The sequence below is a fragment of the Halichoerus grypus genome, chromosome 10 (assembly GCF_964656455.1).
Source record: "Halichoerus grypus chromosome 10, mHalGry1.hap1.1, whole genome shotgun sequence".
NCBI lineage: Eukaryota > Metazoa > Chordata > Mammalia > Carnivora > Phocidae > Halichoerus > Halichoerus grypus.
The window spans coordinates 133,704,238-133,842,460 of NC_135721.1; the positions used below are offsets into that span (position 1 = coordinate 133,704,238).

At 55.1% G+C, this 138,223-nt stretch overlaps 2 protein-coding genes across 8 annotated transcripts; both read right to left on the bottom strand.

Annotated features, from left to right (window-relative positions):
* Positions 1 to 17,216: 17,216 nt before the first annotated feature.
* ZBP1 (Z-DNA binding protein 1) lies at positions 17,217 to 29,399 on the bottom strand. 4 transcript variants are annotated; one of them, XM_036094404.2, is made up of 8 exons: positions 29,207 to 29,399; positions 26,368 to 26,586; positions 25,745 to 25,807; positions 25,190 to 25,363; positions 23,744 to 23,908; positions 22,352 to 22,570; positions 21,153 to 21,379; positions 17,217 to 18,244 (listed from the first exon to the last, which is right to left on the bottom strand). In XM_036094404.2, exons 1-8 carry the CDS (start codon positions 29,238 to 29,240, stop codon positions 18,029 to 18,031), a joined length of 1,317 nt encoding a protein of 438 aa, XP_035950297.1. In that variant the 5' UTR covers positions 29,241 to 29,399; the 3' UTR covers positions 17,217 to 18,028. The 4 variants fall into 4 exon arrangements, with proteins under 4 accessions (XP_035950297.1, XP_035950300.1, XP_035950296.1 ...); XM_036094407.2 differs by having other exon boundaries at positions 22,352 to 22,540; positions 25,745 to 25,810; XM_036094403.2 differs by having other exon boundaries at positions 25,745 to 25,810.
* Positions 29,400 to 39,506: 10,107 nt separating this feature from the next.
* Positions 39,507 to 95,068, bottom strand: PMEPA1 (prostate transmembrane protein, androgen induced 1). Of its 4 annotated transcripts, XM_036094454.2 has the most exons (5): positions 64,429 to 64,903; positions 63,542 to 63,645; positions 49,294 to 49,448; positions 44,156 to 44,209; positions 39,507 to 43,683 (listed from the first exon to the last, which is right to left on the bottom strand). In XM_036094454.2, exons 3-5 carry the CDS (start codon positions 49,402 to 49,404, stop codon positions 43,135 to 43,137), a joined length of 714 nt encoding a protein of 237 aa, XP_035950347.1. In that variant the 5' UTR covers positions 49,405 to 49,448; positions 63,542 to 63,645; positions 64,429 to 64,903; the 3' UTR covers positions 39,507 to 43,134. The 4 variants fall into 4 exon arrangements, with proteins under 4 accessions (XP_035950347.1, XP_035950345.1, XP_035950344.1 ...); XM_036094452.2 differs by lacking the exons at positions 63,542 to 63,645; positions 64,429 to 64,903 and adding an exon at positions 94,508 to 95,068 and having other exon boundaries at positions 49,294 to 49,445; XM_036094451.2 differs by lacking the exons at positions 63,542 to 63,645; positions 64,429 to 64,903 and adding an exon at positions 94,508 to 95,067.
* Positions 95,069 to 138,223: the final 43,155 nt, after the last annotated feature.

The following is a 138,223-nucleotide window of genomic DNA, read 5'->3' on the forward strand; positions in this document are numbered from 1 at the left end:
AGGCTTTGCCGATGGGCACCTCCTGGTCTCGGCTGGGAGGTGCGTCCCTCGGGGCTTTCTCCCTCCTGGTCCCTGCTGTTTCATCTGCACCTGGCACAGAGTAGAAGAATCAGAATGATAGAATGGCTCCCCTCAGAGGTTGCCAAGGCAGAGCTGCTGCTGACTGCCCCACATCATCTGCTCTCCCTGTCTTCTCCAGGAACGAGGACCCTAATTTTTAGTGTCTGGGCACATGGATGTGTGACTGAGCGCTGGCCAATGAGATGTAAGTGTAAGTCCTGTGTGTGGCCTTCCAGGAAGTACCCTTACAGAAAGTGAACAAGCTCTTCCTCACTCCTTTCCCCTTCTTGATGGCTGGAATGGGGACGTGATGGCTAGAGCACAGGCAACCACCTTGGTCTCTGAAGTAGAAGCTCTGTGTTGAGGATGGAGGGACAACAAGGTAGAAGGGACCTGGGCTTTGGTGACTTCTGGTTTGATTCTCTGTTCCATGTACCACACTGAATCCTAACCAAGGCTCTAGGCTTTTGGGAGGGCCCGGGATGGACGAAGGAGCAAATGCTGTTCATTCTGTTCAGGCTGCTCCCAGATCAATGGGTTGCATGGGGCCTTGCAGTTAGAGTTCCCAGCTCCACCGTCAGATTGGTTCCCCCAGCTGCCAAGGTCAGAAGGGTCTCTGTGGTCTCAGGAGTGAGGCAAAGCACTGGGGAGCAGAGGGAGGACACAGGAGTGAGAAATGGTCTGGGCTTCCAGCCTTACTTCCACTCAAGTACTTCATTCATTCATTCATTCATTCATTCGGTGAATGCCACACTACATCTGCTAGAGGCTGGAGCTTGGATGATCACCACTACAGCTTCTGGAATCCTGGAGCGAAGCCAGCTAGTTGGGGGAGACAGACCACAACCCAGCGAACAGGGAAGCGACCGTGCGGATGAGGGTGGCCTGCTTGGCTGGGGGTGAAGAGAGGTGCAGTTGAGAGCCGCTGAGCAGGGCAGCTTCCGGGGGAGGGACAGGAAAGCGCTCTCCGAGGGCTGACAAGTGGGGAATGAGGCCTGCAGAGAGGTGCTGCCGCATTGGCCGAGGGGCCAGGCTCTGCTGCGTGCTGCAGGGACAGGAACCCAGGTGGCCGGGAGGCTGGAGTGGGAGGGCCAGCCTGGGAGGCGATTCCGTTGGGGGCTCAGGTGAAGGGGGCCCCTGTCGCGGAATTAGGCAGGGGGCTGGAGAGGCAGGTGCTCTTACCCGGGGCTCAGCACGCTGCGGCAGATTTTCTCTGCGCCCTGGGCACTTGCCCGTGACTCCAGGGGCCGGGGGGCTTTTTCAGACCCCTTGAGTGGCCCTTCCTGCAGGTGCGGCAGGCTGTCTCACCCCCACCGGGCGCAGTCCCCAACCCACCACTGCCGAGGCTGGCGGGTGAATACCTCTCGTCCCTGGCCTCCCAGCTGGAGTAAACTCAATGTCAAGGTGATTGGTGGTATGTCCTGCACTGGATCCCAGGGCTCCCGCGGCTGCCCGAGGGGCGATCATGCCCCGTTCAGGCCCCTCCCACAGGGCTCCCTGGGATCACTCTCATCCCTGACTCCCTGTCTGCCTCGGGGAGACCCCAAACTCAGGCACAGCACCATTAGCGTGTTTCACCCTCACAACAGCAACCCCGGAAAGGAGATACTATCATTGCCCCCATTTTACCGCGAGGAAAATCGACCTGAAGCACAGAGAGGCTAAGTCATCTGATCAAGGAAAGCACAGGATGTGGCAGAGGCAGGACTCACATACAGACAGTCTGTGTGTTAACACCCTGCCCACAGCATGGTTTATAGTTGATTCTGATTTTGACTTGAAGGCAGCCCAAAGCTCAGTGTAGACCCGCATCCTTCAGCCGCGGCCCCGGGCCAGCAGCAGCCCTTGGGAACTTGTCACAAAGGCTGAGTTTGGGCCCTACTCCAGACTGGCTGAATCAGAGACTCTAGGGCTGTCCGTCCGGAGATTCTGGTGCACACTCAAATTTGAGAACCGCTGGTGTAGACCAGTGGTGTAGACATGACCCGATCTATAGTTTTAAAAGGCTCTCTCTGGCTGCCATGCAGGGAATGGATGGGAGACAGCAGAAGGGGTCTCCATCTCAGGGAAAAGGGGCTTCAGGGGGAAAGATGTGTGCCATGGGGGTAGAAAGAAAGTGTCAGATTCGGGCCACACTTGGGGGGTGGAGCCGACAGACCTAGAGATGGATGGGATGTTGGTGAGGCAGAGAAGCAAAGAACCCCTAGGTTTTTGGCTTCGAGCAGTCGTGGGGACAGGTATCAGCGTGGGGAGCTCTGCCGGGAAGCGAGTGGGCGGGGCGGGAGTGGGGTCCATGTCATGATGGGGGGCTGGGACGCACCTGAGGGGACTTCCACCTTGCAGCTGTGCCCCCCTCCCGACCTTGCATCTTCCAGAAGCCAGGCTCTCTCTGGGGATCTGGCTACCTGGGAGGACAGAGCTAGACAGGGCAGCCTTCGGGAGGGTGACAGGGAGTGACTGGGAGCCAAAGGCCATGCTGCAGGGGAGTCTGTGGCCTGTGACAGGCAGAGATTAGGGTGCCGACAGCTCTGCCCAGAGAGTCTCGGTTCCCAGCACATCAGGTTGAGATCCAGCAGGAAGGGCCAGGTGGGGCTGGACAACCCCCCCACACACACATCCCCTCACCATGGAAGCGTCTTGGTTCTGATATCCTAACTGCAAAACACGCTGTGTTCACAATTGCCTTCAAAGCTTTAAAACAATGGTTGCCCCCCTAAATGTGGACCTCTCCAAGGATGACACATCCTAGCCTCACCACGGGGCCTGGCTGTGACGCCAGTGGGCTCACTGTGTGTCCACATCAGGGAACAGAGCTATCCTAACCCCAGACACTGGCTTTTAAATGAATGTCCATTTTTAAAAAGCATTTTAAAATCATTCCATTGTGTGCATGCAGTATTTGGATGCTCAGGAAAGCAGCGTTCAACACGGCCCAGGGATGCTCATGTAGGATGGAGGGTGGAGAGAAAGGAGGATATTCAGGACTTTTGGAAATTGGGAACGAAGTGGGAGCTGTGAGAAGGGAAAGGGTTTGGAGAGACAGCACACCAGGCGGGACCGACGTAGACAAAGGAGTAGAGGTGGGAACGATCATGTTTGGTTACCGGCCGGTGAGGCAGCTCTCTGAGCTCCCCCAGAAGATGCCCGGAGGTGGGCCGGGGTAGAAGCTGATCAGGCTGGGAGAGGAAATATGGGTTCACTGAATGCAAGAGCGTGACTCCTCAGGAATGACAGGTAGGGAATGAAAACCCATGCTTATCTCTCAAAAGGGCTTTGGTTTTATTTAATCTGCTCCAACATACAGTAATCGAGGATCCACCATGTACAGGAACTTTGCACACATGAAGGTACAGGACGGGGAGCCAGACGCCCCACGGGGCCCGCGCTCTGGTGGGACGCCCAAGATCCATCACGCGAGCTCATCCTTGTGCAGACATTTCCAGGGAGCAGGCTGAGGGTACTCCAGGCGGCTCCAGGAGTCCAGGGCACCTGGGGTATATCTCAAACAAAGGAGAGTGAAGCTCCCCTCCAACCCTCGCCCCCATGGATTCTTCTGGAAGGAAGACAGACGCATTCTTGCTGCCATAAAGAACCTGCTTGTCTCCCATCTTTCTCCATCCAGAAAGGGGTTCCTCAGTTTGGGACTGACTCTCAGACAAAGGACAGAGGGGCCCCAGGCAGCTTCCCCCTTGGGTGTCCCTCTGCGTGTGTCCTGTGTGCAGAAGGCAGCCGCCAGGACTTAACCTCCTTCTTCATCCTGAAAAATTCTACTCCAACCCAACTTGCTCAGCTGAACCAGAGTCCTTTGGAGCAAGGCTGCCCCTCCTCAGGAGGCACATAGGCGCGCCTTCTATCGTACAAGCACATCTTTAGGGAAGAGGTCTCATCCCCAGAGCAGGTGGTTTGTCCTGAGATTTCTTGCAATTACAGACACACTCTCCCCGAGAGGAGTTCTAATAAATATGAATTTCTCCAATTTGTCACATTTCCATGGATATTCTGGCACTTGAGCAGCTGGGGCTCAGGGATGCATCTAGACTCACTCCTTAATTGGTCTCTAACTTAATTCTTAACCCTTCAGCAATTTCTTGCCTGGTGTTCTTCCTTCATGCTGTGCAAGTGGGCATATAGACAAAGCCGTAGACTCCTCCAGCTTAGGACCGGAAGGGACCTTTAAACAGTAACCAGCACGTGTTGGGTTCTGTGAGCCGAACACAGTTCTAAATGTTTGACCTGGACTCGTTTACTCCCCATCGTCTTGTCAAACTGTCCACCCTTCTGCCCCAGGCAAGCCTCCCCAGGGCCACAGATTAGGGGACACCCATGCCTGCTTGATTTCTTCAGGGGATGGGGAACTCACTTCCCATTTCTCATGCAGCCACAGAATACCTCTACCCAACGGTGCCAACAGCAATGAGCCTCTCTCTGCGTCCTCAAGGGCTTCGGGTGTCTCAGAAAACACTCGAAGGCACCCTCCCTGTGATCAAAACAGCCCTTTGTGAGCCCCAACATTCCTCCTTGGATCCTGCTGTCCTGGTATGGGTGGTTCCATGCTTGCTTACCTAATCAGGTGCCTGAAACAGACCTGGTCTCCCAAGGATGGTTCTGGGGTTTAACCCAGAATGATGTCAGCCAGAATTCCTGATGTCACTTAATATTAAGCAGGGAGAGAGAAGAAGCGGAAGGGGAGAAGATTGCTGACTCCAGTGGGCTTGGAACATTGGGCTGGCTCTGTGGACGCCAGTATGTCCTGGGGAGGCTGAGGGGGGTCTCCTCCAAGCATAGTGGCCCCACTTGGGAGTGGTCACAAAGCTGCTCGTGCTTGGAAGTCCCCGTGGGCCAAATGCATCTGGAGCCTCTTAGAAAGGGTGACACTGTGTTCTTCCCAGCAGCCTCCACCCCTGTCCCTGACTCGTGGGGTTTTGGTGAGGAATGAATGAGCTAACACACACTAAGAGGTTACTCAGAACAGCGCCTGGCACCTTGTAAACACCTGAGACAGGGAGCCTGTTATCAGTCCCATTTAACACGGGGAAATCAAGGCTGGGGAGGATAAGTGATTAATCTGGGATTTGTGATGGGCCTTCCTGAGCCCTGGTCCAAACCCTAGATATTAACCCTGGACACTCACACAGACCCTTTGGGGAATCAGGTGAATGACACGGATGATAAAAACGAGATGCTTCTGGAGGCTGGTTCCATAGAGGCGCTCTCTGAGCGGCCTCCGTTAATGACTGGCTCTCACTGTTCTCATTATGCACTGTTCTCATTATGCACCAGAGAGACTAGACCTGGCCTGAGGCCACACGGGGAATCAGGATTTGAACTCAGGTTAAACAGTAGCATATGAGTGTTAACAACCACACAGTACCATCCTTCCTGCTTCTTCCTCATGGGCTGAAAAGGCAGGCTCCACCCTAAGGCAGCACCTTTGCCCTGACACCGTGTGACATGCCCAGAGGTGGCTGTAGCTCAGGCAGCATCACCAGACAGGACAGGGCCACCGCTGGTGGCCAGAGGGAGTCGCAGGGAAGACCAGGGACTCAAATCCTGCAGAACAACTCTCCAGCAGAGTGACCTGTGGCCAGATGCCTGCCTGCTCTGAGCTCTGCTCCCTGAATTGGATTATTGTGCCTATGTTGCAGAGACCACCATGGCACAGGGAGGCTCCCCGTCTGTCCTCCCCACCGCCCCGCCCTACCCTTCCCTGCGGCTGCTGGGAAGATGGGTGGGGGCAAATCGTGCCCAGCTCCTCGCCCAGCTAGGTATCCAGTAGGCGGTGCTCCTTTCCTGACCCTGCATGGCCCGCACTCGCAGATCGGCAGGGATCTGACCGGGGCCTGGACCCAGGGTGAGAGCTTCAGCTCAGAAGAGGTCTGTCCGGGGCAGAGGTCCAAGCTGGGGCAGCTGGCCTCAGTGAGTTTCTGGCCCACTAGGCTCCCAGCCTTCGAACTAGCGGCTCCTTCCCCAGGAAATGCCTCCAGGCTCAAAACTAGCCAAGAAGCAAAGCCAGGACAGAGATAAATCGAATGCCTGAGAAGAGCACCGCCCCGCACTTGGCCTTGGGGAGCTTTGGGGAGTTTTGCTGTCCTGGCAAGTAGGGAGGAGGTCCACCCAGTTTCCCCTTTGCTGCCCTCCTCCCTGCTTGGACAGGGCTTTGCAAGGCCTTGCTTTTCTTTACCAAAGTCCTGAGTGGTGGGGGCAGAGCTGGACAGGGTGGGGCTGCCCCCCTAACCCACAGCCAGTGTCTCTGGCAGCTTGGAAGTTTCTCGCAAGAGATCCAGCCTGAGCTGGCCCCGTTAATCATTCCCTGTGGATTTGACGCTCTGCCTGGGTGAATTTTCCAGGCCCCAGGAGAACCCAGGCCCTAGCCGTGAATGTTACAATGGGGGCGTTTCGGTGACCTGCGCAAGGGAGGAGGAGGTTCAAGGTCAGTGGGGAAGGAGTGACTTCTCTTGCTCATAAAACAGGCCGGGGTCTCCTCGGAGCCCTGGGTGCCACTGTTTATCAACCAAACATTGACTGAGTGCCTGGCGGTATGGGATGGCCCGGCTGCCGACATGATAAAAAATAAATAAATGAAACCATGGTACAGGATGGTAAGATAAAGAGGTACTTGTGTTCCCTGAGCACTCACCATACCTCAAGCACTGTCCTGAGTGCTCAGCATCTGCCGATGCAGGGCTGGGCCCCTCTGAGAGCTAAACACGGTCACCACCTCCACTTCGGGCCAGGGGGGCCTTGAGGCTCAGCAAGGTGGGTTCCTTGCCCAGGGGCCCACGCTGACAATGGCAGAGCAGGTTGGAACCAGGGCCTGAACTCTGAGCCCCCAGTCACCTCTGAGCCAGGTGTGGGACAGGCCTGGGATGGACATGGGGAAGGACACATGCCCCTAAGCAACCCCAGTCCGATGACTAGTCCTCCCATGACGTGGTACACAGGATGGTTGGGGGCTCGTGGGGATGCGCGGATCCTGGAGGCCACCCGGGCGCCAGGACCCAGCTGGAGTGGAGGGGCGGGGGCTTCCCTGGGAGGGGCCGGGGCAGCAGGTGGGGTATGCTTCTGTGAGAGCCGGGTGGGGACCTGGACCGTCACCCCAGGCCCACGCCCGCCCGACACGGCTGTCTCTGAAGGGGACTAACCAGCAGGTGGGTGCCAATTCCAAAGCCACACGCAACACCAAGGTGGTGTCTCTGTGGGGGTCGGGCCACTGTCAGAGGGGCGAGGGGCATGAGCCTCCTGTCTGGAAGAGGGACACCTGAGCTGCAGCCTGGAGCCCCCTGTAAAAGCAGGAAGGGCACCCTGTGAGAGGAAACGTGTAGAAGCCAAGGGGTGAGTGCAAGGCCGAAGCATACCCAGCCTCGGAGTCTGGTGTGCAGAGCTGGGGCAGGGAGCAGGGAGACGATGGGAAAGGTTGGAGGGCCGGGTTTGGCTGGTCCTGGGGGCAATGGTGAGCCACGGAGGGTTGCAGCCGGGGGGTGCCAGGAGCTGCATGTTCCCCAGTCCCCCGGATGCTGGGTGGAGAATGGATGGGGGGGTCAGTGGGGAGGCTGCTTCTGTGTCCAGGGAAAGATGGTCATGGCCAGACCGGGGGTGGCTTTGGAAATGGGGGAAGAGGCAGGTGTGAAGTCTAACAAGTGAACACGGTCAGGATCCTTCCCGGGAGACTTCTCTAGGGAGATCTGCTAAGTCCTGGGGAGGACTGGGATGAGCAGGGGTTGGGGACACCCAGAGCCACCTGGCTGTGCCCTCCCCTGCTGCTGGGCTAAGACCCAGACCTGGTTCTTGCTTCTGAGGACTCTCCCCTCTCCCCCAGGAGGCGTGGGACCACCTCGGGGCAGCCGGGAGGGCCAGCTGGAGGGGGGCTGGGCGAGCAAAGAGTAGGGGGCATGCTTGGCATGTGCAGGTGGCGAGGCTGGGATTGGGGTGTGGGGGCCTAGGGCAGACAGGACGTTTGGTCTGGGCCTCAAGTGTCAGCAAGGAAGAGGGCAGGGCAGGGGCAGGAGGGCAGCCCCCAGCTCAGGCACAAAAAAATCTCTGGACCTGGCAGTTCCCTTAGATGTTCCCTGCCCGGAAGCCAGAATGGGCCGGAAAAATCAATGCTTAACCTGGTGATGCCTACAGGGACATTGGCCCCCACGTCAGCATGTGGACTGAGACCCAGGTCTTTGTAAATACCCCAGGCAGGAGTGAGGTCCCCGCCAAAGCTGCCTGCCCGTCCGCATGCAAGTCCATGTGCCGACCCCACGCAGGGGCACTTGGCAGTGGGTCCAAGGGAAGTAGGTGAGGACAGTGAGGGGTTCACCATACACCCCATCTTTTGGGGGCCCAACCGTGGCCCTGGGGGAGTCCGAGAAGCAGCCCTGCTGTGATGGCCACAGCAGGGGGACCACAATCCGCTCTCACACGAGGAAGGGGACAGGACCATGGGACCGGGCACAGGGACCGGGGGACGAGAGGGCAGGGACCACGTCCTGGAGCCCCAGAATGAGGGCACGGCCACTACCTTTAGGAGTTCACCGTTGAGTGGCAGGAACGAGCCGTGAGCTGAGTCCCTCCCTTCTGCCCAGGTGTGGGGTCAGATGGACAAGGATCCCCCGTTACAGACCAGGAGCCCGAGGCTCGGAGGGTCACCTGCACGCCCACCGGCTCTTCGGGTGCCCGATACAGGCCGAGGGGAAACGGCGCCCCACTCCGTGCTCGCTCTCTGCTCCCAGGCTGACTGCCTCTCCAACAAACAATTCTCACTCCCCATCAGGCCTGTCCCAGAGCGTCAGGGGTCGGGCTCCCCGAACCCCCCGCGGCCTGCGAGGTCGGCACAACCAGGCACAGAGAGGTGCCTCCTTGCCCACGGCTGCACAGGGGGAGGGTCTGAACCACCGAGGCGGCTCTGGGGCAAAGCCTCTGCCCTCAGGACAAGGTGGCCCGGGAGGACTCGATTTCCCCCGCAGGACTGGGTGCGGAGCTGCTCCTTCTCGGTTCTGGGCCCTGGCCTGCACTGGCCCTGGGCTCAGTGCGGTGGGAGTCACAGGGTCCAGCCCACTACAACCTGCATCAGCTCTGGGGGAAGGGGCTGGAGAATGCTGATTCCCGGGCCACGCCCATCCTATAGGCGCAGCACCTCTGGGCCGGGGGGGCCGGCCAGCACCTCTAGGCGTCCACTGTGGCATCTGAGGGTGGTCAGTACAGCCTGGGTCCCCGCATGGCACTGGCCCTTGAGGGGACAGCAACAGCCTTGGGCGGAACCCTGAGGGACCCATAAAGTGTAGGGTGGAATTTATAGGACAGAGGTAAATGTTGATTCAGGGAAGGGACCAGGAAGGCTTCATGGTGGAGATGGAGGTTGGGTGAGGCCTTAACAGGGAGAGTTATGGGCAGAGTTGAGCGGGGAGGGCAGCCAGCTGCCCAAGCTAAGGCCCAGGGGCTGGAGAGGGGTCTTCCTGGGCTGGGGTGATCAGGTCTGGGGAGCAACCAGGGGGGCAAGGTGTAAGGGAATGAAGACCCATGGTGGGGCCCGACCTTGAAAGGGTTTGAATGATAGACTACTTGTCTGGGTCTCCAGCCCCCACAGGACATCCGTCACCTGTGGGAGCTCATTCATTCATTCATTTATTCATGAAACACATATTGTATCTCTATTTGCTGGCCAGACATTGTTCTAGTCACTGAGGAAACAGCAGAGAGACTGACAGAGGACACATACCTCTGGAGCTGAGGGTCATCCAGGGAGAGAGACTAATTAAAGGAAGAAGGAAACAAAATGATGGCAGATTGCTCTGGGTGCCCAGGACATAGCTCAGGAGCTGTGACAGAGAGTGCCTGGATGACAGGGAAGATTTCTCTGATGAGGAAACATTTGAAATGAGACCCTGAAAATGAGCCAGCCCAAAAAGACAGAGAAAGGAAGCCGGAGGGAGTACATGTGCAAAGGTCCTGGGGCAGGAGAACTTAAGTCAATTCAAGACTGGTGAGGCTGGAGCTAGGGAGGGTGGCAGAAAGGTCAGGAGATGAAGAGGGTCAGTAAGGTTAAGCCAGTCCTCCATAGCAGCTTAGGATCGTTTTTGAGCTGTGAGCTAACCACAGAGGGCTTTCAGCAGGGGAGAGTCTGGTGAGATTTATGTGAAATGCAGATTCCTGGGCCCTACACAGCCCCAGTGGATTGAATTCTGCAGGGGTGGGGTCCAGGAATCTGCCTACACAGATACGTGGGTATTTGGGACTTTGCTGGAATGAAGATGTCATCTTGTAGGAGGGCATGGTGAGAGGGAGACAGAGACAGAGACACAGAGACAGAGAGAAAATCAGAGAGCTATAAAGAGGCAAGAGACAAGAGCTGCCAGGGCTCCAGGCACTGACCTGGGGTGAGGGGCTGGTATGAAGAGGCAGGATCCCCACAGGAACAAGGGTCTCCCCAGGACAGATAGACCCCCGTGACCCCTGCAGGGACTGGACAAAAAGGCACCCAAAGGTCACTTCGAGGACATGCACCTCTGGGCCTGGGGTAACAGAGGTGCAGAGTGGTCAGCCCTGCAGGGATAGGACGGGGACAGGGGTCTGCAAATGCAAAGTTCCAGCCCTGGAAAGGACCTCAAGAACTAGCCCCTACCCCAGGGGTCCTGGGCTGAGTTGAGGCAGAGAAGTGGATCCTGGGACCCTCTGTCCCACCGCCCAGTTAGAGCCAAGCTTGGGCTCCGTTTGCCAAAAAAAGATCGGGAGCGCCCCCTGGTGGCCAGAGCCACAGCCACGGCCCAGGCCCCGGCCAGGCCCGCGGTGTCCAGGGCACAGGGTGGCCGGTCGGCACCGGCGTCTCCATTCCTGCAGATGTTTGCAGTCACCCAGTTAGTGCAAGTGCCCTGCAGACAAAGCCGAGATCCAGATAAAGCCGAAAGGAACTGACCACCTGGAATTTCACACCCAGAGCGAGCCGAGCCTCGCGTGTGCACTACGTCCTTCAGGGTGCCCTCCAGGCGTCCAGCTAGTCTCTCATCCCAAAAGTGAGTCGTGCCCCGCAGAGAGCTCTGTGGCCCACTGGGCCTGCTCCCCACGCGCCGCTGGGTGGTGGGCCTCCTTCTGTGTCAGTGAATGTTCTTGGACCACATAATCCAAGCCGCAGTGCCCACCCTTGGGGAGTGGCCCGGGGCTGACTCAGGGCTGCTGAGCCACGGCATTTTTAAGAGCAAAGTGAGTTTTCCAGAATTTTTTGGTTTTGTTTTCGCTGCCCTCAAGGAAGGTTGAAACCTCCAAGCCTTGGTGCTGTGATGCAAAGGAGGTCTTGATAAACCCACATTTGGAGGTAAGCATCATGGTGCCCACGCCAGGCCTCCCAATGTCCGCTCGAAGCGGCTTACTCCCCTGAGCTTCAGTCTCCTCATCTGTGAAATGGGCAAAATCCTGGTGTGTCCATTTCATAGGGCCATTGTGTGGTTCGACAGGTGAGCTCTGCAAAGCAGTGCCCGCAGGCCCAGAGGGGGAGGTTGCTGCCCGCCAGGCCTGGACGGGCATCACTAGGCGCGAGTGGCTCCAATTCGTCCGATCCCGGCCGATTGTCAGGTAAAATTCACGGAGGAGGGGGAGGGAGCTCCAAGGTGTGGGCAGCTCAGAACGTGGTGCGGCGAACCACCCCTACGGGGTCTCCTCTGAGCCAGATGCTGATTTCATCCCAAGGTCATGTGGCTGAAGGGGGGGGTAGGTGGGGGCGCTGAACTTTGACCCCAGAGTGGCCCTGAGCTTGTTCACTTCAGCCCCACCCTGTGCATAGACCCGTGGGTGTCCACCTGCATGGTGGGTCAGCGTGAGGACGTGCAGGCTCTGTGCTCAGAGGGATTGTCACCCCCAACCCCAGCTCCCCACCCCTCAGATGGGAGGCGTCTGCTAAGCGTGGTGGGGCCTTCCGTGTCTGGAGGATTCCCTCCAACCCCATCAGGGCTGTCTTCACCTGCTCTGTCCCCTAGGTATAATCCCAGCAGGCTCTTCCCTGGCTGTGCGACCTTGGGTGAGTAGCTTCACCTCTTCTGGGCCTCAGTATTTCGACTGTGTGAAAGGGGTGGGAATCCCGCTCTTTGGGGACTGCACGGAAGGATTAAGTGAGTTTGTACCAGCAGGAGTCTGAAGAAAGGCAGCTATGGTAGGGGTTGCAAGGAAGAGCCCTGGGGCTCCTGCAGGGGCTGGGGGCTCCTAGGGGTCCCGGCTTACAAGGATGTTCCCCCTGAAAGAGATCAGCCCTTGCAGGGCACTAGGGTTTTGCCTTTGGGGCGCTGGCATCAGTGGGAAGGGAGACCCAGATGAGAATTTAACCTGGGATCTGTGCATGGGCTTAGGGCACTGTGCACCACCCAAAACCACAGGCAAAACACTGTGTGTGTGGCCACTTTTGGGGGAGGGTATGGGGGTGGCATCCCCACCCTGCCCTGGTCTCGGGCGGGGACCCTGCAGGTGCACAAGCTCAGTGCGCGCTGCCGCCAGTCCGCCAGCAGAGGGCGCTCGGCCCAAGGCTGTGAAAAGCGGAGCTCCGGCTTGGCTGGTGGCCGCCGCTGGGGGAGCTGAGGCCCTCCTGCCACCGAGGCCCTCCTGCCACCGAGGCCCTCCTGCCATTGAGGCCGGCCAGAGCGTGGCGCTGGGTGAGGGCGCTGCTGGGCTCACAGCCACGGCTGAGGTGCACTGGTGCCCGGGGTGCCCGGCTGGGGGCAGCCCTGGACATCGCAGTGAGGAGGGGGGCTCCTCGGCACACAGGAGGGGCTTTTAAAAATCCACCTGCCCGGGCCCCACCCCTAGAAGGTGTCCTCCATGGGTCTGGGGTGCGCCCGGACATCAGCATTTCTTAGATGCTCCGTGGACTGAGAGTCACAGTGTAAGACGTGGTGAGCTCTGCGCACGAGGGGCTGTCCTTTTTACAGAGGAGGAAACTGAGGCTCAGAGTTGCTGGGGCTCACCTGAGGTTACACTCAGGTTACACCTGGGGCTGCGACATCACAGCCCGCCTGCTCTTTTATCTCCGTGATGCTGATAATGAAAACAGCGTCACCTGTGGTGGGTTTCTCCACCTGGCTCTGCGGACATTTTGGGCTTCATGACTCTTTGTTGTGGGGGGCTGTCCCGCTTCAGTGTGGTGGCTGCATGATGCCCCCCAGTGATGTCCATGCCCTGATCCCCAGAGGCTGTGACTCTGTCACCTTACTCGGCGACGCGGACTTCGCAGACATGCCTAAGATCTTGAGGTGGGGGGTGGTCCGGGTGGTCAGGTGGACCCCATAGCGTCACAGAGGTCCTTAGAAGAGGAAGGAGGGCGAGGAAGAGACGGAGATCGGAAGATGTGGTGATGCTCGATTCGAGGGTGAAGGACGGGCCGTGAGCGGGGAACGCAAGTGGCCTCCAGAAGCTGGAAAGGCCGGGAGGATTCTCCTCTGGAGCCTCCAGAAGGAGCCTGCCCTGCCGAAACCTGGGCTTCAGTCAGCGAGGCCCATGGGGGACTTCTGACTTCCGGTGCTGTAAGATATGTTTGTTTGTTTTAAACCACTTGATGGCAATTTGTTACAACCGTGACGGGAAACCACTTCCTCCCTCTGCCCCTGTGACAACCAGAAACGTGTCTGGACTTGCCACACGGCGCCGGCAGCAGGGGGAGGTGGGTAACATGGGCCCTGGTGCTGGAGCCCGGGGCCAGACCCTGCAGCGAGGGTTCTGCCAGCCGCAGCCCCCCACCTTCTCCTCTGACCCTCCAGCAAACCTGACTTGATTGCCTCCCGGGCCCATTCTGCAGATGAGAAGGCTGAGGCTCAGAGCTGTGACCTGGGCACCCGGGGGTGAGGTCACAAAGATAGGGAGGGCCTCTGCGTCCATGCACTCCCACGTCTCCCACCGGGAGGCAGAGCTGGCTGTGCCACCCCAAGGTGACCTTTTGGGGTTTTGAAGCCCAAGTGAGGGGCAGCCGGGCCTCCATCCCCTATCCTACATCCCTACCCTCTGGGCTTTGTGGCCTTTTCAAGGCCGGGTTGCTTCTCCAGCCGCTGGTGGAGACCCTGCTGATGGCAGCAAAAGACATAGGGTCCCAGGTGGGGGTGGGGAAGGGAATGAGCGGATGTGTCACAAAAAGTGAAGCCAGGCAGTGAGAGCCAGGCCGGGGTTTGAGCCCCAAACTGCTTCTCCAGCATCAGGTGTCAGAGCTCAGGAGCCCGGTGGCCTCGGTTCCAATCCTGTCTCTACCCCTTGGGCAGTCGTCTAACCTTCCTGAGCCTGTTTACCTCTCTGGGCAATGGGCTCCTGAGGATCACCCAGGGCTGGCTACCCTTTTTTCTCCAGTTTATTTGCCCAGGGAACTCTTAATTCACAGAACCTCTTGCAGGAGGAGCTTTTCACAGGATACAAAATGCTGGTTCTGTCCCCTCTTTTCATCTGCTGTGGCATGGCTGCCCATGGGTCGGGTGGCATTCTGGCCTCATTTATCAGAGCCAAGAGGCTGGTGGATGTGAGGGTGCCTCTGGACCATGGGTGTATCATTAGGGCTGGAGAAACGTGACTCAGAATCTGGAAGGCTCGGCCCCGGTCATGGGCTCCACTTACAAGTTTGGGCAAGCATGTGACCCATGCTCAACCAATCAGAACCCTCCCCGGGACATTCTACCAGCAGCATTTGGCTTGAAGAATTCTCTTTCAGCTGGGGTTGCTAAACTGGCAAGCCCTAAGCCTTGAGCAAGAGAAGAGAGTTTCTCAGAGAGATGGAGAGAAAGAAGCCTGAAAAATAATGCTTGAGCCCCTGGAGCCAGCCATTCCTGAAGCTAAGTATCTCTTGATTTCCCAGTTGCACGAGCAAACAGATTCTTTTTTTAAGCCTAGGTGAGCTAAGTTTCTGTCACTTGCAGCCAAAATGCTCCTGAATTACTCCCTAGACCCTTTCTTGCTCAAAGCCTCTAATCTTGGCTGCCTGCTAAAGCCCCACAGGTGAGGAGTCCCACCTGGGCTCATCCTGAGACTAGCAGAGAGACTGGGATGAGAAAATAGAATTGCATTTGTGAGCAGGTCATGGTGATTTGGGAAAATCACCTCTAATTCTCATGGAGCAAACTGCCCCCATTCAACTCTGGGGACCGCAAACTCTGTTTGCACATATCATGGCAGAAGGGAGGGTGGGTGGCTGGGGACCTAGTGAGAACAAAGGGCTGGAGGATGGACGGACTTAATCATTCCCTGCTAGCTAATGGAAGCTAGTTAATTTCCTTCCTGAAGAGACCAGCGGTGACCTTCACCTCCAGCCCCCATTAACAGCTGGCAATGCTTTGTCAGCGTGTTTATGACAAATTAATTTATACAGAGAGAGGAAATCTCGCGGAAAGAGGAGTATTCCGGCTGGGGCTGGAGATGAGGGCTGAGGCTGAGTTCGGAGCTGATTTGGATCCTCCACTGACATGGCCTGGTTAACCACAGACCTTGGGCAAACTTCAAGGCGAGCAGTTTCCAGCTCACCGCAGAGGAAAGACAATGCCAGGAGGAGTGAGCCAAACCCAATTTCGAGTCCCTTTTACCTGCTGGTGTGTTGCAAACCGGCTATCCCCTGAGGGAATGATCTGGGGGCCCTGGGTCAACATAGTGGCAGAGATAACTTTGCCCCCAGTGGGCAGGCAATTCCAGCCCACAGAACAAGACGCCCCCTCCTAATGAGTCCAACTTCCTTGTCGTGTGCACCTGCCCAGTCCTTCCTGGAAGACGTGTGCAGGTGGGGCTCATACAGAGCGCAGGGTCAAGTCCAAACTCCCAGGGTCACGTGGTCCGGCACCTGCTTCTCTCCAGCCAACCTCCCACTGGTTTTCTTTGCAGTGCGCTTTCCACCGACACCCGAACATTTGGCTGTCGTGCTCTGAATAAGTCGTCTTGCTCTGATCATTACGCGTTTGCCTGGGCTGTGCCCTGCCTAGGACATCATCCCCATCCCACCCTACCTCCCTCTGCCAGATGTGGGAGAGTGAGCTCTCGGGTTTTCTCCTCCCCATGGAACCTCCTGGAGCCTCCAGGCAGCGTGTGGGCCCCTGTTCCGTCCTCCCTAATTCCCTGTGACTAGTCCTGTTCGGGACCCCTGTTGATGTCCACCTCTCCCGCCGACTGTGAACTGCGCACCACGGGGCAGGGCTTTGTCTTCCTCCGTCGGGAGCCCCCGGGCGTGGTCAGTGAAGGAAAAAACAAGGCTCCTGTGCGTAGTGACTTCACTGGCTGGTGCTGGGGGAAATGCAGTGGACTTCTGAGCTTCTCGCCCGTCCGGCAGCATCCCCTTTCTGTAACTTTAGAGAACTGCCCATCCCTTGCCCTTAAGCGAGGTGACTGAGTGTGGCTGACCCCCATCCTGGTGCCAGGGATAGATCGTGTGATGCCAGCCGGCCAATCATAGCATTCCGTTGCTCTGGCCAGTCACCAGCTGAGAGGTGGTCACGTGACCAAAGCCATCCAACTTGGCTTTTGCCACTGGGAAGAAGTGTTCTCCTACCACTGAGCAATGAAGTCGGTGGCATGGAGGCCTGGAGGCTCCAGGGGCCATGTTTGCCAAGAGAGGTGAGCAGAGCAGAGAGATGCAAAGAGGGAGGCTGAATCCTAAGACATTGTCTGACTTCCTCAATGGAGATGTTCCTGAAGCAAGTTTATACTTGGACTTGTCTCTGTTAGAAGAGCCAATACATCCCCTTTTGTGTGAAGTGGGTCCAGCTTTCTGCCATCTACAACAAAATGAGTCCTGGTGAATAGGGAGAGATGGGCGAGTAATGTGGCAATGGCAGGGCAGTGAGACACGGGATTGACGGGGACACAGGAGCCTCAGGGGCGGAGACACAGGCTGGGCGAGAGCCTGCGAAGTTTTCCTGGATGAGGCCACGTCTCAGCTGAGACCTGCTGGCTGAGTAGCACCGAGCTAAGGAAAGGGGGTGGCAGAGGTGAGAGGGACATGCCACACTGGGAAAGTAAAATCAGCTGGAGCTGACTTCCACACTAAGGGGACAGATACATCAGCTCATCTAACGGACAAGTGCAAAGAAGCAGGAATGACCGGACCCAGGGGCTCAAACAATGCCTTAGGGCTCCCCTTGAAGGGATATACCGTAAGTGCTGTGTATTTGTCCAGGCACTGATCATGTGTCGAGGATCTCAAGATCCTCCCAGTCGCATTGAAAAGAGACAAAAGGTTGTTCAATGACATTCTTTACTGAGGCTCCGTGATGAGCCAGCCTTTCCTCCACGAAGGCAGACGCTAGCTGCAGGAAACATGGCTCCTGGGCATTGGACATCCATGGTCCAGAGGAGGAAACACAAAAGAGAGTGAGGTACGGGTGTGGCATTGGGAGGGGTAGTGGGCACGGAGCTGTGTGTGTGTTACGGACATAACAAGTGGACGATGTGAGTCCTCTTCCGCAATGGTCCTGCCTGGCTGACCACTCTATCCTTCTCTATCTTCCTCCCTTCGTCCCTTCCCAAGTGTCCCCCAGACCCCACCCCACTCCTTTGTTCTGGAAATGCCACCGTGCCCACAACCCTTCCGAGGGAACTGAGTCCACCCATAAGCACCATGTTGGTGTATGACAAGCATCCCCTGAAGGTTGGCTAGCAGAGGTCACCTGACCTGCGGGCTGGCCTGTGACTTCCGCTGGGGCCTCGAGGAGAGGGATTTGTTCTCCGGAAGTTCAGCTAAGAAATCCTGAGAGATCAAAGTGGAGGTAGGAAGGCTCTAGAAAGGTCAGGTGGGAAAGAGGTCAGGCAGCCACAATGGGCCTTGAGGAAGTCAGGTCTTGAGTGAGAGAAGAATGGGCAGCCATGATGGAAGGCGGGCCAAGGAGGCAGTTGGGACGGACATGCCTTCGCCAAGCCCCAGGCCAGGCCCGGCCCGAACGCTGACTCTCACCGGCCATGTGTCAGGAGGCAACAAGGTGGAAAACAACATTTATGAAACACAGAAGGCGCAATACCAAGGGCTCACTGGTGTTGCTCTTCCTGAGAGAGCCTAGCTGTTTGTTCTGGACTCCACCTGCCACTGGGAGTCCACGTCTGGGCTTCTGTCCACCCGGCCACTGTCTTCCGCAGCTCGGGGATCCCTGCTTTCAAGAGTCAGAGCTTCTAGGTGGGAGATGAAGGTCAAGATGCCGTCATTGCTGGGGGAGGCCTGGCCACGGTCGTGAGGGGACTGACTTCCGGGCACTGCACCTTCAGAGGGAGGATCCTGGGAAGAGAAGATGTTGCCACAGGGACGCGTGGGCCCCTTGCCTCAAATAAGCAAAGCGATCTGACTCTCCGGGGCCCCATCTTCTCTTACCTGGACTGACTATGAACGGGGCCCTTGCGCTCGCTGTTCGCAGCGCCTTCCCCCGGTCTTCGCTTAGCTGGCTGCCTCCCCTCAGACTTCAGCTCGATGCTACCTCCTCCCGGAGCCTCCTCTGCCCTGCCGAGGCAGCTGCTCGCCCATCATGGGCTGCCCACCCCTCCCCGGGTTTTATTGTTTGTTTGTTTGTTTGTTTGTTTACTGTGCTGGGGTTTCTCCGAAAGGCTTTATTGCCTTGTGAGCTGCCTCTCTTCCTTACTGGACTATTTCTCTGACTTGCTCATGGCTGTGCGTCCAGCTGAGGGAGCGTTTCAGGGCAAGCGCGGGGCCAGAACTGGGGAATGAATGAATGAGCTGCTTCTTCCCGATACTGGAAAGACAGAAGAAGCTCTAAGGTGGCTACAGCATTATTTCTGGGAAGACTCAGGGGTCTGAGTGATTGCGGGCGGGGTACGGACTAGAGGAGGGGTCCTGCTCCATAAGGATCCAAGGAGGGCCAGCTTCATGGGCATGTGGTCTGGGCCCATGTTCAGAGGGACCCTGGACTCATGTCAAAGCTCTGCTCTGTCTTGAAATGCTGATGAAGCTGAATCAGGAGCCCCACTTTTCCATGTTGCACTGGGCCCCCAAAGTCATGTCCACGGTCCCATCAGGATGTCACAGCAGCAAACCGGGCAGGCGGGCAGCTGAGAGCCCCCCACGCCCCTGCTGACGGCCCGTCCAGGCGCCTCAGCTCACAGAGACCCCAAAGAGGGGGCCGCACTCCACAGCACTGACAGACCCTGATTAGTCATTTCCCCCGAAAGGAAAGCCTGCCAGGCCTTACATGTCTCAGGATGGGATCCTGCCCATCACCTGAGTAAGAAGTTAGATGTTCCTCAGGCCAGGGAGGGGGTGGGTAGGGGTGCAGAGTGAAAAAGGCCTTATCAGCGCCAGTGCTGAGCCCCTGGGGAGGGACAGAGGAGGGGGCATTAGCTATTTTTCAAACGCAGAGGGCTGTGCTTCTTTCCCCCAAAGAGGAGTCTTGGCTGCTCCCGCCTAAGATCAGGTGGCGGGGGGCGCCCACGACTCCCGAGGTCCCTGTGTGCCTCCTTGGAGGTTTCTGGGACGTGGGGAAGAGGGTGCCCTCTCTCTACTGACTCCTGTCGCTGTTGGAAGTTCAAGGACATGGTCGTCAGGGTGGGAAGACATTCTCGGCGTCCAACATAAATGCCCACAGGCCTGTGGGTGCCGGCGGGTGGATGCTGCCGAGGTCTAGTCTAGGTTTTCTAACCATGGGGGAAGGCATGACTCCTTCATCCAAATCCCAGAGTCGGGAGCTGCAATCCTCCTCCTGATCCTTCTTTCACGCTGAAGGCAGAAGTCCCATCATACTGTCTCCTGCTCAAAGCCCCTCTGTGGCTCCCGACAGCCTTGGGACAGACGCCAAAGTCCTCACCATGGCGTGGAGCTGTGCTCTGGCCTCTGCCATCCTCGAAGCGTGCACGGGTCACACTCACACTTCTGTTCACCCACCATCCTGTTCTCCCCTGTTGCCCACAGTTGTCCACCTACTGGATGGACCCTCCCCCAGCCACCGCCACCTTGCTCCTGCCTGTGTCACCTGCCAGGAATCACCTGGCTCCACATCCAGGGGCAGGAGCAGTGGCTGAGTGACTAACTGCACCTGTGACATCCTGTTGGCCATCCCCTGAGTCTTAGCCGGGCTCAAGTGACATTTCCCAGCCCCCCTTGAGGCCAAGTGCAGGCCCTTGAGCTGAAGCCAGGAGCGTGGGTGTGCTTGGTCAGAGGGGGATGGTTGGCGCTCTGTAGCCCTCTGCCCGCAGACGAGTACAGAGCCCCCGGGAGGGCCCAGCACCTCGGTGGAAGGAACCAGGGTCTGTGCCTCCCACCAGCCTGGAGGGCCCCCCTTGCACGTGTGCTAAACCTCCGGCAGGTTGGAGCCATTCTGGTTAGAGGGTCTCTTTGCTGCAACAAGTTAGCCTCTCTCTGAGACAGACCCTCACTCACTGTGGGGGCACCCCAGCGCCTGCCACAAGGCCTAAAATAACACCAATGGTAATGATATCTCACGGTGCCTGGAGGCACATGTGGGGCCAGGCACAGTGCCCAGGCTTTGCCTGCCAAGCTCCCCCAGTCCCCGCCACAACCAGGAGCCACAGGCAATTACCATCGTCCTGTCACAGATGGGGAAACAGGCTCAGAGCTAAATGCTGGGCTGGGTCACTTGGCTAAAAAGATTTGACACCACACATTAACTCCAGGGCTGCTCTCTGCTATGACCCTCTACTGCCTTCCAGACTCAGGGAAATGGGAGATTCGAGAACAACTGTTGATGGGTGGATGGATGGATGGATGGATGGATAGATGGGTGGATAGGTGGGTGGATGGGTGGGTGGATGGGTGGAGGGGTGAGTAGATGGGTGGATGGATGGATAGATAAACGGATGGATGGATGGATGGATAGGTGGGTGGACAGATGGATGGATGGATGCATGGATGCATGGACAGGTGGATGGGTAGGTGGATGGGTGGATGGATGGATAGATAAATGGATAGATGGATGGATGGATAGATGGATGGATGGATGGATAGATGGATAGATGGATGGATGGATGGATGGATGGATGGATGGATGGATGGATAGATGGATGGATGGATGTGTGGGTGGATGGATGGATGGATGGATGGATGGATGGATGGATGGTGGATGGGTGGATGGGTGGATGGGTAGATGGATGGGTTGGTGGATGGGTGGATGGATGAGAGAGAAATGGAGAACACAGGGCCCACCTTGCCCCAGCCTCACCTCCATCCTTGCTTGGCTCCCCAGGGTCCCTCCTGCCTCCTTTGCAACTCCTCCTGGACCAGCTGTCTCCGAGCTGATAGTCATTCCGTTGCTGTTGCCGATGGCAACGTCCTCAAGGAAGCATGAACTGATATGGACTCTCTGGGCCATCTCCTCCTTGGAGGAAGATCCTGGTTGGGGCATTCGAATTTCGAACGAAGCTCCTGGGCCTTCAGTGGTGGCAGAGACTGTGGGTCAGCCAATGACAGAGAGTCAGGAGGGCTGCAAGAGCAGCTGGAGGGTGGCCCCGAGCCCTGACACCCAACCTGGCTTTCAAGTTCTCCTTGGCCCACTCTCCTCCCGGAAGCCAGGCCAGGCTTGGGCCACAGCTGAGGCCCTGCCTCCCTGAGCACTTCTGCACACAGCCTGGGCTGCCGGCTCTCTCTGCCACCCAGGTCTGCTGGCATGGGCGTGACCTCCTCCCGTGCCCTTCCCCTGGGGTTCGACCACCTCCCCTCCACCTCCCCGCCACCGCCTGCTCCCATCTCTGCTGCTGGCTTCCCCGCAGCTCTGGAACACCATCCCCACCTGTGGTTAAAACCTGCACGTGGCCGTAGCCGTCCCCAGCCCCTGACACCTGGCTCCTTTCCCATCCAAACTTTGGACAAGAGTTGCACACAGTACCCCCTCCTCCTACTCCTGGAGCTCCTCTGTCCCCTCAGGTCACCACAGACCCCTGTGGCTGGACCCCATGGAACTCCCCAAACTCATTGGCTTCTCCTTCCTGGAAACTCTCCTCTGGGCGTCCCCGGCCTCCCTGCTGTTTTTTGCCCCCCAGCCTGTCTCTGGGTTATCAGTGCTGGGGAGGACTTAGCCTGGGCTCTCTGGTCACTGTGGACAGCACTTAATAGGGCCCCAAGTACGTAGAAGGCTCCGGTCCCCCCTCCTTAGATGCCATTCTAGGCTGGCCATCTCCTCTGACCTGCTTCAGCTGGCCCACGCTTGCTGCACAGACGAGGAAACCGGTCTCCCGAGGAGGGTGGGTGGTAGGGAGTGGGGGCCCGAGTGCTAACTCTAAAGCCCCACCTGCTCTATTCTGTGAGACAGCCTCCAGGCAGAAGGAAAGGAATTTCCCATCGTGCCTCTCTCCCTGCAAAAAATGGCTCAAGTTCTATCCAGCGAGGAGATGGATGGGGTGGGGTGGGGGCAGGATGGGTTACCTGGGGGGCTGCCCGGGGGGCTGCCCAAGGGGCTGCAGGCTGCAGGGCCTTTGGCCTGGGCACCGTTGAGGTTCATCTTGTTGCCATGTCCTATCTGTACCCGTCTGAGCACAGACTTCTCCAAGTGGATGTCCTGGGGTCCCCAGGCTGCAGCCGGGGAACTCTGAGTTGAGGGATCAGCTGGCGCCACTGGGGGGAGGTGGAGGGGAGCCATGGAGCCTAGCAGGGGACACAGCAACATGACCTCAGGCCCCCACCCTCTGACGCCCCCTCCCCCCTACACACACAAAGTCCTGGCTGGACAGAGGAGACAGGCCTCTGAATTCTTTGTGAGCTCTCGCAGACTGGGAATGAGTGTTTCAGGCCATTGATGGAGAGCAGGTGGGCCCAGTAACACAGGTAGCGTGGGGCTCCCCAGGGGTTTATGACTGGCGCCTGGGGTGTCCCTGGGGCACTCGAAAACCCAGTCAGTGAGCACAGCTTCTGCTCCCTGGTGCTCTCAATCCTTTGAACCCACGAGGGCAAGTCTCCTTGGGTGTTGGCGTATCTTTAAGACCCCTCAACCGGGAGCATTCACAGCCTTGACATTGTTTTTTCTTCTCAGTATTCATCTTTATAGTAAACTTTCTGGTTTTAAACTTAAGGCCATGCTATAAAAGTTAACTTTAAAATAAATTTGAGTAGAATAAAAAGGCAAGCCATTTACCGACATTAAGTATATAATCAGACATGGGCGTGGCCAAAATCGGGGAGGGCAGAGCCCAGAGGACTAAGGTCGGGGAGACATTGATCTAGAAAAGCAAAGTTCCTCATTTCACTGCCAGGGAAACAAAATCCCAGAGTTGGGGGTGGGGTGGGGAAGGTCTCTCTGGAGGTCACAAGGAGGAGTCCGACTTTTGGGCTGATGCTGTCACTTGTGTTCCATGGCTGGTCTGATGGGGGCCGTGTGCCCTCTCACCCCAGTGCCTGGCCGGGAGTAGGCACTCCTTTGCGGGACTGCATTTTAACAAAAGTAGGATGCCGCTGGTAAGATGCAACCCAGTTTCTAAGATGTTAAAATGTGGGGGGAAAAGTGTATCTCAGAACAAACGAAATACTACAAAGACCCTTGTGACGTTCTACTGAGGGAGAGTGAACACTGAGTTGTTTCTCATGGCAAAGTATCAGGTCCCATTGAAACCAAGGCAAAAGGTATCAGAATGAAGGGAAATCAGGAGAGGTTTGATCCAGGCACCAGGGGAGACTTCCTCATTCTCAGGAAGGCCCCAAAGGATGACCTTGGAGATCTGAGAGCTGCCCCTTCTCAGAGCTTGAAACTCGCCCTTTCTGCTCCCACCCGGATGGAGCAGGTACCCCTACCTACAGGGAGTGGGTGTCTCTCCGAGGACTCACTATTCTCTCCAGAGGCCGCCTGTCTCATGATGACATTCCCATGTCCAATCTGGATGGCTTCAGAGTTGTCAATGGAAATGTGGTTATTTGGTCCATTCTGACAGATTATGTTGAATGAATTTTTCTGGTAAATAATCTCAGTGGCCGGATTTCTTCCTCCGGAATCTGCAAAATCATATTCCACTCCAGCCCTCTGCACCTCTCTGGGGGTCAGGGGTTCCCAATACCTGAGAGCAGCAACAAAATCTCTGGTGGAGCTTGTTAAAACACAGATGCCCTGGTGTCCACCCTGAGGGTGCTGAGTCAGGATGTCCAAGGAGGGACCCAGGAGCTGGCGTGTTTAACAAGCCCCCCCCACCCCCGGGTATCAGAGATGAGCCTTGCTTAGATGTCCCCGGGGCGGTCACCCTACCTATGCGTCCTCTGCCACCCCCAGGAGGGTCCTGGGAGCCTCACTGCCCACCTCATCCTCTGTCCCTGTCGCTGTGAGGCATCCCCTGACCACTGAGCTCCAGGACCTCTCTCCCCTTAGTGAAGGCGGCAGGGGGCCGTCCATGGGCTATTTCTGGCCACTGGATAAGCTTTGTTTGGCTCACATGGCATTTTTAAGAATTGGGATTTTTTCACCAGTGTTTAAAACCTGGCGGCTGTCATGTTATCACGCCTGCAATGCAGGGACACCCCCCCTCCCTTGGGCGCCGTGAGCCTGTGCATCATCCCGCAGGCCACGTGAGCACCTGCCTGGGGCTCTGCTGGCTCCACAAACAGGGCCACGTCCCACCTTTGTGGGCCCTCAGCTCTTGTGCCTTGGTGGGTACCTTCCTCCATAAAAAATATCCAAAATTACCACTTATGACAGCGGTGGGATAAAGGCAAATGTGATCCAGGCTGGAGTCATGATTAACTCTTCATTACTATTACAATCCGCATCTTTTCTTCTGATTTTAAGAGAAATTAGAACATTGTCGAGGACCCCTAGTGCTAGGTAGGGCGCATGCCTGCTGCACCTGAGGGAGAAGTCCCCCGGGCCCCCACCCTGTGGGTGTCTGAGCCCAGGCTTCTCTTCCAGCAGCTTCAAAACTCCAAGTTGGGCAAAGTGCTGACAGAAAACTGTTAGCAAACTCAGGCTGAGCCCCGCATCCCAGGGCTGCTATAGTTAGGAGTGGGTCACCTCCCCTCCTGGCCCCTTGCCTTCTGCAACTACAGCCTCAGGCCACTCCTCCGGGAGGCCCTCCTCGGTTACTCCCACCAGCACCAGCACCAACTCCACCCTCCTGGTACCCCCTTCTGGTGACCCAAGAACAAGACCACTGCAAGCTTCTGTGAGGGTCTGACAAGGAAGCTGGAGCTGGCAAAGTGCTGGGCAGGGCGCCCACAAGCATTGGATGTTAAGGTTTCTCTTCTAGCCCCGCCCCATCCAGGTGTGGGCCGCAGGTAAGGACCTACCTGGTTGATAAATTGCCCATGTACTTGACTTCTCATCCAAGTCCAGAAGATGCTTCCTCCTCATAGCGTACAAGTCTGGGTTGACTTCTTTTGCTGTCTTCCTTCCCAGCTTCTGGGAGATGGTCAGGGCCTTACAGGGCCCATGGGCTTCCAGAATCCTGTAGATGTCTTCCTCTGGGAAGCAGGGCAGTGGGTGGTAAAGGAGGAGCCCGGAGTGTGAGTCTCCTCCACTGCTTGCTAGCTGTGTAAACTTGGGCCGACCAGACCCTCTGTGCTCAGTTTCCCCATCTGAAACGTGTGGTACGTAAGAACAGCGCGGCACAGAGACCGCTCTAGGACGCGGGGTGGACATACACTGCTCCGAACGGTGCCGGGCAAATGGCAGGGGCCCATGGCAGGTGCCACCGCGGATCAGAGAGATTTCTCAGCCATTTAGCTTCTTCCACTGTGCAGGCTGAGTCCTGCCTCCGGACACTCTGTGGGAACCTCTTGGTGGGCGGGGCAAGAGTCACATCTCAAGTGGCCAAGGAGAGTTTGGGAAAGTGGGATGCTTACGCTGTTGAGTGAGCCAAGAGCCAGCTTCCCGTGGAACTGTAACTGCGCCTTGCTGGGGCCTCTCTGCTGGAGGAAGAAAGAGGGGCTGGGGGCATGAGGGGTGGCAGAGGAGATGGGGACACTTTGCCACTGGACAAAGGCGGGCCGCTCCACAGTGGCCCCGGTGCGCGGGCGATCTGGACTCAGAGTCTAGAGTTAAACCAACCTGCCTTCAAACCTGCCCTGTCGCTCTCCATACCCCCGGCTTCACTGCTAACTCACGCCTCTGGGCAAAGAGGAAGAGTACCATCCACTTACGCCCGGGCTGTGGGAGCGCCCGACAAATGCCAACTCTGGGACCCAGGGTAAGCCAAATCTGTTCTACTCTTATCACTACCGCGGCAGTTGTCAACAGTGTTACTGCTGATGCTTTGCTGAGCGCCTGCCACGTGCGGGCGTGAGGCTGGGCCCTCTGCGTCTCACCCTCTCGCAACCCTGGGCAGCAGATCTACAAGGCACGGCCAGGGGATGCCACGCACCCGTGAGAGGCGGAGCTTGTATTCGAACCCAGGCCCAGGCCCCGCTTGTCCACTGCCAGGACTGCTCGTGCTGGCCCCCCCGCCCCCCTACCCGGGGCAGGTTACCCTGGCTGGGCTGGGCCAGCTCTGCGGGCTCCACTTCAGTCCTGCCCTTGCCCAGGCCCCACATCGCCTGGCCTTCCAGGAAGACTTTGGACTCTTCCTTCATCCGGTAGAGGACTTGGTTGAGTTTCTTCTTGGGCACTTGGCATTCCTTTGCCAACTGGAAAGACTTCATGGGGGAGCCAGCATCCCTCAGCACCTGCAGGATCCTCTGCTCAAGGTCTGGGAGAAGGAGAGAGGGGCAGAGAGGGGACTGAATCTCCCCCGGATGGAGCCTGGGCTGGAAGCTCGGGGGCAGGGGAGGTGCCTCCAGGGCAGATGGAGGGGCAGGGACCTGAGCAGACGTTCACTAACAGCACCACTGTTCAGGGAGGGACACGTGCGCTGGTCAGAAAGGACCGTGGCCGGACAGCCTGGTGACCAGAGGAGGTGCCCCAGCTTCCTGAGCGTCCTCTGCCTGGTGTGAGTGCTTGAGGGCGGGGTGGGGGGGACACTCAGCCCTCAGACATCCTCAGAGCAGAGGGGAGGGGAGGGGAGCAGGGTGGGGTAGAGTGAGGGCAGGAGGGCAGGAACTGGGAGGAGACAAAGTGCCTGCTGGGAGGCCTGCTGTCCCCGCCTCCCTACGGCACCTGCCCCTCCTCGTGGGCTCACCATCCACATCAGTGGTGCGTCTATTCTTCCAAGCCAGAAAGCTAAAGACACTCAGAAACGGATCTTTCTCCCTGGTGCCCAGTTACAGAGAGTCCTGGAAACCTTGTTCCTGGCTCTCTCTCGAACCTCTTCTTCTCCCCTCTGTGCCTCTGCCTTCCTATTCTTCATCGTCATCTCCTGGACGACAGCAGCTCCGCCGACCGCAGTCGGGATCCCTCCAGCCCACCCTCCTCTCGGCAGCCAGAGCTTCCCTCCAAGTGCCAGCCGGCCGTGCTCCTTCCAGCCCGCTCAGCCCTGGGCCTTTGCACACACTGCTCCCTCTGTCAGGAACGCTCTCCCCCCCTCCACCCGCCCAACATCTACTCAACCTCCAGGTCTCACTCAAACACCATCTCTTTTGGGGAGCCATCCTAGGTGCCCCGAGTGATTGGGGTGCTGTGTGTGTGGGTGGGGGGTCCCTGGCAGAATGTCTCCAAGGACCCCCTTGCTGTGATTGCCGGGTCCACTGCAGTATCTTCGGTGTCTAGCACAGTGCTGGGAGCACAGCAGGTGCTCGGGAAACAGCATTTGAATGAACGAGTGTCTGAGTGGGTCTGCCCAGCACAAGGACAGGTGTCTGCCCAGATGACGCAGGGCAGGGTATGGGCAGCTCCTCCTGGGTCTCTATTTCCCCACCTGAGGTTAATGACCCAGAGGCTGGAGAAGGAGCTCTCTGAATGGCCCCTGTTCCTCTCAGACGGGCTCCCACAAACCCAAGCCTGTGGCTCTTTGGGGAGCCGAGAACAGAGTGCACACAATGCCTGGGGAGCTGGAAGGAGCCCCATGGGCGGCAGCCCAGCCTCTTGCCAGGAAATCTCTGCCCCCAAGAACCCCGCGGGAAACGCAAGGCAGGGTCCTTCTGGGGAAGACCTGGGGCCCCTTGGCAGGGCAGCAGCCAGATCCTTTGCCTTCTGGGTTTTTCCCTAGTGGGGGGAAGGGGTAATCCATTGGCTGACTCTACAGCTGGGCTCTGAGGCTCGCTCTGGGATCAGGACACATTCATCCGTGCTGGGTGCAGGTGAAGTGCATTTAGAATGCCTGGGGGCATCCACCCCTTCACTCACCAATGTCTACCTCTGGCGGCCGGGGATCCCCATCCAATCAACAGCAAGCCTGGCTTTGCCTTGTCTTGAAAAGAGTTTTGATTTTTGAAAAGCCTGCCCCTGGGTGAGCCTCTTCCCCTCCCTCCTCCTCCACCCCCCTAACCTCAAAGGAGTTGAGGGGGGTCATGGGGTCGGATATCAGAGTGAGGGCCGAGCCCATAGAGCTGGCTGGCCTCCTGCACTGAGTCTTCAGGCTGGTGTGTCCGTAAATGGAAGGTTGTAAAATGGATGAGGTGTAAGCGACAGGTTGGAAAGGAACAACCAGGAGGGAGAAGTTAAATTCAGCCACTGAGTGACAAGTACCTGCATGTCCCCCTTGTGGAAGCACCATAAAAACCGGGGAACCAGCCCGGGACCCTGGGCGCACACTGCTGGCCCTCCTCCCCAGTCCCCCACTCGTCCTCTTTTCTGTTCTCTGACAGCTGGTTTCCGTGGTTTGAGCCCCCTCTCTGCCATCCGTGTGATCTCTCTGTGCCTCACTTTTTCCACCTGTGAACTGGGGATGAGAGCAGCTACCTCGAAGATTGTAGTGAGGAGTAAATCAGCGAATGATAACAGAATTAAAAAAAACAAAAAACAAAACCACCCTCAGCCCACCGCCCACAGCCCACAAGCTCTCTAGAATACATGGCTCGCTTTTCTTGGGTTTTCTTCCAGGAGTGAAGTGTTATCTGCAGTACTAGGAGACACAGGCATGCATGTCCACCTCTTCTCAAAGCAACCTCTGTTGTTTCTTAAAATGAGTGTGAGGACAGGTGTTCAGACCCCAGTGTCAGCCATGCGGCCCGGGGTCCCCCTTGCGGGGCCTCAGTGACCTCGTCTATAAAATGGAAACAGCTCTGTGCTTGCCCCCGAGGGCTCCTGAAAGGCGTGCAGAGGGTGCTGCAAGGTGCCCAGGGCAAACCCTGGGGTCCCCTCGACTCCCGCGGCCACAGGGCTTTGGGGTACTGTCGGCTATCATTGCTGTCATCTAGCCAAGGAAAGGAGCTGGAAAGAAAGGTGCAAATCCCACTGGGAGCACCTACTATTGCTTGGAAGGAAGAGAGTACCTCTTTCATCAGGGTCCCCGGGGGCCTGGGCCATCCTGGCTGCAGCGGCTGGGAGCCTGGAGGCGTCTGCACCGCGGCTTGGAACGGACAGCCTGGGTGGAGGCAGGGTGTTCTTGTGCAGCCGGACTGGGTGCTCCCGCAGCTGCGAAGGGTGGGTGTTTGCTGTTCACACTCCAGAAACAAGCCTAGTCAGCCTGACCTGACCAGCATTCTGGGGAAAAAGAAAACGAAACTCCTGCATGTGTCCTCAGAAAAAAAAAATTGAAAGCAGAAATGATGAGTGAGGGCCTCTGACTACATGTTGGTAGAAGGAAGCTGAGCTTGGCAAGACCAGAGCGTTCTCTGGAACCACGGGGCTTCCCTGACTTTCTGGGCGCTTGCCACTGCCCACCCTGATCCCCACACAGAGTCTGAGGCCCCCCGGGGGTGGGGGGGTGGGGCACTGCAACTGTTTGTGCGTGTCAAATTCACAGCTTTTTTTAGGGAGCACCCGCTATGTGCTTTCCAATCTTATGTGCCCCTCTGACTCCCCTTCAGGGTAGGGGCTAGTACTGATGTCTTTTCTCAGAGAGGAAACTGAGGCTTAAGGCCATTGGGTCACTTGTCCAAGGCTGGGTTTTAACTCAGCCCACAATTTATTGGCTGTGTGACTTTGGGCAAGTTCTTAAACATATTTGTGCCTCAGTTTCCTCATCTGTAAAATGGGGCTAATAAAAGTAGCTACATCAGGAGGTCCTGGAGAGGACTAAAGGGGGTAATCCAGTTGAACAGTCTGACCAGACCCCTCCAGTGCCATCTCCAGCCAGGAGCACAGCGGGGCACCCACATACCTGGAAAAGGGATCTATCACTTACATCTAGTTTCAAGGGGCTCCTGACCCCCAAGTAGGTCAGAGCCACTGTTCTTTACCAGGTAATAGAAGGGGAAACCGGGGTCTATAGTGGTGAAGGGCTTCGGGCCAGGCAGCCAGGAGGGTCATGAACTCAGCCCTGGAAGTCCCTGGGCTCAGGGTCCCAGCCACAGAGGCCTGGGGAGGGTCTCGACCTCGGAGGACTTTGCCCCAGCACTTCTGCAAAGGGAGGGGCTCGCACGTCTGGGGCAGTGTTTGCAGAGCAAACGGGGCAGTCCTGACGCCCAGTCCGCACCCAGGCCACTTACAGCCCAGCCCCTGGGGGCGGGGCGCGCGTCCCAGGTGAGGTCACGCGCATCCGCTCCCCATTGCCACATAGGACAGCTCAGTAGCAACCGGAAACCGAAATGGTGTTTGTTTCTGTTTTATATAAAACCGAGAAAATGTGTTTCTCCCTATGAATTGTCAATATCAATTTGAAGTGTAACGGGGGCTGTTGAGGGACATTGTGGAGGCGCACTCAGGGAGGGGGCTCCGGCTGAGCCCCCAGTGGGAGGCGGGGGGGGGGAGGGGGCGCGGCGTGCCGGGACTGGCCACCAGGTGGCGCTCGCTCATCAACCTGGACCCCAGGCCGCTGGCTGTCTCTCTGATGTGGAGGGACTTCCCACCCATCACCACCCCCCAGGGAAACCCCTGAATCCATCTGGCCCCACTCCGGGCTTCTCGCCATCCTCCCTGGCCTCTCTTACTCAGGTTCTTTGACTCCTTCCCTGCATGCTGCCCACCTCTTCATGTGGAGGCCTGAGGCCCTGGCTTTGACCCAGGTGTTTGGTAGGCTTACAGGTCAGGCTGAGACTCGGGCTTAATCCTGAGGGTCCGATTCACTTCTGTAAGGACCACTTGTGCCTCCGTGGTGGAGGCTGGCACCCTTATGGCCTGTGTCTGTCTGGACAGTTTGGGATGGCTCCTTTCTGCCCCTTCACGCCCCTGTCCCGCCATGTCCCCATCCCCACCTCCCCGACCCCATCCTGAAGCCATGTGGGGCTTGCACACTGGCTTTCGAGCCTGCAGCAGGAACCACTATGTTGGGAAGACCAAGCCCCCCTGGGACATGCCACCTGGACAGGGATTCTTTTTATTTTTATTTTTATTTTTTTTAATTTATTTGAGAGAGAGAGAATGAGAGAGAGAGAGCATGAGGGGGGGAGGGTCAGAGGGAGAAGCAGACTCCTCGCTGAGCAAGGAGCCCGATGCGGGACTCGATCCTGGGACTCCAGGATCATGACCTGAGCCGAAGGCAGTCGCTTAACCAACTGAGCCACGGGGCAGTCCTGACGCCCAGTCCGCACCCAGGCCACTTACAGCCCAGCCCCTGGGGGCGGGGCGCGCGTCCCAGGTGAGGGATTCTGCCTTGTGTTCTCCTCCAGGGCAGGCCCCAGCTGCAGTCCTGCCCCACCCTCACTGTGTGTCACCACCTCCCTGAGCCTTGGTTTCTTTAATTATAAAACAGAGATAATAAATAAGAAAAAGCATACCTTAATCGGTGCTCACAAACGTGGCAAAACTTGGAAAATGTGATAAAATGCATCTGTACAAAATAACTTTAGGCACTAGAGACAAACAAACAAAACCCCCAAAGCATTCCATAGCATTCTGTCCCATGTCTGGAATTTATGGAAGCCACGCACCTGCTATGAGTGACTTGCCACACTGAGTGGGATTCTCACTTTTTTTAAAATTAATTAATTTATTTATTTATTAGAGAGCGAGCGAGAGAGAAACAGCATGAGAGGGGAGAGGGTCAGAGGGAGAAGCAGGCTCCCGGCTGGACTCCGGGATCATGACCTGAGCCAAAGGCAGTTGCTTAACCAACTGAGCCACCCAGGCGCCCCAGGATTCTCACTTTTAAAGATTTGGATTATCTTGTATTTTATTTCTCAATTTAAGAGATTATGAAGGTAATTTTGATATAGGGATTATCTTTGACCCAAATATCAATGGCTTAAACAATGCAGATGCTTCTTTATTTCTCCCATAACAGTGTGGTAGGCAGTCCAGATTTGCTGTGGCACACCATGGTGTTGAGAACCTGGACCCTTCTATCCTGTTGCTCGGTCATTTGTGGCCTCCATTCCCAGGTTGGCCTTATGTTCTAGAATGGCTGCACAAGCTCCAGCCATCACATCTGCCTTCCTTCCCTCAGGAAGGAGGAAAGAGAAGGGCAGGTATCTCCCCTTTAAGAACACTTGTAAGTTGCACACACACTTTACTGACATCCCAGTAGTACCATGGCCCAGCAAGGAAGCTGGGGAAAGATGGTACTTATTCTGGGCCATAATGTGCTGAGCTAAAATTGGGGGTTTTGTTACTTCGAAATAGGAGACAATAGATATTGGAGGATACCAAGCTGTCCCTGCCATTTCGAGACTCTGTTGTTCTCCCAAGGAAGGAGCATGGATACTTCCTCTGTGCCTGTGGGTATGTCTACTCACGGGAACCGAGGTACTGAGCAGATTCGAGGCTGAGTGCAAAGGCAATTCTCAGAGCCTCCTTTCCAGTGTGGAAGGCTCCCTACTCTGCCAAGAAAGGGCCTCAAAGGCCACAGGAGTTCCAAGATGGGGCCACCGCCTGCCCGAGCCCAAATCTTTTTTTGCCTTGGAAAGCACATTCGTTTTTTATGGTTTGTATTTTTCTGGAAACTATTAGAACTCTCCACCCAAACCAGATGATAATTACATGTTACTGATCTCCAGTCTTTACATCTCTCTCCCTCTCTTTTAAAGAAGAGATATTTTTACTGCACATTGTGTTGGCAAAACCCAGTCTCTGTTCTACCAGGCAGCCTGGATGTTATTTTCACATTTTCTCTGTGAATTCCCCTCAGGGAAGGGAGTGGCAAGGTCTGAAGGCACCAAATGTGGGTAATAATGTGTCTTCGGTCAAGGGCAAAGATCAGAGAATCAGAGGTGGCCAGAGGAGACAGGGATTGCATGCGGTCTCGAGAGCTATCAACAGAGGGCGAGGAACAAAGATCAGGGAAAGCTGCTTTGTCAAAGGCAGCAGGACCTCGGTTGCAGCCCTCCATAGGGACCTGCCTTGGCTCTGTTAGCTGCCCTTCAAGGTAGAGCTCAGTGGGCTTCCGTTGGTCATCTGTGTCCACCGCAGTTGGACGGACCTGGGGCTCTGGTCTAGCACCCCCACCTTTTAGCAACAGGCCTAGGCGCGAGTCACTAGTCTTTCTGAGCCTCAGTTTCTCCCTTTGGAAAAGGAGATAAAAGCACCACCTACTTCTGGGGTGATTGCCGAAGTTAAATGAGATCATGCACCTAATTCCTACCAGAGCACCGAGCATGTAGTATGTGCTTAATAAACAGGAGCTAGTCCTATCTTTACTTCATGATCCCCAGCTGTCCTGCTCTGACATGAAAAAGCAGTCCCATTTCATCTGGTCTTTCACCAAATAATGTTTTGTGCTTTCTTTATCCCAGTCCCCGAGGTGGAGCCTGTGGTGGGGGTGGAGGAAGGCCTCTCCTCACCGGTTCCTGGATCCGCTTCTCACTCCAGCTGTAGAAGAGGCCACACGGCCCAATTCAGGGATTGAGGGGGCGCTCAGGCTGAGTCCAGGGTGGACCAGCACTCCCCGCTGTGCTGGCCAGTCGAGTGAGCCAGGGGGATGGGCAGGGGCTGGGCAGGGGCTGGGGCATCAATGGCCTTGGTGGAAACTTGAAATTTTCACTGGGAGCAGAAGAAGGGCCACTGGAAGATTTTCATCCAAGCCAACTTGGGTAAAAGCAGCCTTTTAAGGTCAGCAAAAGGTGGGCGGGGGGGGGGGGGGCAGCACCAGGCTGTTTCTTGTCCTCCCCCCACACCAACACTCTGTAGAAAGCCCTTCCCCACATCCCAACAGATGGATTGAAATGAATTCTCATCTAAGTTTTAGTTTTTGATCAAAAGACATTTTGATGATGTTACTACCAAAATTATTTGCCTACAAGAAATTCATTCATTACAACTGGCCATAAGCTCTTCACTGAGCAATCAGTATTCTTGGGGATTCTGGCAAAACGAGAAGAGCTCACCTGTAAATTCGTTTCAAATATAATGAAGTGTAACGAAATGTTTATGATGACTAGATGGGACAATTCATGAACATGACATAATGTTAGGTTTCCTAGACATTTCATTAAACATTTGTTGATCCTGATTTTGTAACGTTTAGCCCCCTACCCCCTGTTTTGGAGCTCAAACATTTTCAAAGGCTCTTGAAGCATCCGTAGGTCTGAGGTGCTAAGATTTCTATGCCCAGAAGGTATGATGGGGAGATGCAGAGACACACATGCTAAGGGCCAGGATTCCTGCTCTTCTGGGGGCTGTGGCCCTGCTGAGTTATGGGAGGGGTGTTGCCAAGTGTGGGATAGGGGATGGATTGAGAGTAGAACAGTTTCATGTGTCAATTGGCAACTTCTTTTCCTTTTAAATGGATATCCTGCTCTAAAATTTGACCCAATGATGTTTCTTAAAAGACTGGGGAACTGCGTAGCAACCACTGAAGACCCTTGAACAAGCTGGCTTTGAATGGCGCAGGCGCACTTATACGCGGATTTTTTTGTTTTTTTTTATAAATGCGGTATGAGACTGTAGATGTATTTTCTCTTCCTTATGATTTTCTTAACATTTTCTTTTCTCTGGCTTACTTTATTGTAAGAATACAGCATATAATACACAGAACACGCAGAACAGGTGTTAACCAACTGTTTATGCTATCAGTAAGGCTTCTGGTCACGAGTTATGTTTTTAGGGAGTCAAAGCTACACATGGATTTTCGACTTCACAGCATGTTCGTTGCCCCAATCCCTGTGTTGTTCAAGGTCCAACTGTATTTAGTTAGAGCTTACTATGGACCCTGTATTCATTATTTCACTGGCTCTTAGCAACCTGTAAGGTTGGTAAGTAATATTAAATCTGCAGTTTGCAGACAAGAAAACTGAGGCGCAGAGAGATGGCTGCGTAAACTGGTCAAGATCACGGAGCTAGCTAGCGGAAGAGGTGGGGCTCAAGCCCAGACTGTCGGGCTGTGGTGTCCAAGCTCTTGGCAACTATGGCCCTCGCTGTGAACAGATGTGTGCATGGGGAAGGAGCAGTCCTTTCTCTGCTAAACACCTCTATGCCACCGAGCATGCTAATCCCACCGTGGGGCTCCACCTCCTAAGACCGCCGTGTTGGATAGGGTTTCAGGGTATGGATTTAGGGGGGCACAAACATTCAGTCCATACCAGGGCCCCTATGGGCAGAGTGCTGTGCTGAGTACTCAGAGGCCCAGAAACCTGACTGGTTGGAAGAAAGTCCAACACTTAAGATTTTTTTTCTCATTAAAAATTTTTATACTGATTCTATGTTGAGATGATCCTTTGGATATATTGGGTTTAAAAAAAAAGACAACTGAACAGGTGCATGCAGCCCTGAACACACACGCATGTGTGCACACATGTCCTTACATACACGTGCACACACACAAACACACAAACACACAAACACACACAAACAAACACACACGAGCCCATCTGTGCCTTCTGCTCAGTGAGCCCTTTTTCTCCGAGGTGCTCTGATCCTCTCACTTTGCTGACCACCACTTTACAGTTTGTGGTCTGAGGCTGGGTGCCCCATAAAGCGGAGATCGGAGTGCAAGCACTTACTCATTTGGAAGGTGATACCAGGAAACGCTGGGAGAGCAGTGGGGAGGTGGGCCAGGAAAGGATGGAACCTCGTCAGGGGTGTGCCATCAAGCAAGTGACCTCACAGGCTAGTGCTTAGTGCCTCAAGATCGCTGGAAACGCTGGGAGTATGCGGAGAATCATCTCAGCGCCCCCCACCCCGCCCGAGGGAAAAGGAGCCGGGGTATTTATCCCCCTACTCCCATCAGCCAGGCTGGCTGCTCCCAATGTCATCAATTCCCCAGCGCTTGTGGTCTGCTGCGTCATGGGCAGAGAAGCTTTCAGAAGCCAGAGAAAGCCTCAGGCTGTGGGATGCAAGTGCTTTTAGCTAGAAGTTGAGCCCACGTGGACAGACATGAAAAGGGCCAAGGGGAGGTGGGTGAGGCCTGAAAGTCATTTGCTACATCTCTCTGCACATGTTACTCCTCTTGGGAACCGAGGCCCTGGGCTGGTGAATTGGCTGGAAAGGTGACTGGGGAGGATTTGAATCCAGATCAAATGACCACAGTGCCCGGACCCCATGCTTTGCCTCTTCCCCTGCATCTGCCCATGTCTGTAAAGAGCAGGCAGGAGTCTAACTATGAATTTTAAAAATTCATTTTAAAACTTGTTCACTCAATTAAGTTGGATGCTTTTAAAGACAAATTTAATTATTTTGAGTTCAATAAAAGCCTTTTAATAAGATGAACATCATGATTTCAGGCCTCCACTTTCAGGCTTATCAGTCATGGCGAGGTGGGGACACAAAGGGAGGGAGGGAAGAGGGGGGAGGACACGGAGGGAGGGGCGGTGCGAGCTGGCGCACACACACACACACACGCACCCGGGTGGGTATTTATTTTAAAAATGTATTCGCACATTTAAATCCATCATTTGTTCCAAATTATTTGTGAAGCTTATAATGTTTTGTTTTATTTTTAGAAGCAGTTCTTTCCCTTCGGTACAACTGTACAAAGTGTTAAAGAAAACGCGACGCCGTCTTGGCACCCGCTGGCTGTGTGTTCTGTCTCCCCTGTTGGCGCTAGTCTTCCTCGCTGCGAACGTTCCGTCTATGCCTGCGGCTGAGACAGGAAGCCAGACACACATGCTGAAGTAATTTCAACAAATATCAACTCAAAACCAACTTGAAGTAGTCACAAATGGCAGGGCTGCCTTCCCAGCCCGGTGCAAAAGGAGACTGCACGGTCTGCACGCCGCGGAAGCCTGGCTGGGCTCCCTAAGAGCCTCCTTCTTCCAGTATCCACGCACTAACTGGTCCAGCGTAATGGCAGCTGCTGTTCTGAGCTGCCTGGCCCCTAACCCCCTTCTTCTGGTAAGTCCCCCTAATTTTCCTTTAGAGGATCGCCGCTCTCCCTTCTCAGCGCAGGTGGACCGCAGGGAGCTGGCCCCACCTCCAGGTCCAGGGCGGGGCATGGGACTGAAACCTGGCCAATCAGAGCACGCTTTCCCTGCGACTACAGGGATTGGCTCAGAGATGGGCACATGATCCAGGCCAGGCCAATGGAATTCAATTCTGGGACTTTTGCGGGAAGGATAGGAAACTAATTTCTTCCCTCTTGATTCAGGGCAGTCAGGAAATGAAGCTGGAGAGAAAGTGGGCGCCAGGAGAGGAAAATCTGTTTGAAAGGGAAATTAGTAAGCGGAAGAGCAGTTTGATGGTGGAGACAGACATCCTGCTAATGTCACAGTGTGCACATCTGGACCTGGCGGCATATAATCTAGCCCTGCTCTACCTGTTGCTTTGCACTTACAAGAGTCAACAATTCCCTCTTCTGCTAACGCCAGCCTGGGTTGGGTTTGGCTCACTTACTAGAGAAAGAACTAACTGACTCCAGATCATGGCTCTGTGGGGCTGTTTAGGGGCGCTGCTGAGTCTCCTCCTGGCCTCTGCTCATGCAGGCACCTGGTTCACTCTCTCCCTTCCTTTTCTCCCTAACATCTCCGGACTTGAAATCCAGCCTCCCCTCATCGTAACAGCACAGTCTCCTGCCCTTGTGGTATTGTATTGTGGTGCCAGTCTACGAGACTGCCTTGAAAACCAGAAGGTGGGTTCCTTGAGGTCAGAGGCTGCCCCAAGCAGCGCCCAGCGTGATGCTGTGCTTAAAAAAAAAAAAAAATCAGATGAATGAGATGAGACCTCCCCAAACACACTGCCAACTTCAATCAAGAATTTGACATGGTGCTTGGCACCTAGTAGGTGCTCAACAAATATTAGACATTCTGATTCTGCCTTCATTCTGGACTGATTCAGTTATATCTGCATTGAGCTAAAGTCAAAGGTGTGGGGAGGGTCTCCTTTCCAATTAGAACCCAAGATGTCCTTCATGACTACCTCACAGGCCCTGCCATCAACCTTTTCTACAGATGAGGTGACTGAGGGCCAGCAAGGAGAGTGACCACTAATGAGAGGCACTCGGGCTCTGGAGCCAGGCTGGGGAACAGCACCGTGGTGTCCCGCTGCCAGTACCGAAGAGTAATGAGCTCTTTTGGTTTCTCTTCAATTTTCTTTTCTTTCCTTTCTTTTTCCTTTATTTCCTTTTTTCTTCCTACCTTCCTTTCTTTCTTTTCTTTCTTTCTTTCTTTCTTTCTTTCTTTCTTTCTTTCTTTCTTTCTTTCTTTCTTCCTTCCTTCCTTCCTTCCTTCCTCCCTCCCTCCCTCCCTCCCCCCCCTCCCTCCCTCCCTCCCCCCCTCCCTCCCTCCCTCCCTCCCTCCCTTCTTTCTTTCTTTCTTTCTTTCTTTCTTTCTTTCTTAGGTTTTCCGCCACCAGAAAGAGGGAACAAGTAAGACAGATGTGTGCCTCAAGTTCTGCCCTGATTGCAGGACTCTGTACTCCAGAAGCTTACAGAACCGTGGGGATGAGGACAAACAATGGTCATCCCTGGGGAATCAACTGTTTGGGCTGATTTTTTAAAAACCTTGACCAGATGTCAAAGATGGTTCTAATTAGAGAAATAAATGCGAGTTTCTGTTGTGGGCACTGCGAGTAGCCCACTCAGATCCCCTGGGATCCCTTTTAGGCTCCTGTCCCCCCTTCCCCGGCTTCCATGGGCGTTGCTAATGGCCAGTACCCGGGAGCATCTTCTGAGGACCACCCTGGGGCTTGTGAAACTCCCCAATGCTGCACTTTGACACACGATAAGCCAGGAGCATCTGAGAGTCTACTTCTCACCCAGAAGCACCTTACACCCCAGAGCTCCCCACAGGTCCCTTTGGGATCTTTGGGAGCAGGCTGAGGCGGGGACTTTGCCTAAAATCATCCCTACCTTGCTTCGTTTTTCCTCCTTTGTCCTCTTCCCAATTCCCGTAACCGTCTCCTCTGGGAGCACACCCTTGATGCATCCCCTCATACAAATTCATGCCTCAGTGTTTACTTCTGGAAAAGACCCACCTTAGGCAATTTCTTTCTTGCAGACTTTATCAGAGCTTTTGGCATGTTACAGAGAATAATTTTTTCAAGAGGGAGGAAAAATAGGTAATGTCCTGCAAGATCTTTTAACCCCAATTAATAAAAGGGGTGGGTTGATTTTAACCACTTTTATTAGAACCACCTGCCTGAGCTAGTGTTTCACTGGGCTCCCCGGATGCGGCCTGAACTAGAACAGAGGTCTAAGGAATTGCTCAGGCCCTTCGGCAGCTCATCAGGCTCTCTTCCACCCCGCTAAATGGGCCCTGGGACTGTTGCTGAGAGCGGTGGGGGACAGGGTGAAGTCAGTGTGGCCAAAGAAGTAAAAAAGCCTCATTCCAAAGAATTGTAAAATTTATTGTATAAGTATTGCAGCTTTTCAGAACGTCATCATTGCCACTAATGATTATTGATACACAACAAGCGATTTCATCAGGCCTGTGGATTGGCATCCAAATACAGAGTCTTACGCGCAGCCACGTGGGCGCAGCACCCAGCGTGCCACGGAGAATTTACGTGAGTTTAACTTGAACAGAACTTGGGAGACAGGGCTGCAAAGGAGAGCGGTTCCAACGCCAAGAACGCAACGTAAAAGCATGCCATCAGCACACCGCCATGGACTCAGGCAGGCAAACGAGAACGTGTGTCCTTCTGGGCTCTATAGTACAGCAAGATTTGAAGCGCAGTTTCCAGAAAAAAACAAACACAAAACAAAACAAAACAAAACAAAACACTTATTTTTCCTTATCACTGGGATGTTTTATGGATCTGGAAGCTTTGTGTGCATTTAGAAAGCAATTTCTGAAACATACAATTCACAGAGACAAGGACAGGGAACGGACTCGGTTCTTGCCCTGCCCTGGTGTTCGTTAGACGCTGGGGGTGGGAGTGGGGGTAGTTTTAGCTCTTTGCAAAGAACACTGGGCTTCCGGGGGGTGGGGTGGGGGGGACAGGGATGGCTCTCAGGGCTCCTTGCTAAGTCGGTCTGCGGAGACCTGGCCTTTGTGGGGGAGGAACCGTGATTGACAAGCAGGGAAACGATAAGGAGTAGAGGAAGCCCAACCTGGTCCCCCTCCAACCAGCCACTGCCTAGGACCCCAAACTTTTTACTGGCAAAAGGAGGTCTCCTCAGTGGTGCTCAAAGCCTTCTCAAAGATAATGGCATGACAGCCAACATCTAGAGGAATGAGTGCACCAGCTCTGGGGTCCAGCAGAGAAACCGAGAGCTTAGCTCCAACAGTCGTTTCCAGAAACACACCCCACCGGTTTTCTCGGGGTGCGCCCCGACTTTGACTAGCTGCTCTGCCATGAACCTCTGCAACTGGCATCTGCGGGGCATGAAGCCCAGGGGCTCTGCAGCATCGAGCCCCGGACTGCATTCCTGGGGTGCAATCGGAGGGGCGTGCTCTGCCCTCAAGCCAGCTGAGGTCAGGAACCCACTCCCCTGCCTCCTTCCAAACACCGCAAATGCCCACCGCACCACCAAGCAACAGGAGTCAAACAGTTTGGCTCAAGAGGACCTCGGGAATGCTGCCCACACAACCGAGGGCCACTTCTAGGCTCACAACTCCCATGGCAGTCAAACACAGTATTGGACAAGAGGGTGGAGGGGCAGGAAGGGGGTCGCCCGACGGAGCCAGGCACACCCACGGTGGAGGGCGGGCGGGGCGGGACACGAGAGGGCGACGGGGATGTTTGAGAAGCAGCAGCAACCCTTTGTTGACCTCGAGTGGGAAGGCCAATCCCCGGGTGATCGTGTCACTGCCCGGGGATGCCCCCAACTGGTGACAAGAGAGCCCTGCTTCCTCAGTAAGGCACTAGGGAGACTCTTCACAGAAAGGAAAGATACAGTTTTTTAAAAATTTTATCTATAAATGTGTCCCTGTACCTTTTAGGACAAATTATACCGATTTCTCTGCACGACTTCTGAAAAGAATCTTCTTTGAGAAGCCAAGTTTAGGCTGAAGACCCCCACGGAGAGGCAGGTTTTATTGTCAACGTGTAAGAACTTTCTGACAGGCTGGTCAGCAGACGCTCAGACTCCATGTTTATCTGTTGGTCACCATGTTTCTGAAAATGTATATATAAATAGAGTTCAAAGGGTCAGAACTTTAAAAACCGTTCTCAGGTTTTTGTTTAAGTCATAAAAAAGTTGCTTAAAAACAAGTTATTGCCCTTACGCCTCCTCTGATGTTAGTCCGCTAGTTAGCAGTCTGCCAAAATGAAAAGAGCTCCGTGCAGAGGGGGTTGGGGGGGGGTTGCTCTTCCATTTGGGGGGGGTCACCCCATGGAATGTGAACATGTCCTCGGTGGGAGGAAGGGCCTGCAGCTCCAGCCACTGTCCCTGGTAGATCCCAAGGGAACCCCACTCCACTGTCCACCCTCACCTGCACGCCGTCACCAAGGGGTCCCGCCACACCGCACTCTACTCAGTAAAATCCTGGTAAACGAGCTGCGTATCTGCTAAAAAGGCTATGAAAACACAGATAAATAAACACATCTAACATGATTGTTTCCACGGGGAGAGGGGATGAAAATGCAGGAGAGCAGAAGGTAAAGAATTCTGCCTTGAAAACAGAAAGCACAGCTTTGACTGTTTCTCTTGTGTTAACCCTTTTGCATGTCCCAGGAGAAATCTAGGCATGTCGCTTTGTCATCTCTGCTGTTCTGTTTGTTGGCCTGTTGGGTGAGAATTGCTACGTAAAGAGAAAAGACAGGGATGAGGTCAAATTCTTAATACTTAGGGCCTTTCTGATCTGCCGGCGGATTCCACCGACCTCAGCTGATAAATCCTGGAGCGGCCGGATCGCCCCGAAGCACTCCGCACAAAACAGCCACCCAAGCCCCTCTGGGGGACGGGCGGGCGGGCGTCCGCTGGCAACATGCGCAGGGAGCGGCTGTCAGCTGGAGACGGGCACCTTAGCCCCTTCCCGGGGTGGGGTGGGGGTGGGGCTTCATGCTTAAAAAAACAGGAGGAAAAACTAAGATTCTTCACTAAGTTTATTTTCATCTCCGGAAAGGCAAAGCCACCACCTGAAACTTGGTGCCTAGAGTAACTTCCTTATTTCATTTGCCATCCGAAGGCTGTTCTGGCTCGGGGTGGGGGGTGGGCGGGACGACACGTGGGACACGTGTCTCCTTCGGTGGGGAATGTATAACGAGGTAATAACCTATCGCTAGCCAGAAGCTTCCACTTCGCAGGAAAACGGCCCCCTCCGGAAGCCTCTCCAAAATCCGTGTAAGAGCCCGCCCTCTGCCTGACGTCGACTGTGAAATTTCGACATTTCTCCCTTAAAAATCTCGACAGACATGATAGAAGTTTCCATCAAACAAGCACTGACATATTTATATTAAAAAATAGTGCAAAAGCTCAACATTTATATAAATAACTCTAAACCCCTGCTTTGTACTTTTTTTTTCTTTACAAGGTAATACACGCCTTCTGAGTTGGCACTCAAAAATTGCCATTTTTTTCTCTTCTAGTTCAGAAAACAACTTTTTAATAGGCCTCTTCTAATACAAAAATACTCCTGCCCTCACAATACAGTTTCTCTTATTTTATATATATTTATATATATAATATTGCAGATCTTTAAACAAAGGTTTTGTGCAAATATGTCTTTAAAGTTAAGTGAAATCATCATAAACAAACAAAAGAAAAGAAGCATTCACGCACGCAGCTCAACTAGAAACAGAAAAGACTAGGGTAGATTTTGTGGGGTTTTTTTTTTTTTCTCTTTTGCCTTCAAGACACAGCTCAACAAAGAAACGTGGTTTTTTGCAAGCTTTCTTAGCTTGTGCATTCAGACCAGACAGAACATGTAAATATTTATACACAGAGAGAGGGGGAGGGGATGGTGACGCGCCGAACGTTGTGGGTGCCGCCCAGTCCTCCTCTGTCTTCTCGTTCAAGAAGTGCGGAGTGTTTCGCCTTTTACCTCCTGCTGCCCCGGCCCCGGCATTCCTAGAGAGGGTGCCCTTTCTGTTTATCCTTCTCTTTGCTCCAGGCAGCTGTGCTCTCCAGGGGGGCGATGTGTGCGTGGTGGAGTCGGGTCCCCTCCAGCAAGGAGGGCGGCCCGCTGCTCTGCTGGTGCTGGAAGGAGGGGGACCCAGGGTAGTGCCCGATGACCTCGCTGTAGGTGGGGGGCGGCCCCTCCATGCGCCCGCCGCCCCCGTAGCACGTGGCGCTGATGCCCGAGTGACTGCTGGGGGGGCAGGGGCCGCCCACCATGGCGCTGTCCATCAGGTCGCTGTCGAAGATGGTTCTGTTCGGGGGCGCGCGCACGGACTCGCGGTTCAGCTCCAGCTGCTGCTCGGGGTCCCGCAGCTGGAGGGTGCAGGGGCCCTGGTAGGGCGGGGGCTCCTCCCCGTCCGACAGCGAGATGGTGGGCGGCAGGTCGATCTCGTGCTGCAGGTACGGGTACGTGGGCTGGAAGCGATGGAAGCGGTCCCGCTGGGTGAAGGGGGGCACGGCCAGACGGTCGGTGGGCCTCGGAGGGGCATAGACCTGCGGCTGGAAGGGGCAGAGCAGAGTGAGGGCCCCCCCCCAGAAGCGGGACCCGAGGTCGGGGGGAGGGGGGTGTCCAGCCGCCGGGGGACGCTCTGCTCTCTGGGGAAGGGAGGGCGCCCAGCAGCGGGCCCCACTGAGCCCGGAGTCCCGCCGCGGCCCGACGCTGGGGAGCCCTGGCTAGGGACATCACCACGGAGCTGAAATAGGGGCAACTTCGCTTCTCTCACGTTGCAGACACTGTGGGCCACTCACTGGGGGCAGGGAGCGCTGGTATCGGCCGGGTGGGGATGATCCCAGCAGCCAAGGGCAATTCTTCAGCGAAGGGCACGGGTGTGAGCCTAGCAGCCACACTCTTGCAGCCAGGGGAGGCGCCTCTGGCTTGGAAAGGGGACCCGCTGGGCAGATGGCCTCAGGCGTCCACTACAGCAGCACGGGGGCAGGCAGGGAGGGGACCGGAGGCAGAGCGGGGTCTCACCTCTGGAATGCTGCTGCCTGACACCGTGCTCTCCGAGGGCCAGAGGCATCCTTCCTGTGTGGGGACGAGGGGCAGGGTCAGCGGGAGGAACAGACCCGGGAGCGCAAAGGGTCAACTGGCTTTGACCCTGAGGTCTTGTATTTGGAATCAGATCTGGCAACCATCCACTCCTCTCCAGCCCCACCCTGCTACCCTGGCCTGGGCCCGGCCATTTCTCAGACAGGACCACAACGGCCTTATCACTGATCTCTCGGTTCTCCGTGCTGTGCCCTGAAAATTCATCCCCCACACTCACACTTTCCAAAGCAGACATCTGATTTGTGGGACCCTCCAGCAGCTTCTCCTGCATCTTAGCATGGATCAAATTATCTCGTGAAATGGCTGATGAGGAAGCCTGGCGTGATCTAGCCCTCCTGGCCTTGACCTGGCCCACTTGCTTGCAGTGTGACCTTGGCAAGGTACTTAACTTCGCGAGGCAGAATATGCCTGGAGTGCACGTGGCCCTCTGTGACTATATCCAAGTGCTGGGGGCCACGCGGACCGCTCTCTCGTGCAAAGTGCTATGCACGCACCTGAGGGCCTTTGCCCCGGCCGCCCGGCTGCACGGCCAGGTCCGCAGACTTCCTCTGACGCCACCATCTAAAGGGCCCTCCCCCGGTAACAATCCTGTCGTGGGCTACTTTCCTTCTCAGCAGCGCTCTTATCTGTAATCAGCTTGTCTCTGTATTTATTTACCTCTTTACAGTCTGTCTCAACCTGTGTATCAGGAGCCCAGTTCATAGGTAAAGAAATACTGGACAAAGCTGGTTAATAAGCAGAGTGCCCCCAAATAATGACTCCGTCAGTCAACAAAGGTGCATGAGCCACGACTGCTGTGTCAGGCCTGTCGCTGTCGCCTCATGAAGCTTACACCCTCTGCTGAGATGCCAGGCAGGGCCTGCGGCTCCCTGCACGGGTGGCCGGGACGCATGGGCTCGGAGTGGGGGACAACTGGGCCGACACACCACGTGCGATCTCAGGCCTTGGGGAGAGACCCAAGGGTCAGGGAAGTGGGACCCCACACCAGGATCAGTTTGTCTGAGAGGGAAGCCCAGACAATGTGGGTTATGTGGTGACAGATCGCCCCGGGCCTGGGGGGAGGGATGTCTTCTTTAAATTTTACAGCTTTCCATGGATGTAACTGAGATATAATAAACTGGACATATTCAAAGTACGCAATTTGGTTAAGTTTTGGCGTGTGTCTACACCAGACACCCATCGCTACAATCAAAATAACATCTCTATCACTCCAAAAGTTTCCCTGGGGGCACGTTTTCTTGCGAGTTCACAAGTAAGACATTCTCACCTACTGTCTGGGGCCAGAAGGTGAATGGGGGTGGGGGTGGGGGGGCACGTGTTGCCCAGAGAACTGCAGTTACCTACATGGCCACTAGGGGGCTCCGTGGGTCTCAAAACTGTCCCACCAGGAAAGCACGCACTTACCCCACACAGACTCACTGCAGTCTCTAGTATGTTCCAGGTGTTAGGATGCAGAAAGCAGGCATACAACCTTACTGCTCATGTGGTCATCAAAAGCCGTTTCATTACTGGTATTAGTAATGTATCAATCGCTGCCTCGGTGCCAGACTAAGCACTCTTTAAAGCACGATCTCATTTCTCCCAAGAAACCTACAAGGCAGGCCGAGGTCGGTTAGCTGAGAGCTGAGTGCGCCCAGCTGGTAAGACACAGTGCTGGGATTCAAACCCTCACCTGCCTGCCTCCAGACCTACTTGGGCTCAGGCTGGCCCTGGCAGGCTCTGTAGCCCCCGGTCGGGCCACTGGCACAGTCCATGTGTGGGCCAGGAAGCAGATGGGGACATCCACCTGCTCCTCACTAGGGTCAGGAGCCCTGGGGTGGGATGCACGCAGCCAAGGCCAGCTTGGATGAAGTGTGACCCAGATAAACTCCTGCCTAAAACCTTCCTACGAGTCCCTCTGTCCCAGGCTCCGCACGATGTGGCCAACAACCTCTTCCCAACACTGCCCCCACTCCCAGCCCTAACAGATGTGTTATCTACCTGGCACCACCCAGGAAGCTTTAGGAAACACCAATCAATGCCCCAGGAGCCCCACCATAGGGCACCCAAAACTACCCACCAGCCTCGTCATCTGACTACCTCCAACTTGTGTACCTGGAAGTACTTCCTCCTCCAGGGAGCCCTCCAGGAATCACCCACCGCCACCCTGCCTCCCAGGCTCCCATAGCATCTCAGCGCCTGTATGGGCCTGGCCTGTACCCGATTTAGAAGCCTTGTGCCCACAGAAGCCATGTGGGAAGCGGGAGACTCATGCCAGGGCTGATTTGGGGACAAAGAGAACAAAGGGTTGCCCCATCCAAGGCTCTGGCTGAGCCTCCAGTCCGAATCTATCCCTGCCCCACGCTGAGCAGGCCTCACACACAAACCGTCTTCCAAGAGACCTATGGGTGAAGTGGTCATCGCTGTTCAAGGTGCATAAACTTTTGGGGAAAAATTAAAGCTGCTAAGGCGAGGAATTCAGAGCAGGGAATGTTTGAAAGCAAAGCTCAGGGACGCAGGAACAGCTCAGAAATGAGCAGGAGGCTTCCTGGGTGGGGCGTGGTGGCACCTGTGCCCGCGCCTACCTGTGCCCAGGTGGAACAGTCCCTGCCATACAGGTAACACTCCCCTCCCCTGCCAGCCCCAGGACAAGCCCCTTTGGACCCAGCTTCTGTGCCACTGTGGTGGCTAGGTCACCCCTGCGGTTACCATTATGCAACACAGCGTGGCTTCCCTGGGAACAGCGTGGGGCGGGGGGTGACATTCTAGGGCCAGTGGCGTTCCTGCACTTGAGCCTCATTCTCTGACAGATGAGCAAATGGGGTCACCCTGAAAAGGAACCGGAGCAGGACAGTCATGCGAGGGGCAGGCCCAGCCCCAGGCTGACCGTGGCCAGGTCTGGGTCTCCGTGGGAGGTCACGGGGTCCTGAGACGCCTCCGACGCACCCTGTCTGGCGGGGGGTCCCCAAGGGAGCTGCCACACTTACTTCAGGCCTAACGAGGCTCTGTGTTTACCCAGCCGGGCATCCCCAGGGGCCCCTGCAGGTGGCTGGGTAGATGCGGGTGGGGACTTTCCGTCGGCTTCAGGTGTCCAGGAACCAGGGCCGGAATCAGACCCCCCGTCTGGGCACCAAGTCCCAGCTGCTGCCCACAGAGCTGTCTCCCCAGCCCCGCCGGCAGCCAGGATCCCTCACGCTGGAACTTAGGCCATCTCCCCAGCCCTCTGGGCCAGCATCATCCTGCCCGTGACCACACACAGGGGGAGGCCGCAGAAAGGCTACCGCCACCCGTCTGACGGACTGAGGCTCAGAGGGGCCAGGCGGCCCCCCCCCGGGTGTGGGCCGCCCCTTGCCGCAGCACCGGAAGCAGCGCGGACGGGCCTGGGCTCTGCAAAGGGCCCCTACAAGCTGCCAGGCTTGGGGCAAACGCGCCCACCTGTCTGGGCAACAGTCTCTCCCCCCTGGGGTGGGGTTTCCGGGCTGCTGTGAGCCAGGTGGCCCCGGGGCGAGGGAACAGCAGACGGCGCGGGCACGTGGGTGACAGCCACCGCAAACACACACACGTGAGCCCTGGCCTCGGGAGCGGCAGACGCCTTCAGGGCGGCGGCGCCGAGTGCCCTCCGGACCCACGCTGAGCCCCAGGCTCGGGGCACACCGTGTTCCTGTCGGGGGGACCAAGCGGAAGCTCCCGGCCCTGACACGCTGCTGACCAATGCACTGCGGCCACAGCCTGATGCCAGTGCAGACGCCCTGGCTCCGCCCCCGACTCAGGGCCCCGCCGCCCAGCGCGGGCATCCCCCAGACCCGGGAGGCCACGCCCGGTGCCGCCTCCCTGCTCCGTCGCTGCCCTCACAGGCTCCGAGATGGGCTCGGGCCCACGGCCCTAGGGCCGCCCACGTGCCACCTTCTCCCTGCAAATCCCAGCCTGCCCTTCCGACCCACTGCCACCAGCTCGTTAAATCACACATCGCCCACGTGGGGGCAGGAACCCCTTGGGCACGAACTCTGCACCCGCGTCGGGTCCACCTGCTGAAGAGTGGGGGGGCGGGGCACAGTGCAGCCCCGACGGCGCAGGAAGTGAGGGACCCTGGCGCTCAGAGCTGCAAAAAGCCAAGTTCCCACCCTGCCGGGCCCCTATTTTATGGAGTCTGGAGGGGATAATTCTGGTTTTCCAGAATGCCCAATGAAGCGCACAATTTTAGTAACATGTCAAAATGCAGTGTTATGTTAGCAGCTAGGACCCCTTTCCAGCGCAGCGTTTGTCCTCACCTGCCTGGACCCATCCATCATCACTTCCTCCTCCAGAGTTCGGCCTAAGAGGCTCATTCTGACCGTCCTGGCCAAACACGGCACCCTGGCATCCTCGGGGACAGTCGCTTTGGTTTCCTTCAGAGCCCTCGAGATCATCTGATTTAGGTGCTCCTGTCTGTCTGGATCTGGCCCCCAAGCAGCAACCACATGGGGCTTGCTCACGGCCATTCCTCCCAGTGTCTGGGAGGGTTCTAGGCCCTCGGCTCTCTAAGTGTCTGTCCAGTGAATGCATGCATGGACGCGTGGGTGCTGGATGGAGGGATGGATGGGTGACTGAGTGAAGGGAAGTGCTTGCACGTGGCCCGCAGTGCCCGGCCGCTGACTTCGTGCTAAGCGCATCCTCCGGGGAGCGGCATGACCATTAGCCCCTCTCACAATGAATGGCAAATGAAACCCCATTTCACGGATCGGGGACTGGTCCGAGGGCACGTGGCCAGGCCCAGCGGAGCTGAGAAGGGCCTTTTCAGGGTGACCTCTTGTGTCCAAGACACCAAGAGTTCCCCCCCCCCCCCAGACGCCTGCAGGCTGTGGAAGAGAGGCAAGGGCCAGGGCTGCAGGGCTGTGGGCTGAGGTCTCATCACGCCTTGGCCTGTGCCTCCAACGCCCTCGTCCATCGGCTGCCCAGCAGCCTCCCCTGTGGCCGCGACTGCCTCCTTCCTGTTCCGGTGCGCACCCGACCCGGGACACCAGGGCGCTTCCCTAAGGGGCATCCCGCTGACACTGGGAGCTCAGGGTGCGGCCGGGAGCGGGGGCGGGGGGCAGGGCACTTACCGAAGAGAGGGCATCTTCTCTCCTCCTGCCCTGGCTGTGCCGGCCGATGAAGGAGCGCGCCGACAGCTTGTAGTGACTCAGGAGGCACGTGATCACCACCACCATGACCATCACCACCACCACGATGATGGCGATCTCAACGAACTCCAGCTCTGCTGCAAGACCAGGGGACACGTGAGCCTCGGGGGGCCGACGCGGCCTTCAGAGCGTTCGCTCACCCCCCACGCACACCCAGCACGCGCACACACACCCCAGCACGCACACCCAGCACACACACACACCCCAACACGCACACCCAGCACGCACACACACTCCCCAGCACGCGCACCCAGCACGCACACACACTCCCCAGCATTCACACCCAGCACGCACACACACCCCAACACGCACACCCAGCACGCACACACACTCCCCAGCACGTACACCCAGCACGCACACACACTCCCCAGCATTCACACCCAGCACGCACACACACCCCAACACGCACACCCAGCACGCACACACACTCCCCAGCACGTACACCCAGCACGCACACACACTCCCCAGCACGCGCACCCAGCACGCACACACACTCCCCAGCATTCACACCCAGCACGCACACACACCCCAACACGCACACCCAGCACGTGCACACACACCCCAGCACGCACACCCAGCACGCACACACACTCCCCAGCACGCGCACCCAGCACGCACACACACTCCCCAGCATTCACACCCAGCACGCACACACACTCCCCAGCACGCGCACCCAGCACGCACACCCACACCCCAGCACGTACACCCAGCACACACACACACCCCAACACGCACACCCAGCACGCACACACACTCCCCAGCACGCGCACCCACACCCCAGCACGTACACCCAGCACGCGCACCCACACCCCAGCACGCACACCCAGCATGCACACACACACCCCAGCACGCACACACACTCCCCAGCACGCACACCCAGCACGCGCACGTACACCCCAGCATGTACACCCAGCACGCGCACCCACACCCCAGCACGCACACCCAGCACGCGCACACACACCCCAACACGCGCACCCAGCACGCACACCCACACCCCAGCACGCGCACCCACACCCCAGCACGCACACCCCGCACGCACACCCAGCACGCACACACACTCCCCAGCACGCACACCCAGCACGCGCACCCACACCCCAGCACGCACACCCCACATGCACACACACCCCAACAGGCACACACACCCAACACACGCACACACACCCCAGCACGCGCGCACACACCCAACACGCGCACACACCCCAGCACGCACACCCCGCACGCACACCCAGCACGTGCACACACCCCAACACGCATACACACCCCAGCACACACACCCAACACGCACACACACCCCAGCACGCACACCCAACACGCACACACACCCCAGCACGCACACCCAACACACGCACACACCCCAGCACGCACACCCAACACGCACACACACCCCAGCATGCACACCCAGCATGCACACACACACCAGCACGCACACCCAGCATGCGCGCACACACTCCCCAGCACACACACCCCAACAGGCACACCCAACACGCGCGCACACACCCCAGCACGCACACACACCCCAGCACGCACACCCAACACACGCACACACACCCCAGCACACACACCCAACACGCACACACACCCCAGCACGCACACCCAACACACACACACACCCCAGCACGCACACCCAACACGCACACACACCCCAGCACGCACACCCAACACACGCACACACCCCAGCACGCACACCCAACACGCACACACACCCCAGCATGCACACCCAGCATGCACACACACACCAGCACGCACACCCAGCATGCGCGCACACACTCCCCAGCACACACACCCCAACAGGCACACCCAACACGCGCACACACACCCCAGCACGCACACACACCCCAGCACGCACACACACCCCAGCACGCACACCCAACACGCACACACACCCCAGCACGCACACCCAACACACGCACACACCCCAGCACGCACACCCAACACGCACACACACCCCAGCATGCACACCCAGCATGCACACACACACCAGCACGCACACCCAGCATGCGCGCACACACTCCCCAGCACACACACCCCAACAGGCACACCCAACACGCGCACACACACCCCAGCACGCACACACCCCAGCACGCACACCCAACACACGCACACACACCCCAGCACGCACACCCAACACGCACACACACCCCAGCACGCACACCCAACACACACACACACCCCAACACACATACCCCCAACACTCGCACACACACACACCCCAACACAGACGCACACCTTCCCCAAAACACAGATAACCCACAAACATACACAGCGCACATACCCACAGGCACACACATTTATCACAAACACACCCCACCCCCGACAGGACAGGACTGGGTGCAGATCCCCCCACCCAGCTCTCGGGAGAGGAGCCTCAGTAAAACCACATCCCCGGTGCCTGCAGATGCCGCCATACGCCTTTCTTTTTTCTTTTTCTTTTTTTTGGTGGTGTTTTGTTTTTCCCCTCGAAGGCGGAAAAGCCCTCAAGTGCTGGAAAAGGAAGGAGGTTATTTTGATCCTGCCAGAGCCGGGGCGGTTTCTGCTGACTCGTGCGGGTCTGTGTCGAGGCGGCTGGGCAGCTGGCCGCGGCCGGTGCCAGCCAAGCCCCCAGCAACGGGCGGGATGCCAGCGCCGGGTCCTGCCGGGGACCTGGGTGGTGACACGGCAGCCAGCCGCGCCAGGGCCGAGCCCCGCCAGCCTCCTCCAGCCCACGGCTGCCCACCGGGGGCCCAACACCCTGACGCCCGTCGCTAACAAGCAATTAGCCGAGGGCTCCCCAGGGCATAGGTTCAAGCTCAGGGCCACTGACTCAGCTCTTCCTCCTCCAAGACAAACTGCAGCTGGGGGGCGGGGGGGCGGGTGGCAGGGGGGAAAGTGGAAAGCAACTTTGCGGCTGTGTCAAGGGCTCTGGCCGCTCACGCTGGGTCCACCCAAACTGCAACCCTGCGAGGGCCAGCCCCTCCTGCCTCAGTTTCCCTGCGGCTTCCGGCAGGAAAAGCAATGCGTCCTAGGTGGGAACGTTACTGTTCGCAAAACAGTGGAAGCTTCTCCACACAGAACCCCCCACCCCCAGCTTCCTCTCCAAAGCCCTGGCCACCCCCTGCCTCCCACGCAGGCTCCCCAGGGCACCACCTTCTCATGCCACGTTCTGTGTTTGCCCAACTGCACCGATGTTTACCTATTACACCTCTAGTACCTATTGCTGTTATTAAGTCGGGTGAGTCTGCCCACCAGGGGCCATGTGGCAATTTCTGGGCACACTGGCGGCTGTCACAACTGGGGGGCACTCCAGGCATCTGGTGGGTGGGGGCCTCCTACGGTGCACGGGATGCCCCACGGCGAAGAATGGCGGGTCAACGGCGCCAGGGTTGAGAATCCCTGTCCAGGCCAGAGTGTACATTCGGGACACTTTTATCATCCTATCTCACGGGCGAGGAGAGCAAGGTCCAGAGGTCAAGTGACAGACTCTCAGCCCAAGGGCCTTACGCTGCTGGCTCCTCCCACCCAGCCATCTGCTGGACGGCCTCCTGTGCACCCAGGAACTCAACCTGGAGCCTGGGCCTTGGCTCTGGTTCCCAGGTGGGACCGCATCCCATCTTGCCCTGGAGAGCCCAGGAAGGAGGGCGAACTGGCCAGGGACTTCGGGGAGACTGATCCTGAGTGCTGAGAAGGCTGGGGCCCTGCCCAGCAGCAGGTCAGGCAAGCCTGGATGGAACCACTGGAGGGACACCGTCACTTTCCTGCCAGGAGGGCGGGCAGCAGGGCCTTGGACCCAGGAACTGTGGCCACACCTCCTGCCTCCCCAGACAGGCTGGTCCAGGGCCTCAGCAGCCTGGTCTGATTCCCTAGGGCAGGGCCCTGTCTGTTAGGGCCCAGGATAAAGCTGCCCATTCAGGGGACACACAGGCTTGCTTTGTGTAACCCCCACGCCCTCCCTCCTCAGAGGGGCCGACGCCCCGTGCACTCTTCACCCCAACGGGGACCACGGTGCTGGGTTCCCTCCTGCCCCCTCCCCCTGCTGTCTCCAGGGGCCCTGCCCACACCGGCCTGGAGGAAGGGAGGTGTGCGGCTGGCTTGCCTTTGTCCTCGTCCCGGGCCCTGGCCCTCCTCCTGGTGTTTTCCGGGACCCAGAAGGGAGCAGCGAGACAGCAGCTGAGGCAGCCGGGCGGCAGGGGGGCAGCGGGTGAGGCCCTGGCAGGCCAGCGGGGGTGGACAAGCCCTCCACAGCTCTCCTGGCCCCACCAGGCTGGGCCCAAAGGGCAGGAGAACACATTTCTGGGAGAGAATCGCCCCCAGAAATGAACATAGCGCTGCTAGAAACACAAATGTGCCCATCCAGGGCCCAGGCCACAACCCCAGGAAATCCACATGGCTGAGGGGAGGAAAAACTCTCAGGAAAAGAGAAGCCATGACTGATTTCTGGGCTACATTCTGGAAGCCAAAGGCCTGGGTCTAGGCCCAGAAGAGGAGGGGGACGCCAAGGGTCCCTAAACTCTGCTACAGCTCCATCAGGGGACCCCGCCAGGTGTGAGCCTGGACCTCACCTCCCAGTCCATCCCAGCTTCCCCATGTAAAAGGAGGCTCCGGGCACCAGGTGCCTGTGTGTGGACAATGTGCTTGGCATTCAGGGAGCACTCCCTCTGTGACCATGATTAATGGGGGACTCCCATCACCCCAGGACAGCAAAGCAAAGGAAGCCCAGACCCATAAGCCGACAAAGAGAGGGCTAAGCAGGGCCGCGCTGGATCTTCCAGGCCGGGCCCAGGCCCAATGGCACAGGTGGGTGGGGGCGCTGAGGGGTCCAGAAGAGGCCCCCAGCCAGCAGCTGGTTCACACCAACCCATAAGGCAGGGCACACCTCTGGGCTGGGTGTGTTGGCCTTGGCCGTGGGGTGAGGGGGTCTGGTCCTGCCGACAGCACCTCCATGCACTTTCATTCTGGGGGCTCCTTCCAGGAGATACCGCCTTTGGGGGACAGAACCCACTCTCCAGGAAACGTGCCAGGAAAGCACCTGCTGGAGAGGTGGCAAACTGCTGGTCACATGTGCATGCGTTCCTCCCCATACCCCCCACCCCCCAGGCACAGAGCTTCGGGCAGGCAGCTGCCTTCTTTCTACAGCCTGGTGCTGTCCGCTTGGCCCCGCTGGGCGGCTTGCACTCCTGCACCCCCGGACTCCTCTCTCCCGTGCCCAGGCAGGCTTCGTGAACCAAGCGTGAGCTCCCTCTCCCTAGACAGGCACTACTCCTTGAAACCCCAGCCACCGAACAGGCCGGCGGCAGAGGCAGGCCAGCCCCGTGTGGTCACACCTCCCGGATCTCTCCAGAACCCAGAAACCATCCGTGAAGCTCCCTGGCCTTTGGCTGGCAACACGTTCAAGAGTTTTAAAAGAGTTTAAAAGCCCTGGGCAGGCCAAAGCCTGCAGGGCGGGTGGTTTGGGGATTTCCAGCCACGAGAGGAGCCCGAGTGACTCAGCTGCTAGGGGCAGACAGGGGGCCACACTGATGCCGCCTGGCTCCTTCCGTTTGGCAGACCTCCCCTCCACCTGCACGTAGGCCCGGGGCGGGTCCTACCACTGCCCGCCCCCATCCCTGGCTTTCACCACATGAGTCACAGCCAAAGCCAGCCAGCTCACAGACACAGGGAGACGGAGCAAGGGGGGGTGGGCGGGCTGGTCAACGGCCTGGAGCTGGTACTATGATCCCAACGGTGACAACAGCCACGCAGAGCCCGCCTCCCCCACGTCTATGGGGTGGCAGCCACCACCACTGCCACTTTGCAGATGAGCATACCGAGGTGCAGGGCGGAGGCACGCCGGGCCGCGCACCTGCAAAGAGCCGAGCTAGGTCTTCAAGCCCGAGCCCCCCTGAGGGTCTTGTTCTACTACGTTCTTGAAGCTCTCCCAAAGCGTCCCTTAGTTTCCCCTCCGCACATCCCGAGCACCTACGAGGATGGCCAGTCCGCCTCCCCGCATCTGCTCCGAGCTGGGTGACCCCGGGCACACAGACCACCGAGAGCCCCAGTTAGGACCTGGCGTCGGGGTGATGAAATAAACGTAAGAGCTCAGACAGGGCAGGACACAGAGGGCCCCACTGTTGACACCCCTCCATCAGGTCGACGCCCCAGAAACGCTGAGAGTTTTGCCGGGCCAACTGCCCGGCCGGTGCACCCGCCTGGTCTATGCCCCAGGGCCGGGGGTTTGGAGCAAGGTCAGTCCAATATGGTCCCCCCGGGCGACAGCCAGACGTGAGGCCACGAGGGACTCGGAGCACCTGTCCTGCTCCCGCTCCAAGGGCCTGGCCGCAACAGGAGCCCTTGGGAAAGAAACACATTTCTCTCATCTGGTTCCGGGCGGCAGGCCTGCTGGCCGTGAGGAGGGCGGGGGAGCTCTGCCATTTCTCTTCCTAATTTCCCCCTTGGGGTGGGGGAAAGATGCGGCGGGCTCTCGGGGGTGGCCAAGCCTGTCTTCCACATGCAAAGTAAGGTCACTCTAATTTAATTTAGCGTCTTCTTTCCTGGTGAATAATTTCAAATTAACAGGCTCGTCTGCCTCCTCGGAGTGGCCTGACCCTCCCTTTTGTCTTCTCCTCCAGGGACAGACACAGTCACTTTGAGATGTTTGCAGCCCATCTCGGGTCCTTTCCCAGGCCGCCTGACGCCGGAGAGAGGCAGCGTGCGCCCAGCACCCCCTAGAATGCCAGGCACGGCCCATGTGCTCTTGGGCATCGCCTTGGTGAATCCTCATGGTCCTTCTGTGAAGCACATACTAACATGCCCACAGCCCACACCGGCTCTACGGATGAGGAGGAGGAGGAGGAGGAGGAGGCTGGCCAGAGGCCACGCACCCCACAAGCCCAGGACCACGCTCCCAGCCCGTGCCTTCAGGGCCAGGTTCAGCCAGCTGCCCCGCACCCCACCGCCCAAGCAGCACGGTTCCAGCTCAGCAACGGCCCGGGTTCCAGCAAAGGGCTCGTGTGGAACGGATCTGCTCGCCAGGCGGGGTCAGGACCCCCTGGAGCATCCCCCGCCATGCTGTCCACGCGGCTAATAGTTGTGGCTGGTGGTACCCAACACCCCCCCCAAAGTGGAGGAAAATCACAGGATGGCCCCGAAGGTCACACCAGGCCCTCGGGGGAGCTCTGGGCACCTCTCATGGCGCTGCGTAGAGATCTAACAGCTCCCCTCTCTGCTGCCGCTACCTGAGCGCCAAGCACCGGCCAGGCCAGGACTTTCTCAGTTTCCCCGACAGCCCCCCGGGGGTGCAGCATCGGGCCCGACACAGGCGAGCAGCCGAGTCGGAGAGCAGTCCCCAATCCAGGCCTAGCCCGATTCTCCTCCTCCCTGTGGTGGAGCCCCGGCCACTGGGGAAGCCAGGGCGCTCTCTCAAAATACAGTCTTTAAATTAAAATTCAATTAAACTTAAATAAAATTGTGGCTTAAGAAGGAAGTCAATTATATTAAAAAACAGCTATCAACTCTCAACCAGATTGGCGATACGGCAAGAGTATCCAGAGTTATTTTTGTGATGCGGGGATAGTATGGCATTAAATATGACCTGGCAGATTTCAATGTGATATGAAATCCGTGGTTTCCACCGGTGACCACGTGGCAGGTGCTGCTGAGGCCTCTGTGGTTTGGAGCCCGTGCTCCTGATCCGGTTGGTTAAGGTAAAGATGCAATTCTTTTGCATCCAAGTTTATGGCCCCCTGTTCTTGGTGACAGAGCCTTGACCGGGACAAAACTCAGGAGCCTAGACTCAAACCCCGGTTCGGCCACTCCCCAGCTGTAAACGGGGAGTGGGCCAGTGCAGAACTGGGCGAATACGTGCTATTCACTCTACGCGGGTGTATGTATAGACACGGCGCTAGGTGAGCACAACACGCCTCCCTTCCACAGGTACTATTAAGCGAGTGTGACTGTCACGAAGTTTTCGGTTAATCATCGGAGTAGCAGTTGGGTGCCGGAGCTCATTTCTCTTTCCTCAGCTGGAGAGCTGGGCCAGAGTCCACCTGGCTCCTGCCAGCCCACAGGAGGTTTCCAGACCAGACGACCCCCCGCCCCCCCGCCCCCCTTGTGTCTGCTCCCAGCGGAGGGGCAGCCAGTTTGCTTCCCGGTTAACAAGCAGCCAGTGCAGGCGGCCCTGTCTGGCCTCCCGGCCGCACACCAAGGAATTAGGGATTGGCACTGTCTGAAATTTATGAAAATCTAATCTTGTTAGACCTGCCTGGATGAGACCCACTGGGGCGGGCTTCATTGTCATTCAGCAGAGCCCCAGCCTGCCTGGGGTTCCAGCCACATCATTACTGCCCCCCTCCCCCAACCGACCCCCCCCTGCATTTGAATAAGAACCCAGCTCCCTCCCCACGTGGAGTGTCAAATAAAATTGAACCAGACGTCAAAGGAATAACTTTCTGATCACTCCTGGTGCCATTTCAAACACCCCCAACGGCACATTTATTTCTTAGGGTAAGACCATTTATAGGGGGAAAAAAAATGAATCTGTCTTTCTTTTGAGGTTTGAGAGGTGGGCAGCAAATCTAGGCCAGTATTCTCGTTTTTAAGAACAGACCGAACCGCTTACTAAGTGCTTCCTCGGTGCCAAGCACGCAGTTGGGCGTCTGGCACCCGTTAGCTGAGCGCACAGCCTTGCAATACTGTCTGGTGCTGTCTGGTGGCCTCAAGGAAAAAGTCACACGCTGGCTAGTGAGGGCGTGGGGGCTGAGGCTCCCTGCACTCCCGATCATGATAAAATCCCAGGATACAGGTTAAGGACATGTTTGGTCCAAAGGCTCCTGGGTTCGAATCCCAGTCTTGCCATTTACCGTGACTCTAGGCAAATCACTCAATGTCATCATCTGGGAGAAAAACAGAGGGATTGCCTTGTTCCTTCTTCCCATGGCTGCAGTGAGAACTACATCAGCTAATTTGGAGCCAACATGTCCAGGACAGAACCCCTCGAACCAAGACCTGCAGGCCCCGGTCAACGCCTGCCCCCTCTCCTCACACACACCCGGGTGGGGGTTGTCTGAATCCACAACAGCTGGCGAAGGCTCAACAACGTGGGTCCCCCCACCACGTGAACACTTGACCTGGCATATCAACTTCTGGGCATTCACCTCCACGTGCACTCTCTCCCTCGCGCTCACAGTGCTCTAACCACATGTTCAGTAGAAGAACCAAGCACAGCCCCACCTCAGGGCCTTTGCAAGTGCCCTTACTTCTGCCTGGGAAAGATCACTTTCCCCCATGCACATGCTTGCTCCCTTCCTTACCTTCCAGCCTCTGTTGCAATGTCCCTTCCTTGGGGAGCATCCCTGGGCACCCTGTCTGGGACAGTGCTCTGCCCCAAGCCCCAAGCCCCAGGACCCTATGCCCCGTGCCTGCTCTGCTTTTCGTCACAGCACTACTCTGCAGTGTTATTTGTGACCTAACCATTTACTTCCTGACTCTCCCTAGTAGAAGGTCAGTGTCACCCGAGGAGACTCGGTTTATTCTGTGTCCCCAACACCTAGAATCTTCCTGTGATAGCGCACACAAGAAATACGCTGAATAAAGGATCACATTTGTTCTCGTGGGCAAAGATGAGTGTCAAGACAGCCCCTGAAGGTTTGCACACAAGGGCAAAAATCACCGGGAACCACTTAAACGTCCCCCCGGGGGGGCCAACACAACCCAGGAAGCCACTGCCCCAGATCTGTGTGCATTGGCACCAAAGACGTCTGGATGACAGAAAGAGAAGCCACCAGACAGGATGAGTCCTTTTTTGTTTAAAAGAGAACAAACATATATATTTAAAAATAAAAGCGAATCTTAGGACGCATACGTATGTCTATGGGTGACTATCTGTGTCTGCACTGACCGGGGACCCGCAGGACACCCGCAGAACAAGACGGCCAGGCATGGTTGCCCTGGGGAGGACCCACAGAGGGGGCGAGAGCAGAGTCCTGCACGCCCATCCTGAGACACACTTGTCCAGAGGGCAGCCAGACGAGTGAGAGTCAGTGGGTGACAGCTGCGTGCTCTGGAGCTGGGCGGGGGCTGGGGGGACATGCCTAGCTGGGAAGGGTGTGCGGGTGTGCACGTGACCAGGGAAGGAGGGAGAGAGTCAGCCAGGTGAGGGAAGGCTGGAAGTGGCCTCCAGGACGAGGGAAAGGCGTGAGCCTGGACCACCTCTCTTGTCCTAGCAATACACATGCCAAAAGGACCCCCTCGTCCCTGGAGTGGCCGCCAGTCCAGTCCACATAGCCTGCTGTGGGGAGGTCTCCTATGACCCGGTAAGGGATCTTGTCCTAGTGTGAAGGATCATTCAGGTTAGGAGATAAAGTGCCTCTTACTCCCAGGGGGCAGGAGTGTGCACAGCCCCATCTGTTTCACCCCAGACATCCCGAGGTCACTTTCTGGGGTGGCCTCAGAGAGGCTGCAGCGGCCCAATGGGGGAGCACAGGGCTGACAGCATGCGTGAGAACCCCAGGGACAGCAGAACCTCCTGACCCACGGCTCCTTCACTCAGAAAAGACAAAGCCATGCCTTTTATCTTTCTTTGCTATTATCCAAATGGAGAGAACTAATGAGATTTTTTTCCTATTGTCACTGACATCGAACATCTTTAAACACCCACTGTCAGCAAAATATCAATCACCGTTCGAGAGTTATTGGCAGAATGGAGTGAGTTCACGGTGAGAACGGTTTCTGCCATTGGACATGATGGAAGTGCCATGCGAAGTTATTTAAAATAAATCAAACGCGTTTTGTTAATTGAGGAGAACAGGGAGCAAATGGGGAGTGGGTCGCGCGGGTGAGTGAGTCTGTCCGTCGGTGGTAGTGCTGATGGCCATAATCTTCTTGGAGGGCATTCTGGCAATACCTATCAAAATTAAAGACGCGTGCTACCCTGTAACCCAGCAATTTTAACTTCCAGGATTGTATCCAACGGAAACATGCACAGAAGGCCTGAAAGCATGTATGTATGAGGATCTCTCTGCAGGGTTTTTTTTTTTTTTTTTTTTAAAGTAAACAATCGGAGACCATCTAAATTCCCGGAAACAAACCCTGGTACATCACATTACGGGATCCGATGGGGCCATTCAAAATATACATAAATCTACCATCGGGTTTCTCAACCTTGGCATTACTGACATCTTGAGCTGGTTAACTGTCTGCTGTGGGGTCCGTCCTGGTCATCAGAGGGTGTTAGCGGCACCCTCTCCCCACCGGATGCAAGTAACACCATCACCCCTAAGTTGTGACAACTAAAAATGTCTCCAGACATCACCTAATGCCCCCTGGGAGGTGGGGGCAGGGGCAGAAAACTGGCTGAAGACTACTGGTCTAAGTATGATGTTGGATGGCTGTTAGCAATTATTCTCAAGGAGAAATAATGAAACAGGAACAGCATATATAATATGGGCCCGTTTTCACAGCAAAGATGAGGATAATCATCAAATCGTTTAACAGGAATACTTCTGGAAGAGGAGGCCATGCTTTTTACTTTCTGTGTTTCTATACTGTTTGCATTTTTATGGCAAATGTTGATCATTTTAATTCTTAAACTCCTAACACACGAGAACAATTCAGGCACGTGTGTGCTTGTGTGTGTGTTTCCGAGCGTGGCTCACAACGCCATTCGGGCTCGCCCTCGCCCCTCGGGAGGCACCGTGTGCTCCTTGAAAACCAGCAGATGTTTCTCTCAATTACCAATTTTCAAGAGCCTGGTGTTTCCCGATGGGAGCTGGGATGGCAGCCCCAGGAGAGGGGAAGGAAGCCCAGCCTCCCTTTCCAAGCCTCTCGGACAAAAAGCACCACTCTGGACCAGGGACCACAACGCGAATGGCATGTGGCCACTTGTCAACGACTCCTCGATCACTCCTGGAACTAACCTGGGCATTGAATTCCCCAGAAAAATGGCTCCCAGGAGGCCAGGCTCCCAGTAAACCCTGCAGGTGACAGCCGCCATGGGGACTGTTCCCAACACCAGAGCCTGCAGGGCCCACAGTGCTCAGCAGCTTCCCAAATCCCATTTGGATCAGAAGGGGGCCTCGGGCTAGGGACCGAATGTCTGTGCCCACCCCCCACCCCCCATGCCTAGGTCGACACCTTAACTCCCAGTGTGGCTGTATTTGGAGATGGGTCTCTAAGGAAGGAAGGTTAACAGAAGTTGTGAGGGTGGGGTCCCGAGTTTACAGGATTGGTGTCCTTGTAAGAAGAGACACCAGAGAGCTCATTTTCTCTCCCTCTGCACTCACACATGGAGGAGGCCATGTGAAGACACGTGGGAGGCGGCCGCCTACCAGCCAGGAAGACAGCTCTCCCCAGAAACTGAATCTGCCAGCACCTTGAACTTGGACTTCTGGCCTCCAGGACGGAAAGAAAATACATTTCTGTTCTTTAAGCCCCCAGACTGTGGTTATTTTGTTAGAGCAACTCCGGCTGACTAGGACACCAGCTAGAGGAGCTAAGCGGAGGGAATTCAACCACCAGCTGTGGGGGGCACCTGTCCAAGGGGGGGGGAAGACTGAGGGAGACACCGTCCCTTATGCACCCCTTCAGGACAGGACAGCCAGCAGCCGGGCCTCGACCTCCATGCAGGACATCAGGGGCTTTTCCCGTTCATTTGCTCAAGCAGCACGTACGTCCTGTGCCCCTACCACGTGCCAGGCCCACCCCGGAGCTCAGCTGTTCCAGGCAGTGGGCACCTGAAATCCTACCGTGATTTGTCCTTTCCACGGCAGCACAATTCGAATCCGTGCTCCCGGGCACCTGGCTGGATTTCTATGTGGGACAGACGGATGATGATCCGAAAATCTAAAGCCGTTCCACCCGTGAAGATACAGCCTGCCCTGTGTCCCGGTCTCTGGGGCCTCACTGCCCCTTCCCGAAGCTCTCCGGGACGGCCCTGGTCCCATGTCCCCTATGCTAAGGACAAGGGATCTGAGGCTGGGAGAGGCAGAACGACATGCCCAGCTCACTCACACAGCTTTACGTGGCAGGGCCGGGACACGGAAGCCTGGTGTCCTCGCCACTGCTCTCTCGTCAGAGCAGAGAGAAACGCCGAGCGAGCCCCAACCGCAAACCACCGCCTCCTGGCAGCCCCGTGGGCTAAAGCTGCGACGGGCCCTTCGCTCCCTCTGGCGTCTGCTCATCTCGGAGAAGGAGCAGCTAGCCGGCAGAGGCCTGAGTCCCCCAGAAGCCGGGCTGGGCTGGAAGGTCGCCTTGCCGTCACCTGAGTGCTAACTTGCTGGTCACTGGAAGGCCCCGGGCACAGGACGAGGCCTTGATGCCAGGCTGTTTCACAGCCTTGCGGGGAGGTTCTAGGAAACAAGGCTGGACACACTGACCGTGGGCCGCTGCATGGACCACCCGGCTGGGCAGGGCCTGAGCCTGGGAGGAGCTCAGGTGGGAAGATGTCACCCCTGCAAGGCCACCCCACCCCCCCACCCCGCCCCAAGCAGGTGGAAAAGCGAATGTCAGTCCCTGCTTCTCTCTGAGGGTCTGGGAGGCTGGGTGTCTGAGGGTGTCCGTGGATCTGTCTCCCATCTATGATCATCTCTGTGCTTGTGTCTCGGGGTGTTTGTGTGTTTCTGGGTGTTTTCCGTGTGTGTGTGTGTGTGTTTGTGTGTGCACATGTGAGGGAGGGAGATTGTCTGGGGTCTAAATCTGCCAAATCTCTCTCTGTGACTCTGTACGAGCTCTTCCTCTTTCTTTTTCAGGCGACAGTCAAAACACATTCCCAGCGGGCAGTTACAAGCCTCCCAGACACCAGCCGCCTCTTCCGGTCCCCACCCCACAGGCGAGGCGATCCCAGCCTTCAGTATCATTTCCTTTTGAAACAGCATCTTCCAGAAGCAGGAGAATCCCAACGGCTGGGAAGACCAAGGTTCTGACCGAGGAGCTCACTGAGGCGCCTTTTCTGCCCTCCTAGATGGGGACGTGGCAACGCCGTGGGAGGCGAGTGGCCCAGCTCTGGATTTAAGTCCAGACGTTGCCACATCCTGTATGGGTGACCTCCAGCGGTCACCTGGCCCACATGCCTTAGTTTCCCCCATCATAAAGATGGATAATAATGCGTAAATTGCCAGGTTTGCTGAGATTAACAGAGGTATATGAGTTCTCTCGACGCTAGCTGGTACCCAGCAAGAGCATAATAAATGGCGGCCATCATTAGATTAAAAAGCAGGCGACTCACCTGACCAGGCAAGGCATGAGGGGTACGAAGATGTCGGTGCTCATTTATTAAATGATCTGGAGTGGCTGATACTGAGCACGTAAATTCAATTTGTATGATGACAGCTAGTGTGGAGACAGGAAGAAAAAAAATAACAAGAAAAGTCCACTGGGAGACAGACCTACATGGCAGCCCAAGGTCTGGCTGCAGACACCCAAGGTGGGTGGCTGGCTGGGGGTCCTGCCTTCGCAGGGCAGAGCCGGGTGACACCCAGGGGTCATCCCTCAAGACCAAAGGGTTCGCCTACGTGTCCTCCCCATATCCCTACTTCCTCCATGGCACATGGACTCCCCTCCCCCAGTCTATTCCGCACCCAGCAGCCAGAGCAATTTTTAAAAATATCGATGGAATCACTGACTCACGCTCAGATTACAACCCTACGAGGCCTGCTCAACCTCCCACCTCCTTCCCTTGTTCACCACACTCCAGCCATACAGGCCTCTTTCCTGTTCCCACCCCAGGACCTTTGCACATGTGGTTTTGTCCTGGGATCTTTTCATGGCCTTCCCTGTTACCATGTCGAGGAGGCTTCCCAGTTGCCCCATCCCAAATACACCACACCTCTGCCCTCTGCATCCCGTGATGGCCTGTGTGGGCCACGAGGGGCAACGCAGTGTACTGACCGGGGCCTGGATTTTCCGGCCTCTGTCTCGTTCTGACTCTCTGTGCCTCTGTTTCTTTATCTGCACCATGGGGCAAATGACAGCCCCACCACACTGGCCTGTTCAAGGACCGTGAGGTACCCAGAAAGCCTGTGGCATGTAGAAGCGCTGTGTGCATGTTGGCTACCATGAGTGATTACCTCCTCTATGAACATGCCTGCCTGCTGACTGCTGATTTCAACTCACCAGCAAGGGAGCTCCATGAGAAGGCTCTTGCTGGTCCGGCCTCGCAGTATCCCTGGTGGTTAACACCCTGCCTGGCACAGGGCACGGCCCACAGTGACTACCTGCAGCAGGAAGGCATTCATGCCTAAGGTCCTCTTGCAGGATTCACATCTCTCCGCAGAGGCCAGAGGATACACGGGTGTTGACAGAAAGTGAAGGGCCTTTCACAAACTAAATGCAACTCTCAAGGACCCAGCTGCACTCCCAGGCTTCGATCCCAGAGAAATGAAGACTTGCATTCGCTCGAAGACCTGTGCGTGAGTGTTCACAGAAGCTGCGTTTGTAACGGCCCCAAACTGCAAGCAACCCAGATGCTCTTCAACAGGTGAATGCTTAAACTCACTGTGGTGCATCCACCTCGCAGGACGCTATTTGCCAAGAAAAGGAGCGAACTGTTGATCCACAAAACAACCTGGATGGATCTTCAGAGAACTACCTGAGCGAAGAAAGGTCGCACACTGTATGGTTCTGTTTCTGTAACATTTTCAAAATCACAAAATTATAGAGACGAACAGATGAGAGGTTGCCACCAGCGGTTAGAGAGGGAACAGGTGGGAGGCGGGTGTGGCCTCCAAGGGCGGAATGAGGGGGTCCTCGTGATGGAACTGTGGTGTCTGGACAGTGGCAGGCTCACACTTACCTACACGTGTGATAAAACAGCACAGAGTGAAACACATGCAGACACACGCACATGTGTATGCACACACACACTCGCTCAAATGAGCGCATGTCAGCTGGGGACACGTGAGTGAGGTCGACGGGTTGTAGCAAATGTCGATCTGCGGGCTGTGATCCTGTTCCATAGCTCCGTAAGTCATTACCACTGAGGAAAGCTGGGTGCCGCGCACACAAGCTCTCTCTAGATTATTTCTTGCAAATGCTGCAAACCCACAATTGTAACAAAACAAAAAAGTTTTCTTAAAAAAGGGAAAAGTACGGGGGGGGGACCTTGTCCCTGGGGGCCCTAGCATCGCCCTGGCAGAGGGCAAGGCCGGCAGCCCCAAGGGATCCCCAGGACGCAGCCCAGGCCTGGCCCTAGGAGGGTGCTTTGCTGCATTGAGGGGGACTCGGAGGGGGGGCAAGAGCCGAAACAGAAGCCGCCTCCCCTCTCCCGGCCTCCCTCCCGTCTCCCGCTCACAGCATCTGCCATCTGGCTGTTGCAGCCAGCCAAATGAAACCATCTCTCGGCTGTCATCTTTCAACTTGCAGGTCTGGCTCCCAGGTTTGAAGATTAAATTCTAAACATGCCATTTAAAATTTAGAAACGAAGAAAGAAGAATTTAAGTAACCTCTAAGCACCGGCTGCGAGCGGCTTCCCCCTAGCAAAGGGCCAAGATCCTCCAGCTTCTTTCCCAAGGGGAGGGAGAGCAGCTCCGGTTCCCCCAACGTAAAATATCACTGCACCCCCAGTACAGTCACATGGCCCCCAGACAATGTCGCAACGGGTCCCCGCCTCCCCGATGTAAAGTGTCCAAGTGTGGCCCGCGACAGTGACTGCTGCCAGGGGCCCCTCAGGCCCAGAAGGGGCAGGAGCTGCAGGGACCTTCCAACCCGTGGGCATCTCTGAAGACATCTGAGTGTCCTCCTTTCAAAGACCGCTCCCCCGTCTGCTCGGGAAACCTGGACTGAGCTGGATCTGGTGTGCCAGGAACGCTGCTCCCCCCACATCTGGGGCCACGTCAGCAAACGTCTGGCCCCCCGGGGCTCACGCCGCCTGGGGGGGGAGCAAGGCTGGGCGAGCAAACGTGCAAACGAGCAGCAACCGCTCCCAGCGCTAGGAGAGAACACGAGAGGGTGGTGAGCGCAGTGCGAGGGAAGGACGGTCCCTTGGACGGGGTGCCGCGATGACCTCCCTGAGACCTGACAGGTGAGGAGCGCCGGGGGAAGGACACACCTGGCTGAACGAACGACCAGTGCAAATGCCCTGAGGTAGGAACGTGTGTCACATTCAAGGGCAAGACAGACAGATGGGCTGTGGCTGTGATGAGGTGTTAGCTGCTGGGGGCCTGGCAGACGTACACGAGACTCCCGGGCAGTGGCTGTGGGCGCCGATCTGAGCAGACGCAGCACAGAAAATGTTTGAAGATGATTCAGGTACCACTGTCCAGTGTGATGTTCCCAACAAGGCCACCCATCAGAGCGGTGGCGAAGCTCTGCGAACGCGGCCCACTGAGCCCCACGCCCCCACGTCCACCAGACTGAATCAGCATCTTTCAGGGGTAGGTCCCCGACCTGCAGGATTCCGTATTTCTTACAAGCACCCTGCTTTGGATCGACCAATCTCGGTCAGGCTTTCCCTCCTTTAGCGGATGAGTTGCTTGTTCAAGCAAACTCTGAGCTGAAGTCCCGGATGCAAAAGCAACCACTGGAGCCTAATATTTAACTGAGTATGGTGTAAGAGAGAGGAAGAGGGTGGACGCCTGGCACCTTGAGTGGTTTAGAGACCCCCAAAGCAGTCTCTGGGGGAGGCAGCAGCTTGGAAACCCCCAACACAGGTCACACGCAAAAAGACGATCCAGAGAGGAGAAAGAGCTACCCTGGCAAAGCCGGGGGCAGGGGCCAGCCTCCTGGTCTCCTGGGCGTGGGCCGGCCTCGCTGGTGAACCTGCGCAGGGTCAGCTGGAAGCACCCCCCCCCCCCCGCCGAGGGTGAGCGCCAGGGGCCTGCCCGTCTTCACAAGGGGTTCTAGCAAGCAGTGTGGAGCCTGGCTCACGCCCCCCTTATGCCCCAGGAACTTGGTGGGATGAGTGGACAGAGGGACTTGTGCCCATCAGACACACCGGCGGGGAGAGTTTCAGCTGCCGCGGCTTTGCCAGGCTCCGCGAAGAGCTTTCTGTGCGTTCTATCACCCAAGGCTCCCAACCAGCCACAGTGGGGAGTCCTGTCACCACCTGGATCTGACAGACGAAGAGACACCAGGCCTGCCCACACTCGCTCGGCGACCTCAAGGGCAGGCCCTGAGACATCTGCGCTTGTCCCAACTGGGAGAGGGATGCTACTGGCATCTAGCAGCTCGAGGGGCCAGGGATGCTGCCAAACAGCCATGGTGCCCAGGACACCCTACAGGACAGAATGATCCTGCCCAAATGTCAACAGTGCTGAGACTAACTGGGGCAGCAGGGGATCCCAAAAGCACAGTGCCCGGTGCACAGGACCCGCTCGACAAGCACCGTCAGGCACCAAGAGATTCCGAATTCGGCCCCAGTCTAGACAGCGACAAAGACTTCAATCACACGTGATTGGTTTGGAGAACAGTAAACCAACCCAGTCTAAAAACTGGATCTGAAAGCACGGAATTTGGGGAAAGGCACTGACTGGACCTTTCCGCGGGCTGGAGCTGCCGCAGCGAGCCTGATCACTGAAGTGGCACCTGAGCCAAGCACACAGTTGGCGCTTCATGAATGCTTATGAAAAGAGTACGATTGAGCAAGGAGGAACAGCAGCCCCCCCCCCCCCCCGCCCCGGAGGAAGGAGAAGAAAACTAACCATCTGTGGGGTTCCAATCAGTGAGAAAGGAGGGGGAGAGGGTTTCCGAAATGGGAGGGTCCACCTGTAAGAAAACCCCCAGCTGCTGCCTTCGGTGCACAGGGCGGTCACTATCCAGGAGCCCGTTCACCCAAATACACAGGAGGCTGCAAACTCAGCGGCCTCCAAGGGACCAAGTGCCTCAGTCTCCGGGGAGAGCTGCAGCGGTCCCCGATGAGCCCCCGAATGGCAACGCTCTGACCGTGGGGCAATCTTCACTGCCGGATCCCCCATACCCTCCAAACCAGCGACCTGCCCCAGACCCCGAGGGACCCCTGCCCCCCGGCCTGGGCCTCTTTCTTGCCTGGGCAATAAAGGGTCGTGTGCAAACCGCCCTGAGCCCCCAGACCCCACTCGTACAATCTGCAGGTGGCAATGAGAGAGAAGCGATCCAAGGTTTTCCTGTCCTGAGTGACGATGACAAGGGTGGTCCCAGTAACGAGAAGCCAAAGGGTCCTCCCAGACCTTTCACTTTCTCTTTTTTAAGGAGTTTTATTCTCAGATAACTGCAGATTTACATAAGTTGTAAGAAATTGAATAGGAAGATCTCCAAACACCCTGTACCCAGTTCCCCAATGGTTGCATCTTGCATAACTCTATCATCTGTGGCTGTCCCAGAAACTTCCACACTGTTAAATCAACTGTTGTTTTACAGACGAGGGGACTGAAGTCTGGGCAGCACCTCCTCCAGGTACCACAGCCAGCCGAGCTGCGCCCCCCTCAACTCCCCTCTCCGAGATCCTCCGCCCCAGAGCTTCCCACTGTTTGCACCCCACCCCTCAAGTCCTAGGTACGTGTCAGCCTCCGAGAGCCTTTGGAACCACGACCCCCTGCATTGCATCCACCACCCCCCCAGTCATGCTGACGGGCCCCCATTTCTCCTCCTCCCTGGCACCACCAGCATCTGAAACCACGTCTTCTGTCCTCTCCCCACTAGAGCCCGAGCTCCATGAGGGCAAGCATCTCCGCCCACCCCCAGCTTCTCCAGTCACAAAGGAGCTCCACTATCTAATGGATGAACGGGTAACGGCCTCTTCCCCACACCGGGGCCTGCCCTCTGTCCCAATATAACCTGCATATTCCTGTTTATGCAGCGACCTTTAGCTGGAGGTTACAACAGCTGTGCTCAGGGATGAAAGCTCGAGCAGAATCTGCATAGTCCGAGTCATTTCTGGACCCTGCCTCCAAGCAGGGGACCACCTCCGCCATCAATTCACCGCATGGCTTCGGGGAAGCTGCAGCTCTCCGAGCCTCAGTGTTCTCATCCGTAAAATGGGGGGGGAATGACCCCCGAATTCCCTTGCAAACCAAAGCATAAGCTCCCCACCGACTATGGAAGGTCCCAGGTCCTAGGTCTTCCCAGAGGTTGGAGGAACCAGCCGCTTGCCTGAGGGGGGGGGTCCCTCCAAGTCCAGCGACCAACTGCCCCCCTGACAAATGATGGGAAACAGAGCCCCTCAGCCGACAGCCCCCACACTCAGAAGACGAGAGGACCCACTGATGAGGTGAAGCTCTGACCGGCTGGGACCTACTCCTCCCTTTTTAAAATTAAAACAAAAACAAAACCCACAAATCCCTGCAAGGGCACCTACTACCCATGGAGAGCCCATGGTCCCAGTCCCAGCCGCCAGCAGAAACGAGCTCATCCCGGAGGAAACAAAGTTCAACTGACGAGCTATAAATATTTCTGCTAAATGCTGCCGGGAGTAGGGCTTTCTGCATGAGCGGGCCCCACTGAAAAGGAAGGCGGCTCACCAGATTTGTTTCGAATTATGAAAATAGATGTTGTCTCCCCGCCACATCTGTTTTGCCTGACAAATGAGCAGCAATTCGCCTCCTAAATGAGGCAGCACACCAAGGCCGCCTTGAAACCCCGGCCTCCCTAACTCTTCTGAGAAGGGAAGAATAAGGCCAGGCCTCCCAGATTTGAGCTCTGAAAAGTAGACTTTAAAATCTCATCTCTCAAGCCGCGGGCTCCTGGGGCATCCACGCACATGCTTTCGCGGGGCTTTTGCAAGGCTCACGTCTCCCTGCACACGCTGAAGCCGCTCTTATTAACGGGATCTTCTGCTGTTCTTTTAAAAAAGACTGGGAGACATGATCAATTATTTAAAAAAGCAAAGCAAAAAAAACAACCCCCACCCCCAAAACTCAAGCCAAGAGCGCATTCCTAATGTGCTGAGAAAGGACAGTTTTTGGAGGGGATTATCAATGCTGGTACCACTCATCTCTCTATGCCATGCTGGCTTGGTGACTGGGTTAATATAATCATTTTCCTTTAATTACTCCAAGACAGACCCAATTCCAGTGCAGACGTGTCTGCCAGCCCGCGGATGGGATCCTGAAGAGCCCATCCTTCTTAAGGCCCTTTCTCGCGGAGGCACCTCAGGGAGGGAGCGGGGCCAACAGTGTGTCTGCATGCATGACAAACTTGGTGATGCTGTTCTGGTCTCTCTCTCTCTTAAAGAAAGGCCCCCTCTTCTTCAATTTGGAATTTTCTCCTTAAAGGTGGACATTATGGTACTGGGGAAATGGAAGACAACCTCAGTGACAGTGTAACTCAAAACATGACACACTCAGCCACCCGACCGCTGCCTTCCAGGGGGAAGGGCATTACAGGTTTTCAGGCGAAACCGATGAAGAGCCCCACAGCTCGCGGTCTCTCACTGCAGCTCATTGTTTAGCTGCCCAAACAAAGCCGGTAATAGGAACAGACCCATGCGGGGATGATGGGAATAAGCAGCGTAAGACACCGCTCCTGCTTGTGGGTTCTGTTTGGGGAGGGGATATAAAAGAAATAAAAGGATCGGGCCAAGAAGCCCAGCGCGTTGAGACATATTTTCTCCATGCCCTCTCTCCTGCAGATGAAATGCCCAATCCCCACCCCCCACCACCCCCAAAGAAGCAGACTGATACCCTGGATTTGCTTGGCCTGGCAGAAATGAGATGCAGTTCCGGGATCCCAGGAGACATCTGGTCGGCTGCCCGCCCCCAACCCTCTCCCCACCTTTTGTGCCCCCTACCATGTAAAACCCCGAGGCAGATTGATGACTGCTGGGCGGAGGGTGGAAATTTATGGCTTGGCAGCCGGGTCAACAGCAATGACAATAGTTTGCAGGGGGTTGCGGGGGGGTCTGCTGGCGGGGTGGGGGGGGAGGGCACGACGTCTCTCTGCCTGTCCATCCTGCAGCCCCTACTTCAGAAGGGAGCTCTGGTGTCTGCCCCCTCCCAGTGACCCTAACATATAACTGGACTATAACTCAACTTGATTTCCTAAACCCACTGGCTTTGTGACCGCCTCCAGGGGGGGAGTGGAGGAGCCTCCCCCACACATCACAGAGTCGGGAGAAAGCCCAAAGTGGCCCACTTTCCCGGTGGCGGGCAGGACGATGCCATTTGCAGGTTCGGTTCCTGCAGGGATGGCAATGGGTGGCTGGGGGGTGGGGGGGGCAGGGCCTGCGCCCCCACTGCCTGCCCCCTTTCCACCCCACAACAATCACCTAGTCGCTATGGCAACGAGGTTAATTAATGCATCTGTTTGGTGTAACTACAACGTCGGACCCACTCAAGGTGCCCTGATATTTCCATCCTTCAAAAGCCAACCTCTGGTGTTTTATTTTGCCTATGGGTGCCACCCCCCCAAAAAAAAGAAAAAGGAAAAAATGCAAAAGTGGTAAGAAGTGGAGAAAGTTGCGGGAAGGGGTGCAGGGGGCTTCTGCCCACCCGCATAGGGGATGACGCTGGGAATGTCACTTTCTCTCTTTTTGTTGGTGACGGTATAAAATTAGCACAGTCAAGGAAATGTGTTATAAACACAAAGACACTGCCGGGAGGCAAAGTGCCTTCATTTCAGGCAGGGAAGAGAATCGCCCCAGAGAAGTTTGGGGAAGGCGGCGGGCGGTCCAAGGGCTAGAGGGGGTGGCGGCGGCAACCTTCCCACTCAGTGTCCCGTAACCAGAGGGAAAAGCCATTTCCCCGCGAACGTCCATCTGCAGGGCGTCTAGACATAAAGAGGACAATTAAAGAAAGAAAAAAAAAAAAAAGCTGCACGCCGCGGTCACCCAGCATCTCCTCCTGGCCGGGGCTCCGGCTGCAACCCGCGCGAACTGCCCAAACAGGCGAAAAAATGATATAAAACAAGAAAAGCCAGTGTGGGCCAGGGGGAGGCTGGGGCAGTCCGGGCCGAAAACAGTTTATGAGCAAGTGTTTTGAAATTCTGCTTTAAATAAGCCGGTAAATGAATTCAACCTTGTCAGATCTCTCTCCCTCACGCAGACCAAATATCCTGCTGGCGTGCTGTCTAGACACAGATAACAAAGGACTTTTTACAGCGCCCAGAGACGCGCTGACAAAGTAGCCAGTTAAAGATGCAGTGCTGCTTTCTCCGTCTAAAACGATTTGTCAGATGGACTTAAATGAAAATGCTAAGTTATCGGTCTGGTTTGGGGTCTGCCGGTGGACGGGGCCGGGTGGGGGGAGCGCACGGGGGCTGGCTGCTGTGGACAAGCAGAGAGCGGGTCCTCTCTGACTGGGCCACACTCCAGGCTGCTCCGGGGCTGTACGTGGCCGGCCGGCAAATCATTCTCGCTCTTGTTCCGAGGAGCTGACCGCCAGCAAGTTCCCGACACCTAGTGTGGGCGTTTCCTGTGCAGTGCTGTTCACCTCCGAGGGGTGGCAAAGGGTTAAATGAAAATGCATGGGTGGGGGCCAGAACTGGTGTGCTCCTGCCTCTGGGGGGCCCCAGAATATACAGGAGGGCGGGAATCTGGTGTCACGCCCCCCTTCGGGTTTTACGGGAGGCTCTTGCCCCTGCTTTTATAAAGCGCTGCTGCAAAATGGGGCCATGCTCCTCCCTTCCCAGGAAAGGACAAGGTCAGGGGTGGGCTGGCCTCAGGGTGCATCCCTGGGGCGCGCTCACTGTGACCCTAACATATCCGAAAGCAGGGGCTGTGCCTCTCCCCAGCCAGGCCAGGTCAAAGGGAGGAGGAACCGCACCCCAGAGCCGGTGGTGGGCCAAGCACAGGGCATGGGCAGACCGCCTGGCCAGCCTACAACCTGGGGCGGCCCGATGGGGCTGGGTCCCCTAGATGTGGGCCTCTGGTCTCTTCCGTTCAGGATCGCCAGCTTCTGGAGCAAAGCTCGATGCCCACCAGGTGCCCAACGGGGTCCTTCTTTCTGCCAACCTTCGCTACCTTCGCTGCCTTCCCTGCCGGGGTGCCGGCCAAAGGGCCGCTTCCTCTCTATGTCTGTCCCCACCGGAGGCAGCTGCTATTCTGAGACTCGCCTGCCCTCCCTTCCTGTGTCCCTCCCTCCCGCCCTCAATGTGGTGGAGTCCAGACGCCGGAGCCAGGCAGACACAGACCAAACTCCAGCTGTGGCCCCGGCAGGCTGTAGGGCCTGGGCCTCAGTTTCCCCGACCGTGAAACAGGTCCCGGCCACCCACCAGCCCTGAAGGGCTGTCATGAGCATTTAATGCCCTCCCGCGACTCACCGCTGGCCCAGGTCCTGCGGGCCTCTGCGCCCGGGAGGTGGGGAAGTGGGGGCCGCCTCGCTCTGAGGGAAGAAGAGCCCACAACGCTCCGAGCGGAGCTCAGCGCTGGGAACACGGCAAACTCCCCCAACAAATTCCTGTTAAGACGAGGATTCCTACCCAGAAAAGCTGTCTACGCCAGCCCACTGGGACCTCCCCAGGGGGTTACAGCGACCGAAAACTGCTCACATAAAGGGTATTACAGGCTATGTGTTCCCCCTTCCACACGCTCATTTTTAATAAAAGGCTGATGCTAATCTCCGCTCCTCCCACGGGGAACGGCCCACGGCTCCCCGTCTGTGGGCAGAACCTCTGGTTTCACCCGGACACGCGGAGTGAGGTGCTGGAAGATGTCCGCGCCGCTGGGGATCGGACTCGGGGAGTCAGAGCAGTGTTCTCGTCGGCCAAGGGGGTTCAGGCGGAGCGTCGGGAGACAGAGGTCCTCACGGTCCCTGAGTCCAGGCAGGGCCGAGACTCGCTCGGGCAACCCGGTCAGGACTAGAAAGAACCCAGTTCCTTCCCGCACGTGTGACTCCTCCCCCCACCCCCCCGCCTTCACTCTCACCTGTAACCAGGGCAGACAGGAATCAGTGACCCCACGCCCCCAGAGCCCAGCCACCCCGATGTCGGCCAAGCCAGCACATGAGACGTTTTTGCCGACTCTTCCCCCAACATATCGTGGAGAGTCCCTGGCCTGAATGGGAATGAGACAAGTCCTGCAGGGCCGGATCGGGGCCGTCGGGATAGCACAGGAGGGGTTGGGCACCAGGGGTCACCGCAAACAGCCACCAGAGTGTCCAGCGCCTCTCAGCACCTTTGCTCCCACGGAGCCCCTACGCTGCCTGCCCTTCTCGACCCTTATGCTTTCCCCAAACTCCTCTCAAACCCACAGGGGCTCACGAACGGCTCCTTAGAGCAGCTCTCCTGCTTCTCCTTCCCCGTGGATGCGCCAACAGGTACCGTGGCCTGAGCGGGTGATGAGCGCCACACGCCACCCCAATTCTGAGGGCTTCTCCCCACCAGCACAGAGCTGGGAGGGGCCTTCTGGTGGGAACAGGCCATTCAAAGAGGCAAGTGATGCACTCCATCACACAAGCCCCATCCTGGGCATGCGCTCCCACCCCAGCCACAGGCTTCCCCGGCTGCCCCCGCCGTCAGTCCACCCTCAGTGGCCTCTGCCATGCTCTCTACAAGCTCGGAATTCACCAGGAGATGGGGCGCCTGCATGTCCCCCCCATCCCAAGAGTGAACAATATCACAGTCAACATCAAGAGTGATGGCATTCACTCCGTACCAGGCAGAGAACTCGGATTATCCCACGAAAACCCCACACTGGTTTGCCCTGTGAGGAATGCCTGCGGTCACCTGTGGCCCCATTTTACAGATGAGACTCTGAGGTCACAGACCTTGCCAGTCAAGAATGGGTCTGGAAGCAGAGTATCAAACTGGAAATTGTGTGTCTCTGCTTGGCCAGCACCAGCTCCCAGCGTTGCCCTGAGCTTCCGACGAGATGGCTTCGAGGGTCACAGCGCAGGGATGTTTCTGTCTGCCCTGCCCTTTATGAAGCACCCAGACCTCCCCGAAGTGGGTGGAGGCCGGGGGACGTGGCTCAGCGTCATCTCTTCCCACAGTTTCTTGGGCTCAGGCCTGGCTGAGCACGGCCTCTGGCCCTTGGGCTCCCGCTGGCTGCCTGGCGCAGACCCGACTGGCACAGGCTGTGGGGTTTTATTTAGACAATGTCCGCTAAGCAGCTCTGGGCGCGCAGGCCTGAGGGGGCGCCAACCTGATTGGGTTTCACAGGGCGTTTGTCGGGAGCTGCCTCCGTCCTTATGAATCGGTGCGTGCTCGGCTGGTAGGGCTGGTCACTCGACGGGCAGGCGGGGACAGCAGGCCGCCTCCTTTGAAACTCACTCCCACCCCCTTCTTCGTTTGGGGAAGACTTCTTCCAGCCTCGGCCCAAACCCCACTCTCTGGGGCCGCTCTCCACCCCCCTGACCCTGCAGAACAAAAGGGAGCGTGAGCGTCTAGACGGCCAGTCTGAACGTGAGAAGGGGGCATTGTATGACCGGGACGGAGGCCTGGCCTCCCAGGCGGAAAGGTCGGGGCACGGGGGCGACGAGAGGGGGCTCTAGCCGGGCCCGCCTCTCCGGTCCCACGCACCGCCTGTCCCTCCTGGAAAAACGAGGTGGCCAGAACTCTGCCCCGGGAATCCGGCCTGGGTCGCTGCCAAGGGTGGATGCGCTGTCTCCACATGAAAAATGGGGAATCCCTCGGCTCATCACTGAAGGAACAAATCCACGGGAAGCCCTCAGAACAGTGCCTGAAACCGGGCGGCAGCCATAAATACAAGCCATTTACCAGGATGGCCAGTTTAGAAACTTCATGTGTGTTCTGGGCTGTGGTGACGAGGGACCCTAGGGTCTTCCTGAGTCTGGAAGGCCTTGCTCCAAGCGGGGGAGGGGACCCTTTCCTGGACACTTAGGCCATGGCTGCTGGCTGTGTGACCCCAGTCCCCTATTCACTGTCTCTGGGTCTCAGGGACCCCCCCCGGCTGTATAATATAAAGCGAGGCTCGAATCAGATCTGTGGTTTTTCAGGATTATCTTACGAGCAGAAGCCTCTGGTTTTGAATGAAGGTCTGACCTGGGAGTTTGAGGGATCAGATAGACCCAAACAGCACTGCTGGTGCTGCCATGCGGCCCGGGGGCGTGAGGCCGTGCACCCACAGTGGTTGAGGTTTACCGGGCCCTTACTATGTGCCCGGTGCTGGCCAAGCCTCTCCTAACACCTATGCGCTCCTCCCCTTGCCTCTGGGACAGAAACTGTGGGCATCAGCCCATTTGACAGACAAGGAGCTCGAGGCTCTGAGTGGCAGAAGCACAGGCTCAATGTCTGGGCCGCCCGGGCTGTGCCAGAGGAGGGGCAGGAGGTCCCCCCGTCCTTCCCCCTCCCAAAATTGCTGGCGGTGGGGGGGCCTGCACCTTTCTCCCCAGCCATTGCTACCAGCTCTTTATCAGCCTTCATTGCAAATGCCCGGAGACACGCCTGCAGAGTACTTTCAGGAGAATAAGCCCGTCTTCATGTGATGGGATTACAGGCATCTTGACTTGTGTCTTGGTCATTTATCAAATTCTTGGAATTTTTGTTAAATAAGGAGCACCTATCACCTTTTACCATCAGAAGAACTGTGCTATATTCACCGCAACACAAAAGGAGACCTGCTCATTCTCCCTGGCGGGGTGGTGCGCCTTGCTCGGGCATCCTCGGGGGTCCTGGCTGGAAATACGCGGCAGGAGCCAGAAGCAGGCATGAGGGTTAGGCCCGTGATCCCCTGCTTGGAATCTGTCCTGGGAAGCACCCAGAGAGGGAACCAAAGTCTCAAGGATGCCCCCGCCCAGCAGAACTCACAGTATCTGCTCCTGCTCCAGCTGATTAAGATCTAGGACCCACGTTCCTGAATCTGTATCTCCTAGAAGAAAATTGCAAAAATGCAGGTTCCTGGCCCACTCTACGTTTCTGGATCAGCACCCCAGGAGGAAAGTCGGGAAACCTCTCCTTTTCGGTTCCATATGTAAGGGAACCACTGCACCCGATAAATTAGGATGCATCCACAGCAGGGGACCCAGGTCTGCCCCCCCACCGCTGCCTACCCCCCACCAATTTACAGGGTTGATGGAAAAGCAGGATCAAGAGAGAAAAACGGTCCCACTGCACTGGGCCCACCTCTGCCCCTCGATGTGTCCTGCAAGACTTCCAACAAGCTGTGCTGTGCAATCATTGGTTTTCTTGCTGATTTTCTGTCAGCCATACTCGAGTTTGTCTTTTTCTTTCGTGGCTGTGTACTTCCAGAACATTCGGCCTGACACATAGTAGGTACTCAATAAATGTGTTGAATGAATGTGCATGAATGAAAGAGTAAAATATTGAGGGAAATTACCCACCAGAAAGGTTCCTTCACGAGCACAGAATTACAGATGACACACCCGGCCCCAAGTTCTGGCACTTCTTCCTCATTAGCACATGCATGGAGGTGCCTTCGGCAGGGGGCTGGGCTGGGGTCCCCGAGCCGGCTCTGAAAGGGGAGGGGCCGTGACGCAGGGCTGAGTCACAAAGGGTCTCTGGGCAGGTTGTGGCAAGGGTGAAGGAGCTGCCCGCGGGACGACGACTTAATAACAGAACACGCTACAATTCTTGAGCATTTACAAGGCACGGAGCACTGAGCTAAGCACATATTCCTCATTTGATCCCCACTATGATCCTATGAAGTGACTGACTCCTAGGATCCCCATTTTACAGATGAGGAAACAGAGGCTCCGAGCAGGGCAGCAACCCCAGGGACACTCCCCTAGTCGTGCGGGTCCAGGCCGTCTGGCTCCACAGCGGGCCCTGCCGCCTTCCCCTCCTTGTGTCTGGGTCCTCAGTGCCCACTCACTCCAGACACACTGGGTCTGGCCTTTTCGAGCACCTCACCAGGCTGCAAGCATCGGGGTGTACCTGTGAAATCGTGGGGTGCAGGGGTAGATAATGGGGCTGTCAGGGCCAGAGGCAGGAAACCACAGATGGCCAGGAAAGAGGGGCGGAGCCCCCAACCTCAGCGTCCCTGGTGCCCAGTGTCCCCGAGCCTGGTCCTCCAGAAGACCCCTCCTCTGCTCAGAGGAGCCTGTACCTGGCCTACAGCCAGTGGAGGACGGGCAACGCCAAGGCCACTCTTGGCCCCAGGACGGACTCCTGGAGGGCCGAGGCTGCCAGACGGAGGAGAGGCAGAGTGGCCTCTCCCATGCCGGGTGGCGCTGCTGGCTTGGCACCCACAGGCAGGGCGGCATAGAGCGGCCAGAGTCAACCTGGAGCTCCAGGCCTCACCCGGACACTCTTCAAGGTGGAGAGGAAAGGCAGAACTCTAGGAGCCATGAGCTACCATCTCTCCCAGTGACTGGCAAGGCTCTTCAGATCCGTAAGGGGCCATGACGATCCCTTGGCGGAGCCCGCAGCCCACAGCTAAATTCATGGGCATGGGAGCCAGGCTGCTGGGGTTCGGGTCCTGGCTCTGCCACTCACCAGTCATGGGACCTACGGCAAGCGCCCTCTAAACCTCTAAACCTCAGTGTGTCCATCTGCGCAATGGGTCTAATGATAGGAACTGTTGCCAGGGGGCTGGGAGGATTCCATGGCACAGGGACAGTGCTGGGCAATGTGCTTATGGGCACAGAGGGGCTGCCCAGGACTTGTTTTACTCTTAGGACTACTTTCCTGGCTTTCATACTTCCAGTCCCTGCTGGGGAAGTGGTCAAATCGGACCGGGATCAACCTTAGGCAGAATGACGGCACAAAGAGACAGCACAAAGCCCAGACAGGCCCCGAAGCAACAGAAGCACACCGTGCGCACTGAGCCTGTGAGCAGGCCAGGGGCCTCCGCCTCTGCATTCCCACCCGTGCGGCCAGGACCTTTCACATTCCAGCCAAGCTGCAATGCCCCTGTGGGTTGCAATAAAAATTCCTAGACAGGTAGTCAGGTAGGAGGCCGGCCCTGGGATGAGCAACGAGAGGGCAAGGGGGCAAGTGCCCTGCCGCTGAGGCCGGGGGGGTGAGGGATGGCCTCCTTGCCTTTTCCTCTTGGTCCCCAGGCCCGGACCCAGACCCGGGATCTGAGGCCTGGGCTCCAGGCGCAGGAAAGTCTCTTGAGTCGGGAGCTCCTTGGGGAGGATCCTGCCTCCCCCAGCCAGACCAGTCCCCCGGAGGGACTCTGCTCCCTGTGACGAGGTTCGACTGTGGTGTCATTGTGGGGTCTTCAAACAACTCCCTCCACCACCTGTCACACACCAACTGTCTTGAAAATAGTCGAAATAAAGCATAAGGTCTGCCAAACCCCAAGCCAGACAGGCGGCAGAACTTCTCCCCAAAGCCTCTGCCACCAGAGCCTTTCCCAGCAGGGACCCGCTGACGGCAGGGGTGACGCAGTGTGGACGGCCCACGCACCCCTGCGAGGCCCATAGCCGGGGCACACCTAGGCCCTTTGCTTCACTTGCGTCCCCCTGCGTCCCCCTACCCCAGAGCCAAAACCGCGCATTAGGAGACTACGTGGTAAATCACAGATCAATTCTGCAAAGCATCAAACCATCTCAGGCGCCGTAGGGCAATTAAATTAGGGAGGCTTTTTTTCCATTACCAAAAAAGAACTTCAAGATCTAGGTTAGAACACACACAGAGACCCAGACGACACACAGCTGTGACAGGCACTCCCCTGCAAACCGCGTGGGGTGTGTCCAGAGTCCGAAGGGGCCGAGGCTTGGCTTTCCCACCGTCGGCACCATCCCGAGAACAAGCCCGGAGCCCCATCACCTGCCGGATGCTGCTCCCAGCTCTGTGTCTGGAGGAAGGATGCGGGAGCCGCTCTTCACCCCTAACTTCCTGCCCCTGAACTTGCCCCTGGGGTTCCCTTCCCTCAGAGGACCCTGTAACCCTGTGACCTGGCTCTCATTAGAATCGTGCTGACCCCGACCTTCAAATGGCCGGTGACCTTAGAAGACCGAAGAGCGAGGTGCCACATTCTGCGGGAGGTGCCATCCATCTGTGGTTGCTGCCGGGGACCCCCGAGGAGTCCTTGGCAGGTGTCTCTGAGAGCGTAACTCCCAACCAGGCTTCCCGGTTTTTGCCATTTCCAAGTACCCCATTAAAGGAGTTAAAATTCCTAAATAATTTCAAAATTTAAATCCTATTCAATCAACTCACTTTTACTACCTACTCTTCTCTTAAACGATAACCCACAGGAAATCGGGGACGTGTTTGTTCCATTTGTCCCAACGTGCTTTTAACATACATCAGCCTAGGTACTGATCTGCGAAATTTCAAATGCCCATCCGCACGCCATCGAACGTGTTCTCACAGGCTACGGGTTTGCTGTGGGCCTGTCGATTTCTCCCCACCTACAAGGTGAGACAGTTAGGACACGGGTGGCTTCAGTGGAATCCAGAGGCAGCTCAATTAACCGTGGGCAAGCATGCCCTTGGGCAAGTGACTTCTGTCCTCCATACCTCAGTGTGCCCGTCTGAAAAACAGGTCTGGGGACAGCAGCTCCGCGGGGCCCCCACGTGACCTGGCGGCTGGCCTAACGACAGGCATCAGTGACAGCAGGAGTGAACTGGGTTACAGTCCAAGAAAGTCCGAACGCTCAGTGACACCCCCATCTGACAGACGAAGCGAGGACCGGGGGCACCAAGACCACGACAGCCATGCCACCACATTCTGAAGCCATTCTGCGGTTTCTATTCCTTCTGCAGAGAAGGCTAGCCGGGGACCCCGCTGCGCCAGCCCCACGCTCCCCCAGGGAGGCCTGCTCCAAGCCCCGGCCCACAGCTCCACTCGGAGGCCCAAGCCATCCGTCAGCCGGCAGGAACGCGGCCTCCCTGCTACCTCCTGAGTAAACCGCCTCCCCCAGACGTGATTCATACCTGTCTGGGGTCACCCACATCCTCATTCCCTGCAAAGGAATGCACGCCAGGTGAGGCCAGCAGGCGGGCTGGCATCGGGGGCTGGCGGGGCTGTGCCAGGTGGTGACAGAGCTGTAGCCTGTTGGTCTTCAAGGACTCCGCGGCCACCCTGAGTCCCCCCAGCCGGGGCTGGACAGACGGACGTCCGGGCCGCGCGTCCCCGTGTACGAGGCCCAGATTCGGGTTACAAAAGCTTTTCCCCACGGAGGCAGCCGACATTCCACCCGTGGACAGTGACTTCTCTGGGTCCAGCGTGGCCCTCGACAGTCCCCTTGCCCTGGTGAGCGGTGCCACCCCGAGCCTCCCCCACGCTCGGGAATACTACGCACGAGTAAAAAGGCATCACCTCGGATCCACATTACGCGATGGATCTCAAAGTTGGGAGACTGAGCAAGAAGAGCCAAACAAGAGGAGGGAGCATCCAGTGTGACCTCATGTATCTGAGTTCTCCACGAGGGAGGACTGGCCAGCAGTGCTCCAGGGGGTGGGCACAGACCGGAAGTGGCGAGGGGACCCCGTCCAGGGACGGAAGGTTCTGCGTCGCGGTCTGGACAGGTGTCCCATACACGTTTGCCGAAACTCATTGCAGCAGATGCTATGTGTGTGCACTTCGTGTCTGTAAATGACACCTCAATAAACACATCGGAGTGGGGAAAACACGGGTTCCAGGGGAAGGTTAACAGCTTAAGGGAAAAGAAGGGACAGCGGGTGACGTCTGATGGGCTCTTCCTTCTCGCAAAGCCCCAGGTTTGATGATGCCCATTTGACAGAGAAGAAAATCGACAAGAGAAGATGGCAGAGCAGGGAGACGAGCATCAGGGACAAGAAAACCTCCGGTCCAGAAAGAACATTCTGCCTTCAACCGGGGGGGCCTACCGGTGCCGTCTCTACTTATCTTCTCCCCCTCTGCCCCTTGTGCCAAGAAACCTTTTCCCAAAAAAGTAAGGTGCCACCTCCAGTGAAGCAGAAGCCTCGCACAGGTCGCCAAAACCCCAGAAGGCAAAGGTTGCGGGCAGTTCAGTGGCAGCCCAGGTGGGAACCGTGTCCGGCCAGCCACAGGGAGCAGAAAAAGAAGCCAGGATGCCGAGTGCCCACCCTGATCACGGTGCTCACCACACCCCAGGCAATCCCCCCAAGTCCGAGGCTGGCCGGAGGCCTCAGGGGGCACTGAGCCGTTCCAAGCACCCGGTGCGGAACACAGCACACGGGTGAGCCCCGTGCTGGGAGGCAAGGCCAGGCTGCCTCCAAGAGGGATGCCCATGAGTGGGAGCACCATCCCGGCACACCCAGAGTCCCTGTCGGTGTGAGGTGTCCTGGGATGACAAGTTAAAATTCAGAATCAGGCCTCCATTACTAAGAGAAGGGCTTTGGGCTGAAAACGGGCCTTGGTTTTCTCGTCTCCCCCCCTGGACCTCGGCTTAGCTGCGGCCACCTCCGAATCACCCGGAGGGTTCAACATCCCGGCTGCCTACCCTGCCCCAGTAACTGGCCTGGGGTGCACCTGCGCATCGGGCTTGCGGGCCCCCAGCACCAGGACCGGCTGAGTGCAGAGGGGGCCGGAGGACGCCTTCCAGCCGTGAGGCTCCCTAAGCTCTCCCCACCCACTCTCCGGAGCCCAGACCCGCCCAGCACCCCACAGACCACGGTGACCCCTCTCTCCCTTCAGCCGCAGCTCAGTGCCAATGCCGGACAAACCCCTGCTCTCTCAGGCTTGAGCCCTAGGCATCGCCGGCAGGTGACCCTGCCAAGAAGGGGTGTGGAGAGGACTGAACGAGGCGGCTGGAGAAGCCAGAGAGTCCACACCCTTGCAGTGGGGGACGGGTGGTTCTGACGTTTAGGGGATGGTGGGCAAAACCACAGGTTCAAATCCTGCCCTGCTCCTCGTGAACTCCCACACCGTGGCATGTGACCTACCTCCCGCCCCCTCAGCTGCACACAAGGGGTTGCCCCAAGGACGGTGAGGCAGGGCACGCGGAGTGACGGTCAGCAGGAATAGCTGGGGTGTGGAAGCCACAATGTCACTGTGGGCAAACACTAAGAAAACGATCAAATAGACAAAGTTGCTGGGTGCTGGCTGCCCACTCCCTGAACACTCCCTGCCTCCCAGCCTCTCCCCTTTCTTGTTCTTCTTCCCAAGCCCCATCCCCCTCGCCCGAGTCTATTCTGGGGAAAGGGTCCAGAGCTCATTCTCACTAGAGTGTAAAGGAATGCTGCAGTGTGCTTAGGGTAGGGCTCAAGATATCCAGCGCAAAGAGGCTGTTGAGGTAAAGTGGAGGCTTCAGTGACATGTAGGTTCGTGACCCCGATTTTAAAGAAAGACAAATGAAGTGCTGTTGAGGAGCTGGGGAGTAACAGGGATGGGGTCTTTCTGCAGATCTCCCCTTGCACAAACAAGCCTGGAGGTCTGGGAGGGACCCAAGCCTGAGAGCTGAAGGCAGGGGGCTGGGGCACTCCAAGGGGGTGGCACATTCCTAGAACTCACAAAAGGGACTGCCCCTGACTTGTTTTGTAGCTCGGAGGGAGTCCTGCTGCCCTCACGCCTCTCCCCGCTGGACTGCCCTGCGCAGACAACTCCCAGCTTCCTTCCTGAGGATCATCTACGTCACGGTCGAGTCCTCTCGGAGCCCCGACTGGGAGTGGACACGGGAGCACCACCTCAGGGAGAGTCTGAGCCCAGCAAGAGTGGATGATGCTATGGATGAGCAATGTCTGTCCCGGGCAGGAAGGGCAGTACAGGACTGACAGCCACGCACTCATCCCTAATCCACTCCCGGGAAGTCACAAAGCCACTCAATAAAAAGCCCGTGTTTATGGGCTGGGTTCTCCTCTAAGTAAAGGGTCCCAGGAACTGGGGATTCACAAATTTGAGAGCCGGGCCCTCATTCGGTGATCCAGACACAGCAGGATCCAGAAGAGTTAGGCAGATAGAGAATCACCAGAGAAGCAGATGGCGGGGAGAAATATTTGTCAACTATACACAAGCAACTCTGGGATTACGCACTTGCAGGCAGGCCCCGGATTTACACGGACAACTGGAAGTTGGACTCATAATTACACCTCTGGGCTATGCAGCAAGCAACTCTAATTAGCCTCTAGACGGGAAGGTAGTGACAATTTTATTTAGAGCCAAAAGTAAGTAATAAAATTGGGCAAAATGAGCCGCTCCACGCCTAAGTCCCCACACTTTGCAGAATAACGAACGGCTTGACAATTGCAAACATCTAATAATTGTCACTTTTAGGAAAATCGAGGGGAGGGTGGTGAATGGCCTCTGACTCTTAAGCCTGGACATTTAAACTGTCTCATGGTGGACCCCAGTTGATAGAGTTTTGTTTTGTTTTTTTAAAAAGGCAACATTCTCTGCATCTGTGCCTTCTTGACAGGAAACTTAGCTCCAAGACACCGACGGGGGCGTCCCTACGTGCCAGCCTGCTCAGGAAGCGGGATCCATAAACATGGGCAAGATACATCCGAGATAGGAGCGTATTTAGCTGTGATCTATCGTAACGATCACCAGCAGCAAATGGAGTGGCGTTTAAAGGGCCTGTTGGTGTTATTTAATCGGTTATATTCACCAATGTAATCGGCACTCTCTCCATCATCTCAATACACCCTCCTCTCCCTCCCATACAATAAATAGATTAGAAAAAATAGTTTCCTTCTATGGCCGTGACCCCATCGGCTGCCAAGCTCAGCCTGGTATGAATCACTCCGGGCTCACCGTGACGGTATTCTCAAATGACTGAATGATAACGGGGCGGCACAGACACCAATAAATGAATCATGCCTTCCGCAAGACCAAACCTTTGGCTTTTACAGACACCAATTACAAAGTATAAAGAAAAGAACAAAGAAATTAACTCAGGGTGTTTGCGCAAAGTTGATTCATAGGTTTACAGAATTATTACCAACTAAATTGTTTTTAGGAAGGCAATTAGAGCTATGACCAGCTCCAGCACATCATCAGCCTATCGACATGGGAATTTGCAAAATGGGGTGGGCCAGCCACCAAAGTCTTACAGGGCTCCCGGGGACCTCACTTTCTATCTTCTCCTGGCGGGTTCTTTAAGACGTTTGTGAAATCCTCAAAACGTGCGGCCACATAAGCGATGTAGAGGAAGTAGGCACATATACACGTAGTTTCAGTAAAAAATATTGTTACTCACTTTTATTTTTCATTCTTTAAGCATAGCAGCCATAGTAGAACACAGAGCTTCTCTCTCCTGTGACCAGGATTTTGAAACACATCGTCTACAATAACCAAATGCTCACACAATTTCTCCATGCACAACTGCAGATAGTTCAGATCAAAGCTATTTTACCTACTATAAAACTTAGGGTGATGAAGAAAGAGCGTTCACTGGGGCCACATGCAAATTCTGAGCCTCTCTAACGAAGTGTGACCTCTGGGATGAATCACCCTCACAGGCCTTGGGTTGAACCCTGCTGGCCAGGCTTCCTGGACAAGCTTCTGCAAAGTGTGAAAGCATCCCCATCAGGGATATCAGAGCCTCGTGGGCAAACCGACACAGGAGAGAATAAAACTGAGCTTACACCTGGCTTAGGCTCTCAGGCAGCAGTCCCTCTTACCAGCAGCTGCCTGGACCATCATGGGTAAAGCCAGCAAGTGCCCTGGGCAAAGCCAGCCCCTGGCAGTGACCAGGTAATGAGGGCCACTGGGACAGAAAACCTCTTTCAGGAAAGGGCTGTTTGCTTTCCCCCTAAATTTCCTGGAAATCTGACTCAGCTCCCCACTTTTCTTTCTTCTGAAGATGGAGCCCGGGAACCCTGATTGGGTTCCCTGGTGAACCCCTGGGCAAAGCCAGGGAAGGCTCAGGGGTCAGTCCTGGGCACACCTGTGGGAGGCAGGGTCCCCACTGTGGCCTCCAGTCAAAGGACCTTAAAAGGCAAGTCCCCTAGCCTTGGTGGGTGGAACGCACGCATTTAAAAATATTCTACATATTTTATATCATAAAAATATCTATGTATCTTTCATATATCCAAAAATATGTGGTTTTGTATTTTATTTTTTTTTAAGATTTTATTTATTTATTTGAGAGAGAGAGCACACAGAGAGAGGGAGAAGCAGGTTCTCCGTTGAGCAGGGAGCCCAATGTGGGACTCGATCCCAGGACCCTGAGATCATGACCTGAGCCGAAGGCAGACGTTTAACCGACTGAGCCACCCAGATGCCCTGGTTTTATATTTTAAAGCACATATTTCTGTATTCCTAACCACTGACACCTAAACAAATCCATTGCTGGATTTGTCACTTTTCGCGCCCCCCAAAGCCAGGGATGGAAACACCATCATCTCCTGGAGACCTAAGGACCAACAGAGACTTTCCCACCCATGAAGCCTCCGTGACCGGGGTCAATGGCTCCCCATCGGTCACAGGGGCAGGTGAGGAACACCATAAATCCGCTCATTCGCCGACCGCTTCACTGCGTACTGAACATCTACTCTGGGCCAAGAGTCCTCACCAGGACTCAGCACAGCTGCCCCTGCCCCCATCACCACCAAAGTCCCCGTGAGGGACAAAAGATAGGGGACAACTTCTCCAAAATTAAAAGGCAGGCTGGGGACTGTTCAGAGGTTGTGTCTGTCCATCCAGCCCGGGGGAGCCCAGTGCTGCGTGCTGTGGAGAGCTAGCAGGTGCTTCTAGGGGATGGTGCGGCTTTAAGAGCTCCAAGAGCCAGCTCCTCGAGGCCAGAAGCAAACTTTATCCGGCATCCAGATCCCAGGGCCACTGGGGATTTTATACTTGCTACCAAATAATTAAAACTCTTCTGCTACTAGACCTATTTCCCAAACCCACTGACACGATACTCATTGATTTTAGTTACAATACGTCTGAAGGGAAAGAAAGTCAGACTCCGCGTTCCCCGAGGCTCCGGACACCCTCACCAGGCACGTCGGGCACCAACTCTAAGCCAAGTGACCCACCCCTTCTTCGTCCCACCCCCAACCCAATGGAAAACAAATCCATATTAGAATCTGCCGCGACATCAGGAAGATGCCATCACCCCTGAAGCCTCCCCAGGTGAGTCACGGGAGCCACGCCAGCTCCTGTCAGCATGTGGTGTCTCACCGTCAATGCCAGCTCCACTCGTGGGTGACACCGGGTGGGAGAGGAACCCCCAAAACACTCCAGGTCTAGAGGAGGTGTGTGCAGAAAAGAACGGCCCTACAAATTCTCCCGGTGGGGCCGGGGGCGGGCGGCGGCTGCGCCTTCCCGTCATTTCGATGCTCTAAGCACTGAAGCAATCGGAAGAGAGACCTCGGCCTCCCGGGACAAGCCTGGCTGAAGCAGGGGAGGCAGGTCTGCCCCTTAGTGCGCCTCTGACATTTCCAGAAGCGATGGTGGCCAGGAGGCGAAGCACCGTTCCTGCCCCCAGACGGTGGAAACTTCCTTGATGCATTCAAAATACGAGTTTGTGCCAGAGGCGCCTTTCGGTGCTCAGGCTACTGTCTTGCCCACCTACGAAGCGGGTGCTGGTCTTCCCTCCATTTCATGGGGGTGCTGGTGGTGGCCCGGGAGGGACGCGGCACATGCCCTGGAAAGGATGGTTTTCAGAATCTTTATCTTGACTGCATCCTGTCCAGTCTGGACTCTTCTTCCAGCCTACCTATGTGCCCTGCCCAGGCCCCCTTCCTTCCCGCCTCATCCACATACAGGGTCTCTACAGGCTCGGGGGACATGCTGAGCAAAACGGGCACAGTCCCCAACCCCTGTGTGTCTGGTAACCACCAGAACCAACACAAGCAACAACGAATTACATGATACCCAACACAACATGACAGGTGTGACAGGAGAGACCCCCGGGGGTGCTCTTGGAGCCCAAACAGGATGACGGGTCTGGATCCTGGGGGAGCCTCCCCGGGAGAGGCTTGGAGAGTAGGCTCGTTTCTGTTCCCTCCCGCCCCCTCCCTGGAATAAACTCGCTTTGTGTCTGCTCACTAGCAAGGCAGCTCCCAGAGGGCAAGGCTCTGTCTATGGGGTCCTGGCATTCCGCAGCACAGCCCCTACGTGATGACGTGCTGAATGGCTGGGCACCCCCTTCTCGACCCAGATGGCCTGGAAATCAGGGTAAGGTGAACAGATCTGGTCCCTCCGGGAACAGCCCTGGGCCAGTCAGCAATCTTCTGCCCCAACATCAGATGGTGGCAGTACTGGGATGCAGACAGAGACACCAGCTCCTCGTGCAGCCTGATAAGGGACACCCGTCTGGGGGACACCTTGCAAACGAAAGATAGCCAGTGTGCTGCCGGAGTGGAATGGCCCTGACTGTGCACCCAAGATCTGTGAGCGTTCTTCCCCAGTGAATGGCCCAATGTGGGCTTGCAGTCTTCGGACGAAACCTAAATTACCACTGCCATGTCGAGTCTTGCAAAGGTAAGGCTGGGGCTCGGGCAGTCGATGTGGTGTAGTGGGGAAGAAACCTTGGGAGCATGAGCGTGGGGTCAGGGAGCTTAGGTTTGAATTCCAACAGAGCATCAGTTCCTGGCTGTGTGACCTGGGGCAAATGTCTTACCCTCTCTGAACCCAATTTTTTTTTTTTTAAATCTGTAAATCGGTGATAGCCAATAGCTCTCTCACAGAGCTGTTTTGGAGATTGAGAAAAATGCGTCACTAGTACTCCCGGCACGTAGTAAGGTCTCCAAATCCAACTAAGAAAGGGAGTAGCACCAAAAATCCATCAGTCACACTGGAAACAGAAGAGAAAAGCCATGCTGTGGCTCTGGGAAGGCCTGGGGATGCCCCAACCCTTTCCAGGCCCATCCCCGGGCACCGAAGCCCCTGCTCTTGTCAGCAAGCCATTCTGGGACTTTTCCCAGCTTGGTGACAGACACTTCTACCAGCACCTGACAAGGCCCTGACGAGACCCAGAGGTGTCACAGTTTGGCTCTGTCGTGTCACTCGAAGGGAAAGTGAGGTTGATTGTCAATGCTCCAAGTTGTCATGACTTCGTGAAGGGGTGCAGCCCACCTCGGAGAGGGGGCAGGGCAGCACGTGAAGACACAGGTGCTCGGAGAAGTCAAGCAGATGTGCCCCCACCCCACCTCACCCCACCTGCCGGGGGAAACACAGACCAGGGTCTTATTTTGATGGTTCACAGCCTATATACCCTCATTTGTTAAGAACTGAAATTAATTTTCAAAAAATGGGAGCCTCAGACCATCACAGGTTTCTGGGCTTCGTGCTCTGGGTCTTCTTCGGCATGGGACCTAGTGGGTTGTCTGGATGTCAGGGTGCTACTTACTTCACGGCCGAAGTTTTGTGCCTCCCCGGCCCACCTAGCCCCTGGCTTCCGAAGCTGGCAGTCGGCTGCGGGAACCCAAGGGGGTCCCTGGCAGACCTTGTGGGGCTTCCTGCCAGCTCTGCGGTGGGCCTGGCAGGGACAAGGTAAATATTCAAGTCCCTCCACCTTCAAGGTCACGGTCCCCACATGGGCCGGTTTATTCCAACATCCCCGCCCCTGCCAGCACCCCAGCCCCAGGACGGGGAAACCTTTTTCTGGTGCCAGCCTCCTCATCTGGCAGTGACCGCCAGGGAACAGGACAGAGCGGACAGTTGAGACCAGTCCTCCCCCACTGTCACCACCAAGCCCCATGAACACAGAGCTGCGCAGACAGCAGGCCACACTCCACAAGAATAACCTCTGTAGGGCGCCTGGGTGGCTCAGTCGTTAAGCGTCTGCCTTGGGCTCAGGTCATGGTCCCAGGGTCCTGGGATCGAGCCCCGCATCGGGCTCCCTGCTCAGCGGGAAGCCTGCTTCTCCCTCTCCCACTCCCCCTGCTTGTGTTCCCTCTCTCGCTGTGTCTCTCTCTGTCAAATGAATAAATAAAATCTTTAAAAAAAAAAAGAATAACCTGTGAAGAGGCACAGCCCCCCAGCACGCAGGAACTCCTGTTACCCCGCTTTCCACTTGGACCACAGGACAACCGGTAAGTTCTGGAGCCGGGCTGAGCTTCCATCTCCCTGGCCCCCAGTCCCACGCCTGACCCACTGCAACCCACGGAGAGATCAGGTCTGTGGGCAGGTGTCATGGAGCCCTCAGAGCAATAGAAGAAAAAGAACTGCCAATACTTAAAAGCCAAGAGTTTTACATCAAAATCCAGCCGCCCGGGTCCCTGAAACGAGAGGTCTGGCCACAAAGGGCCCACGTGGCGGCTGTCCCCTCAGGGAGGACTCACAGCCCCAGGTCTCTGTAGCCCACCGACCCCGAGCCACACTTCCCTGGCCGCGGGGAGCCCGGGGCACAGCACGGTGCCATCCTCCTCGCTCCCGGGCGCACAAAGAGGGGCGGGCACGCCAACACACAGGGCCTCCACAAGTACCCCTAACTGTGCACTGGCACGCGCACACACACACACACACACGTGCATGCATGTGGGCACACGATACCTTCTAAGAAGCACAAAGCAGGCCCTGGGCTTTGATCGCCTCCTCAGCCCGCGCCATGCAAGCGCCCCTGGCCGGCGGCAGCACAGCCTCCCGACTTGCACTTGGAAGAGTTACTTCTCTTCGGGCAGGACCCCAGACCGCGAGTCCCCTGCAAACTTGGTCTCTGGACGATAAAAACCCAAAGAGGAAAAGCCACGTGGCCCCTCCAGCTTGGGCCCTACCACTCGTAAGCTCCTCTACAATACGGTTTTACACGTTAACCACTGCGCAAACCAGGAACGAGGACGCGCCCCGGGCCGGGACGCGGTGCGGGCAGGTACTGGGCGCACCTGAGCTGGCAGGCGCGGGGCTGCTGTGGGGCACGCGCACCTTGCTGTCCTGTTAAAGCTGCGGCCACCTCGACCCTCCCCAACGGACCTCAGCTCCGGGGCAGCGGCGCACACCGCTCCGTCTCCTTCTCCTTCCAAGGGAGAGTGCACCGGTTTGCACAACGTCAAGTGCAGACTGCGTGCATGCGGGAGCAATTACTTATTCTCTGCCTTGACAAACACTAAGTTCGGCCCTGACCCTGGGCCATCCTGGGGGGTGTGGCTGGCTTACCCCAGACCTCCTGGGGAGCTGGGGCCAACGGCCTGACCTGAGATCCAGTCTAGGATTTGCACCTCAACCTAAAACCCAGTCAGTCAGAAAACATGTGGGTTAAAAGTCCCTGCTCAGAGGGCCCATGGGGGAAATAGCTCGAGCTAAACGGCCATAGTTTAAACCAAATCCTGAAATAACTAAGCTTGCTCAGTGCCAGAGTCTCTCCTCCTAATAAATGTAAATCCAAGATGAAAACCGGGAAGCTCCTCAAGACGGAGCCCCCGTCCTTCCTGTGTGGTACACAAGAGGCGCTCAATAAAGGCCAAGGGAATGACAGGCAGGTGCCAACTCTGTCTGAGCGTGACAACGGGCCTTCACTGGGGCTGATCTCTGAAGGAGACTGAGGTTCAGCTCCCGGCAACTCCCTTCTGCCCTCCAGCCCCCTGGAGAAATAACTGATTAAAGGCAGGGGCTAGTTTCTAAGAGAGACAGACCTATAAAGAGGTCAACAAGAATGCCAAGAAACACGCATGCCAGAAGGAACCCTTTCCTGAAAAGTCGCCTGGCCAACTCCCTCCTGTCAGCTCTGGTGGGCTGTCACTGGAGTCAGCTGTTTTTAACCCCAGGACCCCTGGCTTTTTTAAAGAACAGCGTATTTTTCTGTGGGGTATCTTGGGAACAGTGAACTCCCATCAGAGAGCATCCCTCACCCCTTGACTCTCAGAGAAAACTGGGGTCCCCGGAGCGTGCTCACAGTACCTTGTATCTGGCTTCCTTGGAGACAGACCGGTTCCCACCCTCCCAAGTGCAACGGGGGTGGGGTGGGGGGGATGCTGCTGATTTCCTCCAGCCCCCAAGTTCAGGATGGACCTCTTGTGGGGCTCAAGTTCCAAATTCAAGAGACAGAGTGTGTGCTTCCTGAGAAATAACCCTGGGTCTGGGTCCAGTGTGCGTTCGGGACCAGGGGGCAAAGCTTTCCATTGCCACCTTCCCTCATCTCTTAAAACCTGAGCTGGCCAAGGCTCCACCCAGCTCTGAGATTTGGGGCAACTGAGCGACACACCAGGGACCCAGTGCTGTTCAAGGGGAGGGGAGCCACTTCTGGCACTGGGGCCTCCAGCCAGACTTTGGAGGGCAGAGGCCCCATCTTGAAAGCTGGTAGAATTTTTGATCTCAACCATCAGGGTCTCATTTTTCAGAGGAGGAAACTAAGGCAGCTTAAGGAACCTACCGAGGGCCACCAGGACATTGCCCCGCAGCCCAGCTCCAAATCCATCTTTGATGTTCTGTGAACTCCTATCACGTGAAATGTGGCCTTCCTTCCGCACTTCAAATTTTCCTCCCCATCTTTTTGTACAAAGAAACTCCAGGCCTTCAGGCTTCCTCACCAGACCCTTTCGGGGAAATCTGATTAGCACTTGCAACAAACTGTTACATTATACCTGCATTTTAAAGATCATTTCCCTTCCTGCCCTGGGCTTTCTTCCAGTAAGTAGGGGGCCGTGTGTAAAAAATACACCGCGCACAGTGACTCATGTTCCACCCTGGGGCCAGCTGGAGCAGGCCAGGGTTCCAGGCACTAACCTCCAGGGTCCTGCTCACATGCCCGACCCAGGGAAGCACACAGGTTGAAGGCAACGGATTTAACAGCACCTTGGTGTCAGCCAAAACATCATCAGGGCTGAAGAGCCCAAGAAGGGACAGGAATAAGAATGAATTTTTTTTAAAGTCCTGTACACAAAGGAAGGCCAAGAGCAAAAATGCCCATGCCCAGTCCTCATAATGGTCAAGTTCTACACAACAGCGTGGATCCCTGGGGTGGGGAGTCCCCTACGGCAGCTTTACCAAAGGGGGAAAATGAGGCACCGAGGGTACTGAAAGAGCAATCCATTTAGCACTGGCGAGGCCCTCTCCAAACATGTGCGAACATATTTTAATAATATCCTCGTGCATTTCATTAGCCTCCTGAGTTCACAAAGGGCCTTTGGGAAGCAATCTGGTTTAATGCGACTCAGTTCCGCAAACGCTGGCTCTGGGTAGGTTCTCCTCGCACCTTGCTGGCCTGGCGAGGGGCACTCGGGGGGTAGGGGGGGAACCAGGCTTTCAATTCTGGGACTGGAGGGCTCCATCCATGGAGCACTCATGGATGGAAGGGCCCACCACCAAAGCAGGCCAGCCTGCCCCAGCAGAACCGGTCATGGGTTATTTTTACCTCTTACGCCTCACTGTACAAGCTCAGGGGCCACAAACTGTGGCAGCCGCCTGCGGAAACTGGCTTATGAGTCACCCAGTGACTGCCCTGCTCGGTGGTGGCCGCCTCTGACTCCTGGCCCCAGCTGGAAGCAGGCTGGCCCTTGCAGGGGAGGGCTGTGTGCTCCCTTGCCTCGGGGGCTTAGAGGTGAGGGTAGGGAAACTGAAGCCCTGAGAGGCAAGAGGTCCCCAAAAGGATGGGCTGGGGGGAGGGGGTCCAGGTTAGAAGGCCCTCCACCCAGCCCAACCTCCACCTGAGTGGGCTATGCATGGCAGAAGCAGAGGCTTATTTGTCTCAACTTCTGGATGTATAGGGCGAGTTGGTGCCAAGCTTCCAACACCCCCTCCCCACCCTCGGTCTACCTCCTCCTTTCAGGGCAAGGCAGTCCCAAACGCAGACAGCCCCAAACTTTGACTCATTTGTAACCACGGTCCCAGCCAGGCTGAGCCAAGCTGTCCAGACAGAGGCTATTTATAGGTGCGTCGGGGACACAGACACTCACACAATGAGACACACACTCCGGATCCACCTTCGGCCAGACCCACCAGCGCTGAGCCCTGGATTCAGACACCCGGACACAAATGGTCCCCAAGCCCCCAGAGCGATGCACACACTCAAAAGACGCACCCAGACCCGGACACAGGCAGAGACGCAGGAAGACTACAGATTCCCGGGACAGACTGCGACCCAGACACACAGACACAGAGAGACACGGAGACGCGCCAGACCCAGACAGAGACACACAGACACGCACACTCCACACACGCAAGGAAACCCACTCACACAGACCGAGACATAAGCGCCACGCACACTCCAGACACACACCCCGGGCCCCAGACACCCCGCAGGCCAGACAGTGTCTCACACGCCCGCCACCCCCCTTCCCCCAGCCAAAGTTGATAAAGAGCCGGCCTAATTGCTCCATCGAGACTGCCCCTTAGGGAAATAAAATGGAAACTTCACGGATCCGACCGCCCCAGCCCTCCCGCGCCGGGCGCCCCGCCGCCCTCCGCGCAGCTCGGCCCGGGGTCCGAGTCCCAGCGGGCGGGGCGCGGGCAGCGGGGGCCGTGCCAGGCTCGCCGCGCCGCGGGACAAAGCCGGGCCGGCCGCCAGCTGCCGCGAGCCAGGAGGGCGCGCCCGGGGCGCAGGGCGCACGGCCCGAGGGGGCGCGCACGGCCGGGGCCCCCGCCCGCAGCTGCGCCCGGACTCGGGGTCCGAGCCGGACGGGGCCTCAGGGGAGGGGGGCGCGGGGTCACTCACTGATCTCCATGCTCTGGAACAAAGAGCGTTTGCAGTTGCACGTGCAGGAGACATTGGGCTGCCCGGCGGCGAGGGCGGCGGTGCTGTTGACCCCCATCAAGCGGTGCATGGACGGCGCGGCGGCTCGGCGCGGGGCGCAGGGGGCACGGGGGCGGCCGGGGGGGGTTCCGGCCGGCGCCCGGCGCTCGGGCCCCGCATGCAGGAGGCGCGCGGCGGGGAAGGCGCACCCCGGCTCGCCGGGCTCGGGGCGCCGCCAAGTTCCCGGGGCGCCGCGGGACTCAGTGCGCGGGGCCGCGCTCCCCTGCGCCCCCCGGCCGCCCCTCGGCAGCCCCGGGGGCGTCGACAGTGCCCGCGGGTGGCGTCCGGGAAATGGGCTGGCAGCCGGGGCGCGCGCTGCCGCCGGGGCTGAGCCTCTGCTGCTGGCTTCCCGCAGCCGAGCGCCTCCGCCGCCGCCTCCTCCTCATTCAAGTCCAAGGAGATCGGGTTTCGCTCCGAGACCGCGGTCGGAGGCAGGCAGACGGTCTGACGTCAGCGCTAGACGGGGCTGCCGGTTCCCACCGCGCGGGGGCCGGGGAGGGGGCGCGCGCTGCGCCAATCCCCGCCGAGGTTCCCCCGCACCCCCTTCCCGGGCCGCGGGGCGGGGTGACAGGGAAGGGGGCGGGCTCTTAAAGGGCCAGAGCTAGGCGGACCGCGTAGACCCGGGACCAGCGGGGCGGAGGAAGGGTACAGCGTCCCCGCCCCTACTGGGACCAGTTTGGAACCCCTGGCCTGAACACGCGGGTCCGGGGAAGCGTGACTTGTTCCCACCCTCACCTCCGCGAGTTGCGGGTGCGTTCTGGGACCCCGGAATCCTTGGCCCCGGTTTAGGGGAAGCCTGTCCCCTCCCAAAGGAGGTCCCTGGACTCTGGGTACGGGGAATTGGAGAAGATGGGGGAAGTCCTCCAGATCACCCATTACCTAATTTCGCAGGAAACTCTCCGCCTCCAGGTCTGCAGCCCCACGAGGCCTCTAGTCCCCTGCGCCCCCTGCGCACTTTAACCCGACCCCGAGGAGGTCGACTAGGTCAGACTGGAATTCGCATAGACACGCCCCGGACCGCTCCGAGAAACGCCCGGGAGCCCTTGTCATGTAAATACATGTCGGGGACTTGTGTAACGTCCCAGCCGGCGGGGCCCGGGGCGAATCCACTCCCATTGTCTGCTGCCCGAAAGGCCGCCGGCTGGGGGGACGCGCCTGGAGTTCAAAAGCTGGGGGGGGGGGGGGGCGGGGGAGGAAGTGCGGGGGTATACTTTTATTTCATTAAGTTTTAATTACGCAAGTGCTACAAGAACACATTCTCCTGGTTTAAAAAGAAATGAAAATATTACGTCAGAGGTCCTCTCCCCGACACACCTCCAAACTCTCAACAATTTGGCATGTCTCCTCCGAGACTCTTGCCTAAATCTCTATGTATTTTACCTGTACTTGTGGAGTGCCTACCTTGGGCCAGAAACTTACCAAATATTGAGGAGCCTGATTCCTACTCCCAGAGGCAGGAATGTTGTTATCCCCATTTTAAAGACTTGGGAACTGGCCTGGGGAGTTGGTTGCTTAGGGCCACACAATGGAGGAGCCTGGTTCTCACACAAGGCAGGTCCCCGGGGGTATCTGCACCCTCACATAGTTTTCTCCTTCTTTAAATATCCACATACCCTGGCAATTACTGGAGTTTAGTAAGGAGCAGAGATTCCTTCTGTATTGGGGGGGAGGGGGGAGGGGTGTTTGAAAATTATTTCCTTTTAAGAGAGGGTAACCAGACCAGAGACTTGCAGAATCCAGAGAAAGGCAGCCCAGGAAGTGGGTGTGATCTCTCCAGGCCGCTGGTCACAGCGATGCCTCTTGCTCTCTTAAGAGGGCAGGCAGGCAGAGAACTTTTTGTGGAGGACTTCAGCTCAGGGGTGATTGGGTGTTCCGGGTTTATGGAGGAGCTTTGGGGGTTGCCCAACACAGAGGGAGGTTCAAAGGTACTGACAATCATTTGTTTGGGAAGGGAGGCTCACTCTCAGAGCTGTGCCCAACCCCAGGGACTAGGAGGTGGGAAGCGCTCAGGGCCTGAGCCGCCAGGACAGTCTCAGCCCCTAGCTTGAGAAGGGACAGATTTCACCTGCAGGTCCCGCCCGAATGGGGGAGGTCTTGCTGCCATTTGGCCTCTGCAGCTTGGAGGAAAAGCCCGGGGTGGGGGTGGGGGGATCCTGATTCTTGCTTGGGGGACTGTAACAATGTAGGCTGGGCCTGGGGATGACCGTGGATCCCGCTCATTTCCTGGGCCAAAGAAGACCACCATCGTAGCCCCTCCTTTCAGCTAGCCCCTTCTTTCCCTCACTCAACAAACTCTCAGGAGCTCCAGCCCTATGTGCTGGGAATTCAGGACTTCGGGAACAACCCCTGTCCTCTAAATCTCTCGCAGAGGCTCTGGCTGTCTGGCAGTGAAAAATCCCGCACTTTGATTGCCTTGGAAATGAAGCAGCATTTACTCAATCAAGGCTGAACCACCAGCAGGCAAAAATAACCAGTGAATTCAACGGATTAAAAACAAACAAACAAAAAACACCTTAGCCACAACATTGACCTCTGGTTGATCTGCCTGGGACAAGAGCACTGGCCACATTTACTGAGCGCCTGCAGTGTGGCATCCCTGTTCTAATGGTGGCACCTGCAACTGGTTCGTGGCACCTGCGAATGGTGGCACCTGCGACTGGTTCGTGGCAAGTGCCCTGGTTCCAAAGTTGGTTCTGCCCGGAGGCCCAAAGTGGGGTGTCGGGCGTGGTGGTCACAACCGCATCTCTAAAGATGGGTGGGACACATGACCTTGGCAAGTCCCTTCATCTGTCCCACCTCAATTACCTCCTCTGCAAAATGGCATCCCTGATGGTGTCCTTGGCTGGGGTGATAGTGAGGAATGAAGGAGTCCGTGCCGTGAAAGTGTGAAGGAGGCTGAATATGTGCTAGTGGTTATGTCATGGAATCCTCATGGCAACCAGGGGAGGGAGGAACTATCGTCATTTTATTTTCCTGTTTTTTGATGAGAGGACTGGCAATTGGGAAGGCTTCACCCCATGACAGCATCCTCGGCTAAGGTGGGTAGTAGGAAAGGACAGAATTGCTTTGGGAGAAACATACGCTTGAGAACCCACACTCACGGGAAGCTTTGTGTGTGCCTGGGGCCGCCAGATAAATGTGAATTTCAGATAAATCACAAATAATTTTTAGTATAAGTGTATCCCGTGCAATATTTGGGATATACTTGTACTAAAAATTTATGTGTTGCTTATCTGAAATTCACATTTAACTGTATGTCCTGCATTTTTATTTGCTGAATCTGAGTGGCCTCTGTGTACCAGGCACTGTGGTGTGGGGAATTCAGTGAGGAGGAAGACAGAGCCCACGGTCAGGCCAGGCACAGGAAGAAGAGTTCATAGCTCACTGATTCTGTCCAGGGTCATGCGACAGGGCCAAGGTGTGAGTGGTGTGGTGTGGGAGCACTCACCCTACTGGGAGTGTGGGTGCTGAAGGGTGGGCCACCTCTGCTGGACCAGTTTGAGTCCATGGGAGGGAGGCCATAAATCAGGGAAAGAAATTTCCTTCATTCATGCAGCAAATATTGTGTACCTATTCAGTGCCAAGCTCTGTGCTAGGTAGGTCCTGGACGCAGCGCAACAAACAAAACAAAATCCCCATCCTCATGTGACATGGGGGGGGTGGTCACATGGGATAGGGAGCAGGAGAGCCTAGAGACTCACATGCAAACCCATAGTTAAACTAAGTAACTTCAGATATGGTCCTGATGTGCTAGAGGCCAGCTTGGTGATCAGGGAAGCCCACCCTGAGAAGGTGGCATTTTGTTCAATTCCTATATCCTGGGCATCTACCTAGAGCCAGGTACAAGCCCCTTCCCCCCTGGGGCTCCTGTGCTTGCAGGGGAAACAGACAACAAATGTGGAAACATATAAGTCCAGGTGATGGTCTCAGAGAGGCGCCGAGTACAGAGCTGGAAACATTACCAAGGGATGTGGTCTGGATGAAGCTGGAGCCCAAGAAGTGGCCTCTCTGGGCAGGGGGGACAGTGGGGTGGGAGTCCCAGGCCAGGAGCAGCAGGTGCCCAAGGAAAACCCTTGGGCAGGGGGTGGGGAAGAGCAAAGGGATCTTCATGGTCCCAGGAAGTCTGGGGTTCGGGACGTATTTCCCAAGCTGGTTATAGGGCATAAGATTGTGAAATGGGTGTATGTCCTCCGGTGACCACCAGGACAGGCCTTTCACGGTTTCCAGACAGTGCAGTGCTGCTGTCTGCCCCGAGCGAGCATGGCTTGGATCTACCACAGGGGGATCTTTAGAGAGAAAAGATCCTGTCCATGCCAGTAAGAAGGCCTGGCTCCTAATGGCACGTCCCTGCTGGCTGGGTTTGGGTACAAGGCCAACTTCACAAGTGTGTGACCCATGCAGGTGCCAGGGGTCATCCCTCAAAAGGGGCCCAAGCTTGGGTGAATCCACTACTGTCACCATCTTGAAACTCTTAATAATGACTAATTTTTGAATGAGGGGCCCTGCGTATCCTGTAGCTGCTCGGGTGCTGGGCCTGCCTTGGCAGCCAGCTGGGAGCCCAGGGAAGCCAGCGTGGGTTTTGGCTGGGCCAAGGGTGGCTGGCCGCGTCCTGACTATGTCCTCTGGGCATTGTGGAAAGTGTCCCGCTGAGTCAACAAAGGCCCCGCCCCAGCCGGCCGTGGGCAGTGGGGACACGGCAGATCTCAGCCTCCCCAGGTCCAGCCCTGCCCCTCACCCCCTCTTCAGATGCAGCTTTCAGCAGCCATGGGGTGGTTTAACAACCTCTCCTCTCGACTGACCACCTTTGGAAGCTCCAGCTGGGTCCGTTTGTCCCCAAATCCGACGTGTGGATTAATCGGCCTGCCAACATTCCCGGTTTAGCATCTTTGGACTTCCTGTTTTTCCATTTTGGGGGGTCCTGTTTTGCTTCCAAACACTAATAATGGTAATGTTTTTTGGACACTGCCTTGTGTACCAGGCCCTGTTCTAGACACGTCACATTCACCCATTTAAGCATTCCACAAATACGCATCGGGGTCTACAGTGAATTCACTGGATCCCTACAACAGCCCTATGAGGTCCAAGCTAATATTATTCCCTTTTGACAGATGGGGACACTGAGGCTCAGGGACCCACAAGTGAGGCAGGGCAGGATGTGAATGCAGGTACTTGGGCCCCAGAGCCCATGGGCAGACCTCAGCAAATGGTGCTTTCTGCTCTCCTCCTCCATCCTTACCACCTCTGCCCGGGTCCACTTGACCTTCACCGCTGGGCTTGAGCAGCACCCTTCCCTGGGCTTCCTGGAGGCTCCGCCGGCTCCATCTCACCTCGGAAGATGAAGAGCAGCTGACTTCTGCAGGGGAGCCCAGAAGTGGGCTGGGAGGGGAGGAGGTGAAGACCAAACTCAGAGAGGCACCTGCTGCCAGAATCCCGCAGCGGTGACCTTGGCAGGTGGTTTCACCTTGCTGCACCTGCATCTCCACCTGTAAGCGGGGGTGGAAACAGTATTTCACAGCGAGGGGTGGCGTGAGTGTCAAGGCCTCAGCACCGGGACCAGCGACAGCCGACACATATGTTGGCACGTTCACGGTCTATCTCCACTTGATTGGCAACCCTAGAGAGGCGGGTCAGTGGGCTTGTCACCGGATACACTGCTGGTGGGCATACGCTCGGGGTCTGGCATGCAGCGGGCACTTGGCAAACCTCTGGTGTAAATGACTGGTACGCACACATAATAACATACAAGTCACACTCGGGCTGCCTTTGCTATGTGCTGACAATTCTCTCTTCCCAGCTCACTCACGCTCTCCACCCCACACCTCTTGTGTTCAGTCCCCTGGATGCCCGTCTAATGACAAGCTTCTAACCAAGTATCTGGAAGCCAGAAGCCTCGGCCCGTGCCTACGAAGAAGAGCCTCTATTTGCCTGGTACCAGACCAGAGCCAGAAGTCTTAACCATAAAGATGCACGGGGAGTGTGTGTGTGTGTGTGTGTGTGCGTGTAGTCTGTGTGTTGTGGGTTTGTGGGTGTGCGTGTGTTGCATATATGTGTGGGGTAGACACTGGTGCCTACTCATGCCGTGGGGGTATGTGTATGCTGTGTGTTCTGTTGGTTGTGTGATGTGTTCGCTGATACAGGACCTTAGCTCCTGGACAAATGTCACATGGTTGAGCTCTCCAGCCGCAAGCCAAAGAAGGCTGGCGAAACTGGTCATAGATGCACCTTCCACCAGGGAAGACATCTCTTTTCTCCTACCCAGTTTCTTATTTCCAGCCGGGGAACTGGTTTCTATGGAGAAGATAGGGCTTTGGGACCAAGGCAGGGAGATGAAGGGTAAGCAGAAGGGAAGGACAGAAGGAAACATTAGAGCCAAATCCTGTCTTCTGGCAGATGGGTAAACTGAGGCCCAGACAAGGACAAGGCCAAGGTCATGCGGCTGGTGAAAGGCACAGGGGAGCCAAGATCCCGTTCCTGACTCCAGGCTGGGGTCTGCAGCGTCTTTGGTTACCGTAAATAGCTTAATATGCAGACCTTTCTCTCATAGGCTGAGAGAAGAAGGTTCCACTCCTTCAGACATGTTCAACTCCTGTCTGAAACACTTCCAGAAAGAACTGTGCATCGTTCAAGCTGATTTCACGGGCCAGACACACCAGAGCAGAAATGTTCTGTGTCTCTGTTCTCATGAAGGGATACATTCTACTGTTGTCAGGAGTGATTAATAATGTAAAACTGTGATTATCGGCGGCATGAAAGGCATTCGGGGCCAGGCTGGGCTGCCGCGCTCTGCCACTGGTTTTGAGGGGGTGCTGATGCAAAGGGGCTGGATGTGAGGGAGGGCTGTTTGCCTGGCTCGGGGCTGGGCCCGCCACCAGCAACGCGCCTGGTTCACACAGGCTATTCTGTATGATAGAGCCAGAGCACCAGGCCCTGGGGGCACATGGTGACCATGACAAGCTGGGCTCTGCCTACACAAAGTTTGCCCTCTGGGGATCTCACTTAGTCATTGACCTATTCCCCAAACATTGAATTCTGCATGACCACAACTGAGGTCAAATGAGTACACACCACCACTTCTAACTTCCTGATCTTGATTGGGAAAGTTCATTACTGACCCCAGGCTTCAGTTTCCCCATCTTTAAAATGGAGATCACAAAGGTACTTACTCAGAGGGCTATAGGCAAGATTGAATGGGAAACGTATTGGCTGGCATTCAGCATAAGGCATGGGCAGGAATAAGCTCTTTAAAAAAATGTATTATGGGCACCTGGGTGGCTCAGTTGGTTAAGCGACTGCCTTCGGCTCAGGTCATGATCCTGGAGTCCCTGGATCGAGTCCCGCATCGGGCTCCCTGCTCGGCAGGGAGCCTGCTTCTCCCTCTGACCCTCCCCCCTCTCATGTGCTCTCTCTCTCTCTCTCTCATTCTGTCTCAAATAAATAAAAATCTTAAAAAAAAAAAAAATGTATTATTACCGAATGCTCTGGGCTCTGGCAATTCCCAGTCTCATATAAAATATAAACAAACCCTAGAGTCCCCTTCTTCCCTTTGGAGAAGTTACCCCCAATGAAATTTCTCATGACTTTTTAGTTGCTTTGTTCAGCGTCTTTCACCCCAGCTAGACTGTGCCCTGTATGTTCTCAATGTCCAGTTCTGGGAACAGATGCTCAGATGTCCCCAGGGCCTCAAGAACACCAGACAGGCACTGTTGGAATCCAAAGGAATGGGGCACCATGGGGCCCCGTTTGTGGGTTTGTGGGTGTGGGAGTGGTGGCCAGAAAACACCCTCGGCTCTCCCCCTGCAGGCCTCTTCTAGCATTGGAGATATGATCCCTTCCCCGCTGCAAAAGGAGCCCTGTGCTCATATAGGAGCCTGGGAACATGGGTCCAGGAGCTGGCTCCCAAGCTGGATGGAGGGGCACTGCATTTTTGAAAGGGGCATTGGCTACACCTGTCTGGTTCTTTGCTGTATCCATAGCTCCTAGCATCAATCGACACAGAACATACCCACTGAATGAATGAATGCAAAACAATTTTGCAATGTGTATTAGGCCCTTAAGGTATGGGTATCCTCAGCCCCTGGTTATTAAAGGACAAGAATATTGACTGTATCTTCATTTTTAATAACAAAAATGCAACTAAATTAAGAAAAAAAGGGGGGGTGGGGATTGGTTAAATAAGGTGAAGAAAATCAAAGAAAATGCATTGGGTTAAAAACATTTTCCAGATTATTTGATGGCAATCTGAAAAGTCCTTTGTAAAATAAATTTAAGAATAGGCTGCAGAACTGATCCCAATTCTGTACAAATAGAATTACGTTATTAGAAAAAAGACTGGAACGATATATGCCAAAATGTTAACAGTGGTTAGCTTTGTGGAATGGATTAAATGAAGTTTACTTCCTTCCTATATTATTTGCTGTATTTTCTACAACGACGGTTAATTAAAAAAAAACTTTTTTTAAAGGTTACTTCAAAGTGCCTCTGAAGCAACTCGCGCGTCTATCGCTTGCGGCTCCTTTAACTCCGAGCCCAGTCGCGGAGGAGGCGGGGCGCCAGGCCCGGCTGCCGTCACGAGCAGCCCGAAATGACACAGCGGACGGGCCAATCCGAAGTTCGGATTCCGGGAGCAGTCATTCGATTGGACACAAGTGCGGGCGGCCTCGCCCAATGGCGGAGGAGGGGCAGGAGCCCGGCTGCCGCGTGGGTTTTAAATCCACGTGGTGAGCGGAGGGTGGGGCGGCGTCCGGGGGCTCGGGGCCTCTCCCGGGGGAGGCGAGCTCCGGGGTTACCCCCCACGCCTCGCCCCGCGCCCGGGGTATCAGCAGCTGCCTCCCAGGGTGATGTGCGGGTCCAGTGGCATGCATCCACTCGACAGACGTTTACTGAGCATCTACTCAGTGCCAGGTGGGTGGCGGGGGGTGGAACCCACGAGAAACACGCTGTGAATCCCACGCCTCTCTGCGTGTAACCGTGGGCAGGCGGCTTCCCCTACCTCCCCCACTGCTCTGCTCCATCACAGCCCTTACTCTGTCTCCTCTCCAAGGACATGAGCTCCACAGGAGAAGTGGTGACAGGGGCAGGTACCCGTGTGCCTCGTGGAGGGTCTGCACCGTGATTTATGTTCAGTATATACTCGTGGCATGATTCTTTCGAAGTCCAGTTCTTAGCACAGTGCTGGAATTTGAGAGATGGTAACTGTTCCTGTACTAAAGAATGACAGCGAGTAGGGGCAAACATCTATCATGTGCAAGGCGTTCTGAGGATTTTACATGTATTACCTGATCTAATATTCACAGGAAACCCACGTTAGTCTACTGCCATTATTCCCGTTTTACAGGCATGGAAACTGAGGCAGAGGGTGGCCAGGTGATGTTGCTGAGATCTTGTGGCTAGGACATCGTGGGGCTAGATTCAAACCAGGTCTGCTTGTTTCCAGAGGCCTTGGTCTTAACCAGTATACTATCCCAATGTTTATCCAGTACTCAGCCTTTCTTTCCTAAGAAAATCCTCGTAAATCAGGCCCATGCTACTGGGAAGGGAGAGAAAGGGGAGGGAGTAGAGTCAGTTGGGTGAGGCACAGCCCAGTGAGGGAGGGCCCTGCCACTCACCGCCTGCCCAGCTCTGGATGGCAGAGGTGGGGTGGGAGGGGTAGATAGCTGCCATGGGGCATGCCAGGCCCTGTTGCTGGGCTAGGGTGACAGATCTGTCCCATGAGCTGGCAGTCTAAACCAGCAAACCTAACTGGTGACTTGTGGGTAGCCTGCAGAAGTGTTTTTGGTTTTGCCTGCCTAATGTTTAACTTTTTTCTAAGCTTTTTGATCTGAGTTGATACAGTTCCCACCCCTCGTTACTGCCTCATACATAGGTAGCTTTATTCACACGTCCCAGCCTGCACCTGAGTGTCCTTGTCCCCTGGTCTGACCATGAAAGTGGGGCCGGGCACCTAAAGACCGACCTCCTCGGGGCTGGTGCTCAGATGAATGCTCTAGGCATCCTTCACCTTGCTTGCTGTCTGTGTTTAAAATCCCAGAGTCTCCACTTTGAGCCCTCAAGTCCTGCCCCTCCCAGAGCCTAAAGCACCTCCTCTGGCCCATCGGCCAGAGTGTCTGAAAACTCTGGTGGTGGATGCCAACCCTGAGTCCGTTGAACTTGGATTCAAATCCCAGCTTCACTGCTCACCAGCTGAGTAACTCCTGGCAATAAAAGCTTGCCTCAGTTTCCTCCTCTGCAAAATAGGGACAGTGATAACTGCCCCCATCATGGAGTTGTTATGAAGAGTCAGACGAAACATGGAAGATGCTTGGCACAAAGTAGGTGCTCATCTCATGGGCTGATGGTGCTTCTTTGGGAGGCGGCTCTCCCCGGCAGCAAGTTCTGCTTTACATCAAGCGGAGGTCTGCCTGCTCGGAACTTTCGTAAATTCACGCGCCTGGCAACATACATGTGCTTCTCCTTCCATAGAACAGTGCTTGAGAAATTGAGGACCCCGCTAAAGATCACGGCTTCCCATTCAACACCTGCTACAAGCAAACCAAAAATGTAGGGATCCTTGTTCAAAAGATATTTATAATGTCCTGGTGTCAACAGCAGAGCTCAGAGCTCCTTCTGAGGGCAGAGTCCCCTGTGACTGACACATGTCCCACCCCGTGGAGGGGGTCCTGCTTCTGCTGGTGGTCCACAGGCCTGCAATGTCCTTCAGGAGCGCACACGGCTGGGTGGGGCTGGCCTGGGCCAGAACAGATCCAGTCCAGAGAGTTTCCAGCTGGGCCCAAGGAAAGGCACCTGCAGGCCTGGTCTGCGTCTCTGTACCTGCTCTAGGGCGTCGTGGCTCACAGATCCTATCCCGCACCTACCATAGCTGCCACCCCGTCCCTGCTTTACTGTTGGTTTGTTATCATGATAGAATATCTACCTAAAGTGCACAAATCCGAAGTATATAGCTGGATGACTTTTTACGTTGCGTGCACCTAAGTAACCACCACCCGGATTGAGCTAGAGAACATTTCCATCACTCCAGAAAGTTCCCTCCTGTTCCTTCCCATTACTGCCTCCCCCACCCTGTTGCGGAGGTAACCACCACTGTGGGTTTGCTTTGCCTCTTCTTGAGGTTCACAGGAGCAGAATCACAGCGTGTGCTCTTCTGTGTCAGACTTCTTGACGCACCGTGCAGTCTGGGAGATGCACTCCTGGGTGGGGTAGAGGTTCGCTTCTTTTCATTGCTCTGGAGCAGTCAAGACACACCACAGTTTAGCCACTCTGCTGCCAATTCTCTGGTTAATTTTGTTTTTTTTCCAGCTGTCGGCTGTTCGAGCTGGGGCTGTCGCGAGCATTCTGGGGCTTGTCTCTGCGTGCTAATGCACACGTGTGCACTCATCTCTGCGGGGTTGGCCAGCAGGAGCGGGAATGCTGGGCCAGAGGTTCGGCTCTCGCAGACATGGCCAGGCAGGATTCTGAGAGGTTGTACCCCGCCCCCACTCCCCCTCCCGCCCCTCCCCTCCCCACAGTCATCGGAGCCGTCCTGGACTTTCACACCCTCACCAACACTTGATGTCACCACTCCTTTAGTTGCAGCTGTTCTGGTGGGTGTCACCCTTGACTTTTGGAACTGACCTAAGGAAGCCAAGTGCCGGGACTCACACTTGCTCTCCCTTACTGACCACTGGCGAGGTCTTCTTGGACCCTGGACCTTCTTCCACCCACCAGCCCAGAGCTCTCCCTCCCTCTTGGGGTCCCTTGCTGTTTTCACAAGCATGCATTCTCAGATTTCCTGTAGGTGCTGGGGACCCTCCCTCCGCCCCCAACAGGGCTGACCCAGCGCAGGCAGAGCCCTGGGCCTCCTCTTGAACAATCCCCTCTCGAATGGGGTGTCTGGTCTTTCACTAATCTCCTTTCCCAACATGAGTGCCATGTACCTTATATTTCCACACCTTGAACAGGAAGCTATCTGACCTTTTTAAAGTCACACAATCTATTGAAAAACAACTTTTGGGGAAGAAAAGCAGCAGAACAGTTGTTTGACCATGTTAATTGTACATGGCCATTGTAGATTGCATCCAAATGTCTGACTGATTAAAATAGGAAGAAATGCATTTCAGAAACAGCCATAATAAGGCGCAATCCTTATAGCACATTCACTCTGGGAGGCCCTGTGCTCTGGGCTTCTTGCCCCGAGCATCTCAATATCAATAGCCTGAGGAGGTTGGTATTATGGCCCCGTTTTACACATAGGGAAACTGAGACTGAGGTCCCACAGCTGGTGAAGGATGGATTTGAACCCAAGTCCATTGTCCCCAGAGTCTCAGCTGTTGACCCTCCTCCCATACTGCTCCAGAGAAGACCTTTCCAGATGCTGGCCGGATTCTGATATGCTCTGTCCACAGCAGACATTGGGAGCTAGCGGCCCATTGGCTGTGTCTTGCTTGATCTACAGAGCACTGCAAATTTTTAAAATTAGTCGCTTATTTAATAATGAGGATATTTCACATGAACAGATCTTCATTTCTGGCTGCTCTGGTAAATCAAAAGATCAGACCATACCAGGTGAGAGCTGAGCAGGTGCTGTCCCCTCTAGGAGAGGACTAGTTTCCCCACTGCCCACTCCCTTCATTGACTGCCATTGTCTGTCCTGAGAGCAGTGACATGGCCTGCAAGGTGGGTCTCGTGATGGCAATTGGAAGGGCCAGTTATTCCACGTGAACCTTTGCTGGTTCCCGGGACTCACCACTTTCCTTTCTGGACCTTTGGGGCAGGGCCTGTCGTGGATCTGTTCTAGAATGTTGCTAGAGAGATTCCAGGAGGGTCATGTGATTGAGGAAGCCAACCATTGACTCGTTTTGGAAATCAGGGCACTTGTTCCCTCCTTGCAGATGTAACTAAGTTAGGGGTCTTGAGTTGGGCAGTTACTGGATTATCCAGGCAGGCCTGATGCACATGGCCTCGTCAGGCAGAGGGCAATGGACACAGAGAAGGCTGAATGACTGCAGAGGCAGACATTGGAGTGATTTGGACGAAGCCGGGGAGCAGCGACAGCCCCACAGCTGTTCTCCTGGAGCCTCTGGAAGGAGGGTGGCCTTGGCGATGCTGTGATTTTGGCCCTGGGGTACTGATTTCAAGCTCTGGCCTCCAGAACTGTGACGGAAGGTATTTCTGTTGTTCCAGGCCACTAAGGTAATCATCTGCAGAAGGTTTGGAACTCTCTTTCTCTGACCCCTGGCCGGCACGGCTGGCTCCCAGTTTTCAGCAGCCGTGAGGTATACGCAAAATCAGGTGCCTCATCTTTGGGGCAGCTTGAAGCCAAAGAGATTTATGCTCTCTGAGCGCAGGAGGCCGGAAGTCCAGCAGCAGGATGACAGTGGGGTCGGTTCCTTCTGGGGCTCCACGCCTCTCTCCCACTTCCCGGGTTGCTGGCCATCCTTGACGTCCCTTGGCTTATAGGTACAGCCAATCTCTGCCTCTGTTCTCACGTGACCTCCTTATAAAGACACCAGCCATAGGATTGAAGGACCACCGAAATCCTGTCCGACCTCATCTTAACTAATGACATCTGAAAAGACCCTATTTCCAAATATGATCACATTCTGAGGTTACGGGTGGACCTGAATTTTGGGGGACACTATTCAACCCGGTACCTTCCTGTTCCCGGAAGTGAGCAGTCTTTGGTTTCCGAAGCCGGGACATAAGTTGCAGTGGGCAGGCACATTGACTCCGGGGCTCGCTTCCCTTCCTGGAAAAGTTACTGAACCAAAGGCATGTCGATTGCTTCTTAGAATCTAGGAAGACTATGCAAGTTTTCTCCGAAGAACGTACGGCCATAACATGTGCCAGAATTTTACCATTCATTCCTTCATTCTCCATGCTCGTTCGGGTTCGGGCCTCCGCTGATGTGGTCTTGAGCAGAACAGATGCAGTCCCTGACCCCATGAAGCAGAGTCCAGTGATCACAACAGACTCCTGAGTCCCCTAATTCTTTGCTCATCCCTCTGAGCAAACGTTGTCAGGGAAACAGGCAAAAGCACAAAATGCTCACTCTGGACTGAATGACAAATCTCACACCTTTCCTCTCGCCCAAAGCCTGACAAAGCAACCTGAAATTCCAAACCTGTTGACCCTGGACAAGAAGGTCACCTCTCTCCCACTGACAGACAAATCAGGGTTGCCTCAGGTTGAATCTCCGAGACAGAGGAGACATCCTGTCATCCAAACGCCTCCAGGTGAACCAGGTGAGGAGTCAGCTGGGAGAGGCAGTTGGAATCTTTAAACACCTCCCCCGGCTTTGGACTGAAGTCCGCAGCCCTGCACGGGCTGCCCCTAACCCACCTGGCCAGCCCGATTTCTTCCTGCCTCTCCTTCTCTGTACCCAAAGCCGCATGGCCTTGGACATAACCACCCCACCCCAGGGCCTTTGCTCTTGCTGTCCCCTCTGCCAGCCCCTTACCATTCAGGGCTCAGCACAAATGTCCCCTCCCCTTGGAAGCCTTTCCCCCCCGCCCCCACCAGGTCCTACTCCATCGCCCTGTTTCTTCCCTTGGGTCACCAGCAAGAACCATGAGTATTGGCGCTTGTCCTTGTTTACTTGTTGCAGACTTAGCTTCACTGAACTGTAAGCCCCGCGAAGACATGTGCTGAGTGAATGTGTTTGCCCAACAGAGCCCTCCTCCCCAAGGGAAATGGGCCTTCTGCTGGGGCAGATCATCATGCCCCCAGTTTAGAGCACCATTTCCTTTGGCCCTCTTCCGTGCTGTCTCGGGGTTCAAAGTGACTGGGGCAGCCTTCGTGGGGAGAGAGGACAGCTGTCCGAAGTCAGGAGGACCACGTACACCTCTTGGGCTGGAACCAGCCTTGCCCATTGGTCCAGTGAGTCTCCACCGTCTGGGAGGATCCAGCCAGCAGCCAAACTACTTTCCTGGTTTGGTATTTGGGGCCTTTTTTCTTGTCCTGCAGGGCAGATGGACAGGGCCTCCTGGAGGGTCTGGTTACTTTTGGGGAAAGTCTCAATTGGCCATTGTAGAAGCCGGTTAATGCCCCGGTGTTCACGGCCGAGGACAGCCTGTCACTCTGACCTGCCGGTCCTGAAATCACTCGGTCAAAGACTTAGGAGGGGGTGGGGAGGGGGGCGGGGAGGGCAGAGGAGTGTCCTGGGAAGAGTGCAGGGTCTGCAGTCAGCCAAAGGCTTACAACAATCACAGTGATTCAGACTGGTTCCCACTACGTGCTGAGCGCCGTTCTGAGGTCCTTCCCTGAATTATTTCACAAGATCCTTACCAGAATCCTATGACCTCACCGTTGTCCCCATTTTGCAGACATCGAATCTGATGCCCAGAAGGGGTAGGTCATAGGCCCAGTTGGTAGAGGCAGGATTCGAATCCAGGCTGTGGCAGTTTAAAACGGATGCTGTCACCCATGAATGGAAGGCCTTGGATTTGGAATCAGAAGACAGGACTGGGGTAGGGGGATACTGACCGTGACAACAACAGCAACGGCAGCAATAATGGTAACATGGATACTGCAAATCGCCCCAGCCGTGGTAACGGCCACTGCTGAGCCTGTCCGGAGAGCTGTGTGCATGCCGTGCTCTCCCACCCTCCAGGCCATGCCCTGCGGCCGGTGTCACAGGGGAGGCGCCGTGCTGTCAGTGACATGCTTGTCAACTCACTGAACTGCTCTGGGCAGTGCTTCTGTTTCCTTCCATTCTGCAGATGGGAGCACTGAGGTCCAGGAAGCAAGTTTGCCCGGTGACCGTCCCACTCAGGACGGGCTGCCTCAGATCGGGGATGACGTTGCCATCAGGCCAAATGACACTGCCATTGCCGTGAAAGCCCCGCAGGAAGGGGGCGTGAACTTTTTGCAAAGATAGGTATGTTTCCCATTTTGCTGCCGTTAACCAGTTCTTTCGTGTATGAAACGATGCTGTTGCAGAGAGTAACTTGCAAGATGTTCCCAGTTGGCACGTTCGAAGTTACTACCGGAGGGTTGTCTCCACCCACCCCTGGAAACGAGCTGTGCCTGTCCGTGAACTCTGCACGGGTGGGAGCCGCTTGCCAAGGTCACGCCACGCGCGCCCCTAGAGCGAGAGCCCAGGTCTGGGTGAGTCCACACACGCTCTGACGCCGGTCACCCCACTTGGCCCCCCGTCTCTCAGCCTCCCCAGCCGTGCAGGGGGTCGCAAGGACCCACCCTGATGAGTTATTGAGAAGCCGGATGAGGTGAGCTTGGAAAAAGCCCTCTCCTGGTTTCACGCTCGTGCAATCCCAGGACCCACGTGTGGGAGGGGACTTAGAAACGCCCCAAACCGACCAAGAGAGGAGGAACGGAGAGGGAGGGAGAAGCAAGTGTGTTTGCCCAGAGGGAACGCCCGTGGGGTGGGAAACTGGAGACAAATGGAGAAGCAGAGGGCTTATGCTTCTGGTAACAACAAAACAAAACAAAAGATACTGATGTACACGCACGATTTGTCATTGAGATGTCCCAACACTGAAAATAAATAAGAATACAAGGGGGCTCTGTGCTGGGCTCCGGAAAAGCACCTCCGGGCTGGGTGAAGTGAAGGCTGCGGGTGGAGGGGGCAGGCCCAGCCCCAAGGTCGGGGGCAGCTTGCGGGTTTCCTGGGTCTGACCGTGTTTCACTTGTTTTGAAACTGGATCATCTCAGCACCCTCAGTGGGGTGGTTTCCTGAGAACGGGGACCCACCCAGGTGAGGTCCTTAGGCAGATGACTTCAAGTCTCTGGGCTCAGTGGTCTCCTCTGTAAAGTGGGTGCAAAAGTAAAAATGATGCCCCGGGCAGCGCTGAGAAGTTCAAGGCCCCGGTTCAGGGCGGATTCTCCTCCGCTGGAGGGAGGGAACTGGACCGAGATCCCCACGTGTCCCATCCCAGCACCGCACAGGGCGGGCACACAGGGGTCAGTGGAAAGGGGAGCTTCCGAGGCCAGTTCGCAAGATCTGAGCTTTGGTTTCCATTTAGTCTCGGGCTGGCTGCCGCGGGGGCCCCCACTGTCAGTGGCTGTGACACTCCCCTCCCTGCATTAAGAGATGAAAATGTGATCCCCTCTTACTTAAAATAAGAGACCTTGTGCTGTCTCCTGCTGCCTCCCCAGGACCTGGCACAGTGCCTGCTGCAGAGGAGATGCTCAATGAAATAACTGGGGTTAAAAACTGAACATGGTTCTTCTAGACCGGGGGATGGCTAACTACACCCGATGGCCAAACCCAGCCCAGCACCTGTACTCGAAAGGCCTGGGAGCTGAGAGTGGTGTTTATATTTTTAAGTGGTTGGAAAAAGACAAAAGGAATAATATTCTATGACACCTGAAAACTAAATGAAATTCAAGTTCTGTGTCCGCAAATAAAGTTTTATTGGAACGCAGGCCTGCTCATCGCTCACTTATCTAAGGCAGCTTTCCCGATACGGCGGAGGTGAATCATTGCAGGAGACCTTATGGCCCAAGCAACAGAAAATATTTCCTCTCTGGCTCTTTAAGACACAGTTTGCTGGCCAAGCCCCCCTCTTCACCCCCACCCCAGGCAGTGGGTCTCAATCCTGAATGCACACTGGAGTCACCTGGGGAGCTTTAAAAATCGCATGCCCGGGGTCCAGCCTCAGATTCTGACTGGCCCACAAGGCCGCCCAGACATGGGTGTGTTTGAGAGCCGCCAGAAGGTTCTGATGGGCGGCCAGGGCTGAGAACACTGCTCTAGGGGCTGGCTGTTAATTATGACTCCTCTCTCTGCTATCATTATAGGGCAGAGTGTGTGCAGAGCATCGGAGCTCCGGGGAGACCAGCGCCAGCTCCCTGGGGAGAGCCTGAGCCTGAGCTTGCAGACTCAGGCTCGGGGGGGGTGGGGGAGGGGGCAGGGGGGACAGAAATGGGTAAAGTGTGCAGGCGGGGCAGTGCAGGCCTGTCTACCATTCCATAGCCCTCAGCTCCAGCCAGGGTGGGCTTGGAGGATGGGGCGCAGGGGTGCGTCTGCTTTGCCGGCCAACCCCAATCTTTGCGGGTCTCGGGGTGCCCTGATTCCGGGCACTGCACGCTGGCCACCTGGGCCCCATCCTCTCTAGCGATGGAGGTGGCTCCAGGTGCTGGGCCTCGCTCTGTGCTTGTCGTGTGCCCAACACCTCGTACCGTCCTGTGAGGCCGGGAGCATCTTTCCTTCTGCTGAACAGAGATGGCAACCACTCGGAGGCTTGGGGAGTTAAATAAGGAGCTCAAAAGCGCCCGGCGACTAGGCGGGATTTGAATTTGAACTCAGACCCACGGCACTTTGTTGCAACAGGAGGAAACGCAGCACTTGTCTGTCCCCGGAGCCCAGGCGAGCGCTAGAGCCGTGGCGGCAACGTCCTGTGGCTTCTTTCTCGAAAATCTTTTATTTTTGGCCTGAGACAGCTAATGTTCGGCCAACGTATCCAAGGAAACCAGGATGCTGGGAGCAAGCTGTGCCCACTCTCCATGCTAAAACCATCAGACGGCTAATTCGGGCTTCTCTAGTTATTTATTTATTTTTAGACCCCCGTGGATCATTTTACACCCTCTCCCCACAAATGCGACCGTGTGACACACGTGTCCAAGGCACACGACGATCGGCCTGTTCTTTTCCGGGGGCGGTTAGCTCTCTGCTTCTCATTTGCGAGCTTCCCAAGGGAGGCATATCTGGCCTCAGTCTCCACCCCACCCCCGACCTCTTCTTGGCCCACAGGGCGGATCCAGGTCCTCAACTCCCGGGGTCTGGCTCTCGATCAGGATGGCTCAGTGTTGTCACTATTGACGTTCGGTGCCAGGTAACTGTGCTGGGGGCTGTCCTGATGTGTAGCAGGTGTCTGCCTACTTGTTGGGACACTGCAGAGTGCCCCCAGACATCGCCACGTATCTGCTCGGGGTAGGATTGCCTGATAAAATACCGGACCCCAGTTATGTTTGGATTTCAGGCAAGCGGTGAATTATTTTTAGTGTGAGTACGTCTATTCGATGTTTAGGACATACTTCTATTAAAAAGTTATTTGTTCACATTTAACTGGGTGTGCTGTATTTTTATCTGGTAACTCTGCCAACACTCAGTTGGGGGCAAAATCAACCCAGGTTGGGAACCACTGATCTAGAGCCTGGGTTTGTAACCCCCGCACCTGCTTCCTCACCTGGACGATGTGCAGACTAGTCGTGCGGACCTTGTCAGGGTGTCTGGGCGCTAAGGGAGCAGAGCCAGGCAGGGGGGTCGCACGGGAGGGGCGGGGTACCCAGTCAATGTCAGCTGTTATTCTTCTAGACATTGTAGGGGTCTCAGTGATGCCAGCTTCCCCACTTTCTTCTTTTGTCTGCCCGGTCTCCCCTGGGTGACTCTTTAACGAAGGAAACACACAAGGGCAAACGCACCCTCAAGGATGGGCAGGGGTGGCCAAGCCCCGCAGCCTACATGCATCTTTAGAAGAGACCACAGTCTCCTGAGCGGCCAGCACACATTGCACAATATGGGTCCTTCCTGGGTCTGGCTCTGTGCTAAGTACCGGGGGCCAACAGAGCCCAAACACAGACATACGCCCTGCCTTCCAGGAGCTGGGGTGGCGTGGGGCAGTGCAGGAGGACCATGACAAAGGCTCCACCTCCTCGCTTCCTTGGTCCGGGAGTCTGGGGTCCCTCTGATGCCTAACCCCCACATCCCATCCATTTTAAAAGAGAGCTTTATTGAGGGGTTGACATACATGAAATGACACGCACATATTTAAAACATACAGTTTGATCAATTTTGACCTTTGTACACACTCATGAAACCATCATCACAAACATGATACTAGACGCTCCATCCCCCCTAGAAGTTTCCCTGTGCCCCTGGTACCCTCTGTCCTGCCCCCACCCCCAAGGCAGCCACTGATCTGCTTCTGTCACTATAGATTACTTTGCATTTTCTAGAGTTCTGTATAAATGGAATCATACAGTATGTGCTTTTTTTGGTCTTGCTTTTTTCACTCAACATAATTATTTTGAGATTTGTGCATGTTGTTTTGTGTAGCAATAGTTCACTGCGTTTTTATTTCTGGGTAGCTTTCCTCCGCGTGAATATGCCCCAGCTCATTTATCCGTTCACCTGTTAATAAATTTTTTTTTTTTTTTTTACAAAGCGATTATTTATTGAGGTATAACATATATACAGAAAAGTGCACAAATCATACATGGCCCGACGAATGAGTTTTCACCAAGTGAACACACTAGCACCCAGAGTGAGAAACAGGACGTGACCAGTACCCCGGAAACCCCTGTGCCCCTTCAGGTCACCCCCTCCCATTCAGGGAAGCCCCCAGCCTGTTTTCTAACTCAGAGATCAAGCTGGTGGTTCTGGAACTTGATGTGAATGGATCGTACAACACGTCCTGTTTGTGTGTCTAGCTTCTTCACTCAACACTGCGATTGTAACATTCACTTCTGTTCTTGTGTATGTTGTACTTTGTTCCTTTTACTGCTGAGTGCTATTCCATTGTGTGGACACACCGCAGTGTTTACCCAGTCTCCTGTCCGGGGACATTTGGGCTGTTTCCGGTATTTGGCCATTATGAACCATGCTCCTATGAACACTTGTGCGTGTATGAAATCCTTTCCTCTCTTCCTGATCATGTCCAGTCCTTCTTTCCTTCCTTCCTGTCTCCTACTAGGCCATAACCCCTTCAAGGGATAAGACTGTATCTTACCTTTGTGACTTGGTGCCAAGAACTACAGAGTCTCCAGCCCTCAACCAAGCTGTTGGGAAGGGGTAGCTTCTTCCCATGAGAGGGGAGAGCGTTCAGTGTGAAGAACTCCAGCTCTCCACTGTCCTTTGTTGGGAATCCCGGAGGAGTGTCCTGGGCATGTGCTGGCCCAGGAGAGCCAAAATGCAGGGACACTTCAATTTAGGGGCAGTGAGATGGTGCTGGAAATCTGGAGTTACAAAAGAGGAACTTGGGATTTGGTTCTTGTCTATACCAAGCTGGCCTCGTAGAGTTGTTTTTAGGGCGCACCCCTGGGTTTGCTGTTCGCGCCTTTTGGGCAGAGGCTAAGGGTATGCTCAGCTGTCTGCTTTACATCTTCTCCTTGAGGTCTAGCAGTAGGGTTGCCAGACAAAATAAAGGATGCCTAGTTAAATTTGAGTTTCAGGTAAACAATAGAGAATTTCTTAGTATAAATATGTCCCCAATTTTGCATAAGACATACTTATCCTAAAGCATTCTTCACTGTTTAACTGAGACCGACATTTGACTGGGAATCTTGCATTTTCATCTGCTATATCTAGCAATCCTATCTAGCAGAGCTGAGTTGGATGAATGGATTAATGAATTTCTTTTAGTTACTATTGTTGTCCACTAAATTACCATAAACTTAGCAGCTTAAAACAACACACATTCAGGGGCACCTGGGTGGCTCAGTAGGTTAAGCATCTGACTCTTGGTTTCGGCTCAGGTCGTGATCTCACAGTCATGGGATAAAGCCCTGCATTGCTCAGTGGGAAGTCTGCTTAAGACTCTCTCTCTCTCTCTCAGGGCGCCTGGGTGGCTCAGTCGGTTAAGCGTCTGCCTTCGGCTCAGGTCATGATCCCAGCGTCCTGGGATCAAGCCCCACACTGGGCTCCTTGCTCAGCGGGAAGCCTGCTTCTCCCTCTCCCACTCCCCCTGCTTGTGCTCTCTCTCTCTCTCTCAATCTCTCTCTGTCAAACAAATAAATAAAATCTTAAGAAAAAGACTCTCTCTCTCTGTCCCTCCCCACCCCTCAACCTATGTGTGTGTGGGCACTCTCTTTCTCAAATAAATCTTAAACACACACACACACACACACACACACACACACATACACACACACATTCAGTAGCTCACAGTATCTGTGGGTCAGAAGTCCAGGCATGGCTCAGCTGGCCAAAATCAAAGCATGGGCTGGGGCTGTGGTCTTATCTGAAATCAAGGTATGGGGCTGGAGAAGACTGAGCTCCCAAGTTCTCTCAGGCTGTTGGTAGAATAGATTCCCTTGGAGCTGTGGGACTCCTGGCTGTTCACTTCTTCAAAGACAGTGGGAAGAGCAAGAGTCTAGAGCAAGTCTGCAGACAGGACAGGGTCTGACTACAGAGTACAAACAGGGGCATGGCAGCCATCAGTGTGGCCACATCCACAAGGAATCCCAGGAGTGACATCCCATCCCCTTGACAGTCCCTAGAGGAATGGCTGGCTCAGTAATGATGCCTCCATCCTAGAGAATAAGCACAGCAGCAATGAAGAAGGGTGTGACTCCTCTCTGAGGATGGAGAGAGGTGCCTGTGATTTATCTTTAAGTACAGAAAGCAAGTTGTACATTTTTCAAAACGAAAATAGCTAAATCGGTTTTTACATCTCTACTCGCCCCCAATTATAAAAGCAATACATGCTCATGGGAAAAAAATAGAGAAAACAGAAAATTATAAGGAGAAAGAAAGTGGAAAGAATCCAGAATCTTACTGCCCAGAAACACTACTTTTAACATTTTGATGCCTTTTCTTCTAGCCTCATTTCTATGCATATTTGCACACATGGGGATATATATACACACACACACACACATCTATATGTATATATAAAATACACACACACATATTTCAATATATTGAAGCAAAAATAGACTCACACTAGGAACGCTGTTTAGTGGTTTGCCTTTCTCCACGTAGCTGTCACGCCTTCCATGCTAATGAATATAGATCTATCCTCATCACTCCTGGCGACAGAGCATCCATGCTGGATACATCTTTCCTTATTTGAGCAGTCCCCTGCAGGTGGACATTGAGGTTGTTCCTGGGTTTCCTCCCCGGTACGTGATGCTGCGGAGAGCACCCCTGCACGTTGCCCGTTGTGCAATCATCTGATTCTTTCCTTGAGATAAGTTGCCACCCGAGGGATCGCTGCCTCAGAGGGTGTCCCCAAGAGGCAGGGCCTCATGAGGTTGTGATGGCGGGCCCTGGATTCAAGGGCATGAGGGCGAATCTGGGCTCTTCACCTCACCAGCTGTTTTATCTGGGACATGTTCCTTCACCTCTCTGTGCCTCAGTCTGCTCATCTCTAAAATGGGAATAATAGCCCACGTGCCTCCTGGGGCTTCTAGGAGGAGTCATGAGTTGGGAAGTGCTTAGAGTTGGTGCTGGCTGTCCCTTGGGGGGAAGCCGGAGACCCAGCTTGGATTTGCTGTCGGGAAGGTGCTTCGGGAACCTTGGTATTCGCTGGGAGTGGAGGATTGTGATGACATAGCAAATGGCTGACACATGTGTCTGTCTACTCTGCACAGCGCATTGTTTTAACCTCACAGACTCAGCTAACGCTTGGACGAGCCCAGGAGCTGGGCACTGTCACCCCGGTCACAGCAGAGGAAGGTGAAATATGCGGGCAGAGGAAAGAACCACTGTGGGAGAAGGAGCTGGGTTTGAATCCTGACTCCGCCTCTTCACAGACTGAATGAGGCCATTGTGGGCAGTGGGGGGTGAAGAGGGGAGGAGACAGTAAAGGAGCAAACACACAAATAATTATCAAACAATCGCAGATCCTGATACTACTGGGGAGGACAGAAGAGGATCTGAGAAGGGGTAGGAGGGGGCCTTAGGTTTGCAGGTCTGGAAGGACCTTCCCAAGGATGAGACCTCTGAGCTGAGATCAGAGAGACGAGACGAGCAGTCTCCTTGGGAAAGGAGCTGAGTGCAAGGAGCATCTGGCCCATGCAGGGCCTGAGCTGGGCAGGACCTCAGAGAGTTTGAGGAGCCTGAAGGAGCCTGTTCTGGAGCCCAAGAAGGAGGAAGCTTGTGCTCTAAGTACGACCGCATGGTTGCAGAGGACAAAGAGGTAAGTAGCTTGTCCAAGTTCCCGGGGGCTGGGATGCCAACCCAGATAGTCCTATGCCTAAGTCTATGCCCTGACTGAGGGATGTGGGCTGCATTCACTCAGCCTTCCGAGTACTCAAGAGAAGCTGAAATCGTGATTTTTATGGGAAAGGTCCTGATGTTGACATTTTGGCAACCAGTTAAAAAATAAATGAAAATAAATGATATGGAGATATGAATACACGTGTGGGTCATGACTTAGTGTATTCTGCCATCCCCTTGCTGAACCTCTGTCCCCGAATCTGGCAGTGTAGACCACACCGATGGTGGAGGGTTGTTAGAATTGGGTCATAGTGGACCCAGGGGGGGCTGTGTCCATCAGTCCAGAGTTGAGCTTCCGCTCGTGAAATATGGCTCCTATCTCCTCACTCCCCTACACCTTCTCAGTGATCTTGAGGAGGTTACGTTTCTAGAATCCTCTCTGCCTTTGCTCAGAAAACAACCAGTTACTCCCTGGATGTGCGTTTTAACCTTCGCTTTGCACAGGGTATGCTTTGTTTGTTAAAAATACAACGTGGTAACATTCAAGGGGCACCTCCCCCATCACTGGACAATCTCAGTGGGAGGAATGCATCCCCTTGGCCTATATGCCCAGAGATCTGGATGTGAGACCTGGAAGCATTGTCTAAAAAGTCAAACTTAGGAAACCGCCTCAATGCCCTGTAATAGGGAACTGAGTGAGAAGCCATACAGCTAAAAAAGGTGCCAGGGAGCTATTCACGAGGGTGGGGCTAGATTAACACCCTGGCCAACTGGGCACACTGCTTTGTTTTGTAAATAAAGTTTTATCGGAACACAGCCATTTGTTTTACCTGTTGTCGATGGCTGCTTTCAAGCTACAATGGCAGAGCTGAGTAGGTTCAACAGAGACCAGATGGCCTGCAAAGCCGAAAATATTTATTTGACCCTTTCCAGAAAAATTTTGCTCCATCAATAAACGCTGAGATAGAAGGCTCTCTATGACTTACGGCATCATGAAGAAACACCGAAAAGTGGGGAGGAGATGCACAATAGTATAAATAAGATGGTTTCAGTTTTGTAAAGAACAATGAAAAACAAAATTGGAGAAACATGCCCACAGATGCATTTTATAGGTGCACAAACTCTGCAAGGTTATATCCCAATCTGCTAATACTGTTACCGCTGGAATTTAAGAGGTCATATACTTTATTGAGCATTAACTAGGTGCTAAACACTATGCTGAATACGCAGATTCTCTCACTTAATTTTACAACAGTAAGGTAGCTGCTATTCTGATGCCCTCTTTACAAGTGGGAAAATGAAGGCACAGAGAGGTGAAGTCACTTGCTCAAAGGTCACACAGCTTTCAAGTTGCAAAGCTGGGATTCGAGCGTAGGGAAAAGGGCAATACTTTTTACTTTACAAATGTCTCTATTGTTGCGCACGCATGAAAAAAGATAGAAACTTGCCTTGATTTGCACCATTGGATCAGGTATCCTATTAACCTCAGACCCCTCTCCTACCTCTCAGCATGTTCTTCCAAGTGGGGCTCTCAGGTGATTTTTCAGGAAGGTCTTGAGCAGGATCCCAGACCTGCTCTAGTGATGGGTGAATGGGTGGGAAGCAGGGGAATGAGGAGCAGATTCTGAGGCCCCAGGTAGGAAGATCACTGCCTTTTAATTGGGGGCCTGCCAAGCTGAGGACACTTGTTTGTGCGGGAAGCTGGGAGCTCACCTGTTCTGCCCAGAAGGCACTGCATTTCATGAGTGTTATCAAATGGTGACATTTTGGAGTGCAAGTCGCGGAGTTGTTGTTAATACTGATTTAATGGTGCTAAAATGATTAAGCATGGCAGGCTTTTAAACAATGAGGTTCATAAAAGGTGTTAATAACCTCTTAAGTGCCTCAATAATATTCCCGCCTATCATAAACGCCCCAATTAGGCCTCTCCACTTCTCTTTACCCAAGGAATGAGTGAGGAGGTGGCTGGAAGGCCGGAAGGCTGGAAGGAGCCTTCTGGAACGGAGAGGAACGGCGCCCAGTTTGGGAAAATGAAACAGCAAGCCTGGGGAAATGTGCATGCACATTTGAGAGGAGAGCCCACTTCAGGCTTTTCAGAAAGAGGAAGAGGAACCATAAGGTCATGGTAGAGGGGGCGCTGGTGTGGCCCCCGAGTCCCAGCTGCATCCGGCGGGCTGCTCTCAGCCGCAAAACCCACACGGCGGAGGGGGGGCCTCCGGGGCCAACGTGCAGGCTGCTACCCTCTTCCCAGATCAGTGTAGGCACTTTGGTTCCTCTGTGTGCACCTCGGTGCAAAATGCAGATGCCTGGCCCCTTGCTTGGAAGTTGAGAATTCCGAGATGGCGGGAGCGTAGCACTGAACCGGGTGCCGGGCCTCTCTGAGCGCGGGGCCCTGGATGGCTGTGTGGGTTGCACTCCCATGAAGCTCCCCCCGCTGTGTCCTTCGTTTCCTTATCTATACAATGGACTCAGACACGTATGTGATTTAAAAATTTCTAGTAATCACATGGGAAAAAGTATAAGCAGGTGTCATTAATTTTAAATAATGTATTTAATTATGTTTAATGGGATATATCTAAAATATCATTCTGACATGTAATCAAATAAAAAAATTATCATGGAGATATTTTACATCTTGTTTTTCATGTAACTTCGTGTAAAACAGCAAGTGTTTTACACTTAGGCACATCGCATTTAGGACCAGCCCCGACTCAAGTGCTCGATAGTCACACGCGGCTTGTAGCTGTCACATTCGGCAACCCTGATCAAATAAACCACTGTGTTTGTGATTTGCAGGCACTCGTTAACTTCAGAGTCGTGTTCATTTCTTTCTGTGTCTCAGTTTTCTCAGTTACCAAGTGGTCATCCTATAACCCAAGCCTGGCAGGGCCTTTCTCAGATCCCTGATGTGCGACACACCGTGTGTGGCCCCGTGGCCAGGAGTCCGTCCCCCACTGCCATCGGATTAGAGTTGTTGCCTGGCCGCATGCCAGCTGGGTGACCTCGGGCAGGTCTCTAGCCACCTCTCGCTCAGTGAGCAGAGGGTGTCTACCAACTGCACCGCTTCATGGGGGAAGGATACGGCACAGTGTGTAGTCGGTGCTCAGTAAAGGTCAGCTACTGTGGTTTGTATGTGTGTTTTCTTCTCTCTACACCCTTCCCCTTCCCCCTTCTGTGAATGCCTCAGATTCCCCATCTGCAAGTGGAGGTAATGAAAGTGTTCTAACTTGGCAGTGTTAGGACTCTTGGGAAGCTTCATTATCCCTTTTGTATTTTCAGCTTCTAGAACTATCCCCAGTAGGCAGTAGGTGCTTCATAGGTGTTAGCTAAATAAGTTAATGAGGGCGCCTGGGTGGCTCAGTTGGTTGAGCGACTGCCTTCGGCTCAGGTCGTGATCCTGGAGTCCTGGGATTGAGTCCCGCATCGGGCTCCCTGCTCAGCAGGGAGCCTGCTTCTCCTTCTGACCCTCCTCCCTCTCATGCTCTCTCTCTATCATTCTCTGTCTCAATAAATAAATAAAAATCCTTAAAAAATTATTAAATAAGTTAATGAATGAGTGCCTGCATGCATGAATGCCCTGAGAAGGGAGACATATTGCTGTTGTTTGTGGTTTGAAGTTACAGTAGGAGCTCTGCTTGGGTGAGGCTCGACTTGGGAGAGGTACAGGCTTGGGACTCTGGGTGGGGTCTTTGAAGCCCCTCACGCCTTTGTCTGATGGGCTCATGGTCTCTGCTCTGTGAAGTCCCTTCTGGCCAATTACCAAAGCCCAGAGCCTCTCAGGGTCTCCCCCAGCTGCTCCGAGGGGGTGGACCCTTCCTAGTGCTGGGCTCTGAGTAGACCAGCAGGCCCATCCACTCCTGGCTCTCACAGGCCCTGAGCATGAGCTGCTGTGGGTGGGGCCTGCAGCCTGGCCTGGGAGTGACCCCAGCACAAAGCCCTGCAAGACCCCCCTTCCCCTGATCCAGGCCTGTTTACTTCTGATGCATTTAGATTTCCGGATGGCAATCATTTTAGCAATATTGCACTTCCATTTTTTTTATTTTTTATTTTTTTATTTTTTTAAACTTTACACAATTTTTTTTTTTTTAAGATTTTATTTATTTGACAGAAAGAGAGACAGCGAGAGAGGAAACACAAGCAGGGGGAGTGGGAGAGGGAGAAGCAGGCTTCCCGCGGAGCAGGGAGCCTGATGCGGGGCTCGATCCCAGGACCCCGCGATCATTACCTGAGCCCAAGGCAGACGCTCAACGACTGAGCCACCCAGGCGCCCCTATGCTGCACTTTCATAATCATTGAAGGCAAAAGATAAAAAGGCATTGCTTCCTTGCTGCCCTCCCTCTCAAGGACTATGAGGATGACAGCAGACCACCGACCTCACCAGGGGCCCACCGTACAGCCAGAGGGAGTAGGTCCTGGAAGAGGATAGGGGTTCTCCCCTCCCCCAGCTTCCCGAGAAAGGAAAATAAACTTGTAAATGTGAGAAACGCATGGCCTATCGGCGCGCCTTGCTCATTTGCACTTCATCCTCATGGCTCTGGCCATATCTGGGTGCCACTTATACAATTACCTGAGCTTTTTTTTTTTTTTAAATAACTTACTTAAAAATTTTATAGCATTAAAAAACCCTTTTTTGGGGGAGAATTTTAACAAAAGCAACCTGAATAATATAATGCAAAGTATCTATATGATGTAACATGTAGTGTAAAATATATTGTAATACTTATTATACATAATTATTTAAATATACGAAAATAAGTAATATGTTATATTTAATTTAATATATAATTATATATAATATATAAAATTATATCTTCTATATAATATTATATTAAAATTATTTATAATATAATGCAGTATGATATAATACCCATCAACTAGCTTCAAAAAATTTCAGCGCATGGCCAATCTCATTTCTTCTATATCTCTACTCACTGCCCCCTCTCCGGATTTATTTTGAAGCAAATCCTAGACATCATGTCATTTCATCCATAAATATTTCAGTATTTGTCTCTAAAGGGTTCGGCTTACTTTTAAAACTGAGTTTATCTTAAAAGTGAACTCTATATCACTACATTAAAAGGAAAATCTGGGTCACTTTCTATAAAGAAGGAAAAATAAACACAAAGAGAACAAAACGGTGTTATTGACTTCTAGGCGGGCGTTTGCCTGCTCTCTTGGCTCCAAAGGGGGACTAGCGAGTGCTGTGGGGGTGGGGGGCGTTAAGGACAAGCTAGCACCCAGTGGAGACTTTCTCCATGACAGATCTCATTGGAAAGGTTGAAAGAGAGTGCAAAGGGAGAACCCTTCTCTCTGCAGCTTGTTAGTTGTTGCTGGGTCCAAGGACCCCCCATCACCTCACACCTGCCCAAACCCCTGTCCCGGGTGACACAGACTACACCTAGATGGCACTGTCTCTGCAACGGACAAGCAGAGATGGGGCTGCTTCAGGGAGATGCTACTGTGGAGGGGGGCCTGGGCCATGCAGGAGCCCCACTTGCGTCCCGACCCTGCTGGGCACCTCCCTGAGCATGTAACCTTGGATGTGGGAGAAACTCCTGGGCCTCAGTTTCCTCATCAGGGGAATGGAGGCAAGAACAGCTTTTACCACACATGGCTGACATGAGGCTCAAGGGAGATATTTTAGGTAAAGTATCTAGAACACTGACGGCCTGAGTGAAATCTCCTATTTTCTTGTTGTCGTTGTTGCTGATTTTGTTGTTATTAGCTAAATATGGCACCCCGATCAATTCCTAAGTGTCCCCCTGAGCGGTGGGCCTTGGACTTCCTCTCCTCTCTCACCTTCCTGGTGGGGGTAGAGGTTCACTGATGGCAGGACCTTGCCCCTCGCCTCCCAGGCATTTGGGTCCCCAATTCCTGAAACTTTGTGCCACATCTGGGGCTCCCCTGCACCCCAGAGCCCAGTCTGCAGCCCCATGAGTCACTTCTGGGGAGAAGCTGGGGAGAACCAACCAGCCCAGAAAAAAATCCAGACTCCCATGGGCGTCCCCAGCTGCCGGCTCCTGACATGAGCAGCGCCACCCCCACCCCCATCCCTGCCAGACAGTTGGGCAGACTGCCAGGTCTGTGATTCACACCCGGGAGGGCAGCAGACAGCCCCCGCCGGGCTGGGCCGCGAGCGTGCGCTGCTTTCTCTCCCCTCTCCTCGCTGGGTTGTTTTGCTCTGGGCTGCAAATTCATTTTTAGATCCCGGCCTCGCCCTCCCCCATCTCCCGCATCTATTCTTAGAAAGCAAACTGGGATGTGCTCGGGCTTCGCAGTGAAGTCAGACAGAAGTTTGCCCACGTGCTCCGGCCGCCTGAGACATGGAATTAATTAAAAGGAGGCTCTGAGCGGCAGGTTCATTGGCCGGAAACACAGCTGGCTGGGCCTGACTCGGAGCGGATGGATGGCTGCTCTGGTCACCTGGGTCCCCCGCGCCCGGCAGGGTGATGCCCCCAGGATGGGCCGGCCCTGTGTGTTGGTTAAATAAACGAACTCTTCCAGCATGTTGGGCTCCCGAGAGATTTGAATTAGATAAATAAATTCTAAAGGCTTTGAGAGGTGGGTCGCCTTCAGGAGCCCAAGCAGCGGAAATGCGCTTTGTCGGCAAAAAGAAACTGACCTTCTTCAATGCCAGCCCTGCAGAGAGGGAGGGAAGCTGGGGAGAGAGCGAGAAATGTAGCGGGGGAAGGACTTGGGGCTGGCTTGGGGAGGTGTGGGTGAGCCCCTGGCAGGACTCGCAGCCCAGTGAGAGGGTAAGGGTCTGCATGGGTTCAGAATCCTGGCTGTGCCCCTTTCCAGTGTCTGTGTGACCTTGGGCAAGTCACTCAACCTCTCTGAGCCTCCATTTCCTTATCTGGAAAATTAGAACATTGATCATAGCAGTACTCCTCTCTTAAGTTAAGACAAAATGCTCCAGCAGCACTTGGCACAAAATAATGATTATTAATTCATCTGAATTTATTATTATAAAGGAGGCAGAAAAGTGAAGCAAGGGCTCCAATGCAGACAAATGGCTCCTTCATTCCTCTTGGCCCACCGAGTGTTGGGGGTGTTGACTGGGGAAGGAGAGGAGGTCCTCCCAGGTGGGCAGAGAAGCAGGTGAGACAAAGCAGGGAGGTCCCCTCTAGGGCACTCTTCCACGACTCAAGGAGAGACATCCTCTGAGAGCTCAGATGCCTCCTTCTCTAGGAAGCCTTCCCTGACTACCAGCAACTTCGGCTGCCCTCTTCTAGCTTCCTGCTGCCCTGGGCTCCCTTAGCACTAATCACACTGTATGATGATGCCTCTTGTCTTGTATGTTTTCTTACTCAAAACATTTTCTTAAGCATTTTTGCAAAGATTCTCATTATAAAAAATTTTTTAAAAATCCAGAAGCATGGGGGGTAAAATGATGAGGTCTCACCCCACCTAATCTTATGCCCCTCCCTACAGTTTGTGTCCTTCTCAACCTGCAGGAGGGAGATGGGGAGTGTGTGTGTGTATCATGTTGTTTTGTCTATAGATGTGATTGTAATGTGTACATATATGCACATTTAGCAAAGCAAGTAAGCTTCGAGACAATGTCTTGGCATCTCTCCACAGCAGTGCTAATCTAATTATTCTCTTATTTTTAATTTTTATAAATCTTTTCCTGGAACCTATGATCCAGGCACACGGTAAAGAAAAGTGCACAAGGATCGAAAGTGCAAATGAAGAGTCTGTCCTTGGGCCGTGCCCCCAGCCCCACTTCCCCGCCCCTCTCCTTGGGCAACTTCTCAGAGCTCGTCTGCACGTGCAAACGTGGGTTCGATCTCTGGGCCTCCTTCCTTTGCACATCCGTGCTAGCACATACTGTACGCACCGCTCTGCCCTCGCTTGCCCCCGCTGAAACGTGCACCTCGGAAGACCGGCCATCACCGCACAGCTGTCTCCTTCCTTCGGCCGGCTACATGCTATTCCGTGGTACAGACGGGCTACGAGCTTTTCAGGCCCTAGGGATGGGAGTGGAGATTTCAGCACACATCCCTAAATTCTCCACCATGGCTCCCACCAAGAGGCGAGACGTCTGTTCCCTCCCTCGAATGTCCGTGGCCTTAGGACTGTTTCCACCGATGGCGTTTGGCCTGAGTGATGCTACCTGACCTGGTAGGGACTCAGGCTCCGTGGCTTTCGTTGGGCAAAAGGATGGGAGTGTAATCAAGGGCTCTCCCAGGTCCCCTGTCCGCACTACGCTCCCTGTGGCCCCACGAGTCCAGAGAAGCGCTTGGACACTTGATATTCCGGGGCGGGCGGGGCTGGTTACACTGCCATGTGCTGGTTTGCGCTGATTCTTCCAGGGCACCCCGCTGGGGGGAGAGGTCCCCTTTGCTTGTGCACCCCTGGGCCGGAGCGTAGGGCTCTGCCAACACTGGATCACACCATGGTCGGTTGTGGTTTGGTCTGGGACTGTTGAAAACAAGATGGGACATCCCCCTCCTCCCCACCCCAGGAGGATGACTTGGAGCCAGGGGCCCAAGTGGGCTCCACAGAGCTTGTGGGGGTGCCTGGGAGGGAACTGCAGCCCGCGCTGTGGTCCCCCCGAGCTGCACCGATGTCAGGTGGGAGGCCTGGGCTGCTGTGTGCGGGTTCAGGTGGGGGGCTGCTCCCCAAGAGGCGGGTGAGGGGAGAGGAGGAGGAGGTGTTCTCAGGTGGGGATGGCTGGGTCCCTGCCAGCAGGTGGGCTCAGGGATGAAGAAGGGGCCCCAGGAGACAGACGGCTGGAGCTGCCGCATCTTTTTTTTAAGTACTTTTTAATTGAGGTCTAACAAACCTAGAGTAGACTTAATTAATTTTATTTGCACAGTTTGATGAATTTTTACGTGTGTGTGTCCACCATGTAAGCATCGCCCAGACCCCAGAAGACCTCACACCCATTCCCAGGCAGCGACCCCTCCCCAGATAACCATGGTTCCTACTGAATCACCGTTGGTTAGTTTTGCCTGTTCTCGAACTTTGTATACACGGAACCTCACGCTGCCCGGGTCCTCTTTCGGGTCTGGCTTCTTTTGCTCCACATGTTTTTGAGATTTATCCACGGGCTTGCATGCAGCATGGCCTTCCCCCCACCCCCTGCCTCTCTCTTTTCATTGTTCTGTTGCACTGCTTCTCAGCGGGGGGTGATCCCTACCCAGGGGACATTGGGCAATAACCGGAGACATTTTCGGTTGTCACAACTGGGTCGGTGGTGCTGGCATCTAGTGGGTAGAGGCCAGGGACGCTGCTCACACCCTCCAGTGCCCAGCATGGCCCCCAGCAGAGAATGACCCAGCCCAGTGCCTGCGGCGCCGAGGCCGAGAAGCTCTGCTCTGCAACATTTCACCGTATGAACAGACTAGGATGTGTTCTTCCCACCTGCTGTCGAGGGGCATGGGGGCTGTGTCCATCTGTTACCCGTGGGGCTGCCACGAGTACCCTCGTACGCACCTCTGGATGCATCTGTGTGCTCTTCTCTCAAGCACATTCCTGGGATTGGACTGTTGGCCGGACAGCACTGAGCTTCAGCAGACCCTGCTGCCCCGTCCTCCCAGGTGGCCGGACCGTTTACGCGCAGCGCTCGTATGCGAGGTCTGGCTACTCCACGCTCTTGCCAACACTTGCTGTTGTCTATCTTTTCAGTCTTGGCCACGTGCAGTGGGTAATGCCACATGTGTCTTTCAGATGAGAAAGCTTCTTGTCCCAGACCCCTGAGTCCTGACAGGGGGCCGTGGACGTGTGTCATCTTTTGACTGCCTGGAATCTGAACGCTTCCCTTACATTGGAGAGGCCCCCACATTAGAAATCTTGGTAGGGGGCAGATTCCACCTCCCACATTCATGCTCTACAGACAAGATCCTTACTTCTCTAGCCTCCCTGGTGGCTAAATTGTGGTTATTGACTTCTTGTAGGGTTGCACTGGAGTGGAGCCCAATATCGGCTCCATCTTACACATGACAAGACTGAGGCTTGGTGGGGTTAGGCTGTCTACTCAGGGTCACATACTGGCAGATGGTGGAAGCAGCCAGTGGACCCAGGACTCTCTGGCTCCAAAGCTTGAGCTCGGAGACATTAGGTCCAGAGGCCTCTCAGTACCACTCATCAGTCTCCCCTTTGGGGCTATTAGGGGCTGACCTAGATCTGTGTCCCCAACTCCAACACAGCGCAGCTTATTAGGCGATAAGGGTGCTTCTGGCCTTATGTCACCTTCATAGCCATGAACTTTGGTCATGACTGAGGTCATGGTCACTGAGATGACTTTGGTCTCTCACCCTCCATCATATTGGAAAAGGTCAAGGGTCATATTGGGAAATGTCGAGGGTCACCTAGGGCCCCATAGACTGTAAGTCTTTGACATTGGGCCCTAAGTCTGTCTTCCTCAGTGAACTGGCACAGAGTGGTTGCTCAATAAACTTTTGCTTAAATGAAGGAAAGAAATCTGTTGGCAACCTGCATAGAAATAGAAACCCTGAACAAGACTTAAGTGAAAACAGAGACTTGGTATCCAACATAATGGGAAGCCCAGAAGGAGGGCTTCAGGCATGTTGTGATCAAGGCTCTGCTTCCATTAAGCTGCAAGGCTCTTGGCTTTGCCCTCCTCTTAGTGTTGGCTTTGTTCACAGGCTCCCATACACAGGATGCTGCTGGTGAACCAACTCCTGGCAAGGGAGATGGGGTGACCTTGACTGGCTTAGCTAGACCAAGCCTGGGAACGGTAGATACCTGAACAAAATTCAGATGTTGTTGGGAAAGAGGAAAGGGGCAGTGGTAACTTGTATGCAGCCGATAGCCCCTGCTGCATTACTCTTTACATTACGTCTCTTGTTAACATGTAAGAATAAAACCAACATTCATGCATTTAGTCGAGGGCCTGTATTAGTTATCTAGGGCTATATAGCAAATTTCCCTCAAGCTTTGTGGCTCGAAACTGCAGACATTTCCATGGGGCTCTTCCTGGAGAGTTTGCCAAAAGACCAGCCTTCCGCTAGGTACCTCTCGTGGGAAAGCTCTGAAGACATTCTATAAGGAAGCGCCATCCTGTGCTTGGTGGTTTGCATGCTGACCCCCCCCACTCTGCCCTGACGGGGCATCGGCATCGTCCCTGAAGGGACTGGGACACTGGCCAGATGGCCCACCCAGAGTCACTGGGCTGTGTGAGGCCAAACCCACGTCCTCTCCCCAACATCTCTTCCTCCACGGGGAAGGTTTCTGTTTAGGGGGAAATGCCCTAGAAGATTAAGATTTTGTTCATTCAAAGTAGCCTTGTTGTATCTGGACTCCTGGGGGCCCCTGGGTGGGGGACAGGTGACACATGAACCCCCCTTTTGCTGAAACAGTGTGGGTGACAACCCCTATCTCTGCAGGACTAACACTGCCTGGTGGGGCAGCTCGTCTGTCCTGTGTCATCTCATCCAGTCCCCACACCAGGGTTTTCTGAGGAAGGGCTTTCAAGAACCCTGCACAGAGAGGAAGTATCTGAGTCTCAGAGATGTCCAGCAGGTTGCCCACAGCACCGCCGCTGCCGAGTGGCCCAGCCAGGGCGTCTGCCCAGGTCGCCTCGGATCCGGGCCCCGGTTGAGCTCCCAACGGCTGCCCCATAAGCAGGTTAGCGGCCGCGGAGACCCCAGCACGCAGTCCCTCATCCTGAGGCCGCGTGTGTCACCCGTCAGCGGAGCATCAGTCGGACGCAGATGCAGGCCGGCGGGGAGAGCCGCTGCTCTGAGCTTGCGGACGCGCGCTCCATCAGCTCTCAGGAATGAGAAAAAGGTTGCCTTCCTAAACCACATCTATATTAATAATGTGACTGACAGGCCAGAGGGGGAAATTATACATCTTTCCTTCTGGGGTTTCATTCATCGCCTGTGATCTATTTCGTCTTGGCAGAAGGCAGGGGTTCCAAGCTCACGCGGAGAGACAGGCGTGCTGGACCAGACTTCTGGAACTCTCGTGCTCTCTGAATGGGGCCAGAGGGAGCATGGCCAGACACAAAGGGGCCATGACGCGTGCATGGGGAGGCCAGGCTGCCCTTATGCCTTCATCCTCCTTCTGTAGATTCCGATGACCACCCCCTCCAGGCCCCAGCCTTGCCCTCTTTCCTGAGTGTTGGACAAACCCTGTCTGCTGGAACCTTCTGTTAATGAAAATGCTCTTTCCCCTCTAACAGTGTAGCTACCAGCCAGGTGAGGCTACTGAGTACTTACAACAGTGCAGCTGAGAACTGAATTTTCAGTTTTATATATACTGTTATGTAATCTACGTGTAACCGTACACAGCTGCATGTGGTGAGCGGCTATTGTGTCGGAGAGCCATGTTCTAGACCTTTATTTTCAACTTTCTTGCCTTTGGCCCAAAGACAAGGATACACATGATGGGATTTATTAAGAAAGCTCTCCTGGGAGGGAGGAGACGGGGAGTGAAGGTGTGCTCACAGGGGAGGTCCAGCCCCGCCTGATTCAAGTATAAACCATGCTTCTGAACTTGTCCTGTTGGAGCGTGTCCCGGGGCCTAGATAGACAGTGACCCCCACACCCGAGAGCTGGAGTGGGCCATTTTATGTCCAGAACAAAAGACCACCTGGGGTGGAGGTCAGTGCACAGTCTTCCCAAGAAAGAAGCTAATGGTGCGCCGGGCTTTCCTGAAGAAGGAACCCCTGGTTAGAATGAAGATAAATGGACCCTCTGCAGAAGAACGCAGGTTAGACCCCCCAGCCATTGGGGGGGGGGGTGACGCCAAAGTGCCACCAGGCAGAATCAGGTTAAACCTCTGTCCATCCTAGAGGGCAGTGGGGCTGGGCTACCAGGCAAGTGAAGACTGTTTGCTCTTCTCTCTCCTCCCTGCATCCCTACTCTGGGGGGCAGAGCCAAGTGGGCAAGGTGCAGAGGAGACAAGACCACAGGTAGGAAAGAGCCATGAGGCAAAGACCCGCTTCCGCGTCAAGTGTGCAGAGCCCCCATCTGCAGGAAACCTGGGGTGAGGGAGGGGGCGAAGCTTCGCGCGCAAGCAAGGCCAGACTTTTGACTATTACATGGGTCCTGGCACTTGAATTATAGGCGGGAGGATCTTGCATCTGGTCACATAAGATGACCCGAAAGTCACAGGGTCTGTCCAAGTTTTCATCCAGGGTGAAAAATGATGCCATTGAATCAATTTTCACAGAAAATCGGTGACAAAAATAATACAATTTATGAGTACATCTCGAGTTGCGCTTGTTCACCGTGAAAGTTGCCCGAAGAAATAAACCATCTAGGTACTGAGGGACTATGACAAAAAATTTTAAAAGGGTTTGTGTGATCCTGGGATGGAAAGGATGCCTTGGCCAGGGTGGCCAGGGAGAGCCCCTCACGGGGCTTGCACTCAGGACCCTGAGATCAAGATCTGAGCCAAGATCAAGAGTCAGACACTCAACTGACTGAGCCACCCAGGTGTCTCTGATGGTCTCTGTCTTTTAATTCAAGTGTTTGTTACATTAATATTTAATGTAAGTACTGATAGGGTTAGATTTGGGCTCACACATTTTATCATTTTCTGTTCTATTTGCTTCCTCTAGTTTTTTATTTGTTTTTGTCGTTGTTTCTTTGCTTCTCCCTTCTTACTTTTTGGTGTTTGGATTATCTGAAGTTTTTTTTTTTTTTTTTTTTTTTTTTTAAGTTTTATTTATTTAAGTAATCTCTACACCCTATACAGGGCTCAAACTCATGATCCCAAGATCAAGAGTCACACGCCTCCCTGATAGACAGCCAGGTGTCCCTGGATTATCTGAAGTTTTGTTTAGAATTCCATTTTAATTTTCCTGTTGATTTTTAAAGCTATATTTCTTTGCATTATTTTTTAAAACTTTCTTTCTTTCTTTCTTTCTTTCTTTCTTTCTTTCTTTCTTTCTTTCTTTCTTTCTTTCTTTCTTTCTTTCTTTCTTTCTTTCTTTCTTTCTCTTTCCTTCTTTCTTTCTTTCTTTTTCTTTCTTTCTTTCTTTCTTTCTTTCTTTTTCTTTCTTTCTTTCTTCCTTCCTTCCTTCCTTCCTTCCTTCCTTCCTTCCTCCCTCCCTCCCTCCCTTCCTTCCTTCCTCCTTCCCTCCCTTCCTTCCTTCCTTTTTTTTTCTTTCTTTATTTAGTTAGTTATTTTTAGAGATAGAGAGTGCACAAGTGGGAGGAGGAGGGGCAGAGCGAGAGGGAGAGAGAGAATCTTAAGCAGACTCCATGCTCAGCGCAGTATGTGGATGTGGGGCTCAATCTCATGACCCTGAGATCATGACCTGAGCCGAAATTAAGAGTCGGATGCATAACCAACTGAGCACCCAGGTGCCCCTCTTTGCATTATTTTTTAATGGTTGTTGTAGAGACTAAAATATACATCCTTGACTTTTCATACTCTACTCATAGTTAATGTTGTACAACTTATATAAAATATAGAAATCTTGCAATTGTGTAAGTTCATATTTGTACAACCTTTCTGTTATAGTTTATGTATTCCATATATATACATTTTATTTTATTTTTCATATATACACATCTTAAACCCCACAAGACAATGTTATAATTCTTCCTTTAAATGGTTCTATGATTTTTAAGAGGAAAAAAAAGATAATCCTTTGCAGATACCCACGTATTTATCATTGCTAATTTCTGAGGATCTGAGTTCCCAACCAGTTATTATTTGCCTTCAAGATGAAGGACTCCCTTCAGCATTTCATGTAGTGAAGACCTGCTGGCAGCAAGTGCCCTTCGTTTTCTTTTTATCTGAGAATGCCCTTATTTTGCCTTCATTCTTGAAGGACATTTTCACTGGATGTATAATTCTTGGTTGACAGGTTTTTCTTCTAAACTTCCATTACTTGGAAGGTGCTGTTCCATACCTTCTGGCTTCCATGATTTCTGATATGAAGTCAGCCCTTAACTGGGTCATCGTTTCCCTGTGTGCAATGTGCCACTGTCTTTCATGGCTTTCAAGTTGCAGTGTTTCCTCTGGCTTTCAACAGCTCCATGACAATGTGCTTTGCTCTGGGATTTTGCTTTTGCTTGGTGTTCACTGAGCATCTTGATTCAGTACATTTCTGTTTTTCACCAAATTTGGAAAAATTTTGACCTTTGTTGCCCCCAATATCATTTATGTCCCATTCTGTTTCTCCTCTCCTTCTAGAATTCCATTTGCCTGTATGTGGGACTCTTTCACATCATTTAAATGGGTTCCTGAGGCTCTGTTCATTTTTCTTTAAATCACTACTGTCTCCACATTAAATAAATAAATAATTAAATAATTTCTATTAACCTATCTTCAAGTTCACTGACTCTTTGCTCAGACTTCTCCATTTGGCTGTTAAAAGTCCAGCCCTTGCATTTTTCGTTTCAGTTATTGTACTTTTCAGTTTTGGAATTCCCATGCAGCCCTTTTTCTATTGCTTCTGATTCTCTGCAGAGATTTTCTATCTTTTCATTACTTGTGAGTATATACAACTTTATGAAAGTCATTTTAATAGCTGCTGTAAAAGCCTTGTATTCTGGTTCCAATATCTGGTTCATCTTGGGATTTATCTTGGTTGACTTCATTTTCTCTTAAGAATTTCTTCCATTTCTTTTTTTAAAATTTTTATTTTTTTGAAGATTTTATTTATTTATTTGAGAGAGAGTGAGAGAAAGTGAGCATGAGCAGGGAGGGGGCAGTGGGAAGGGGAGAAGCAGACTCCCTGCTGAGTAGGGAGCCTGATGTGTGGCTCGATCCCAGGACCCCGGGATCATGACCCAAGCCAAAGGCAGATGCTTAACTGACTGAGCCACCCAGGCGCCCCCCCCCCCATTTCTTTTCTTTTCTTTTTTATAAATTGTGTAATTTTTGATTGCATTCTGGTGTGATAATAGAATAATGCCCCTTCCAGCCCCAAAGGTGTCCACATCCTCCTCCTGGGAACCTGTGTGTATGCTACCTTGCATAGCAAATGGACTTTGCAAATGTGACTGAGGGTTTTGAGGTGGGGAGATGATCCTGAATTCTCCTAGTGCCCCCCCATGTAATGACAAGGGTCTTTACAACAGGGAGATGTAGCATTGGAAGCAGAAGTCTGAGTGATGGCAGGAAGGGGCCTCTAGAAGCTGATAAAGGGGCCTTCAGAAGGAACCAGCTTTGCTGACCCACTTTCAACATCTGACTTGTGGAACCGTGGGATAGTAACAGTGTTTTTTACTAAGTTTGTGGAAAGTTATATCGGCAATAGCACATGAATACACCTGGATGTAATGAACGTTGAATTGTGAAGATTCTGGGATTTTGTTATTTTTCTCTGATGAGTGCTGGTTCTTGTGTGTTAGCAGGCAATGATGTGGCTGAATTTGTACTTCAAACTGTTTCTCAGGTGGCAGCTGCTGTGTCAGTTCACCTCTTTATCTTACCGGGGCTGCCTTGGGTCTGTTCCACGTGTGCTCAGGGCTCCATCAGAGATGTGGGTGAACAGAATTTGGGGATCTCCTTTCTGAATCTTTCCCATCCAGGACGTCCTGCTGTCTTCAACAGCTCTGGTTCACCAGCTTCTGTATTCCCCGTCCCTAGGCCAGAAGGACTGAGTTCCCCTGGGGTCTCTGTTGTCTTGTGTCCTGCACTGTGCCACCGGCACCTAGCCTCAGGGCAGAGGCTGCTTTGTCCGGTCCCCCCTCCCCTGCAGATCCACTTCTGCTCACTGTCCAGAACCTTCAGGGGGCTTCCTTTTTACATTATGGTCAGGTTTTGTCATCGTGTTTTGCAAGGGAATCAGTCACTACTAGATGTGGAAGTCCTCTGGTTGAATCCCAGGGTCCTTTGAGTGTCCTTTTATCTCCTAACTGGTTCTTGGAGGGAGAAGGGGAAGAGAGGAGAATTTTTTCAGCACTTGGTTCCAGCAGGTTCTCTTCCTTACCAGCTGCATGTCCTTGGGCCAGTGACCCCCGTCAGCTCAGTTTTCCCGTCTTTGGAGCCCGGTGCCATAGGACCACCGGATAAAGGAGACAAGGCATGCATTTTGTACAGTGCCAGGTCCAAGCTTGGTCTCATCACTGTTTTCACAAGCATCTCTCTGGTGCTGATGCTGGCCAGGCTGTCAACCCCATCAGTTCCTCCAAGTCGTTAGCTCTGGGAAAGGCATCTTCTCATTTCCTGCCCGGAAAAGGAAACTTTAAAACCGGATACACCTGTGGGTCACAAGTTGTTATGGAGAATCTTCACATTCGATTTCCCCAAACCAGCTCTGCTAAGTAGGCTCTGCCCCTAAGCCACTGCCACAGCAAACAAGGAGGACCTGGAGCGCCCGCTGGGGCCTGGGCAAAGCTGCAGAACCCATGCAAGATGCAACAGAACCAGGCCCGGGACCCAGGCAGGCTCCCACCGTGGCTCTGCTCTCTTGCTTCTGAGACTGGCTCGTTTGTCTATTGGACACTTGTTTACTGAGCAGCCAGCATGCCAGTCGCTGTGCTGGGGGCTGGGGCACAGCAGTAAACAGGACAGACGGGTCCTGCCTTTACAGAGTGGGCATCTGGTCAGAGGTCTGGATGTGAGCCCCGCCGCGGCATCCCCCGGTGTAAAGCCACAGATGTACCAAGGGGGTGGGGGGGCCATGGCGGTGTGTGTGCCTAAGGCAGGAACTTGATTTGCTCAGGGAGGCTGGTGGGCTGCCCTGGGGAAGTGATATTTGAGCTGAGGTCTGGAGGATGAGTGGAATTTAACAAGGATGAGGCACAGGCCCTGCGGTGGGTGGGGCATGGTAAGTTCCAGAACAGATGTGGGGTGGGGTGGGGAATGCTGTGGGGACATGTGCAGGGGGGGTGAAGTTATAGAGGTGTGCAGGTGACTTGCCAGATTGAGCAAGTGAAAATACGGGATGCGCAGTGCAATTTGAATTTTAGGTAAGCACCAAATAAATGTTCTTGGTATAAGTATATCCCAAGTATTGTAGAGGACATACTTATACTAAAAATAACAACTTGTTGTTTGGAATTCAAACCGAAATGGACGTCCTGAATTTTATCTGGCAAACTCATGGGCAAGGCCTTGCAGATGAGGCGAGGAACGTGTTCTCGAACCATGAGCAAAGGGAGGGTGTAAGGCATTTTGAGCCGGTGAGCTGGCAGCTGAGGGAGAAGGGACGGGAGTGGGCGGGGGGCAGCGGGGGGCCAGGACGGGGCTGCTGCAGTGCCCAGGTGAGACCCTCCCTGGGGCCTGGGTCTCAGAGCAGCAACCAGGCACTCCTGTGTTCTGGGAGTGTCTCCCAGCCCACTCTGCTCCGGGGACCAGAAAATACTGCCAGTGTCTGCCTTCCCGCACCAGCTGTTTGGAAGGGAAGCCGTGCGGTGTGAGGAGGCCGTCACTCACTGGGAGTCGGGATGGGATGAGGTGATGGCAGAGCAGCTGGGCCAGGACCCTTGCTTCTTGTCCCCAAGAGCCAGCACCCTGCCCAGCGCCCCTCCCCGCCCCCAAAGGGCTCTGCTCGGCCCAGACAAACATCTTATGCTCTGTTTGTTTTTGTGATTCAAAAATGAGTCACCCACCCCAGGCAAGAGTGTGCCCAGGGCTTTTACCCAGGCTGGGAGGGGCAAGAGGTGGTGGTGGTGGTGGCTGGGAGGGGGGAGGTGGTGGCTAGGGAAGGAGGTGATAGGGGCTGGGGGAGGAGGCTGTAGGGGCAGGGAGGGGGGACGCAGTGGGGGCTCTCCCTGAGGCTGTTCAGGGTAGGCCTTCTGTCTGTATGTCAGTTCATTCAAGTGCAAGAGACCAAAGGCCTTTGAGCCAGACAGTCCTGTGTGTGAATCCTGCCTCTTGGCATCTAATTATCTCATCTTTTTGAGACTCAGTTTCCTCGTTTATAAAACAGGGATGATAATAGTGTCTCCTTCAGAAGGCTGTTGGAGGATGAACGGAGAGAGGCTTGGGATACACTAGGTGCTCACTAATGCCACTTGACTGCAGCTCTGCTCGTACCAGGTGACGCTGGCCAGCCTGCACGCAACCCTGTGGGCCTGTGCTGACAGGGACCGCAGTTCTCCGGACCGCTGGGACTGGGGAGCCAAGGAATCTCTACAACATGACCATGTCCTGTCTCAGAGCATGACGTGGCTCTGTTTGTTCAGAGCATTCTTTGTTCAAATTCAAAAGCTCCTGCGTGTTCCTGGTGGAATTAATTCCTAGATACTTTTCTGGGTTTTTTGTTTGTTTGTTTGTTTAGATTTTATTTATTTATTTGAGAGCGGGAGAGAGAGAGAGAGCGCACGAGCAGGGGGGAGGGGCAGCAGGAGAGGGAGGAGCAGACTCCCTGCTGAGCAGGGACCCAGACCCAGACCCAGGGCTCGATCCCAGGACCCGGAGATCCATGAGCCCAAGGCAGATGCTTAACCAACTAAGCCACCCAGGCGCCCCACTTTCTGGTTTTGATTGCTCTTGTGAAAGATATCTTTCTGGTTTCCAGTTCCGCTGACTGGTGATGTAGAAGCGCCCTTTTGAGTTTTGCTGGCTTTTCTGCTGATTGATTTCTATTATTTGCTCTGGAGGTTTGGGGGGCTGCCCTGTGCCAGGTGCTGTGAGGAGCCCCTTACGCACTGTGTCCCCACCCTGAGCCAAAGTGTAGGGCATGGGAACATCCTTGAGGGAGCTGTCTACACCCGCAAGAACACCTCCAGATAAAGAAGGGAATTCATGTTATTGAGAGCACTGAAGCTGGAGGGCTCAGTGCAAAAACCCAGAGAGCCAAGTGTTCAGAGAGATGGGGAGGTGGGATGTCTACTCAGCAAGAAAGGGCTGGAGGCAGCTTGGACGGACCCTCACGTGGGTGTCACTTGCCCGGGAATTATGCCCGCCCCCCGAGCCCAAGGTCCTCTGCTCTAACA

Coding starts and splice junctions, on each gene's coding strand:
- ZBP1 (XM_036094403.2), bottom strand. CDS start 29,240: ATGGCCCAGGCCCCCGGGGACCCTGATGAAAGAG. Junction 25,811..26,367: donor GCTGGCCCAGCCCAGCCAGG/GTAACCTGCCCC, acceptor TTCTTCCTCCAG/CAGAGAGGCCCCAGCAAGGC. Junction 25,364..25,744: donor CTCTTGGCTCACTCAACAGC/GTAAGCATCCCA, acceptor CCTGCTTCCCAG/AGGAAGACATCTACAGGATT.
- PMEPA1 (XM_036094451.2), bottom strand. CDS start 94,616: ATGCACCGCTTGATGGGGGTCAACAGCACCGCCGCCCTCGCCGCCGGG. Junction 49,449..94,507: donor GTTCCAGAGCATGGAGATCA/GTGAGTGACCCC, acceptor CTGGTCTTGCAG/CAGAGCTGGAGTTCGTTGAG. Junction 43,684..44,155: donor CAGGCAGCAGCATTCCAGAG/GTGAGACCCCGC, acceptor TGCCCCTTCCAG/CCGCAGGTCTATGCCCCTCC.